Source organism: Lagenorhynchus albirostris, chromosome 3 (genome assembly GCF_949774975.1).
Source record: "Lagenorhynchus albirostris chromosome 3, mLagAlb1.1, whole genome shotgun sequence".
NCBI lineage: Eukaryota > Metazoa > Chordata > Mammalia > Artiodactyla > Delphinidae > Lagenorhynchus > Lagenorhynchus albirostris.
The window spans coordinates 167,863,070-167,997,256 of NC_083097.1; the positions used below are offsets into that span (position 1 = coordinate 167,863,070).

General features: G+C 55.4%; 9 protein-coding genes across 32 annotated transcripts in view; 4 read left to right on the top strand and 5 right to left on the bottom strand.

Annotated features, from left to right (window-relative positions):
* The first annotated feature begins 497 nt into the window (after positions 1–497).
* Positions 498–12,268, top strand: UBXN6 (UBX domain protein 6). Of its 2 annotated transcripts, none has more exons than XR_009539810.1 (10): positions 498–666; positions 4,009–4,172; positions 4,631–4,695; positions 5,749–5,877; positions 9,277–9,374; positions 9,928–10,003; positions 10,708–10,792; positions 10,900–11,197; positions 11,403–11,551; positions 12,118–12,268. XR_009539810.1 is itself a non-coding variant. In XM_060145524.1 (10 exons), exons 1-10 carry the CDS (start codon positions 584–586, stop codon positions 12,241–12,243), a joined length of 1,326 nt encoding a protein of 441 aa, XP_060001507.1. In that variant the 5' UTR covers positions 505–583; the 3' UTR covers positions 12,244–12,268. The 2 variants fall into 2 exon arrangements, 1 of the variants encoding a protein (XP_060001507.1); XM_060145524.1 differs by having other exon boundaries at positions 505–666; positions 10,900–11,250.
* A 2,344-nt stretch (positions 12,269–14,612) lies between these two features.
* CHAF1A (chromatin assembly factor 1 subunit A) lies at positions 14,613–41,352 on the bottom strand. Of its 3 annotated transcripts, none has more exons than XM_060145525.1 (15): positions 41,063–41,352; positions 38,313–38,363; positions 36,160–37,025; positions 30,520–30,576; positions 28,090–28,319; positions 27,814–27,874; positions 27,410–27,478; positions 24,528–24,754; positions 23,839–24,007; positions 23,600–23,680; positions 23,118–23,210; positions 22,119–22,371; positions 20,951–21,441; positions 15,658–15,754; positions 14,613–15,095 (listed from the first exon to the last, which is right to left on the bottom strand). In XM_060145525.1, exons 1-15 carry the CDS (start codon positions 41,112–41,114, stop codon positions 14,995–14,997), a joined length of 2,898 nt encoding a protein of 965 aa, XP_060001508.1. In that variant the 5' UTR covers positions 41,115–41,352; the 3' UTR covers positions 14,613–14,994. The 3 variants fall into 3 exon arrangements, with proteins under 3 accessions (XP_060001508.1, XP_060001510.1, XP_060001509.1); XM_060145527.1 differs by lacking the exon at positions 41,063–41,352 and adding an exon at positions 40,600–40,758; XM_060145526.1 differs by lacking the exon at positions 38,313–38,363 and having other exon boundaries at positions 41,063–41,351.
* A 2,365-nt stretch (positions 41,353–43,717) lies between these two features.
* SH3GL1 (SH3 domain containing GRB2 like 1, endophilin A2) lies at positions 43,718–75,008 on the top strand. 7 transcript variants are annotated; one of them, XM_060145535.1, is made up of 11 exons: positions 43,722–43,968; positions 68,207–68,306; positions 70,248–70,316; positions 70,650–70,722; positions 71,555–71,698; positions 72,081–72,214; positions 72,369–72,527; positions 72,825–72,991; positions 73,666–73,790; positions 73,957–74,016; positions 74,453–75,008. In XM_060145535.1, the coding sequence occupies exons 3-11, from the start codon at positions 70,308–70,310 to the stop codon at positions 74,647–74,649; spliced, it is 1,068 nt and encodes a 355-aa protein (XP_060001518.1). In that variant the 5' UTR covers positions 43,722–43,968; positions 68,207–68,306; positions 70,248–70,307; the 3' UTR covers positions 74,650–75,008. The 7 variants fall into 7 exon arrangements, with proteins under 7 accessions (XP_060001521.1, XP_060001518.1, XP_060001519.1 ...); XM_060145536.1 differs by lacking the exon at positions 70,650–70,722; XM_060145532.1 differs by lacking the exon at positions 68,207–68,306.
* Positions 75,009–76,160: 1,152 nt separating this feature from the next.
* MPND (MPN domain containing) lies at positions 76,161–85,638 on the bottom strand. 5 transcript variants are annotated; one of them, XM_060145530.1, is made up of 13 exons: positions 85,094–85,638; positions 84,734–85,013; positions 83,784–84,020; positions 81,276–81,408; positions 80,624–80,708; positions 80,328–80,424; positions 79,958–80,030; positions 79,803–79,879; positions 78,798–78,966; positions 78,641–78,711; positions 77,989–78,078; positions 77,208–77,300; positions 76,161–76,415 (listed from the first exon to the last, which is right to left on the bottom strand). In XM_060145530.1, the coding sequence occupies exons 1-13, from the start codon at positions 85,324–85,326 to the stop codon at positions 76,329–76,331; spliced, it is 1,725 nt and encodes a 574-aa protein (XP_060001513.1). In that variant the 5' UTR covers positions 85,327–85,638; the 3' UTR covers positions 76,161–76,328. The 5 variants fall into 5 exon arrangements, 4 of the variants coding, with proteins under 4 accessions (XP_060001513.1, XP_060001512.1, XP_060001514.1 ...); XM_060145529.1 differs by having other exon boundaries at positions 83,784–84,053; XR_009539811.1 differs by lacking the exon at positions 76,161–76,415 and adding an exon at positions 79,582–79,625 and having other exon boundaries at positions 77,252–77,300; positions 78,798–78,879; positions 83,784–84,053.
* A 5,326-nt stretch (positions 85,639–90,964) lies between these two features.
* On the top strand, positions 90,965–101,239 carry STAP2 (signal transducing adaptor family member 2). 6 transcript variants are annotated; one of them, XM_060145546.1, is made up of 13 exons: positions 90,965–91,103; positions 95,203–95,274; positions 95,422–95,544; positions 97,092–97,148; positions 97,645–97,745; positions 98,227–98,361; positions 98,714–98,783; positions 98,870–98,972; positions 99,098–99,163; positions 100,137–100,292; positions 100,379–100,471; positions 100,548–100,628; positions 101,176–101,239. In XM_060145546.1, exons 1-13 carry the CDS (start codon positions 91,002–91,004, stop codon positions 101,187–101,189), a joined length of 1,173 nt encoding a protein of 390 aa, XP_060001529.1. In that variant the 5' UTR covers positions 90,965–91,001; the 3' UTR covers positions 101,190–101,239. The 6 variants fall into 6 exon arrangements, with proteins under 6 accessions (XP_060001529.1, XP_060001524.1, XP_060001527.1 ...); XM_060145541.1 differs by lacking the exon at positions 101,176–101,239 and adding an exon at positions 100,883–101,044; XM_060145544.1 differs by lacking the exon at positions 101,176–101,239 and adding an exon at positions 100,791–101,024.
* Positions 101,240–101,376: 137 nt separating this feature from the next.
* FSD1 (fibronectin type III and SPRY domain containing 1) lies at positions 101,377–112,008 on the bottom strand. 2 transcript variants are annotated; one of them, XM_060145548.1, is made up of 13 exons: positions 111,890–112,008; positions 110,797–110,892; positions 110,498–110,629; positions 109,622–109,723; positions 108,909–108,931; positions 108,617–108,738; positions 107,881–108,090; positions 104,609–104,707; positions 103,647–103,806; positions 103,220–103,299; positions 101,976–102,227; positions 101,784–101,872; positions 101,377–101,672 (listed from the first exon to the last, which is right to left on the bottom strand). In XM_060145548.1, exons 1-13 carry the CDS (start codon positions 111,902–111,904, stop codon positions 101,562–101,564), a joined length of 1,491 nt encoding a protein of 496 aa, XP_060001531.1. In that variant the 5' UTR covers positions 111,905–112,008; the 3' UTR covers positions 101,377–101,561. The 2 variants fall into 2 exon arrangements, with proteins under 2 accessions (XP_060001531.1, XP_060001530.1); XM_060145547.1 differs by having other exon boundaries at positions 101,784–102,227.
* Positions 112,009–113,319: 1,311 nt separating this feature from the next.
* On the top strand, positions 113,320–120,920 carry TMIGD2 (transmembrane and immunoglobulin domain containing 2). Its single transcript, XM_060146432.1, has 6 exons — positions 113,320–113,365; positions 115,238–115,597; positions 119,949–119,978; positions 120,078–120,179; positions 120,513–120,553; positions 120,587–120,920. The coding sequence occupies exons 1-6, from the start codon at positions 113,320–113,322 to the stop codon at positions 120,770–120,772; spliced, it is 765 nt and encodes a 254-aa protein (XP_060002415.1). The 3' UTR covers positions 120,773–120,920.
* A 783-nt stretch (positions 120,921–121,703) lies between these two features.
* SHD (Src homology 2 domain containing transforming protein D) lies at positions 121,704–127,774 on the bottom strand. Of its 2 annotated transcripts, none has more exons than XM_060146731.1 (6): positions 126,857–127,774; positions 125,601–125,706; positions 125,334–125,522; positions 123,966–124,089; positions 122,727–122,846; positions 121,704–122,101 (listed from the first exon to the last, which is right to left on the bottom strand). In XM_060146731.1, the coding sequence occupies exons 1-6, from the start codon at positions 127,094–127,096 to the stop codon at positions 121,915–121,917; spliced, it is 966 nt and encodes a 321-aa protein (XP_060002714.1). In that variant the 5' UTR covers positions 127,097–127,774; the 3' UTR covers positions 121,704–121,914. The 2 variants fall into 2 exon arrangements, with proteins under 2 accessions (XP_060002714.1, XP_060002713.1); XM_060146730.1 differs by having other exon boundaries at positions 126,800–127,764.
* Positions 127,775–132,940: 5,166 nt separating this feature from the next.
* YJU2 (YJU2 splicing factor homolog) overlaps positions 132,941–134,187 on the bottom strand; it is a 16,956-nt gene continuing 15,709 nt past the window's right edge. For 2 of the 4 annotated variants that reach the window (XM_060145549.1, XM_060145550.1), the window contains one exon: positions 132,941–133,314. In XM_060145549.1, the coding sequence (XP_060001532.1) occupies positions 132,959–133,314 (356 nt within the window). In that variant the 3' untranslated portion in view covers positions 132,941–132,958. Of the gene's footprint in view, positions 133,315–134,010 lie in introns of those variants that run through there. The other 2 variants (XM_060145552.1, XM_060145551.1) reach the window with 1 other exon arrangement.

Consider the following 134,187-nt stretch of genomic DNA (forward strand, 5'->3'; position numbering starts at 1 on the left):
TCTGCTTAATTTAAACCCCTTGGGGTCCGCCATCGTGGGTCCCCAAGCCCCAGCTCTGTGCATTCTCTTCATTCTCTCCCACACCGTGTGCGTGGGGGACTACTAGGGCGGACCACCGGGTTGGCTTGTGGGGACCTTGAATGCCCCCACATTGAGTTGGAACCTTATCACGTAACCAACGGGGAGCCAGGGATGGTTCTTGAGGAGGGAAACGGACAAGGCCAGCGCTTTCTCCGTGGGGTCGTAGGTCTGTCCCTCCCTCTCCTGTCACTCACTCCTTCGGGAACGCGGTGGAAGGCGCCCAAGCACAGCCTCCCGCAGGAAGCGCTCTCGTTGTCCCTGGCAACAGAGTCCAGGGGAACCACCGAGACGCGGCCCGACAGTACAGAGCGCTCACTCCGGGCCAGCAAGGCTCGGAGATCTAGAAAGCGGAGCCTGACTGTCACGTGGGCTGCCCACGGGAAGGCGGAACTTCCGGCGGCCCAGTATTTTCTTTCCGGTTGTTGCCTCCTACCGGCCCCTCCCTTACTGGCCCCTGCGCCCCCCTCCCCCCGCGGCCCCCGCCGCCGGGCCCGCCGCTACCATGAAGAAATTCTTCCAAGAGATCAAGGCCGACGTCAAGTTCAAGAGTGCGGGGCCCGGGCAGAAGCTCACGGAGTCGGTGGGGTGCGTGACAGGCGCTGAGGCTTGAGGCCCGGGGGCGGAGATCAGCGGAGGGGGAGGGGCGGGGAGGCCAGTGAAGACGAGAGGCGGGGAGGGGCTGCAGAGAGTCAGAGCGTGGGGAGAAACCGGGGGGGCGGGGCAAGAGGGAGGGAGTGGGAGTAGGGGAGAGGGGAGGCCTCCGGGGGCGGGGCAGGAGGGGGCGGGGCTGCAGGAAGTGAGGGGGTCCCTGGAGAGACCCTAGGGGGTTAGGGCGGGCGGTAAGGGAGAGGCAGGGGATGCGGAGAAGGGGCCCAGAAGAAGCATCGCGTAAGGTTTGGGGGAATCTAGGTAACCAGAGATTGGGGACTGAGCCTGGAGAAACAGGTAGAGCTGGGGTCGCAAAAAGTCGTGAGGCTTAGATTCTGTGGCGATAGGGGTCTGAGCCTTGGTTCTGGAGCAGGAGGGAGGATGGGTTGAGGATCTGGAAGGCCAGGGAGCCTGAGGTATTGTTGGAAGGGTGGTCAGGGACTTGGGAGGTGCGGGTGAACTGGGTGGGTGGTGGGTGCTGCGAGGGGCTGAGGAAGGTCTGGGAGGAGAAGGGAGGCAGGTGGGTGGAGATGGGGAGCTGAGGGAGTCTGCTACCGGAAGGAGGTGGGGGGCCTCGTGGGTGATGGCTGAGTGGCCTGGAGGTTCCGAGGGTGACCTGGGAGGGGAGGGGAGGTGGCCTGCATTTCCAGGCCTCTGTGACTTATCTGGGGAGGACTTGGAGAAGAGAAGGGCCTGGGGCCACACTGGAGACTCCATGGGCAGGTGTGAGGGGCCAGTGCTGTGCAGAGGGTAGTGAAGAGCTGGAGCAGGTGAGGATGCCAGACTGAGGGCCGGTGGGCTGAGAAGGAGGCTCCACTGGGGGGGACGGGATGAGAAGAGGGAGTTCAGGAGGGGCTGGGGCTGCTACCAGGAGCTACAGAGGGGGCTGGGGGACCCGAGGGGGTTTAGGATGGGGAGTGACTGAAGAAAGTGGTCAGCCTGGGGAGGGATCTGTGAGGCATAATGGAAGGGATTGTGAAGAGGTCGGGGCTGGGAGGGGGTTAGAGGAGAGGCAGGGAGGCAGGAAGGGGTGGTGAGGGCATCATGAGGTAGTGGGGGTGGGTGAGGGAGAGTGGGTGCGTGGCAAGGACATGAGGGCATCTGTCACGAGGATTGGGGGCCCCTGGGGTTCTTGGGAGGGGACAAAGGAGTAGTGGGACAAACGAGGCCCATGAGGGTCAGATCCATGAGTACGGGAGGGAAGTGCAGGTCCTGGGAGCCTGGGGCGGTGACAGGGATAGGAGGCCACCTTAAGAGGGGCCAGAGAGAGCCGTGGGCCAGACAAGGGGGTCCATTCATTTGTTCATCAAGTAGTGGGTGGAGGTGGGGGGCTGGTGCAGCTGGACTGTGTGTGACAGGAAGGAGGTGGGGGCTGATGGCTGTGTCAGACTGGAGGCCTGGGAGGACAGGAGAGGGGAGTCACATGGAGATCCAAGCTTCTGTGATGTGCCTGGAGCTGGACTGGAGACTCAGGGTGCGTGCGAGGGTGTGTGTCCAGCACTGTTACGGCATGAAAATCCCCGCCCTCTCAGGGCTCACGTTGTAGTGGGGAGAGGGGGACAAGTAGAACAATACATAAACGATGAAAGATCAGCCCTGAAGAAAAATAAACAGGGTCCAGAGAGTGAGCCATGTGGGTGACTGTTAGGTGGTCTGGGAATGCCTCTCTGAGAAGGCGACTTTTGAGCGAGAGCTGGATGAGGTGAGACTCAGCCGTGTGGAAACCAACCCGTCTCTCTGTCACACACACACACACACACACACACACACACACACACACACACACACACACACACACACACACACACACACACACACACACACACACACACACACACACACACACACACACGAAGCGGTGCCTGTCCCTCCCAGGCAGAACACTCCAGGCAGAAGGCACAGAATGTGCAAAGGTCCTGTCGTAGGAGGTTGGGTCTGTGTGAAGAACAGGAGGGAGTTTAGATAGGAGTGAACAAGGGAAAGGGGCAGGTTGTGAAGGGCCTGGCCTGTAGCGTGCGGAGGCTGCAGGATTCTGTCCTGCATGGGATGAGAGGGCTTTGTGCAGAGGAGTGACTGGGTTTTAGAAGGATCCTTCTGGCTGCCCAGAGGAGCCATTAAGCGGGTGAGTGAGGGGTCTTGGAAAAATGGCGTTTTTATGGAAAGATGGGGGTTAGGGTGGCACTACGTGACTTCTCTTTTCTTCAACCTGAAACTCTCAGCTGTTGGGAGGGCTGGAGAGAAGGGCCGGGATGGGCAGGAAGCTCCCAGAGGCCTGGGGACAAGAAAAGAGGGCTGCCCGGGTGTCTGAGCAGAGCGGGAAGCATGAGGGCCATGAACTCAGAGCCTTGGCTCCTGAGAAGGTTCTAGAGATATAGCACAGATGATTCCAACTACTGGCATCGGGAGAGGGTCCTGAGGAAAGGAGGAGGGTAAGGCAGGTGAGTCAGACCCTGGTGGGAAGAAGGCCATCTCTGCTGGAACGTCAAGGCCAGGTCGTTCTCGAGCTAGGTTGGGTTAGGAAGCTGCCCATCCCATGGGTTGATCACCCTGCCTACTTCCCAGGGTGGACGGGAGATTAAACCAGATCTTTGTTTGTTTGGGGTTTTTTTTGGCCTTGCTGCGCAGCATGCCGGATCTTAGTTCCCTGACCAGGGATCAAACCCGAGCCCACGGCAGTGACATCACCAAGTCCTAACCACGGGACCACCAGGGAAGTCCCTAAACCAGACCCTTGTAACACACTCCACGCAGGGCCTGCGTGCGGCCTGGCCCGCTGCCCGAGCTTCCGTGACCCTCTGGGGCTTGTGAAAGGGCGTCTGGAGCGCTCGCTGGGAGGGACGTTGCCATGCGTAATAGACGCGCTGAGCGACAGCTAGCTCCTGGTGCGCTGTCTGGTGCGCAGTAGGTGAGGTGCTCAGTAGATGAAGCCTCCATGTCTCACCCTCGTAGACAGTACGGGTGGAGCCTCTCGCTCAGGGAAGGGGGCGAAGAGCATCAGCCCCTGCGGACGGTAGGTGTGCTCTTACCTCGCCTGACAGATGATGACTCCGAGGCCCAGGCCAGTGCAGGATTTGTCCAAAGTGGCAGGCAGGGCGGGGAGCAGAGTCACCGAATGCCTCCCGAGGCTCCTCTGTCTGCGTTAGACCCGTCTGGTGGCCGTGGTGGCCCCTGGGGCAGAGGCCCATGTCTGTCTGCTGGGGCAGGAGCAGAAGTGGGAGAGGGACAAAAGCTCTTCTGTCTGCCCCCACGTCACCTCACGGTCCCTCCGCATCTCCTTAGGGAGAAGGCCCCCAGAGAAAAGCCCAGCAAGGCGGCGCTCCGGCAGCCCCGCCAGGGACCTACCGATGAGGCGCAGATGGCGGCCGCGGCGGCCCTGGCCCGGCTCGAGCAGAAGCAGCCCAGGGCGCGGGGCCCCACGTCACAGGAGTCCATCCGGAGCCAGGGTGAGCCTCGGCCGTCCTTGGGCCACGGGGGTGGGGACGGGGGGCGGTGGAGTGGGCCTCTGCCCCTCTGTCCTTGAGGCTGATCCTTGACTTTTCATGCATTCCAGGTCCTGTGCTTGGCTCTGGCTGAAAATAATTTCATAGCCAGCGACTCGGGGTGGGAGGAGGGTTTAAATCACAGCTGTGAGCCAGTCCACAAAGGGGCCATGCAGGTGGAAAGGCCAAGGGGGGCTGCTGTGGTCTGGGTGGCATGGATGTCAGGGAGGTTTCGGAGGGGAGGGTTGGGACTCGGCGGGGGGGGGGAGCACGGTGGCCTGGCGCAGCCTGGGGGCATGGAGAGGTTGGCGGGCTGGGAGGACCTTGAGCTGGAAGGACTAGAATTTGACCCACACGAGGGTCCATGCCGGGGAATGGTGTGCCTGGCTCACACACTGACCCATCCCTGCCTCTCCCTCCAGTGAGAAAGGAACTTCAAGCTGAAGCGATTGTCAGTGGGAGCCCGGAGGCCCCAGGGACCAACCCGGTAAAAGCATCACGATGGCAGCATGACACCCAAGGGGCGGCCTGGGGCGGGCGGGGGAGCTGGGAGCCCTTAGAGTGCCCGCTTGGGCTCTCTTCTGTGTTTGGTCTGATTGGTGCCCAGCCCTGGGCGGTAAGCATCTGGTGCTGGAGAGATGCAGAAAGGACATCGGGGTGGATCGAGGTCATCTCTGGCCTCAGGACGCTGGGGATCCCCGTGGTTTAGGGCGGTGTCATCTGGGACCTGTGTGCTTGGCATCTAATGACACCAGGCCCAGGCCCTGGGGGAGGGACTGCACCTCCGTTAAGTCCCCTCCCTCCCCTGTAACCCCATGAGGGTAGGTGCTGTTACAGTTCCCACTTTTCAGAAGAGAAAACTGAGGTTCAGAGAGGTGAGGCCTGGTGCCCTTGGTCATGCACTTCGAAACCAGCAAGGGCAGGACTGGAACCCAGTCTGTCTGAGTCCAAAGCCCTTAGCCTTAGCACTGCCCTCTGCTGCCTTCCTCAGATACAGGAGGGCACCATGGAGACTGGTGTAGTCAGGGAGGCCTTCCTGGAGGAGGCAGGCCTCAAAGGAGAACTTGGCAGAAAGGGTGTTCTAAGCAGCACCACCTGTGAGGCCTCACTGAATTTCAGAATGGAACGGACCCTGGATATTACCTAGGAATTGAAGCCCAGAGCAAGGCTGGGACTCGTCCAGGGCACCGTGACTCCTCACTCTCCCACCAAAGCCCCTCCCTCACCAGGTAGGGGAGCGGGAAGAGCAGGAACGATCAATTCAGCACTTACACCGTGTCCGGAGCTGCTCCACACTTTCCGTTCCTTACCTTGTTGAATTCTGAGGTGGTCCCTCAAGGACATCTTACAGACCAGAAGACAGGCTCAGAGGGGCTTGGCCACTGGGCCACGGTGTCCCATGGCTAATAGGCAGAGGGGACAGCATTGGGACCAGGATGTCTGGCTCCCAGGGCCATGCTCTCAGGACTGTGGCACTCGGGCGGCTCGGGGTGGCCTCTGTCCACAGTCTAGGCTCAGACACCCTCACCCATCCTCCCAGGCGCCCAAGCCCAAAGAGGAGGGCTCGACCCACCTTGCAGTGCCCGGAGTGTACTTCACCTGCCCGCTCACAGGGGCCATCCTGAGGAAGGACCAGCGGGACGCCTGCATCAGAGAGGCCATTCTCTCGGTGAGTGCCGGCCCCGGTGCAAGAGCCGCCCCCCGGGAGCCCGGGTGGCACAGAGCATATGCTGTGGTTCTGTTCTAACCTCTCTAAAGAGGGAATGCTTACCTGAGGGACAGAATTCAAGATACAGAAGGGTAGGCGGGGAAAAGCCGCCTCCCACTCACCTCGCGGCCGTTCTCCCTGAGGCAGCAGCTGTAAGTAGTCTAGGCCCCTTTTCAGAGATGCTCCAAATATGTACAGACCACCGATACGTCTATATCTGCCACACGTGCTGTGTGTTTGTTTTACGTAAAAGGTAATGTACCGTTTACGCCTGACGTGGAAACTGCTAGGTATTATATCAGTGCAGAAAGAACTTCCACATTTTTTTTCCCCTTGAAACTCTGTATTTGGAAATAATTTCAAACCTAAAGAAAAATCACAAGGAGAACAAAAAGAACACGTGAACATCCTTTAATCAGGGTGGGAGTGTCCTATTACTGTTCTGACAGATTACTATGAACTTGGTGCCTCCAGACAGCATGCCTCTTATAATTCGGGAAATCAGAAGTGGGACTTGGGTCTCACGGGGCCACACTCAAGTTGGCCGCAGGGCAGTGTGCCTTCTGGGAGCCCTAGGGGGAGTCAGGCTGTCTGTACTCCATGGCTCCTTCTCTGTCTTCACAGCCAGCGGTGCCAGGCCAGGTCTTTCCCAGCTGCCATCTCTCTGCTTCTCTGTCTCTCTCTTCCCCCTTTTAAGGGCCCTTGTGATTCCATTGGGCTCACCTGGCTAATCCAAGCTAATCTCTAATCCCCCTATTTTAAGGTCCACTGAGCAGCAGCCTTAACTCCATCTGTCACCTCCACACCCCCTGACCCATAACATACTCCCAGGTTCCAGGGATCAGGTCACAAATATATATGTCATTCTGCCCACCTTACTCACATTTGCCAGTTGCTAACATTTTTACCCCATGGGCTCTCTCACGCCTCTCTGTTTTTTTCTGAGCGGTTAGAAAGCCTGCATTCTCCACAGTGACTGCGTGATGACTCACGGCAAATTGTTCCCTGACTCTTTAACCAACCCCGTGTTGGTGTTGATAAGCGCGTAGGAAGTTTCCAGTCTTTTGCTAGTGAGGACAATATTTATGATGAAAACCTTGTCTGTACACCACTTTGAGCTGTAGGCTCCATTCCAGAAGCAGAGTTGCTGGGACAGAGGACAGCGTGTAGGGCTTTGGAGAGTTGTCACCAGATGAACCTCCATGTGGGTTGTCCTGATTCACACTCACCCAGCAGTGTGTGAGAAAATACCCATTTCCCTGTCCCCTGTTGTCACTGTGGGTTACCAAACATTTTTTGTCTTTACCCAAACTGATTGGTAAAAATAATATCTCAGCATAGTTTTAGTTTGCGTTTCCTTTTTTAGGCTTAGGTTGGCTGTGTTTTCATATGAGAATGCATCCTTTGCCCATTTTTGTGTTGGGTGGTGTTTTTTTTTTCTTATTGATTTGTAGGCACTCTTTACATATTAGGAAAAACTAGCCTTTTGCCTATGATCTGAGTTGTGAATATTTTTCTCCAGTTGTTTACTTTTTAGAGTTGGCTTATGGTCATATGGCCATGTAGAAATTTTTAATCTCTATGTAATTCAATGTGTCAGTCTTATTTTATGGCTTCTGGGTTTTGTGACCTATTTAGGAAGGCCTTCCCCACTTCAGGATTAAAACAACTCTTCCATGGTTTTTCTAGTGCTTTTCTGTTTTGCCTTTTGTTGTTTGCTGTGTTTAATGTTTAAAGCTTTGATCCCACTAGAATTATACCTGTGTAGAACAGGACGCATGGAACTAGTGTTATTCCTTTTTTTTTTTCCGGATAGTTATCCAGTTTTCCCCAATCCTCATTTATTGAAACACCTGTCTTTTGGCCACCGTGAAATCTGCCATTATCACAAAGTAAATCCCTACATGGATTCGGTTCCTTTCGGGATGTGTCTGTTCTTTTGTCCCCTTGTCCGTTCGTGCACCCTGGTCCTAATTTAAACGAGGCTGCAGGCTGCCTGGGAACATCTGAGAACAGCATTTGGAGCTGCAACTCTTCCCTGGGTGGGTGGGTGTGCTTGTCCTGAGGAGGCTGGAGTAGGGGGCGGTCAGCCTGGCTCAGCCTTGTCCTGAGAATGCCCCCCATCTTACTGCTGCTTCTCTGCAGACCCGATTTCTCTGCCCTTCCACATATTTTTGTCCTACCCTGGCAACTTACTGGCAGACTGGGCTGGGTCCCAATTTGAAGTTCCCAGGAGAGCTGGCCCAGTTCAGATCAGACAACTAAGTGACACAGTGTGGCTGCTGAAGGCTCACCCCAGTGTAGCTGAGGGAAGGTAGCTGGGGCAGGGTGGAAGCCCCACAGCTGCCTTCCAGGAGCTGTGGCTGGGCTTCTGCAGGGCTGCCCAGGGGTAGATCTGAGGGGGCCAGGTCTTCTGTGCTCTTGATTCATCACCTCTGGTGACCCAGCTGTTCACCCCCACCATTTTTTTTTTCTTTTTGGCCACACCTTGCGGCATGTGGAACTTCCCCGACCAGGGATCAAACCCGTGGCCCCTGCAGTGGAAGCACGGAGTCTTAACCACTGGACCGCCAGGGAGGCCCCACCCCCACCATTATCCAGGCAGAGCAAATGACTTTGGGGCTGATGCGGGTGCCAGCCCCACTCGCCATGTAACTAGTGACTTTCTGGGGCTGCAGAGAAACACCACCATACGGTGTGGCCGTGTGCAGTGGCTGTCCAGAGCGTGAGCAGATCTGCTGCCCAGTCTTGCCCCTCGCCTTAGTTTTCCATTCTCAGCCTCTCCTCGCTGGGGTGCTGTTCGCAGGGTCCCATGGGGACCGGTCAGTGATGTCTCCACTATCTTGCCTCCCCCAGGAGTGATCAGGCAGCCACAGGTCACAGACCTCTTTTGCGTCCTGTCTCTGCCACCTCCGTCTGTTTCTAGAACGTCCCTCGTAGGGATGGGGGATGAGGAGGGACGGCAGGTCCGCGGTGGCTGGCGGGTCCCAGGCACTCAGCTGCTGCACCCTTGGTGGCACTCAGTGCTGGCGTTGGGCGCCAAAGCCAGAGCGGTAGGCAAAGGTCTGTGTCACGCCGACCCGAGGGGTGGCGTAACCTGGGCTGCCATCGCCCCCTTTTCCCTAGACGTGAGGACAGGGCTGAGGCCCCAGGCTGGAGTCATCAAAAGGGTTTTCCTCCTCCTTTTTCTGCTGTTGAATTTGCTTCCGTCCCACGCTAGGGCCTGCTGTGAGACAGTTCTTACTTTTGTCACCAGTGTCACTGCTGCCACCTGAGTGCTGAGACCTGGCTGCTTGGCTGGCATGGCCTCCAGGCCCTGAGGTGGACGCTTTCTGACTCAGCTTTCCTCCCTCCTCCCAGCACTTTTCCACCGACCCAGTGGCTGCCTCCATCATGAAGATCCACACGTTCAACAAGGACCGGGACCGGGTGAAGCTGGGCGTGGACACCATCGCCAGGTGAGTGGGTGGCCCCCTTCCACTGGGGTGCCAGCTCCTGGGCCTCCATCGCGATCGGCTGAGGGGCCCCAGAGGGAGCACGGCCCTGGGAGTGAGGCCAGGCCCCACCCTTCACTCCCCCTCGCCCTTGGGGAAGGGCCTTGGCCTCTCTGGGCCTCAGTTTACCAGTGTTTAGAATGAAAAGGTTTACTGAATCGGGGGTTCCCAACCCTGGCTTCCCTTTGGGATCATCAGAAGAATGTGAAGCAGGCAGGGTCTCACCCGCCGCCAACTCCTCTGATGGGAGCAGGTCGGGGGCGGGGCCAGAAGTTTGTTGCTCAGCAACCCCCAAGCCGGCTCTGGGGACCCATCAGCTCTGGCTCTGCCTGCTCCACCCCCACCACGGTGGCTCCTTGGTGCCCTCAGGGGGAGGCAGGACCGAGGAGGAGGCCCAGTGTCTGGGGCACCAGGGGTTGGGCTCTATGGGGTGTACAGGGTGTGACGGCAGCCTTCCCGGGGGTCACTCTTAGCACGAGCCGGTGTGGCTCTGAGCTGCTCTCCCCTGTCTGCCCAGGTACCTGGACAACATCCACCTGCATCCTGAGGAGGAGAAGTACCGGAAGATCAAGCTTCAGAACAAGGTGTTCCAGGTGAGGGCTGCCACCAGAGTGACTTAGCCTGGGGTGGCCGGCGTGGCCGGGCCTGTGAGGCCACCCAGGACCCAGGCTGGCGGTGGGAGCAGCTGGGCTGCAGCCAGCCAGTGGCGGCCAGAGCCGGCTGCAGAAGGGCCCCTGCAGGGCTTGGGAGTTGAGGTGGGCAGAAGGTGCCAGGCGGGGAGGGAGGGCTTCGTGAGCGCAGGACGAGCACAGTACGCGTACGCTGTCTGCTCTCGCCACCAACCCACGGCGTGACTCGACTTTTCTTTGAATTAGCTGGGAACACATCGGCACTGGGGAGATTTTTCACGCAAACGCAGACTTTTGGTTTCTGTGGAGAAATCGCAGGGTCCTAGCACTCTGGCCCGTGGTACCCGTGCAGCTGGCGGGGCCCCGCTCTCTCCTGGGGGTCCCCACCCACATCCAGCATCCCAGGGCCTGCCTCCCCCGCTTCTGGGGACTCCCAGCCTCCACTGTCCTTTGGCTCTTCAGCCTCCTTCACCCTGGTGTTGACCTTTTGGGATCCCAGGCCCTCTGTGAGCTCACCCCTGCAGACAGCTTTGGGGGTTCATCCTGTCCAGGGGCAGCGGCCGCTCTGAGACTGGGGACTCTGGGCCAGGAGGGCGGGGTGGGCAGTGAGGCCGGTGGGGCACGAGGAGGCCTCAAGGGTCCCGCATGACCTCTGGCTCCGCTCTCAGGAGCGCATTAACTGCCTGGAAGGGACCCACGAGTTTTTTGAGGCCATCGGCTTCCAAAAGGTGCTGCTTCCGATCCCCGACCAGGGTAAGAGAAAAAGAGAAGGGCCGTGGCTGAGCCCAGGGGCAGGGGTGGGAGGGGCCCGGCTCGGGGGTCTCCCTGCCACGGCAGAGTGACATGCCCACGTGTCCCAGATGGCCCCGAGGAGTTCTACGTGCTGAGCGAGGCCGCCCTGGCCCAGCCCCAGAGCCTGGAGCAGCACAAGGAGCAGCTGCTGCGCGCCGAGCCCGTGCGGGCCACACTGGCCCGCCAGCGCCTGGTCTTCCAGCCCTCGCCCCTGGCCTCCCATTTCGACCTGCCTGCGGACTTCTTCAGCCTCACGGCGGAGGAGCTCAAGCGAGAGCAGCGGCTGCGGTCAGAGGCCGTGGAGCGGATGAGCGTGCTGCGGACCAAGGCAATGCGCGAGCGGGAGGAGCAGAGGGAGATGCGCAAGTACACATACACGCTGCTGCGCGTGCGCTTCCCCGACGGCTGCCTCCTCCAGGGTGCGTGCTGGGTGCTGGCGATGCTGCCTGGGGTCCACTGTGCGCCGGCAGGAGCAGGCTGCTCTGGTCTGAGCTCGTCCCGGGGGAGGAGGCCGAGGGCTCAGGGGTGCGTGCTCCCACGAGCTCCAGCGCCACACTTGTCCCCCCGCCAGGGACCTTCTACGCCCGGGAGCGGGTGGCAGCACTGTACGCATTTGTCCGGGAGGCCTTGCTGATCGACTGGCTGCCTTTTGAGCTGCTGGCCTTGGGAGGGCAGAAGTTGTTGGAGGACGAGAACCTGGCCTTCAATGAGTGCGGGCTGGTGAGTGACGGGCTCCCCGCACAGCGGAACTGGGTTTTCTGGGTTCTTGTTGAATCAGCACAAACCCCCGAGGAGGGGGATGCTCTTCAGTTGGAGGTGGCATTAGGGGAAGGGGTCCTGGGGCCAGGCTCCCTGGGTGTGAGTCCCACCATTCCACTTCCTTGCCATGTGATCTTGAGTAACTTCTCTGTGTCTACAAAATGGGAATGTGCCCAGTGTGTTAGAGTCCTCTGTGGCGCAGAGCCAAGGTGGCATTCAAAATGCAAGGAATTACTGGGGAGGGTGTAGGAGGGGGCTGGAGGGTGGTCAGACCCTGATTCAGGGAGGCCTGGACATGAAGTCCTGACTGCTGCCCAATGTTGGGCTGGCTTCAGCCAGGCCAGGGGGTGTCCCTGAGCCCGGGTCATCATCAGAGAAGTCCCTGTTATATGAGAATGGACTGAGTGCATGGGTGTGCCGTCAGCGGTGGGGAGCAGTCCCGGCTCCAGCAGGAAGATCTGAACGTGAAGCGGGAGCTCTGTCACATAAAGGCCAGAGCGAGGCTGAGGCTTCTTACCCCACTGCAGGTGCCCTCGGCCCTCCTGACCTTCTCATGGGATGCAGCTGTGCTAGCAGACATCAGGGCTGCGGGGGTCCAGCCAGACTCATCTGTCCTGAAACCCGAGCTCCTGTCGGCCATCAAGAAGCTCTAATGAAATAAATGCAAGGTTGGCTTCAGCCCCTGTGGGTCTGTCTCATGCTCTCTCCCTGCTTCCTCCACATTCCCCTCGTCCCCGGTCCCCCCACCACTCCGGGGCCTCCCAGCTTCCTCCGGAAACTCCTCCTGCCCACGGGTACCACAGGCATGGAGAGGGGTGCTGGTTGGCCCGTGGACGCGTGCCGAGACTGCCACCTGGATGGGGCAGCCTCTAGTAGCCTGCTTAGAGAAGCCCGGGCCCAGTCCCCGTGTGCTGTGGCCTCGGTGGCTGTGGCTAGCCCTGAGGTGACTGGCACAAGAATGAGACACTGGGCCTGTCAGGACACGGTGTGTAAAATTCTAAACCTGAATAAAGTTTCCCGGTGGTGAGTTGAGGCCGTGGGAGGCGGTGTAGGGTGGCAGCTCTGCAGAGCCACCAGCAGGTGAGGCCCGGTCGTGGCTCCCGGTGAAGTGGGGCCAGGCGGACACCCTGAGGCCACCTGGGCACCCAGGAGCCCCTCATGTCCGAGGCGAGCTCTTCACTTCCCGCACCTTCCTAATTGTCGTCCCCACCGGCCTGATGAGCCAGCCCTGCTGAGCGCTTCCCAGGGCCCCGGAGCCTTGCAGGCCCCACAGGGCAAGCTCCCCCAGATGTCCACATCCTCCTCCCTGGACCTGTGAATGCGTTACTTTATGTGACACAGGGACTTGGCCTGTGATTGAGGATGAGACGGGAGGTGGCCCTGGGTTAACCTGGTGAGCTCTAATGCGTGGAGGAAAACAGAAGGGATGGGGAGATGTGGAGGAAAGGGCCACGTGCCAAGGATTCGGGTTGGCCTCCAACAGCTGGAAGAGGGACAGAAACAGATTCCCTCTAGAGCTTCCAGCGGGAACCAGCCCTGCTGACACCTGATTCTGAGCCAGTGAGGCCCTTGTCGGACTTCCGCACCCCAGAACTGCCGGTAGAACAAGTCTGGCGGTTTGTTGCAGCAGCCGTGGGGAGCCAACGCAGACAGGGGGACCAAGGCCTGGAGGGTGTGGGCACTCGCCCCCGGTCACACCTCTGCCGGGAGACACCTGAGCCCCTGCTCCTGACCGCTCATCTGGATCGTCCCCTCCCTCTCACCCGCAGCCTGGCCCCGGGCTGTGGCCCCTAGCCTTCACGGAGGCCAGTGGTGGCTGGTTCTCTGGCCACTGTGAGATTAAAGCATCTAGGCCCCAGATGTGATTAAAACAAAATTCCCTGGTAACGCCGTCAGCCACACGTGCTTTGCCTCCCACCTGGGCCCCCGGCAGCTCTGTTCCCATGTGCGGGCAGGACCTAGGCCCATCCTCCTTTGCTGCCTCATCTCCGGAACCCAGCACTGCCTCGGCTTGATACCCTGCTCTCGACTCCCACTAGGAGTCTACTGCAAATTGTCAGGTGGCAACTAAAACGGTTTAAGGCGACGTGACCGCTGCAGGTAGCCACATCACAGGTGGAGTCACACCTGCGTCCTCTCCCTGTGCCGGCACTCAGCTGCACCCCACATGCAGCATCTCGTCCTGGATGGGGCCAGGGTCCTCACCCCACAACTGGGGTGCTTGTCAGCCCCACCCGTGCAGAACTGGAGAGGAATGGGACCCCTCCGGGAGGATTGGGGTGCTGCCAGGAGAGGCAGGCCCGGCAGGGACCTGGCCACCACACGGCAAGCTCCCCGTGGCTGGGGTTGTGTCGCCCTGTCTCGGGTGCACCCACAGTCAACACTGAACCATTCTTCACAATGAGATGCCAGCCGACTCTTCTCTCTCGGGAACAGCGGCAACAAAGACAGCATGATGTTAAGGGCCGGCAGACAGGAGCCCGGTTCCGATGGAGTCTGTGAATTCTGCCAAAATCTCAGCTGCCCCAGGTCCTCAGAGCATGCTTGAACGCCTCTGCAGGGCCTATCACAGCCCCGTCCGAGGGCTGCTCCAGGGCCTCGGAGGCCAGGGCTCAGCAGGCGCCGTGGCTGGCTCCACGCTGCTCAGCTTCAACACTCCTGAGGGGTGGCCTGACCCAGAGGTCGGTTCTGGAAGCCAGGATTCAGCTCCTGGAGGTTGGGAATACCTCTGCTCGCCTACCCGAGGGGCAGGAGGGATTAACCGGCGTAAACCACCTGCTGAGAAGCCCTCACCTTGAACTAGGTCAGTGGGGAGGTTGAGGATTTCACAACAAAGAGGTGGGACAGCGCTTTTGCAAAGCGTAAAGCTTTATAGACATGCCACATGTCTACGCGTGGCAGGGACGGGGCAGCGGGGTGGGGAGTGGACACCCGACGGCACAGAGCGCTGGGCTCGGGCCCAGGGCAATGGACGCACCACTCACAGAAGTGACGTGTTTGAAAAGACGACAGACATGCTAGGTCAGTCTAGACGATAGTTTATACACATCCATGTCAGGTCCGGATGCCACGCCGCACCCAAGGGGCTTCAATTCATTTACAAGCATCTCATCACAGTGCCTGCCAGGGGTCTGGAGAGCACAACCAGGATTTCCCCGTGCAGGTCATCACATCACAATAATGCTTTATTAAGGGACAGAATAATATGCAGCTTTGGGGGGGAAATTTTTACAAATCTCAAAAAGATCTAATCAAGCATCCTATATGAAACTTTCCAAACTTCCAAGGAGGTCTGCAAAGCAGGACAAAGTGCTCTTTACACAGGAATCGGGACTTTCAAGTATCTGAGTGGCATTGAAAATACCCTAACCATTCTACGTACATACACGGGCCAGTCGGGGCGCTCAGGAGGGGCCGAGCGAGCTGGAGGCCACGAGGCTCTCACTGGTGTTCATTCCCACAGACCCCCCAGCTCCAGGAGTTGTTCCACACGGGGCCTGGATGTCTGCAAAGCAAGAGAGGGAGGAGCTTCAGCCGCCGTGTCCGCTGTGGGGCCGGGCAGGCTGCCCGCTCCTCACTAGAGCTTCGGCCGTGTCCACCTCAAGCCCGTGTGCTTCTGTGGCACTTTCCAGCGGCTTTACCCTTGACCCTCCTGAGCAGGGGAAGCCCGTGGCAAAGATGAGGAAAGTGGGCAGCAAGGCCCAGTGGCTTGCTGGAGCTCATGCTGCCGAGGATGGCCGGCCTGGGGCTCACTGCCCCTGGGAAGCTTGGTTCAGAGGCTGCCCCTCACCAGTGCCGGCGCCCTACCCCGGACCCTCCCAGCTCATCACCACCAACCTTCAGGTCTCTGGTTTCCTAAATGCAGCTTTCAGACCAGGGCAGGCGGCCCAGGGCCTGGGCTGGAGCCTACTGCCCGCACCACCATCAGACCGGCCCGCCCAGCACCTTCCAGGGCCTCCTCACTCAGTCCCCGTTAGTCACAAGAGGCAAGCGGGAGAGTGACCGTAACCATTCTTCCCTTTCCTGCCAGCCTGAAGGAAAAGAGGAGGATTTGGGACCCTTCTCACCCCCAACATCCGAGATGTCCATGATCACACAGTCGCCTTCCTCCTCCTCCTCCTCCTCTGTGTCCGCCTGGAAGCCGTCCAGGTCCCCAGCTCCGACCTGAACAGACAAGGTGCGTGGCCGTCAGCAGCGGCAGCAGCAGCAGACAGGGACGGTGTGAGCCCTCCCGCCACCCACTTCCCTACTCCTGACCTCCTCTGCCCATCTTGGCAACAAAGTTTGAGGAGTCTGTTTGATGGGTTATGATCCAAGGAAACTTTGGGGGAGTTCTCTCAAATGAACTAATTATGTTCATATTTCTGAAAACTACCCCCATCGTTATTTACCTGATTACAAAAATAATTTGTTTATTGTTTTTGAATTAGAACTCTGGGTTTCCGGTTTGGTTTGAAAGAGAGATGGATAAAGCACACACTTTCTCTGAATTATGATTTGGACTAAGTGGCTGAGAAATTAGTTGGTCAGTGTTTCTTCTCTGCCCAACAGCTTCATCCCCTCTGCCTGATGCTTGGTAACTCTCCCTCTGATTGAGGCTCCGAGGACACCATCTGCACCCTTGGACAGGGGTTGGGAGGGGTGGGAAGGCTCTACGGAGGGTGGGATTTACAGTGAGATTCCCAGGCTGTTTTCATTGGCTTCCACCAGAGGGAACAGAGAGAGAGACTGTGGAAAGTAACAGGACCGACTTTATACATCACCCATCCACACACGGCTCACACTCTGTACATGAACAAAGAGCCAGCAGAGGCGGTGGAGTTGGGGCTACTTCCGCGGGGAGGCTATTTCTCAAAACACTCCTGGAGCTCCTCTGCTACAGAAGTCTCCGTTTGCCTGGAAAAGGGACGACAGCACACCGGGGCTGTCCGCCTTGCCCACAGTCCCCCAGCCTGGCCGGCAGACGGGGTTCAAGCTCGCAGCCCCCTCAATGCTAGTGTAAGAAGCTCCACGCTGGGCTCCTCGGGCTGGGAGCCACCGAGGCAGGAAAGGCCCCAGGCAGGCAGGGGCACCACTGGGGATGCTGTGGGCAGTTTCCAGCTACCTGTTTCAAGAGAGCTGACTGGCCAAGACGAACAGACAGCGCAGCTCTCCCCCACACTGCCCTGGAGGCACTGGTTTGGGTCGGGTGAGCGACGGGACAGATGTGTCTCTTGGAGCTCTCCCCAGCCCCTGGGCCCTCCAGACAGGAAGCCAAGGGCAGACAAATGAGGACTTCTCGGAGGAACCACCGCCCACTGCCCTGCAGGCACGCGACAGGTTTCAAGCCTCTGAAGTGAGGGTTCAGGACGGCGCCCCAAGTCCTGCTGCGCTGAGGGCCATGGGACAGCTCGCCACGCTGCTGTCACTACTGCAGGGGAGGGTGGAGCGCCGGAAAGTGAGCCTCCGGAGTAGGAAGACACTGAACCACAAAGCATGGAGACTGGAAAGGGCAAGTGCAGCCCCTGCCCATGTAAAAATAAGACCAAGGCCGAAGGGTTGAGCTGCCGTGGGGCCACACACACGCTTGGTGGCAGAACTGGCACCTGACCTCAGCCTGCTCGATTCACTAGATCGTGGTACCTTGTAAACCCATAAGGTAGCATGGCTACTTTGAACTCTAAATGAAAAGAGTTTAGAATTCCCACAAATTGAAAAAGCCCAACCCAAGCTAAACTATTCATATGCATTTACAGTTTAGCAACAATTACCCCCAAGCGTGTGGAAGGATCAGTTAGTGGCTTTACCAAAACGCAAGGGGAAGCATTCCGCATGCTCCCAGGCCTCCTCCAATCCCGACCTCAGAAACTTCCACCCGTGGCTCCCACTTTATGCTGGTGCCGTGCAGCACAGGCCCTGCTCAACGCACACCCAGAGCTATCCTCCCACCCGCCCTTCCAAATCAACCAGCATTTTGTCGGTCAAGGTCTCATTGAACCAGCCTCTCTTGCAGCTGGGGTGGCTATGCCAGAGCATTCCAGCCAGAAAGATAAGGTGGAAGTCTGCCTCCCCTCCAGCCAAATGGGAATCCTCCCCAGGGTGGGCTTGGCCATCCTCGTCTTGCTGGCTAGAGGTGCAGCAGCCGTTCTGCCACCATGAAGACAAGGCCACAAACTAAAGCAGGAGGGAGTGCGACAGGAGGTGCTTGGCCCTGGATGACAATGTTCACAAGCTCCGGACTTCTTGTTGCTGGAGACATACTCCCATGAGTTTAAGGTGACGCAGGGGGCTTTATACTTGAGGCCTGCACAGTCCCAGGGGACCAAGTGCTGTCACAAGCAGGGTGTCCCACCTTGAGCACTCAGAGGAGCAGCTGGGATGACTCCCCACCACCCTGAAGAGCCGGTGCTCTGAGCTTCCCTTCCTGAGATGCACCCATTGTGCTGGCCCACGCTGTGGTCCTGGGGCCTTCCCACGGGATTCCCTGAGAAGGGGCTTTTAAACTGCAGACTTTAGCACCTACCCCACACCCACTGAATCAGAACCGCTGGGGCCAGCACACCCAGAACCACCGGCTGTGTAGCCTTCCGTGTGTCCCCACCACACCGCAGAGCCTCTTCAAGGCCTGTGAACGGGGAGAAGCCACACTGACTGCTGTTCACGTGTGTCTCGTGGGATGAAAGGCGTCACTGACTCTCATGAATCAACCCCTCTCACCTGAGGAGGGGCACCCAGTTTATGTGGGAGCATCTTCTCGTTCCTGGTAGCTCAGTAAACAACGAAGCACCAATGAAACGTAAGAATCCACGTCAAGTGCCTGGCGTGAGGAGTAATAAGGGCTAAACAGTCGTTTTCCACGTAGAGAAACACAGGCAATGAACACGTGTGGGGACGGCCACACCAGGAGAGGAAGAGCAGAGGGGGGCTCAGGAAGATAGCTGTGTCTCTTGCGAGAATCTAAGGGAGGGCTGATGGGGGCAGGAGCCCACGAACACTGCTTGGATAAGGACACTAAGGAGGTCTTCCAGACCCAGCCCCTTTCAGACGGGCTCTCTGGCCAGTTTCAGCCAGAGCAGCCACACTCGCGGTCCTGCCAAGATTGTCTGGCTAATGACATCGACCGTGAAAAGGCTCTGCGGCTTGAACACAGCTTGAACACATAACGGATTGTTTTGGGTCAAGGCCCAGGGAGGGAAGTGTTCGTGGGGCTGGGGCCTCCAACTCCTCACCAGGTGGGCTCCCCCAGTACCAAGCCGTGTCCACAGGCCTCACAGGGACAGGGGCTGAGGAGTGGCAGGAACAGCCGGCATGACCACACCGGACGGTTCTGACGGTCCCTCTTGCTGTGACAGTTTAGGAAGCAGATTTACGTCGCACCTGAGACCTCATTGGTCTGTGGGCTGCAGGGAGAAGGCTAAACATCACTCCAGGAGCCGTTGCCCCCCGGCCCTGCCCCGGGCCTCCTCACCTCGCTGGCCACACACTAACAGCAGAGGAGCAGGGGGCGGGGGGGGGGGCAGGGGTGGGGTGCACACCGGCTCTCCTCTGTCTCCGTCACCACCCAGCCTTCAGCAGCAGCTCCTGGAGTGGCAGCGCCCCCGAGGAGAGCCCGGGCTGTGAGTGGAAGACCCAGCTCCTCCTCGTAAAATCAAGTCTCCCCACATCTCTAGGTCTGTGAGACGCCTGCTTCAAGTGAGGACCCAGTGGGTTTCCCTGGTGGTGCAGTGCTTAAGAATCTGCCTGCCAATGCAGGGGACACGGGTTCGAGCCCTGGTCCGGGAAGATCCCACATGCCGCGGAGCAACTAAGCCCGTGCGCCACAACTACTAAGCCTGCACTCTAGAGCCCGCGAACCACAACTACTGAGCCTGCGCACCACAACTACTGCAGCGTGCATGCCTGTGCTCTGTAACAAGAGAAGCCACCGCAATGAGAAGCCCTCATGCCGCAACAAAGAGCAGCCCCCCGCTCACCACGACTAGAGAAAGCCCATGTGCAGCAAGAAAGACCCAAAACACAACCAAAAGTAAATAAGATTTTTTAAAAATTAGAGGCTTACCTGATGGCACAGTGGTTAGGAATCCACCTGCCAATGCAGGGGACACAGGTTTGAGTCCTGGTCCGGGAAGATCCCACATGCTGCGGAGCAACTAAGCCCGTGAGCCACAACTACTGAGCTTGTGCTCTAGAGCCCGTGTGCCACAACTACTGAGGCCGCGTGCCATAACTACTGAAGCCCGCGCGCCTAGAGCCTGTGCTCCGCAACAAGAGGAGCCACCACACTAAGAAGCCTGCGCACCGCAACGAAGAGTAGCCCCCGCTCGCCGCAACTAGAGAAAGCCTGCGTGCAGCAACGAAGACCCAACGCAGCCAAAAGTAAATAAAATATAAGGAATAAAATCTATCTTTAGAAAAGAAAAAAGTGAGGACCCAGTGCTCACACCACAAGGTTTCCAGTAAGTGTAGCTACAAGATGAGACTCATTCACGCCCACATTCCAGTAAGAGAAAGAACAATCAAACGTGGACCCAGGCCGAGGCTCGGGCCCCAGCCTCTGGACGTCCAGGCAGCACTGGAGACTTCACTCTGGGGACCAGCGTCTCTCAGGAAGCCCGCCCACCACCAGGCGAGGGCAGGCCTCTCGCAACACGTGTCCCCATGGGGCCACGCGCTTCCTCCTCCACGCGCTGTCAGGCTGCAAGCACGTGGCTGGCTGTCCGCTCCACCGACTCCCATCTCTGTCTCCCATTAGATGGTGTTTTGCTCACCACTGTCTACAAGGCCTAGCAGGGTACCTAGTGCAGAGCAAGTGCTTAATAACTGTGTTAAATGAGTGCAAAAACTAAATAAAAGCCACGACGTGGAACGTTATTCAGCACTAAAAAGAAATGAGTTCTCAAGCCATGACAACACAGGGAAGAAGTTTAAAGGCACACGACTAAGTGAAAGAAGCCCATGGAAACACTAAACGGATGAGTGGCTGCCAGGGGTTGGAGGGAGGGAGGGATGAATAGGCGGATCATGGGGGTTTTTAGGGCAGTGACGCTCTTCTGCATGACACTGTAATGCTGGATACAAGTCCTCATACATCTGTCCAAACCCACAGGATGCACAGCACCAAGAGTGAACGCTAGTAAACCACAAAGTCTGGGTGACAGTGACGTGCCCACGTAGGTTCATCAGTTGCAACTGCTGCACAGCTCTGGCTGGGGACACTGATACTGGGGGAGGCTGTGCGTGGCGGGGGCAGGGGGCGCACGGGAAATCTCTGTGCCTTCCCCTCAATTTTGGTCAGTTTTGTCACCTCAATTTTGCTGTAAATTGAAAACTGCTCTAAAAAGAAAGATTGTTAAAGGTAACAAAGCCGCTGTGGGGTCTCACCTGCCCATCATGCCGGCGCTTCTTCATGAACTGCGTGATGCACATGCTGCCCACCGACTTCCTCTTGAGCGAGACAGGCGTCCCCTGGCTGGGCCCTGCGGCGGGGACGCTGCCACTGTCCTCCCTGGTGGCCGAGGGCACTGTGGTGACGTAACTCCACTGGCAGGGCACGGGCAGGTGCTCCTGGGCAAAGCTCTTTAGCACCTGTGGGTGGACGTACCAGCACATCCTGTAGTCGGGTCTCTTCTCATACACTGAGTTCTCAGAAATAATCCGCTTGAGCCTGGCCTTGGAGGGGACGGCGGTGTCCTCGCCGGCGGTGGGGGTCTGTGGGCGGGAATGGCCAGGGCTCGGGGGGCTGGCGGCGCTGAGCTCAGGGCTGCCGGCGTCCTTGCTGAGCAGTCCTCGGCGGCAGCACTCCTGGAACTCCCGGATGATCACTTTGCTGCCATTCACGTTCCCGTGCAGCAGCGGGAGCAGCTGGGCCAAAACTGGCAGGAAGAGGGGGACATGAGGATGAGACTCGGGGCGGGATGGGATAAATGTGGCACCCGGGTTCCCCAACCTGTCACCGAGGCCGAGAAACACGGTCAGCTTCGGGTGGCCTTTTTTTCCCTTCTGGTTTTATTGAGATATAATCAACACACAGCACCGTGTAAGTTTAAGGTGAGCAGCAAAATGCTTACTGACATCATGAAATGACCAACCACGATAGGTTTAGTGCGGGTGGCTTTTTATGGGTGGACTTAAGACACGTGAACTTGCTCCAGAAGAGATTCTGAGAGGCCCAAGCCCCAGGAGGCAGGACTCGTTGCGATAAACTGTCATGTTTCACTTCATGCGCCTGTTTCCTTAGTTAACAGTCCTCACGTTCTGCTTCTGAGTGGCGGGCCCTCCCTGGCTTTGAAGAGCTAGGGATGTGTGTGCTGGTTGGGCAAACAGGCCGACTGAAGTGGCTGCCCTGTGCTGCTCCCGTGAGTGTCACAGAAAGGACACACGTGCTCAACAAGCGCTGGCTTTGGCTATTTTTTTGAAGAACTTCTGAATTACCACGCCACGTGCCTAGGAAGTCTCCTGCCTGCCCCGGGCCTGGAACTCCCTGGGCCTGGAGGAGGTGGGAGCCCGAGCCCTCCGTCCCCACCCGTCCCCACCCGTCCCCAGCACTCACTCTGCTGGTCCTTCTTCTCTTTCTTGGAGGCCTTGGGTGTCTGCTCCTCCTCGGGGGGCGCGGTCTCCAGCAGGCAGGCCGTGAACTGCTGCAGCACCTTCAGGTCAGCTCCACTATCCCTGTCGGCCGCCCAGACACAGCCGATCTTCACGGGCTGGAGGATGCGGAACCTCTTCCCCTTGGCCAGAAACTCGTCCCACTCCTTGGCCTTCAGTTTCTGGCGAACCTTGTGGTTCTCCGGGTCGGCACACTCCTTGCAGGTTAGAGAGGAGCAGACGCTTGCTCAGGGTCCCCCTCCCCGGCACCCGTGGTCCCAGTCTCTGGGGCAGTGAGGGCACATGCAGGGGCAGGCCGGTGAGGAACGGCGCCCACCCAGCTTCCAACCCCCGATGGGTGATGAAACGGGCACAGTATTTTCGGATTGAATGATAACTGGCACTTTCCCCCATTTGGTACCTTAGGTGCATCTGTCCCCTCTGGCCATCCCTGGGTAGTCACAGGTATTTTTTATTACCTCGCCAGTAAGCCTCTTAACGCCACTGTGGGTTTTCTGATTAACATGTGATCCTGAAGCTGAAATCACCATGCCCGGCCCTCTCCCACCCCAGACTGGTGCCACTGTCTAAGGCAGATACACTGCGGGCCCAACGAGACCTGTCTGCCTCGTTGGCTGGGAACGTACGAAGAACACAGGCCCTGCAAGTCTGGCTCTGAGACAAGTCACTCCCACAGTGGCATCAGCCCTGTCAGCTTCCCCACTACCCAAACACCACGACCTGGCAGGCCTTCGTGAGTCCTAGAAACGGCTCCCTCAACAGTCCCACCACCTGGCAGAACTGAGAAAGCTGGGTGGGGGGGGGGCGGCAGTGCTGAGCCTCAGGCTGTGGGGAGCGAGGTCTACGTGGAATCGGCCGTGGGGGTGGGCTGAGACCTATGTCACCACCCCCAGGTCGGCGGCCACCAAGCTCCGGACCCATCCCCTCCCCGTTCACCCCTCACCTCAGTTACTCCTTCATCCTCAGACAGGTACCCATGGGGCACGAAGAAACCATCGTCCTCATCCTCATCCTCTCCCACCTCATCGTCGTCATCCTCAAGAAGAGAAAAAAGTACGTTCATGTGTGGAAACAACACATGCTTCACGTAAAATTTTAACCTGTGAACATCTAAGAAAGAAAAAGCCTCCTACTGCTTCCAGTCTCATTGCTGTGCACACCCTGAGGATCAGCCAAAATCCCATTACCCAGCCCCCACATCGTGCTCCAGCGGGGGTGGGGGTCAGGCAGGACACAGATAAGCACGGCCCAGACGTAAAGCAGCGGGAGTGGTGGGCCCCTCGGTGAGGCAGCGAGCAGGCGGGCCCGTCCACCACTAGGCAGGTTACTGCCACCCAGTAAGGTTTTCCCAGAACAGCCGTAAACCCGGATGCTGTGTGTGAGGGAGCCCGGCCCAGAAGCCGTAAGCAGCCCGGCCGTGCTCACCCCTTCGCTGTGGGAGAGGGACTCCCCCGGCTCGTCCTCCTCCCACTCCTCGTCGCTGTCCACCTCGTAGTCAAGGAGGCTCTGAGGGGGCAAACACGCGGTGGTCACTTTCGTCCTCAGGGTGGAAGGGGAAGGCAGAGCACGAAGGCTAGAACACTCAGGGAGTTCCCGGAGCCCAGTGACAAGGGCACACTGGGAAGGAAGTGCAGAGGGTCGGGAGCAGCTGCCCGCACGCTCACCCGGTCCTGGGCCCAGGGGTCCCTCGGGTGGATGACCGTCGTCTTCCTGTTCCACGTCCCCCAGTAGGCCGGCCGGTGGTTCTCGGAAAACTGCAGCAGCTTCATCCTGCCAAACCTCCTCCTTTCGGGGACGCTGTCCACTTTGCTGCTCTCCAAGATCACCACGCCGCTGAGGGGAGAGACCCCTGCTCAGAGGCCCTTCTGTGGCTCGCGCACCCACCACCAGCGGCCTTCCCCCCAGGGCAGCAGGCGGTGATGGGCAGCCCCAGAGCGGAGGCACCACCTGCCCCGAGGCAGGCTAGCATTTACTCCAGGGGCGTGGCGCGAGGAGAGGGAGGAGCCCGACTGTCCAGCAGCTGCCCCACAGCGCGCACCAAGGCGGCATGTGACGGGTAAGCTGGCAAGAGCGGGGAATGTCCCTGCCCTGCCGGGAGGCCGGCACACACAGCCCGCCCTCCAAAGCAGGGCTTTCTGCGAAGCCACCACACCCGGGAGACTCTGGAGGCTCAGGGGAAGCCGGAACAGAGAGGTCTGGGGAAGCAGCCGAGTCTGGGGCCTGAGGCCCGGGTGGGAGAGGACCGGCCAAGGCCACGGGACACAGGAGCGACCAGAACACAGGGGTCTGCCCGGGCCACCGAGGGCTCTCTGACATCACCAACGGGCAAACGGCAGTCTCCGCCGGCACTAACCTGTTAAAAAGCTCTGTGTTCTGGTTACAAACCACGGTGGGCCCGGACCTGAGGGGCCGCCGGCTCTTCAGATCTTTCAGGAAGGAGAATTCGCCGCTCTGCTGCCGGAGGAGCTGGTCTAACTGGTCACAGAGGTCTTGGTCGAAGGCGGTCCGACAGCGAGGGGCGAGGACCATGTGCTCTTTGATTTCAAAAGGGGCAAACTTCCCACAGGAACCGGCCAGGGTCTGAAATGGAGAAGGGGCATGATGGCACCTCTACTGCGACACACCCGCACACAGCAGCGGTGAGGAGGAGCCGCCGGAAGTGAGGCCCGGTGCTTTCGAGTCGTCCAGGTTGGGAGGTCAGAGGAGACGCGTACACAGGCCACACGCTGCTTGATGGCATTTACGTGGGTTTCTGGAAAAGGCGAAACTACAGGGCCAGAGACTGTGTCGGCAGCCGCCAGGGCTGAGGTGGAAGGAGGGAGCCGTCTCGGGGGAAGGAAATCCTCTACATCTTGATGACGGAGGTGGCTGCAGGGCCCTGTACATCGTCAGAACTTGCTGATCAGTACTCCTGAAAAGGACGGATCTCACTGGATTTTTTTTTTAAGGATAATTAGACCTTGATGAGCAAACAGAGACCTAGGAGGGTGACCCGCCACACTGTTACAAGATGACTCGAAACAGAGCTGAAGCCTGATGTGAACCTGAAACATGGGTGTCTGTATCCTAAGAATCCTCCTCAGTAAACCCTGGTAGGTTTTTTTTTTTTTGGCTGTGCTGGGCAGTATGTGGGATCTTAGTTCCCTGACCAGGGATGGAACCTGTGTCCCCTGCATTGGGAGTACAGAGTGTTAACTACTGGACCTCCAGAAATTCCCAACCCTGGTAGGTTTGAGTTCCCTTCTTAGAGCTCCTTCAGCATCGTGAATGTCTGTGTCAGCGGATCCTGAGGGTGGCAGCAAGTGAGGACAACATGGGGGGTCAGGAGGAGCGTGTACGTCTCTGAGATTGGGTATAAGAAGGCCAGCCTTTCACCCCAGCAAGAAAACAACAGCTGAGGCCAGCACCCTCACTGTGGGTCGCATGGCAGTGTCACCCAGGAACTGTTTAAAATCCTGATGCCCAAGCCAGGCCCATCAGGTTCTCTGGGATGGGATCCAGGCTCCAGTGATTTTTTTTTTTTTTTTTTTGCGGTACGCGGGCCTCTCACCGTCGCGGAGCTCAGGCTCCCGACACGCAGGCTCAGTGGCCATGGCTCACGGGCCTAGCCGCTCCGCGGCACGCGGGATCCTCCCGGACCGGGGCACGAACCCGTGTCCCCCGCATCGGCAGGTGGACTCTCAACCACTGTGCCACCAGGGAAGCCCCAGGCTCCAGTGATTTTTAAAGCTCCCCGGTGAGTCCAACACACAGCCAAGGCCAAGAACCAGCAGACTGTTCTCCTCACTAACAGCTGCTGGGAACATCGGGTATCCGTACGGGGAAACATTAGGGCCACGCCCCAATCCACGGGCACAAAGAATTCCAGCTAAGCTAAGGAACTAAATAAACATAAAAAAACAAAACTTAAGCTAAAAAAAAAAAAAACTGGAAAGAATTAAAACTCATCTATAACCACAGGATACATAAGGCTTTCGAAGCAAAAGCCAATTACGATAAAAGAATAAAAATGTTCACATTAAAACGAAAAATTTCTGTACAACGAGACACCATCAACAAGTCAAGGGGGAAGGAATGGACTGAAGGAAGTATGTGTAGTGTACCCCACCAAGAATGAAAACCCAGACTATATAAAGAGCCAGAGATGGGGGAAAAAGCCTATCCTATAGAAACATGGGCAAGAAACAGGAACTAGCAAGTCACAGAAAAAGAAATAAAATGGCAAGCAAACATGAAAAGATGTTCAACTGCACTGAGAATCAAGGAAAAACAAAGTGAAACAAAGATACGTATTTTTCACCCATCAGGTCGGCAGTTATAAGAAAATTCGTCACACCCAGTGCTGGCAGTAAGTAGGCGGAGAGGACATATTTTGACGCACTGTGGGGACGGGAGACTGTCCATCAGCATTTCCTGCTGGGAGGGCACTTGGACAATAACAAATAAAACTCTGTCAACGTTGTGTCCCCCGGACATAGTGGCAAGTCCGCATCCTGAGAGGTGTGCTGGTGACATCCATGCACCACTTGGGGGGGATCAACAGGGGAGGGGGATATCAACAATGATGCCATCCACACCACGACACTTTACGCAGCAACGAAAAAGAATGAAGAGAGGCCAACATGGCAAGAATCCAAGATAGGGCTAAGTGAACAAAGCGGTAACATAATAAATTCATGATTTGTTACCTACATAAATACACATATATACGAAGGGATGCACGCGCCCAGAGAAAGATCTGGAAGGACACCCTTGTATCAGAGGGGGTGGGTCACACCTCTGGAGCATGGAGGGATGCGGGGGATGGAGGTCTGGGGTCTCCACAGGCAGAGGATGGTCTAGAAGGTGACCGGATGGCAGATGGGGAAGCAGAATCCTGTGCTGAATCCCACATGTTTTATGCTCAACCTTGTCTCCTATGTTGAGCAGAAAATCTCCGAGGGTGAGGACCGGGTCTTTCTCCCTTACACCTTCCCACACGGCTCCCACCACAAAACTGTTGACGAAGCAACTTCTAAACGCTTGGCAGTTTTAGCAAACGTGCCACTTTTTGAGCACACAGTGAATGACAAGATATTGAACCTCCAGATCCTACCAGCGATCAAAGCTCCCTGGGCAAGCAGAGGCTCCTCTTGATGAAAGCAGAGCCAGTGGGTCAGAAGACGTCTTTTTATTTTTCAAAAGGAACAGCCTGACAAAGGCCAAAAGTAAAGCCAAAGGAAGCCAGTTGCTCACCTTGGGGGCCTGTGGAGTCTTTGGTTTCTGAAAGAACCTCGTGATTTCCGCCTTCTCGGCTTTAATGCGCTGCAATGTAAGAGAAGAGAAGGATGAGGAAGAAATGAAGAGAAACTGTTTTAAAACATGCAAAAGCCCCTAGAACTGAACCCCAAGCATTTTTAGGTTGAAAGCATTATTTTGATGTTAGCTCTCAAAACCCACAAGTGGGTACCAGGCAGTCTCAAAAGGTCAGAGCTGCAGAAGGACCAGGATGTCAAGTCAGCAGGCACGTGTCAGTCCCTGGGCCCCCCACCCCGCTTCCCACTACCTCCGGGATGATATCCGATATCCAGCAGTAGTCAGGCAAAAGACCCCGCTTCTCAAACACAAAGGAAGATGCAAGTTCTGGGAGAACATGCTACCTTTTCTTCTTCTCTCAACCGTTTCTCCTCTTCCTTTTTCCGCTTCTCCTCCAGCTTAGCCCTAAGAGACATCAAACTCAGTTTCACCAACCAGCACAGGCCCGGCCCACGCCCGGCAATCGTTCCCAAGGCCAGGCATGGGGAGGGGGAGGGGGAGGGGAGAGGGAAGGGGGAGGGGAGGGGGAAGGGGGAGGGGAGGGGGAAGGGGGAGGGGAGGGGGAAGGGGGAGGGGAGGGGGAAGGGGGAGGGGAGGGGGAAGGGGGGTGGGACACGCACTCCAGGGCCTCCTGGCGCTCCTTGCGCCGCTCCTCCTTGCGCCGCTGCTTCTCTGCCTTCTCCTTTTCATCCTTCTCCCGCTTCTCGCGCCGCTCCTTCTCCTTCAGCTCCTTCTCCTCCTCCCTCTTCTTTCTGGCCTCCTCCTTGGCCCGCCTGGCCTCCTCCCTCAGCTTCTCCTTCTCCTCCTTCTCGGCCCGGAGCTTCAGCTGCTTGCCCAGGCGCTCCTTATCCTGCACGGGAGACGGTCCACAGCTCAGCCCCACGGATGCCACAAAGGGCCGTGCCAGCGTCCGGGGGCGGCCATGCGCAAGCGGAGGGGAGGCACAAAGGAACCAGCCCCGGGAGCAGCCTGCTGGTCAGCGTCCTTACAAAGAGGGGGCTTTTCAGTCCACTACATTTCCTTCTGTCATGAGAAAGGCGATGAGGGTTAGCCGACTGCCACAGGACCTTCTGGGCAATTCAAAGTAAGATGCGTTTAAGACACCGTCTTCAAACGTGGGATGAGGGTCAATTTTTACTTAATTAAAAAAGACTAAGTAAGCACCTCTAGGCTGCCTACGCCGGGTACCTGCTGTTGGATCTGAACTGCATTTCTGCTCAGAAAGCTGTGGTGAAATAAAGACACAAAAACACCCACAGGTTTTGCCTCCCTACCTTCAAAACAAAAACATTTTCCTTCCCATCCCCCCAAAACTATTCCAGACAATAGGGTTTCTTTTCTTTCTCTTGAAATGGGAGAGCGGGATGAGACAAGGAGGGGGAACCTGACGAGCAAGTCTTAAAAACAGGAGGGGAACTGAGACTTCCCTGGTGGCGCAGTGTATAAGACTCCGCGCTCCCGATGCAGGGGACCCGGATTCAATCCCTGGTCAGGGAATTAGATCCCACATGCATGCCGCAACTAAGAGTTCACATGCCACAGCTAAGGATCCCGCCTGCTGCAACTAAGACCTGGCGCAACCAAATAAATAAACTAATTAATTAAATATTAAAACAACAGAAACAAAAAAACAGTGGGGAACAGATGAGAACACATTAAAAAATAAAAGAAAAAAAGTTTTTTAATCTTTACAGCCATTTCTCAAAAGAAAAAATTCTTTTTATCTTTAAAACCATTTCTCAAAAAACCAAACGAACAAACATTTCTTGGGATCTGAAAAGGTCAGATGTTAATAAAGGACCCAGAGTGATCTCTATGACTATGGCAGTGCCGTTTCATCACCAGCAGGAGGAAACAGCTAGTTTCTTGGATATTCTTTAAAGCGGGAACATCTTTAATCACATCAGTTCCTCACTCCAAAGAATTCTTATGTGGCCTGGGGCGCTGGGCTATTATATAATTTTGATTTTGTATTAAACAAGTTTCATCTCCCAGACTGAAGGGCATTACCTTCTAACATAGCGCAGGGTAATTCTCAAGGACAGGAACCACCAAAGATGGGCTTCTCACCTTTGGCAGAAGCCCGACAACTCAGCTTTTGGTATGGGCCTATGATCATGCCCTTGTGCCTAGAGAATATCCTACCCTCTGCCCTGATCAACCTTTGCTCGCTTCACAAGAGCCATGGAGGCATGCTGGTAGAGATCTGAGAAAGTCCTTGCCAGGTACCCTCCGCACGTGACTCGTGGGATACCTGAAGAAGGGGCTGGTCTGGATCGAGTAACGAGACCAGCCACGAGTGCCGGGTGGTAAGGAGGAGTCTCCCCCTGCTAACTACGAGGACAGGAGGCTTCTGGAATCAGGCCCTCCCCACTCCCGCCCCACAGGTGCCCATCTCTGAAACTACAATGAAGAATGAGATAAACTCTAAAATCAAACACAGCCATGAGGCAGACGGCACAGGAAGTGCCTGGTGAGCGCACAGCCAACTGTCATCAGCGCCCCTTCCGTGAGCTGGTCGGGGAAGAAGGCCATGGCCTTCTCTGCAATTCATCCAGTAAGGAAGAAGGCCCCTGCACTGCTGGGTGTGAAACATGGTGACCTCCAGATAACAGAATGGAAGACTCAGCAGGGAACCACTAAATAGTAATCACCCATCTGATGTAGGGGCCACCATGGTACAGCGCCTGGGAAGGGATGGAACTTCAATCTACGCGCGTAGGAGGCTGGGGTGCAGGGAGAGCCACTGGGTTCTTTTTAAGACAATTTTAAACTACAGTGGGGCTGCCCAACTATTACGACACTCAGAACTAATTATAATAAGGGCTTAGAAAAGCCTACGTGCAAAACCTTAGGATTCAACAAACCTAAAAATGATGCAACCCATAAGCACAAGGCCCAGTTATGCAAAATGAAGCAAGAATCAAAATAATGCTCAGAACAAGCAGGGGAGAGTGAAAACGGGGCCAGAGAAGGGCAAAGGGCTTTGCTTCCTATTTACTGCAAAAAGCGCACCCGGGGAACTTTCTATTTCAGGGGACATATCTTACTCTTTGCGGTCTCATCTTGTTCTTCTCTGCAGAGCCTCTGACCAATTTCTTACTTATCTGAAAGGAAAGACATTGATCTATAAACATGGGTTGTTTCAATTACTTTCACACGTTTAACATACCGCACAGTCCTTGGGGAGGGCAAGGAGAAAACAATGTAAAACAACAACAGTGAAAACCTTTCCGGGTACCAGTTCCAGCAAACAGAACCAAAACTTCTTAGCTGGGTCACAAACTCCAACGCACGTGGGGATAAAAGGGAAGACTGGGAGGCAGATAACCAAAAAACGTAGGAGGTCAAGCTGGAAATAAGAAGCCACAGCCAGAGGCCTTGGTGTCAGGGAGACACAGAGTGGTAGGTCTGTAGGCACCTGGAGAGGAGGCGCCCTGGCCACAGAGGACGGAGTCTTACAGGCACGCAGCCCAGCACTGCTGCTGCCCCTTCTGCTTCTCCCCGAAGCAGAGGGAGCAGAGGCTGACAGTGGAAATTTCCTGTGTGAGTACAGGCACACCAACACAACGCCATTTTCCCAACAGCATCTGCTCCCTTTGTGGCTCTGTGTCACATTTAGGTAATTCTCACATTTCAAACTTTTTCATCATTATTATACTTGTTATGGTGATCTGTGGTCAGTGATCTTTGATGTTACTATTGCAAAGATAACGACTTGCTGAAGGCTCAGACAACAGCGTTATTTGCAGTGAAGTATTTTTTAATTAAGGTATGTTCTTTTTTCAGACATAATGCTACTGCACACTAAATAGACTACAGTACAGTGTAAACATAACTTTTATATGCACCGGGCAACCAACAAATCCACGTGACTCACTTTATTGTGATACTCGCTTTACTGTGGGGGTGTGGAACCAAATCTGCATTATCTCCAAGGTCTGCTGTAATGTCTACAAATCAACACCCCGTGAGTCAAGTAAGACACGTTTACAGGCTGGATTCCCATGTTTGTACCCCCTGCCCAGCTCAGCCCTGCTTCTTAGAACACAGAGTAAACGCCCAGGAAGAGAAGTCAGCTGGCCAGAGGTGGCAATCTCGTCTAGAACCCCTGTGTTCTAGAGCACAGCATTCTCTATCGTCCTGCTTCAAATTGATCATGGGCTACAAGGACTGACCAAGACGCACGGCTGGACACCCTCACCGTGCTGGCTAAATGGTCCCAGGTAGGAATACGCACAAGGAGTCCAGGCTACTGGCCTAAGCTACCTCCAGAGCAGGGAATCCTGGCGAACAGACCATTCATTGCATGGAAGACCAATGGGGAGAATTCAGGCTGGAAAGAAATACCCACCCGGGCTCATTTTAGACTTGAGGAGGCAGCCAGAAAATGAGACGAGGTGAAAAACCGAAAGCCCACTTCTCTTGAAATTGTCTGACATGCCAACAAAACTATGTAAAAACAGTGCTTCCTCTATCTGGGAAAGCCTCGCCCTAAGACTTCCTACCGAGGAAAACTACAGATTAAGACATCCTTCTTACTCAGGACGCACCGAGTCCTTTCTGGAGTAAGCCTTCCCTCAGGAGGGGGCCGCGCACCGTCATGTGAAAGCCATGTGATTGGGAGAGCGCACAATCCCACCTCACTGCGCAGGTGCCCACAGAAACGCCAAAGCCGTCTTACCAAGGGCTTAAGAAAAAGTATCTGCCTCTCCAGCATACACTTGGCCTGCCAAGCCTGCGGGACTTGAGCCCCACAAGAAAGGATTTAACAGCATGACTTGTAAGGTGCTGTGTCTATATCGTTGTCCTTTGTGTTCAAAGATGGTAGCACCAAACGTGACTGCCAGACTGCTATATGAGGGTGTTTGGGGAGCAAGACGCATCTCTTTGGTCTTGCCCATACTTGTTGAATTTCAGCTGTGGAATCAGTGCCTTTCACAATCGTCCCCTTTGCTGTGAGTCCAGGAATGAGAGAGTTGACGTGACTACCAAGAGCTGGCTTAACGATATCCAACAACAAGAGCAGTTACGATTTTATTTAAAACTAGTATCTCTATTGCTGTACCAGGCACTCGGATAGACCTTACTGAACAGATATAATTTTAATCTTGACCTTTGGCCCAAGTATTTATAAAACACTCTCAAAATATAGGCCACACATTTTACCGACCTGGAACTCAGCTACCAAAAAACAAGATCCAGGATTCCACAATGAGGTTGAAACACACACATAAACTACCCCAAAGAGTCAAGGCAGATATAACCACGTCTGTGAGGTACAATTCCTGCACTTTATTCGGGAGAATCCTAGGGCCCACTCACTCTGATGTGATACATAAGGAGGTCTAATTTCTAGGCCCAGAGCAAGTAAGCAGCAGTACGTGAGGGGAGGAGAGGTGGCTGTGGACAGGCCCCACAGTAGCTAGAAACCTGACAGCAGAGGAGGGACAGCAGGCGGAGGGGAGACACGACCCTAACTGGTCCAGGCATGTGGGGACTGAGAGCAGGCAAAAACTGACACGCCCGTTCCTGTGAGCCTGCAGTTCCACTTAACAACTCAGGGAAGCTCATGACAATTATTGTTTGTCAAGGCCAAGCATTAGAGACAACAGAAATATCCATCAAGGAGAATGACTATGCAAACTGCAGTTTATCCACACCATCACGGGACCATCAGCGTATGATATAGCAGTTAAAAAGAGATCTTCCCATCCCAGTGTAAAAAAATTGCTAAGACACCCTGGAATGAAAAAGAAACATATTTACACTATACGGCCCATGTAAAGAAACAAAAATGATACTGTTTATTCCTAGGGATCTCTCACATACACACCACACAGAGAAATATAAGAGGAAGATAGTGGCAACCTGGGGGACAGAAAAAAGCCAAAGGGGGCTGCAATGTTTCAGTGATCTTTTTTAAACATGGAGAATTTAATACTTGTATAATTTAAATTACCTGGAAAACAGTTCCAGCGTCTGTACAGAGGCAAGCCACAGATTCCAATACCACCACCATATCCACACAATCCTTTATGGAACAATAATCTTGAGTCATCAATAATGTAGGCTGAATTACACATCTAACTGCAAACAAACTGGAGAAATGGTTCTATCCTAGGTGGTAAAAAGCTCTGATGACAAATAGCCATGTTCTGGCTAATCAAGAGACCCTGGATTATCTCAAAAAGGTGTTCCTAAATTGTTTTTCAAAGTCGGACTCTAGATACCTGGGAGTACTTTAAAAAACAACAGGGACTTCCCTGGTGGCACAATGGCTAAGAATCCGCCTGTCAATGCAGAGGACACAGGTTTGATCCCTGGTCTGGGAAGATTCCACATGCCACGGAGCAACTAAGCCCGTGTGCCACAACTACTGAGCCTGCACTCCAGAGCCCACAAGCCATAACTACTGAGCCCGCGTGCTGCAACTACTGAAGCCCGCACACCTAGAGCCTGTGCTCCGCAACAAGAGAAGCCGCCGCGATGAGAAGCCCGCTCGCCACAACGAGAGAAAGCCTGCGCGCAGCAACGAAAACCCAACGCAGCCAAAAATAAATAAATATATTAAAAAACAAAAACGAAACAAAGCTCTCTCAGGACACACACACACACACACACACACACACACACACACACACACACACACACACACACACAATAGAGGACCAGCAAATGCTTAGGGGTTCCAAATGCAGAGATTTTACGATTCCAAGTCCAGAACTAACGGAGCCCAATAAAAACCACACATGTGACATGGTAATAAGAAACAACCTGTAAGCCTTCAACAAGTGTCTGCCTACAGTCTGGAGAGGAGGAGGAGGAGACAGAGAGGGAAAACGGAAGAATAATAGTATTCCCCACAGTCACAGGGGTCAGGAAAAACTTGGGCCCACAGCAGGCAAAGGTGTGAAAGTCAGGTACCAACCATGAAACCAACCAACCAACCAGGAAATCCAGCACTCGCGAAAGGTGAGGAGCTAAACTGGAAAGCTGAGTGTGTGAGGCTCGGGGTGGGCTGTCTCTGCCAGGCCCTCAGGTACCTCCTGGTGATCATTCCATTTTGCTCTCATACCTGTGTTGTCACCCAAAGTCACGGGGCTCTACTCCCATCCTATGGGTGACTGGGGCGATTTCCTGCCACAGGCTGGGTGGCGGGGGTGGGGTGGGGGCCTGAAGGCTTCGCCACCTGCAGTATGAATTATCTGCAAAGCTGTGCGGTAACACTGTCTTCTAGAACATCTCAAAACTCCAAGCCTGTGTTCAGACAAGATTGAGTGTCTCAGAGGCAGGATTTCCTACACGCAGCCCACTTGGTTTCATGTGCTCAGATGTTGCATGGCCACTCAAGCCAGCGGACAAGAAGTAACACTCTTCTGTGACAAGGCCTAATTGCATGGCTCCCCAGTCCTCAGGCTTGGCTATGGGCATAAAAACAAACTTAAAAAAAAATGAAGCTATTAAGGAGAATGGAAACATGTGTACATGTCCTGCTCTCCAGGTTCACTGGCTGTCATGAGTCATGTGACAAAGTAGCTCTGCAAAGCAGAAGCAGCAGTCTGGAAGGATTCTGAGCAACTGGATGGACAGAACAGAACAAGATGGCTGACGGCAAGGGACTCAAACTTGGATTTTGAGAGTCTGGGTAAAAGCTCAGATGGGAGTTTAAAAAATGAGTATGTCAGTCTGCCACATTTAGAAACTTAGAAGGAAAAAAGACAACCCCGCTCTCGATTGATATTTTGTGTACCTAAAGAGGAAGGCATTTTTCCCATTCTCCAATCTCCTCAAGGAGGTAAAAGACAAGAAATGAAACCATCTAGAAAAATAACTAGTCCCTTAGAGATCAAATTTTAGAAAGCAATCAAGGTTGGTGGTTTATGGTCAGATTAAGCAGGTACAGTTAGCAAATGAATAACCCACCCCAGGATCCAATCTTATGTGAAAGCCTGATGTGAACAAACACAAGTGCTACAAAACCAAAAAAACCCAAAGAACACTGTTCAACATGCTTTGGTATTCTTGACTGATTCTATCAGTTTTACCCACAGGACCTCAAGGACAGGTGAGAAGACATCGGCCACTGTGCCACTCGGAAGGCAGTAACAGAAACAGGCATTTCCAAAGTCACCCATCCAGGTCCTTAAACATGGTGCCAGGACTCTCCTGTTCTCGCCATTCTGGGTGAGGTTTTTAAGATGGGCAGGCCGTGCTGACAAGAGCTGACTCTAAAGAATGCCCCTGTTTTATTCTCCTGCCATCTTGGGGTCTCTCCACCAACGCTTACTGTCTGCTTACTGACAGCAACGGCCCTATGAGTCTTGTGTTGGAACAGCAGGCGCGCAGGGAGCTGAAGCTAAAGGCTGAGTCAAGGGTCACAGCCGCCCGCTTACACCCGTTAGTCACTAAAGTGGCTGAGATGACCAGCACCGTTAATTAGGTGTGAACAGCGCTACCAGGATGGCACCGACACACCGGCGACTCACGGAACCATCAGCACATCGCAACGTACACACAACCAAACACCCCAATGGCTTTTGATGCCGGAAAGTCACAGGACTTGGTCTCTGGCGCCACTTGCTCGGCCACGAGCCATCTGGGGGACACAGCGTCCCTGGGTGAAGAGGGAGGGGCCGTACCCAGAAGCCTCTGGATTCCGACGGCACTGATTCGGGGGAGATACTCACTCTGCGGACGGGTGTGGAGGCAGGGAGGGGGCTAGGGCTGCTGTGCTGCTTGGCGGGTGCAGACTGCCCCTCGGGTGAGCTGGTGGGAGAGGAGGAGCTCAGGGACGAATGGCTCAGGACAGAGTCCTCTTCGGGGCTGGACTCCAGCGCCTCGCTCTCGGAGGGCACAGCCTGGCCCGGAGGTGTGGCAGGAGGAGACTTGGCTCGGGTTCTGGCAGCCAGGATATCCTGTAGGACAACCACGGGCACCTTCCCTTTGAACAGGATGCCCCTGGCCCCGCTCCAGCCGTCCTGGTCCTTCTCTGAGCACGTTCTCAGGCCACCGGTCAGCTCAGGAAGGCTTTGGGGCGAGCCCTTCTGTGAAAGTCCCCTCCTCTCCACGCCCCCCGAGTCAGCACCCCCCGCCTCCGTTTTGCACGGGAGGTCTGAAAGGGCCTCTTCGGGAAACGCCAGCTCGTCCTTCTGACTGACCATTGGCAGCCCCCTGTCATCTCCAGCTTCGTCTGTGACCCCGTTTACATTCTCCTGGGAGGGAGAGGCTGCAGAATTTAGCTTATCGTGGCCCATGGTGCCGTCCGGCGGGTCACTCGAGTCCTCCGTCAAATCGATTATGACCACAGTCTGGCCAATACTGGTTTCGACTTGACTTCTTAAAAAGTTATCTAAGGGGCCCTTCCCGTTGACAAGTTTCGGCCTAAAATCTATGTCGGAGCCCATGTGACAGCTGTCCTCCAAGTGGTCCAAAGAGGTCTCTAAACCAGGGACATGACCCTGCACAGGAGCACCCTGAGCGCCCCCCATGTCGTCCAACCCGTCGTCGGTCTTCTCCTTTGAGACAAGATTCAGGCGCTTGAACGGCAGACGAGCTGAAACCAAAAGAGAAGGAGGCCGTCTGTTGAGTGAGAGTGTGAAGAGTGACAATCAATGCTTTAATATTCCACATGCTCAATGAGTAATCGACCTTGCTGTGCTTGGGGGTGGGGGGAATTTCTAAAGTTTAAAAAGGGGTTATCTTCTCATTATGTACTTTTCCAACATCCTAATTAAAAGCAAAAGCAACAAACAAACAAACAAAAAACTGACAAGCTTTCATAGCGGGGACACTGCAAGAATTTCAAAGGAGAAGACACTTTCTGATCTGTTTGAGATTCAGCTCAAATTCCAAAGTTATTTATTATGGGTGGAAATCTCGTTTGAAGATAAGTGCATCTGGCTCTGAAAAGCGAAAGAGATAGATCCATTTGAGGAAAGACTTCGTTCTGCTCCCAGCATCCCAAGCTGTTAGCTCTTCTTGCCAATGAAACAAGTACCCTCCCACTGCATGCCAGCCTTCTGGCTGGTCCCAAGAGATACACAGCAATACCTCAAGAGAGTGAGGAAGTTCAGGTGAGTGACTGCCCAAGAAGTCCACATGTACTCAAATGCCCAAACATCTTATTAACTATTTTCTAATATAATAGACTCAACAAACAAACCTGGTTTTGGTCAGTTTATAAAATTATCATGCCCTTGGATTCTACAGTTTGCCCCTAATTCTTTAACCTCAGAAGACGGTTGCCCTTCTTTTGATTCCCACCAACACCAAACCTGCTATCAGTTGACACAGGAGAAGGCAAACTGCTACAGGGGAACCAGATAACCAAGCTTTGAAAACCAGAAACCATCCTTTTTTATACAGTCCAGCCACTAACCTGGCCTAAGGGTAAATCCACCCCCCTTTTTACGCGAAAAGATTTGAGGACACTTCCTGTAAAACGCTGTTCAACCAGGGGCAGCTGTGCCTGCCATGTCTGGAGACATTAAACGTCACGACTTGGGAGATGAGGCTAGGAATGCTGCTAAACTCTCCACAGTATACAGGACAGCCCCCCGTGACAAAAACATTACAAAATGTCAATAGTGCTGGAGTACAGAAATCCAACTGTAAGGGCGGCAACCTCTGGATATGCTCCTGGCCAACAGCAGTGTAATGAAACGGGTTTCCCAGCTTCCAGTTGTAAGATGCAAATGTTTTCTCTCCTTCAGCCCCTTGGAGGCTTCTGCTGGGGACCCCAAGAGATGGCCTCTGCTCAAGGGGAATTGAAAATATAATTGAGAGGACAATGAAGGATATAAACCAGGAACAAATATTTAACCCATTCCCAGAAAGTTACCTTGTATTAACTTCTTGACTGGAAAAGCTGGTCTGTCTTTGCAATCCATGGCTGTGAATAAGTGTCAGAGGATAAGTTATTAAGTGCTGGAAATAATGAAGTAGCAAACACACATGTAGTACCTACTGTGTACAAAGTGGTTGTCCAGTGTGGCTGATTTCGCCCCTAATCCCACCTCCCCAGGAACATTTGGTGACGTCTAAGGACATTTCTGGCTGTCATGACTGGAGAGAGGGCACAAACAGCATCTAGTGGGTAGGGGACAGGGATACTGCTAAATATCCTGCAACACACAGGACTGCGCCCCACGACAGAGGATTATCTGGCCCCAAAATGTGAATGAGTTGAGAAATTCTGCCCTGGACACCGTCACAGCTCGTTTTCTTTTCCTTGAGCACTTATCACTCTGAGACTTCTGTGTTTATGTCTCCCCCCACCATCAGAACACCAGCTTTATGACAGCAGGGAAACGTGTTCCACACTGTACCTGTGGCACGGGTTCAGGGCCTGGCACATAGTGGGAAACCAATGAACACAGTCACAGGGACAATGAAAAGAAGACTGAGTAAAAGTAGAGATGAGAGAAAACATTGTATCACTGATTTCACCATTCATATGAGCCCAAATCATCCTCCTCCAAACCAACCCCTCCCCACCAACATACCTGTAAAATTAGAATAGGGCTTATTTTCTTTCAAAACAGAGTTTATAAAAGGTACATCTTAAAGCATTTCAAGCTTGCCAAGCTGGAGCTCAAGTGCTATCAAGAAGTGATAAGGGAGAATGTTTTCCTGCACGCACACAAAAAATCTCAAAAAAAGCATAACGATATCAAAGCTGATGCAGAAATGACTATAAATAGAACCAAATCTTTGGATAAATATCTTCAAATGGCTAGAATAAGTTTAGAAGCTGACACCCGCTAGATCTGGCTTGGAAAAGTCTAGTTCAGTTATTTTGGCCAATCTACATTTTTTTTTAAAAAGATACATACAAGTGAGTTTTTTTTTTTTTTTTCGGTACGCAGGCCTCTCACTGTTGTGGCCTCTCCCGTTGTGGAGCACAGGCTCCGGACGCGCAGGCTCAGCAGCCATTGCTCACGGGCCCAGCCGCTCCGCGGCATGTGGGATCTTCCCAGACCGGAGCACGAACGCGTGTCCCCTGCATCGGCGGGCGGACTCTCAACCACTGCGCCACCAGGGAAGCCCCAACTGAGCATTTTTTAAAAGCAGATCAGGGCCTTTTAAAAAACTCAGCTGCCCTTAGATGAAGCTGCTCTCCCCACTTCCAAGCTTGGAATATAAGAAAAGTACTCAGAGACTCACATTTCCTTTCTACCCATTTAAAGATATCATTCTCAAGTTTTCAGTTACCAAAAACATGGATTTCCCCCCATCAGCTGAAGGACACATAATCTTTAGCCACTTAAATTTATTTTTAGGACAACCACAAGGACTTACTGGCATGGCCCTGAGTCACCAGCTTTGACGCAAGTGGAACAGAGGTGACCTGGGGCCCAGAAACAATCTCAGGTCGACATAAAAAGGGATCCCATCCAGGGATTCAGATTGTTCAAAGGTACACATACAAATTAACAAATACTTCTGTATAAACTTACCACTGCTCTTTATCCTGAGATTATATCCCTCCTAATTTTAGTTGGCATTAAAACATCCTTCCCTTTTATGGTGCATGGTCAAAACAGATGGTGCTTTTAAGACTTTTAAATTAAACATGCTTAATGGGTCAAATGACAATCAGTCCCAACTTTATTTATATGAATTCTATGTCTCTTTGAGATCCCGAAGTCTGGAAACAATTAGCACAGTGGTTCTCAGCTAGGGGGCCCCTTGACAATGCCTCGGATACACTTTTGGTTGTCGCAGCTGGGAAGAAGAGGTTGCTACTGAGATCTAATGGGTGGAGGTCAGGGATGCTGCTCGACCCCCCACAGCGTACAGGATGGCCCAATATCAGTAATGCTGAGGCTGAAAAACCCTGAACTAGACTAGTTGATGTCCCTACCAACCCTTAATTCATTCAACCAACCCATCTTTATTGGGCACCTACTATGTACCAGGCATTGTGCCAAGTGCTGGTGGTAAAATGGGAGTCAAGCACGGGAGACAAGCCGTTTGGTCTTCCTTGGTTCACGACCCCACGTTTTGGGGGCCTGCCAGGCGCCAGAAAGCCCCCTCCCAAGACACAGGAAGCAGAAAGACAAGTCTTCACCATGCATATCCGGCAGCATCAAGAACCCGAGACCCCTACCATCCGGGCCGCTTACCTGGGCTGGCCCTGACCCGCAGACGCAGCTGTTCTGGTCCCCGAGCCCGTGTGACCCCGGACCTCAGTTTCCCCACCCGGCCACAGGGCCGCTGCAGGGTTCAACTTGTCCAGGGGACACAAACGCACTCGGTAACCTGCAAACCCGTCCCTTTCGCCTCCCTGGGCCTCAGCTTCCCCTCCTGGCTACACACACACCCGTCACCGCAAAGCGCTCTGGAAGGACAAACTGACGCAAAAGTGCCGGAAAAAAAATGGTTGCGGCTGCAACAATAACGTCAAGGAGGGTGCCCTTCGAACTGCAAGGCCCTTCCTCGGGATTGTTAACGGCTCCACGGACCGAACGCCAGGCGGGGAGGAGCGGGCCCAGGGCCGGCAGGCCCGTCCGCCCCCAAACCGCCGCCTCAGTCCGCACAGGCCGCGCGCCGCGACCCCCCTTCCCCTCGGCGTGGGCCGGAACCGACCTGCGGCCGCTCCGCGGGCGCCCGGCGCCCCGCACTCCGGCTCCTCCAGCATTGCTCTGGCGGCGTCTCGAGCTCCCCTCAGGCGGCGGAGGCGCGGGCTCCGCTCAGGCGGCCGCTGCTGCTCGCCCTCCCGCCCGCGCCGCTACTGCCGCGGCCGCAGCGCTCGTATTTGGCGGGAACCGCGGCGACCCCCGCGGCCCACGCGCGGATTGGGTGAGACCGAGTCACGTGACGGTCCTCCTCGGGAAGAGGGGAGCTCCGGGAGCATCCTCGCGAGAGCCGAGGCTTCCATTGCTCCCATGGCTCCCCTATTGATATTCCCGCGGTGGGCGGGGCTTCTTCTCGGCCGCCTGTCGTTGGCAGGGAGCAGGCGCCCTGCGATTGGTGGTGGGTGGTGTCAAGTTGAGGGCCAGACACTGTGATTGGCTGAGCTCGTGGGATACGTCTCTGGGAGGAGGGAGGGTCAGGCTCTACGTCATGACGAAACGCTTTACGTAGGGCGCCGGTGACAACCTGAAGCTGCAATTGAGCTGAAGACTAAAGTTTTTTTAATCCTAATGGGACGTAGGCCGAATACAGCCACAGCAATTTAAAATTATAAATTATTTTTATATTAACAATAAAAATAAAATTAAATAAACTCTGGGCATCGCTTCAGAAGCATTTGAGAGGCAGTAAATATATTCAGAGGGAATGAATGAAATGGATATTTCTGGTTTAATCTTCAGGGTTTTGCACATGCTGTTTCCTCGCCTGGAACACTCTTTCCGCAGCTCTTTTACTGGTTGATTTCTACCTAACTTTCAGATCTTAGATTGAAACCCCAGAGGAGCCTTTCCTCCCCATCCCCCAACAAGATGAAGTTCCTGCAACAACACTGTTCTTTTTCTTGGAGCAATTACAGCTTGTGTTTATTCATTAGCGTGTTATTGGTTAATGAATTCATTTCTGTTTTTGTCATTAGCTCCATGAGGGCAGGAATCGTTTATCACAGTATCCCCAGGACCTACCCAGGACAACCATTAGTAGGTACCCAATAAATATTTGAGTGAATACATAAATATCATTTAATTGAACTGTGTGATCATGTAAGTTAAAAGCCTCACACGGAACAGAAACCTTCAGAGTCAGCCTGCAAGCCTTAGGACAAGTTTTCTTCAGCACCAATTTAACCTCTCAAGCAGAGCAGAAGTGAGGAGAGAAGAGTGAAATTTAGCCCAATTTTGGAATTCTATTTATCCTGTAGATTGGATAATTAAATCAGTAGAATTGGTTGGAAATAATGTGGAAAATAGGAAATCTGAGGACATCGCTTTGGGCAAGTCATGTCTTACTCAAGGCCTCAGTTTCCTCATCTGAACCATTAGGATGTTTTCCCTTCCTTCTCTGACATTCTGGCATCTGAAATGATTTAGACCAGTGGATTACCATTCAGGGTGCCCATCAGAATCACACGGGAGGTTTTTCAAACTATTCATAATAGCCCCATCAGGATCTTGGGGAAAGACGTTGGGGCATGCGTATTCTAAAGCAATCCTCTGATCTAGTCCTTCTGTTGAGGCACCTGTAAACTTCCAGCAATCCTCTGCTTTACAAAATCACTCAACTCTGTCAGATATTTCAGCACTGAAGTTGCAAGCACTTTAGCTCTAGTCACGTTATTGTTCTTTTTCTGATCGGTAGTCAGACACGTTATCCATTGTGCAACTGGCCCCCACCCTGTTTTTTTTGGACTCATTTACTCATTTCGATTCATTATTAATTTCCAATTCATTCAATAAAAATAACAATTGATGAAAAAATCAATATCGGTAAACATGTATCAATCTGGGAAGGCTTCCTGGAGGAGGTGACATTCCAAATAGAGTTATTTTTTATGCACAAGGGACAGGGGAAAGATTGGGGAAGAATGTGCATGAGAGGAATAATGTTAGCAAAATCCATAGGCAACAGGGACCATGGGTTATAGAAGACGAAGAGAGCCGAAGTTAGACAAGGTGATGGGGTCAAATTATACAAGCTTTGTAGTCCATGTTAAGAAATTGGGAGAGTATGCTAAGGCCAGTAGATGGACTTTAAACAGGGGACTGATGTGATCTGAATTGTGTTATAGAAGCATCATTCTGGCTGTCTTGTAGAAGATGAATTGGAGGGGAGAACCTGAAGGTGGGCACACCAGAGAGGAGGGTGGTGGAATGGTCTGATCAGGGCAGAAGACAGTTGGGGCAGTGGAAACGAGTTATAAGTGATAGCCTGATGTCTGACTTGGGCAACTGAATGGACGAACACGGGGCCGAACGAGATGGTGGTGGAAGACCACAGAAGAATTGGGTATAGCTGAGATTACCGAACAGGTATCCGAAGATTTGTAAACCCAGCCTCTGGAGTTCTACCTGCCCCTTCGCCTCCCCAATCTCTGCAAAAAGGTGTTAAGCGCCTTTCCTAAGACGTCAGGCCCACCTCCGGGACTCGAGGGGTCGCTGCAGCCGCCACAGCCCCTCTAGGTTCTCCCCGGTCCACTCACTGGGCTAGGCGGCCGCTCCATCCGCAGGCGGAGTGCGCGTGCGCTCCCTGGCCGGCAGGGGGAGCGCGTGCGTAGACGGGGCCGGGGGGGGCGCGCGTGCGCGCGGCGGAGGCCGGCACCGGAAGTGTGTGGTTGCCATGTAATATCCTGGCCGCGCGGGCGCGCGAGGGGCTGAGGCGGCGCCGGGGCGGGCGCGGAGCTGGCTGGAGGGCGGCGGAGGCGGTGCCGTAGGGGCCCGCTGAGGCGCGCGAGGTTTGGCGGCGCCCGGAAGCCTGTCGCTTGCGCGGTCTCTCCGGTTCGCTGAGTCCGCGCGGGAGGCCCGACGGCGGGAGGCAGCATGTCGGTAGCGGGGCTGAAGAAGCAGTTCTACAAGGCGAGCCAGGTGAGCGGAGGCCGAGGCGGGGGGCGAGCTCCGGGCCCCAGGATGCTTGGAGGGGGTCCCGGCCAGGCCCTGACTCGGGAGGGAGCCGTGGGTACTGAGGGGGCGGCGTTGGCACTCGTCCCCTGCCGGGTGGGGACAGCCTAGGAGGGGCGGGGGTCTGCGTGCGAGGTGGCCCAGACCCTCCCCGCCATGTGGGCTCCAGTCTCTTCGAGACGGGTGGGCAGACGCTTTAGAGGCGCGGAGGTGCACCCAGAGGTTGGCCCCGGACGTGGACCCCTCTCCTCCCGTCCTTCCCTCTGAAAGGGCGGGCGGGCGGGGGGGGCGCTGTGGGGCGGCAGGGAGAGAAGGGGAAGAAGCAGTCCCGAGCTTGTCGACACAGGACTCTTGCTAGAGAACCCAGGGTCAGGGAAATTTTGTGTCTAGAACAATTCTTTTTTTTCTTTTTTTCTTTTTTTTTTTTTTAAAGATAACAAACGAAAAAACCTTTTCAGTGGGCCAGGTACAAAGTTGAACGGGTAGAGTGAAAAGTCAGTTTCCCACTTCAGTCCCTCAGGCATCCAGTCCCTCTCTCCAGAGACAGGGACTGTCACCAATTACCAAAGAGAAGGGTATGCCTCTCCTTTAAAAACACACACGTAGCGGTAACATCGTCTACACAGAACCGTGTAATTGATGTTTTTCATTAAATGTGTCTCGGAGATCGCACTAGAGCCAGAATTCTCACCTTGGGTCATTCTCTGTTGTGGTGGCCCTCCTGGGCACTGTGGGGCGTTGAGCAGCATCCCTGGCCCCTACCCAGTCGATACCAGGAGCTCCCCCCACCGACCACGGATGTCTCCGGATGCTGCTAAATGTCCTTAGGGGAAAACCCCTTTCCCTTCCCCCTCCCCCAGAGCTACTCCTAGAGCCTCTTGTATCTTTTTAATGGATATGTGGCATTCCATTCCATGAAGTCTGTCATAATTTATTTAATTAGTTGTCCATCGATGGACGTTTAGGTTGTTTCCAGTAGTTTTCTGCTGCAAATGATACTATCGTGAATAGCCAGTGAATATCTCTGCTCACAGGTGGGATTGGATTTAAAGGATAAGTTCCCAGAAGTGGAATGCAGAATCCAAGAATATAAATGTTCTACTTTGACAGATAGGTGTTTTGGAAAGTCACCTTTCCAAAACATCCAGACATGTCCAAGCATCCAGACACCAAGTCTCCCCCTCCCAACGGTGCTGTGTCAGGCCCCATTGCTCACGAGTCTGGTGAAAGCTGAGTGGATCCACTCTTCAGAAAACTGGGCGAATGCAAAATTCAGTTTATAATTTCAGATCCAAGAAGTCCCAGATCCCTTGATCCTATGAGAACCTTAGATCTGGAGTTTGTGTGGATAGACTCCAGGAAGGAGCGAGCAACAGTCATAGGAGTTGTTTGGCCCGTGCTGGCAAACCAGACTCTGCCCACAATTTGGAGAGGTCCAGTGGGAGGGAAGAGAGATGAGTCCCCAGTAATACACAGCTGGGACCTTTTGCCCTTTGAGGGGGAGAACTAATGACCCTAGTAGTTGTCTAGGGCTAAAGATATTTGGGGTCTATCTCTAGACTCCAGGCCAAACCCTGGAGGAAGAGAGGTTTAATCCAGAGGGATTCTAGGATTGTTGCTGAGAGTACAGCCCTTTGCCCCAGCAGGATGGAATTAAGTGAGCTGGCCCTGGGTTAGACCTTGCCCAGCAGGCCTCAGACCCCACCCCCGCACACTTGACCAGAGCACCTTGGAGGGCTGCTCACTATCTTGGGCCCTGATGTAGCCCCTCTAGCAGGAACTGTGGGTCTTGGAAGAATTCCTGGGCCACTTTGTTCCTTCATATAGACAGGTCTCTGGAAGCCCTCCACGCCCCGCCCCCAGCCATGAGGGCCCCGGCTGGTGGCCCATGCTGTCCCCAGCAGATACGCTGTGCCGGAGGAACTAGCTGGGCCTCAGGCCATCCACCGGAGCCTTTCCTCTCAGGGAAGGAAGGTTGGCCTGCATTCAGACCTGTGGGGAGTGCTTGGAAATCTGGAAAGCTCAGAGCAGTGCAAGCTGGTGGTGCGGATCAGTTTATTATCTCGATATTCTGAGGCCCAGTCCCAAAGAATTGCTGCGACACGTCCTCCTCTGAGAGCTGTCGTCTTGGCCTCCTGACCGATTCCATGTTGAGTTGTCCTCTCAAGAATCACCCTGGCTGTGTTCCATTCCCTTCTGCAATAGTTTCCATAGACCTCTGCTGTTTATCTGGATGTGTCCACCTCTTTGTGTATTACTTTACTTTTTTTTATATATAAATTTATTTATTTATGTGGCTGCGTTGGGTCTTCGTTGCTGTGCGTGGGCTCTCTAGTTGCGGCGAGCGGGGGCTACTCTTAGTTTGCAGTGCACAGGCTTCTCATTGCGGTGGCTTCTCTTGTTGCGGAGCACGGGCTCTAGGCATGCGGGCCTCAGTAGTTGAGGCTCACGGGCTCTAGAGTGCAGGATCAGTAGTTGTGGCACAAGGGCTTAGTTGCTCTGTGGTATGTGGAATCTTCCCGGACCAGGGCTCGAACCCGTGTTCCCTGCATTGGCAGGCGGATTCTTAACTGCTCTGCCATCAGGGAAGCCCTGTGTTTCTTTTCTTGATCTTATGAACACCTCTTTCAAGTAGGGTCGTCTGTGTCAGGTAACATTCTTGTTAAGTCATAATAATATATATTGAGTTTTCACTGCGTGAACAGGTGATATTCTTTAAACCAGTCGGTCTCAATTGGTCTCACTTATCTGGCCTAAGGGTAAATAAACACTGTCCCCTTTTTACACAAAAGGATTTGGGGGCATTGTCTTCCTGTAGGACAGTAGTTCTCAACCAAGGCCAGTTCTACCCTCCAGAGGACATTGGCAACGTCTGGAGGCATCTTGGGTTGTCACAACACGGTGGTAATTAATTATATTACAGCGCACTGGGCGGCCCTGCACAACCAAGAGTCACCTGGCTCTGACGTCAACTGTGCTGAGGTTGAGAAACACTGTTTTATGGTTTGAAAAAAGTGAGGATAATTTTACCCAAACAGAAGAACAACAAAAAATCCTTCCTGGGCATTCTTCTGGCAGCTGCCTGCTTTTTCTAATTCTCGAAATGCAGATAACCACATATACGCAGATGGACACGTGCATAAAATTCAGCATCCAGACACCAAGTCTTCCCCTCCCAAGTCCTCAGGAAAACCCCAGAGTGTTTTTTGGCATCTGGCATTTTTAAGAAGGTACAAGCTTGCATTGGTGCCTCTCAATTAGGGGCAACTAACCCTCCCCTCTCCCACCCTGAGCACCACCCAAGGGACATTTGGCAACGTCCGAGACAGTGGCACGCCTTGGGGAGAGGGTGCTACTGGCACCGAGTAGGTAATGGCTGGGGATGGTTGTTAAGCATCCTACAACATACAGGACAGTCTTCTACACGACAAAGAATTATCTGGCCCTGCATAAGAGAAGCACCAACGTTTCTGTAGCAAGAAACCCTACTTTGAAACGGGTTCTTGATTTCCAAGGCTTGTAAGAGCATCATTTCTAAATTGAGAAATAGAAGCCAGGTGGATGTGTGACAGAGAGCTGGGAATAGAGAAGCTGGGTTTCTCGAAGGTGAGGCTGTGATGTTAATGAAAAGTTTCTACCTCCTTGGTGACACTGGTAACAAACCAGGTCCCAGTGTCTGGCAGTATACTGGCAAATTCCACACCAGTTCATCCCTAGTGAAAACTTTCAGGTCTCAAATAAAATCGGTTTGAGCTTGAGCGGGAAGTTTGTGGGTTTTTACTTCTTAATAGGAACTGGTCACCTGAGCTGAGGAAAGTTGAATGTATGGAGTGAAGCAGCCAAAGAAATGGGCGTCTGTCTCAGGCCCGTGGTTTTGGTCCCCTCTGGCCTCGCTGTGTAATGCCACTCAATAGCCCTCTGGTACTCATGCACACCTAGAGTCCAGGGAGATGCTTTTATGAGCCTTTCTGAGGAACTGAGGTGGGTAGAGGAACCCAGTAGTGAGATCTAGGCTCAGAAGTTCACTTGTCATTGTGGTGTGTTTGGGTGACATTAATTTCCAGGCCTAACCTTCTAACTGGTTTCCTGATAATTCTTGTGGCTGGGCTGTGTGGAGATTTGAGAGTGTAACTAGGGATAGATCTGGCAGTTGCCTGGAATGCTGGCCTGATTTTTTTTTTTTTTTTTGCCTGAAAGGAGGGAGAGAGTTTAAACTGAAAGATTGGTTCCGTCCGAGCTAGGAGGGAAATTCATGACCGTCATATCCCGTAGCTTTGACGTTTGTTGGATACTCGCTAGGCTCCGGGTTTGTGTCTAGGAGGAAAGATCGAGCTTCCTGGGAAAGGCATGGGGTGGGGGTATGACGGGGGGCCCAGGACCCCAACGTGTTGGAGTAAGCAGTAGCCGGGGGAATGTCCGATGTCCCCAGATACTGCCTGCTCTGACCTTTTTTTTTTTGGCTGCATCAGGTCTTAGTTGTGGCACACGGGGTCTTCGTTGAGGCGTGCAGGATCTTCCACTGCGGCGCGGGCTCCTCTCTAGTTGTGGCGTGTGGGCTTTCTCCCTCTAGTTGTGGCACGAGGGCTCCAGAGCACGTGGGCTCTGTAGTTGCGGCACGCCGGCTCTCTCACTGAAGCACGTGAGCTCAGTAGTTCTGGTGCACGGGCTTGGTTGTCCCGTGGCACGTCTTAGTTCCCCGACCAGGGATCGAACCTGTGTCCCCTGCATTGGAAGAAGAATTCTTTACCACTGGACCACCAGGGAAGTCCCTCTGACCTATTTTTTAAACTTCATTTTATGGGATCATGCTTTTGATTTCCCAGTAAAGTTCTTGGCCTGCTAAGTAGTGGACATGGAGTGATCTTAGGATACAAAAATCTGGAATTTGTAACCCCTTAGTCTCAGCACGAATCAAAGTGTGGAACCTGTGAGCCGGGAGCGACAGGTGTCAGGCGAGGTCTGGGGGTGGGGGTGGTCCCTGGCCCAGACCCTTGAGCTGAGCAGCTGCAGGCTAACCTCCGGAAGACCTTCTGCCTCGGGACAGCAGACCTGGGAAGGGCCTTTGGCCATTGCCATGTCCACGTGCGATGGGAACTGGGTTAAGTCCACTCTTACAGGAAGCCACTCTGCTGACTCATTTTGTAGGAAGACCCTTGACCTAGCGGTGTCCCTGTGGGACCTTGGACAGAGATGATCCTGTCCTGCTCCATCAGTATTCCGTCCCCAGCTTGCTGGGTGGAGTAACCAGCCCTGTGTTTCAGGCTGCACTGTGGAGCTACAGAAGAGATTTGAGACTGCCCTTCCCGAAGGGAGCCAAGGGGACTCTTTAAACTCCACCACTTCCCAGGCCTCTCTGTAAAACCAGGTTAACCCAACCTCCTGGGCAGGACCCGCTGTTTGCAATCAGGGAGGCGCCCTGTAACCAAGCAGCATCCTGCATACTCTTGTTATTAACATACCAGGACCAAGGGGTCATCATATTCTGTTTCTGCTGCCCGTGACTGCGGTACATCAGACCTGAAGTTCACCTCTGACTCAGAATCCTGTGTGTAGTAAAGAGCAGTTTATCAAAGAGGGCCCGTGGGAGCTAATCGCCCTGCTTATCTGGGTATGTTTTGAGGCAAAGCTGTAGGATACTTAATTATATTCCGTGTGCCACTTAATAACAGCCTCTGTTTGGTTTCAGAAATTGGAGGCTGTCACAGTTTTGCGACCCCAGAACTGTCACTGACTTAGCAAGTGAAGTAAGGAAATGGTGCTATTTACCCACCCACCACCCATCCACCCAGCCTCCCTCCGGAGCCAACATCCAAGCAAGCGCTTAGTGCCTTTGGGGGCCTGAGCTCTCCGCCCGCCCGTCAAGTGTCCATCTGAGCATCGCTTTGCTTCTTTCCTCAGAGGACAAACTGACAGGCTTTGACCGGGCCCCTCAGGCCTGCCATTTGCCTCTGGTGTGCGTGTCCCATGGCCTTTGACACTGGGATGTGGGCCACAGTTAGCTCTGCCCTGGCCTCTGTCTCAGCCCTCTCCACTTTGTTGCCAGTATTTTAAAACGGATCCAATCTGGGGAAAGTTAGTTTTTAATTTGGGCGTGCAGCCAACTTCTTCCGTAGGATTTCAGAGGCATCTGCACATTTTGACACTGCAGGGCTGCCGTGGGCCGCGGAGTGGCAGAGGAAAGTCAGATTGTCTTCTATTTCTGGTTTTCGAGGTCACGGCGGGGGGTGGAGTGAGGTTTCTGAGGTTTAAGGAGGGTTTGATGCTGGAGCCTTCCAGCCACTGGAGGGGTGAGCAGGCCCGTTGAGGCATCTTTACCCCCTGTGCTCAAACCCTCCTGGCTTTTAAGTGCCTGGGGAAGTGTCAGGGGTGATTTTTTCTGGTTCTTTTTTAAAGCTGTCCCTGGAAAGCTGAGGAAGGGTGTATCAGACTGTAGAGCAGCCGGTTCCTCTCTTCTCCCCTCCTCTCTGCACCCCCCTCCTTCCTCCTCCTCTTCTCCTTCTTTCTCTTCCCCACCCCCCCACCCAAACTTTTTCTCTCCCCGCCCCTCTCCCCAGGGCTGGATTTGCAGCCACTTCTCTTGAGCACTGCAGTTTGGGTCCAATTCTGCTCATTTCCTGTTAAGCAGTAACCAGGGCTCCACAAACTCAGGCTCTCAGAGGATGGCCTCGTCTTCCTTTTCCACTCAGCTCCTAGAAAAACCTGCTGACTGGGCCCGAGAGGGGGGTCACGCGGAGACTCCCAACCACAGCAGGAAAATAGATGTGCGATTTCCTCTGAAGGACCTGACTCAGCATCAGCTGTGGCCGCCCTGGGAAGAGCCGCTGCCTGGATGCTCAGATTTCCACACCTGGGCATTAAACCCCTCCAGCGGTACCACGCCCGCCCGGGCTGTCACGGCCCAGTGACGTGAGCTGCCTCCCGGGAGGGGGTGGGCGGTGAGGAGGACAGTGGGTCGCTGTCCCAGGAACTCAGTAAAGGTTAGCTGGATGGAGTTTGCCCCACATCGTAGGTCATGAGAGCGCAAAAGCGGGGCGGCCGTGTGGGCGCACCTAGAGAAGACAGGGCTGGGGTCTGCTGAGGGGAGCGTCCCCCGCCGACCTGGGGTGCGGTTCCAGCTCCAACCTGGCATTCAGAACCTTCCGGAGCCCCCGCCCTGGTCGCGGCTTTCAATCCCACCCTCCCCCTCACAGCCAGCACGCCCCAGTCCAACAGGTCTGCTCAGGCTCATACCTTCCCTCCTCCTTCCCCACCCCAGCCCAGGTCTCCCTGTCCACTTCCTCTTTGCCCTCAGAGCCCTGCATGTATCTTCCTGTATCCTTGCCATCTCCTGGGTCCCCCTCCCAAAAATATTTCTCCACCCTCCCTGGTGGTCTCCTGCCCACGTGCCACACACCCAGCACATCCTCACACCCAGTGTGCTTTTCTTCTCATTGGGTGTGAGCTCCTGAGGGAGCAGGCTTGCCTGGCGGCTGGTGACAGGCCCGGGTCCCCACGGGTCGTGGCTTGCTGGCCAAGTAGTCAGAAATGGTGGACTCCTTCTCAGAGCGGGAATGGGGCTGTCCAGTGCCAGTGGCGGTGCCCATGCGAAGCCAGGTGGCTGGCAAGGCCGTGGAGGCCTCGGTCAGGAACAGGTCCGACTGGTTTAAAGAATAAGAAATCAAAGCTCAGAGGTTGTTCCTTTTGGCTTAGGACCTGTCTTGAGGGCTCCAGGCCGAGGGACCGGCGCTTGACTGGGCCAGAGCGGCCCAACCTGTGTCACGGGCAGTCTCTGTCATTTCAACCCCGCAGCCAGGCCTGAACTTAACTGGAGGTGCCCAGCCTGCTGGGAAAAGGAGTTCCCTGGCTCCACTTTCCCCAGGCCCCACCACTCTGGCCTCAGAAGCCTGCTCTCTGCCCCTGGACTTCTGACCTCTTAGACTTGACCGGCGTTAGCCCGGGTCCTGTGTGCAGCCCCTCCCTGGCTTCCACACCTGGCCGCCCTTCTGCCTCTTCTCCTGTGTCCTGAGTCAGCTGGCCAGCTCTCTCACCCCCTCCTCCGCTTTGCCCCGTTGGTTCCCCCTGTGGGCTTGCCACCCTGCCTCTGGGCCTTCTCCCTCCAGGACCTGAGGGACCTCCCTGGCACCTGCCACTGCTCGTGCACCTGTCCTCCAGATCTTTGTCCCTAGTCATGGCACTCCCAGCCACCCTCTAGATGGTGGTCCCTGCCCGTCTGGCTGGTACTGGAAATGCAACAAGCTAGTAGGCCCAGTGCACCTGAGGCCAGCCTCCTCACCTGCGGGCCCTAACTTTCCCTGTCCACACCTTGGGGCCCAGGGAGCCCCGCCACCTTCCCCGAGGTGCTGTGTCCATCACACCAACTCCTGGGCCTGCAGTAAATACCTGGAACCAACCACCTAGCCTGTGACTTGAATCAATTAGTTAACTTGACTTTCAAATAGACTCACTTTTTAAATTTATTTTAAAAGGGATCTTGATGTTATTTCTTACTCTAAGTCATAGTAACTGGATCACAAGATACAACAGAAACAAAGCAGTGTAGTTGATTCCTCCTGGATTCCTTACCTCGGAGGCTGGGGTCTGGTCCCTCTTTTTTTTTTTTTTTTTTTTTTTTTGCGGTACACAGGCCTCTCACTGCTGTGGCCGCTCCCGTTGCGGAGCACAGGCTCCGGACGTGCAGGCCCAGCGGCCATGGCTCACGGGCCCAGCTGCTCCGTGGTATGTGGGATCTTCCCGGACTGGGGCACGAACTCGTGTCCCCTGCATCGGCAGGCGGACTCTCAACCACTGCGCCACCAGAGAAGCCCTGGTCCCTCTTATTAAAGAGTCGCTGAAACAATAAGTGCCCACGAGGGACTTCTTGGCAGTCCAGTGGTTATGACTCTGCACTTTCACTGAAGGGGGGCATGGGTTCGATCCCTGCTCAGGGAACTAAGATTCCACATGCCACGTGGCACGGCCAAAAAATAAAAAGCCAAAAAAAAAAATTAAAAAAAAAAGTGCCCACTGGAAAGTTTTTCCTTGCCAGAATGAGGGGTACTGAAAGAGCGTCGCGGTGGGAATAACTTTCTCACTTGTCCCTGGGTTACCTCTTCTCTTGTCACCCCCTCCCCTGCCCCTCATCGTCTCCCCGTGGAGCCAGGAAATCCTGCAGACTTGAATTAAGGCTCAGAAGAGAGAGCTTTGGGGTGAGGGTGCATTTCCCAAGTGTCTGGGGAGAGGCCCGACAGTAAGTGGCACCGTTCAGTCTGTATGTTTAGTCCCCCGACACCACCTTGGCCGATAATTCAGATGTCTTTGGCCAGCACACCTCAATCCAGTCCCACTTTCTCTAAAGTGGAGCAGCTGACTGATGGTTTTTCCTCTGTCGTTTTGGGTCTCAGCCCCAGGAGTGAGAGGAGACTTAGGACGCCCCCGGGGAAGGAAACTGGGAACTTTATCACTCCCGAGGTCCCCTCCTCATCTTCTGCCAGCTGCCTCCCCAGGATGAGGCCCCTCGGCTGCCTCTGGGCAGGCACGCAGGCAGGCAGGCAGGTGTCCATCAGCTTGATGGCCTCAGGTCATCAGAGCCGTGATTGTCTGAAGTCGGGCGGGCAGCCCTGGCCCTTCAGGGTCAGCCTTTGTCCAGAAGAGGGCGGCGAGCGCACAGGGACAAGGGCGGGATTTCTCCGTCCCCTAACCCTAACCTCCTGGCCTAGGGTTGTCCTTCATCTCCTCTCCCTGGGGTGTTTCCTCCAAGGTTGAGAATCCTTGCTGTCCCGCCAAGTCAGCATTTCACCCTTGAGGAGTCTTGGAGCTGCTGCAGCTCCCCACTGATTGCCCCAATACAGTTGTGTGTGCTGCCCTCAGAGGTTGGCTCTGAGGTTCGTCTTTTGCCCCCAGGCTTGATGCGTTTACTTCACGGCTGAGAAGCCTTAGGTGTTTCTCCTGGGCTCTCTTGGAAGTTCCACATCACCATTCCTTTCCCGCCAGTGGACTCAAGGGTAGCTGAGCACTCTCTCCGCTTTGCTTCAGAGTATCCCATGCCCTTGGCCTCGGCCCAGGGTGGGCAGGAGGCACCGGTCGGCCAAGTCCCTCTGCCGCCTCCAGACTGTCAGGATTGGGAGGCTTCTGTGGGAAGTTGTGCAGAGGGGGGCGCATTGGGGACCCGGGAGTCCGGGTGTGCTGGTTCCGGGGAGTGGGGAGGAGGACCTTTTGCCCGGTCTCAGTCCAGGCGTCCTCTCAGCTCTCAGCAGAGCCTGGAGGAGAGTCCACCGCCGTCTAGGGGAGTTTGCACTCAGCTAGTTCCCCGCACCAGGCAGTGCCAGTGTGTCGTAAAGGGCACGTCCCTTTTCAGGCACTTGAGTTTGTGTTAAAATGTCTCATCTGTAGAGAGAGAGGTGAAGAATGGCCAGCCGTTAGCCAAGCGCCCACAAGAGCTTGAGTAAACACGAGCAGCACAGTTAGAGTCGAGGGCCCCTCCCCGATACATCACTGCACACGAATCTACCGCTAAAAAGTCTGCAGCTTTGTTTTGCAAGTTTACACCTCTTAAAAATGGTGTCACATGGCAGCTTTTTTGGCCTGCTCTTTTCGCTCAGCACCGCTGGGGCGCTTCGTCCACACGGAGCGTGTGGCTCGAGTTTTTTGCTTCCACAGCTCCCTGCTGTCCTTTGTGTGCGGACAGCGACTTGTCCTCCCTCCGCTGGCAGTGGGCATTTAGGACGTTGCCGCGTTTTTGCTCTCGGCGTCACAGTGAGCGGTCACATGGATGTCCCCGCAGGCAAGGTCCAAGTGTTTCTCTAAACTCCTGCCCATTTAATGTGACCGTGTAGGTTTTTGAGCAGGACCAGCCTGGAGAACACCACCACCTCTTCTGTTCGCATGACCCCGGAGTCTTGATCAAAGCTGCTGGGGGTCCTGCGTCAGGGCCCTCGTCAGGGGTGACCTTTCTGCTAGGCTCCATGGTACCGCCTGAGCCAGGAAGCTGGGTGCGTGGGGCGGGGGCTCCTCAGGCACAGGGTCCGCTTGGTGGGGGCACAAGCCAGGGGGAGGACCCAGGGAGACCCACCTGATGAAATTGGGCCCACCTGGTCATCCAGGGCGATCGCTTCCACCTCCCGGTCCGTGCCTCTGTTTAAAGAAACCTTATTTAATATACATTACTGATTCATTAGCATCGGATGCACAGCCAGCAGCACCTGAACTCACCATCGGTCCATCATTGTTGGCGGGCTTGTGTTTGCAGTTTCACCTTACTTGCCGAAATGTGTTTGTAACCCCCCCCATCAGTACTTGGGGCACCTTCGCAGGTATTCGTGAACATGCCCAGAGTGACAGAAATTTTTGAGTCTCCCAACACGTTCATTCCCACTGAGGCAGAACAAGACTGTAAACCAGCATCCTTTCCACGGCTTGTTTAGTGATGCGTGTTTGTACCTTTGTGCTTCTTGCGGGTGTTTTCGCTCTTGGTCCCAAGCATGGAGCTGAAGTGCTGGCTAGTGTCCCAGGCACAGGAAGGCTGTGACGTGCTCACAGAGCACGTGTGAGATGAGCTCCGCTCAGGCGAGATCAGGTACTGCTGGCCGTGTGTCCAGTGCTAATGAATCAGCAGTGTATATTAAATCATTTTTCTTTCTTCTTTTTTTTTAAATATTTATTTATTTATTTGGCTGTACCGGGTCTTAGTTGCGGCATGTGGTATCTTTAGTTGCGGCATGTGGGCTCTTAGTTGCGGCATGCATGTGGGATCTAGTTCCCTGACCAGAGATCAAACCCAGGCCCCCTGCATTGGGAGCTCGGAGTCTTAACCACTGTGCCACCAGGGAAGTCCCTAAATAAGGTTTCTTTAAACAGAAACACACATAACATGAAGTTACAGGTGATGAGTTGTGACCAGAGGCTCACAGGAGCCTAACCCCTGCGTGTCCCCAGAGCAGTGGCTCAGTATTTACTAGTTCGGCGTCTGGGCGACTTTATAGCACAGAACCACTGTGAGTAACGAGAGCTGACTATTCCCGTGGCAGGCAGAACACCACCCCCCTACCCTCCACCAAGGTGTCCCTGCCATTATCTGGAACCTGTGAATGTGTGACCTTGGCAGAAGGGACTTTGCTGGTGAGATTAAGGGCATGGACCCGGAGGTGGAACCGATGACCAGGTGGGCCCAATTTCATCATAATGGCCCTTAAAAGTGGAACCTCTCCCTGCCTAGTCAGAGGGAGACAGGACCATGGAGGAGAGAACCAGAGGGCAGGTGGCACAATAGGCCCACCTCGCTGGCTGTGAAGACGGAGGACGAGGCCACAAGCCAAGGAGTGCGGCCGCCTCTAGGAGCGGAAAAGGCGGGAAAGCTCTAGAGCTCCCAGAAAGGGACATAGCCCTGCCAACACCTTGGTCTTCGCTGGGGAGAGCCATGTTGGACTTATGACCTCCTTCAGGTTTTTGTGCGGCTTAGGAAACGTGTTTTGAGTCACTGAGTTTGTGGTAATTCGTTACAGCAGCTGTAGGAAACTCTTACAGGTCCCTGCTGTCTTAAAGCTTTGTCTGGATAAAGGTTTTCAGCTCAGCATTGAAGAGTGTGTGTGTGCACGTGCACGCATGCATGCGCATGTACACACGAGCACCTGTGTTTCATCCTCCCTTAGCTCTCACCTCCAACTTAACGGCTGGGGTCAAAGAGGAAATAGGAGCGATTCGCTTTGCCAAGCTGATGGATGGATGCTGTGGGAAGAGCGGGCCTCCCACCGAGCCATCTTCGTTTTAGTGCTCCATGGAAGTCATCCCCTGGTTCTTGGAATCCCACCTTGGTGACTTACGAGCTAGTGGACTGATAGGGAATCCTCCATCGTCAACTTGAAAACCGGCTCTGTGTTCAGGTTTTACGCAAAGAGCGCTGTGGCCCGTCTAAACCTCTGGGAAATGCCACAGTGGGATTTCGACCAGCATCACTTCCCATCCACTGTAGAAAGAGGTCGGCAGTTCTCGAGCCTGATAGCGTGCCTTTCTTCCCATCACGAACACTAGAGGCTCGTGCCAGGCAGCCTTCACTAATCACTCCCACAGCTGCAAAGGGGACGCTTCAGAATCACATTCTGGGAGTTGGTTTCCAAGCCGGCCCTTAGCGCCTCTGTCCTCTGCATTGGTGCAGACCCCGCGTCCTCCGTCTCTGCCTTTCCTCACGTCATGTCCTTTTCTCCCATCCTTCAAAGCCAAGTCCAGGGACATCTTGTAACTCCTACCTGGTTCCCTCCCCACAAGGAGGAAGGGGCTCCTTATCTTAGGTCCTTAAGGTAGTGCCGTTTTTGTGTGAGCTTGTAGTATCTATCTCTTTTTCCCTCTACTATACCTGGCACATATAAATATCTGTTGAATGAATAAGGGCAACCTTCTCAAGTGGGGAGCTGGCCTGCTGACTTTGACCCCAGACATTCAGCCCCATCCTGCTCTGATGGAGCAGGTAAGCTCAGGGCAGGAGAGTGTCCCAGACACGCACAGTGGCTGAGCGATTGAAATAGGGTAGATACGGTGACACAGGGTCCTATGACACGCGCCCTGTACGGAGAAACCAGAGATGACTCACGAGGAGGTGACCTGGACCCTGGCTTTGAATGTGGACACGGAAGGGAGAAGGGAGAGGAGGATGCAGATTGTCCCCAGCAGGCAGCAGAGCAAAGCCCCCAGTGCTGGGGCTTCCGGGTCACTGGCCTGCCCTACTGTGTTCTTGTTCCTCGTCCGGGAGTCCGGACACCGCCTGTCTGTGGGCTCAGTCCTTCTAGGGGAGCAGAGGTTGGCCTGGGTGCGGGGGGAGGCCCTGGCTACTAGACCATCATCATCAGATGGAGAGAGATTTGAATATGCTTACAGCTCCTAGCTCAGCAAGTGGCAGCACCAGACACGTCACACGGTGACAGCGGAGAAGCAAGGACGAGGGCAGGGCTGCTTTACTCCTGGAAAAATCAACATAAAAAGGCATTGCTGAGGGAATTCCCTGGCGGTCCAGTGGTTGAGAATCTGCCTTCCACTGCAGGGGACGCGGGTTCCATCCCTGGCCGGGGAACTAAGATCCCACAGGCTGCAGGGCAACTAAACCTGCATGCCACAACTAGAGAAGCCCGTGCGCCACAACTAGAGAAAAGCCCCACAGTGAAGAGCCTGTGCACACAATGGAGACCCAGCGACCTGTGTCATCACGGGTCGTCATCAGCATCCAGTTTTACAGTTGAGGAAACAGAGGCTCAGAGGGGTCCACATTCTTGTTAAGTGACAGTGCGGTGACAGAGCCGGATCCAGTCCCCATGCTGTGGTCCACACCCCCACTGCTCCCCTGCGACCCCAGCCCTGCCTCAGGACCTCTTGGGCACACCCTTGTTTTGGCCTGTTACTGACACACCTGACTGGCAGTGTTCTCCCCTGGGCTCCTAAGGGCGAGGTCTGCGTTATCTCAGCAAATACTGATTGCCCATCACCTATTGGGCGTCAGGCCCCCTGCTGCTCTACTAGCCCCATCACAGCAGCTGGCAGCCAACGGGAAGTCAGTGTTTGGGGACAGGGTGCGTTTGGGTGGGGAGGCAAGGCTCTCCCAGGAGCTGTTGCTGGAATGAAGGTGAGCTGTGGCGGAGGAGACGGCCCCTGAGAACTGCTCTTCTCTGTCTGTGATCTAGGGCGGGGTCCCTGGGAACCCCTCAGTCGGGTGCTCACCCACCACTGGGGCAGTTACAGGCAGTAACATCAGGGAGCGTGTGCGACAGGCCTGATGTGCGTCCTGAGAAGGAGAAGGCCCACCCCCTCTGCCACTGCAGGATGGATGGCAGCCAGGGACAGGAGCGGCGGCTCTGGTGCCCACCTGGCCCCAGCAGGCCCCTGTTGATCTCCTCATCTGTGTGCTGAGATTCCTTCCAGTTCAGGGTTTCCAGGACTGACTCTGCAGGTTAGAAGGGCAGGTGCCCCTGGACAAATAGGGTGGGGGTCAGGAAGAGGAGCGGCCGTGCAGGGTGACAGGGTGCCGGCATCTAACATGTGGCCTAGTGTCGCAGTGCCCGTCACTAAACTTCAGAGGGGCTGGTCCGCTGTGCCGAGAGGGGCTGATGGCGTCACCTCCTCTGGCTTGCCGTGTGCTGTCCTGGGATCATGACCCACCCGGGTGCTTCTGGTAGCCACGCCTGAAGAAACTGGTCTCAGTGGCCCTGAGTCACCTGGTGTCGCCGCCCTGGAGTGACAGGCGAGCCGTGGAGCCAGGTGAGGGTATGTTCCTCAGCGCCCACTCAGAGCTTCTTCCTGGAGCTCTCTCGGAGGAGCGCCCAGGCCGAGCTCTGCCCTCCCCGAGAGGTCGCCCCCGATGATCCTTGGAGAACCTAGATGTGCGGCCCCTACGGCTCCAGCCCGGCCCATTTGGGGGCCATTTCCCTCTGGCCTTCAGAGCCTGCTTGCCTGTCAGCCTTCCTTTCCCGTGTCCTGTCCTCCCAAACTGCAGGCACGTGCCTTTCACAGGGAGCGCGGTCCTCTGGATGCAGGTCAGCCTGGGCCCAGCTTGCTCAGATTTTGTTCCTTTGCAAACTTTCCCTTCACCTTCTGGTGAGGGGGCCAGCTGTGGGCAGACCCTGGGTGGAGAGTGGGGAATTAGACTGGCAGCCCCCAGGCAGAATGCCGCCTAACTTGAACTTCCCATAAGCGACGCAAAGGAAAGTTGGGGATTCAGGGGTAGGGGGTGCTGTCATCCGGCCGGCTCCTGGGTCCGCAGCCCTCCCAGTGCTTAGCCACTATGGAATGGCGCCATGAGGTCAGACCCCTGTGAGGTCGTTCCTTCCTCCCATGGGGCGCTAAGTATCGACTAAGCACTTCCTAGTCTCAGACACCGTTCCGAGTGCAGGTACAGCAGTGCTGGGGTCACTCACTTGGAGTTCACAGTCCAGTGGGAGGAGGGCTGTAAACAAAAAAGAGGGGCTTGAGAGAAGGATGAGTGACGGGTGGGTCAGGGGGAGGGGGGAACCAGATGGACGGGACCCAACCACGGGAAAGTCTGGGGCAGAAGGGACAGCAGGGCAGAGGCTCTGACTTGGGGTGAGGTGGGTGCCTTTGTGGAGCCTGGTCCAAGGTGAGGTCCAGAGGGGGCGGGGGTTCTGGCCTCAATGGAGGAGGTGCCATTAGTGTGCTGGGAGAGGTGGCCAGTGGCCAGGTCACTCCCACCTGGGTAAGGAGGCGGGTGATGGAGAATCAGGAGGGCTTCCTCGAAGAGGTGGCTTCACATTAGTTAAGTGTCTCAGAATGGAAGTGGTCGTAGAGATGGGGGGATAGCATCTGTGTTCTAAGGAGGTCGGGGCCCTGGGCTTTTAGATCGTTCTGTCACCTTAGCTTGGTGCTGTTGGGGTACACGTGGCCCTCCGTGAGACTCGTGACCTGGTGCCTACAGCCTCTTATGTAGTAGGCTGTGGTGATGGTGTTGGATACAGGGTCTGTTCCGGTGCTTTCTGGAGGCCGCACAGCTGTGCGCCTCGCAGGGTTTCCAAGTCCCGTTTCCTGTCTCTTCCTGAAGGGCTGCTCTTGCGTCAGCTCTGCCATTGACAAAAGGTGAGTTTGCAGGACACCTCATTTACTCTCCTGTGGGGACAGAAGTTTGCTGTGCTGCCCTGAGAGGGGATTTGCGGGCGGTAGCTCCCCAACCGCACAGCCCGGCACAGCACGCGGTCAGTGGTGCGGAGCGGGCGCGGCAGGACTCGGGAATTTATTACCTCATTTGTTTGTGGATTGGGTGTTTCTTTTTATGAGTTTTCATCTGAAATTGATTTTCCTGGTTGTGTGACATGCAGCCTTCCTGCCTTGTCCCCGAGATGAGAAATTAAAATGCATGAGGCCGGTTTATACCCAGGCTTCTCAGCTCTGGCAAGAGTTCCAGATGAGACTTGTTCCTAAGAGATGAGCCTCAAGCAATTGCTGGCCTCTCGGTCGTTGGGTAAAAACCCTCGGCACAGCCTGGGGTGCCGGCTGGGATCAGGCCCCCCTGAGAGCCCCTGTTCAGCGGGCTTGTTCCCTCCCTGTGTCCCGGAGGAGGCAAAGTCCTGAGCCCACACCCCAGTCTGCCGCCCAGATTCCTCAGCCAGGCCCTGAGGCTTTGGCCCTCACCTCCCCCGATACCATTTGGGGCAGGGCCCGTCTGCTTCTCCCCAACATGAGCTGCATCATGTCCTGCGCAGGGGTCTGTGTGTGACTGGTGTCCTCCTCCCTGAGCAGCTCCCGGTCCGGGGTGCCACTGGTATTCATAGAAAGCTCTGTGCTATTCCAGGGGCTGTGGCCTCATGCCACCCTGGAGTGGTGGGTATCGTGTGAGAGACTGGAGTTCCAGAAGGCTCAGGGCAGAGTCGGCCCTCCAACGCATGCCTTCCGCCTCCAGGCTCGTGCACTTGGTGTGGTGTAGGGTGTCATCCTGGGTGGTTGTCCCCCACTGTCACTGTCCAGGAACAGCTGTGGTCCTCTTGACCGCCTGCTCCCAGGGGCTGCGATGTGGCCTCACACTTGCTGGGACGCTTCCCCAGCCAAGCGGGAGGGGCGGGATTTGCGGCCGGATCCTGAGGGCTGGGCCTTGTCTCCACAGCACCCTGACTGCCCTGGCCAGTCTTTGAAAATGAGGAAGCAACGCAGGGAGATGCAGGGCAGCCTCCAGAGCAAGGTGGTTTAAGACTTTGGGCACCCAGTTACCCCTCCTATATGGCTTGGTCTCACACACACACTACACTACACTACACTGCCTGGCCCTGGGAAAGGCGGGTCACCTCCTGGGGTGTTAGTTGCTCCATTTATAAGGTGGAGATAACTGCCCAGAGGCTGCAGCTGGGCCAGATGGGTGCTGGAGGTCCCCAATGGCTCTATCTCTTCCTTTTGGGGCTCCATCCCTTCCTCAAGGTTGACAGAAGGGCTGGCAAGGCCGCGGGTCCAAGGAACAATGCAGTCTCTGCTGCGTTTCATAGAAACATTAAAAGATGCACATTCTGCGGTCCCTTCTCCCCTCCAGCAGTCCTACCTCCTCCCACAAGCCAGAAGTGCTTCAATTTGAAGCCTGCTTTCCACACCTGTCCCAGCACCCAGCAGGGCTCACTTCCTCCCCCAGACTCTGCCAGATGACCTGGGGAACTGGTTAACCATGAATGGAAGCAGGGAACACTTCTTGTTAAGTGCTTCTGCTTTCTTGTGGAGGAACTCGGCATTTTAATGGGAATCCCAGGACCAACCATCATTAGAGTCGAGCCCGGGCTAACGCTCTGGGCCAGGGGGTTGGTCCCCAGAGGAAGTGCCCACCCCTCCACAGCGCACCGGGAGGGCACTCAGGCCTGTGGCTTCTGGCCAGACACGCTGCGAGGGGAAACACTGGCCAGCCTGGGCCCTTGTGGCCGACACTCAGCTGAGCTCCACATGGAGGTCGGGCCAGGCAGGGAGTGAGTTCTTTGTCACCCCATCTCCAAGGACTGCTGGGTCACCTCGGGGTGAGGGAGGCATTTTCCTCAAACAGGGCTGAGGCAACAGGAAAGGCACCGCACAGCCACCCGTGTCTACCCAGCCCCTCACTCCTCCAACTTTGGGTCCTTCTGAGCTGCCACTCCTCTGCGAGGCCAGGAGAGGACCCCCCAAAAGTAAGGGGCCTGGGTGCTTGGTCAGATGCACTGGGCTGGGTGATGGCGGAAAGCAAGACACACGGGGTCCCTGCGCTCGGAGATGAGCACGGGTGCGTGGGAAGCTAACGGGGGGTCAGGCCAGGCCTCAGCCTCCAGCCCCTGCAGGAGGAGGGGAGCAGTCCTGGGATTGCAGGAGCCTGGAGAGGGCACAGACCCTGACACACAGAGGGTTCTGGACCCAGCTCTCGGGGGCTGCCGTGGGCAGGAGGCCCAGCAAGGCCGAGGGGAGAGCAGCCAGGAGGGGTCCTGGGGAAAAGTGAGGAGAGTCTGAGCCAGGGCAGGGCAGGCCTGGTTTACACACAGGGGCCCTGGTGACGGATCCGGGGTGCTTAAAGCCAGTTTGAGGCCCCATCGGGAAAGCAGTGTCACAGCAGTGGGAGGTCTGGCAACTTGGTCATCAGCCTGGGGCTGAAGGGGCAGCTCTCTGGGTGTCTGCCCTGGGTGAACCTCTGGCTGCTGGTACCAGGACCCACAAAGCCTGCAGATGCAGAGGTCGGGGCTTTGAGACGATGCTGAGGCTACACCTCAATCCATCTCGGGACCGCCGTCCCCCAGCTCGTCACTGCCTTGACAGTCACTGAGCGACTGTCCCCACGTGCCATTGCTGCCTTCCCTAGTCCATTCTTTACGACGACGGGTTCCTGCTTTGCTCCCACTGCCCGTGCCGTGTCCAGACCAGACTCTCAGATTAAGCCGGACGTGACTTTGAGGGGATTTTTCTCATGTAACGGTTTCCCCCCCTCATCTTAGCAGCATGTGGCACGCAGGGGAGCAGCCACTGGGACTCACATGGCGTTCAGCTTGCTGCCCACCAAGCCAGCCCTGGGAAGGTTTGGGCAGGGAGGCGGGAGGGGCACCATGGGGCGGGGGCAGAGAACCAGGGGGGTTCAGACTGCAAGAGGCTAGATCAGACCAGGCCCCCTGGCCAGTCTCCTCTCCACAGAGACAGCCAAATGCTTCCCCCGCCACCACCTGGGGGACCCTGCAGCTGGCTTGTGCCTGCAGCCTCGGGGACCTGAGGGGTTCTGCTTCTGAGCCAGTATCTCAGCTGCTGGCCTCAGGCCAGAGGTGCCGTCCCTCCTGCTGAGAGAACACCTTGGGCTTCAAAGCCGCTGTCTTTGTGCTGCCAGAACTAGGTTCCAGATACACCCCGACACACTGCTGTGTGGAGGGGCGTCTGTGGGTCTGTGTCTGCCCCTTGGGGCCAGACCTGGTGGTCGTGGTGCCCAACTGGGGGTTTTCACGGGAGAAGTAACTTCAGAAGCCTTTTCCTGCTTGATCATTTCCACTGCTCCTGTTCACAGAACTGCTTTTTAAAACCACGTAGCTTTGATCCCTAGGAGGAGAGGAAGTGTGTGCCCGGAGGCATGAAGGGTACCAGCAAACTGGGAAAATTCCAGAATTCCGGGTATGCTGAAGGAAGTTCTGACTTGTCAGGACACTTCCCTCTGCGGAGCTTGACAAAGCGGGTGGTGACTTATTCTCCATCAGCTCACAGATATTTACTAAAGACCCGCCACAGATGAAAGCTCTCCTGCTGCCAGAGCCCTCAGGCTTCCTGCTGGCCCACCTCCTTGGGCTGAGGAGTTGGGTATGAATAGTGTTTCTGTGGCCTCTGCTTCAGTGGCACCTCTCCCTCATCCCTTAGGGCGGTGGCCCGGCCCCACACCTCATGGTCTTTACTCTCAGAGCCACGTGGGATCCAAGCTGCCTGGAGTCCAAGTGCCGCCCCCGTCGGCAAGCATTTCGTACTCACAAGGGCCCAGGCTCTGGAAATCATCCCGACACGGGGGCCACTGGAGGTTTCTGGGCAGGGACGGACAGGAGGCTTCAGCGTGGCAGTGCACCATGCACGTTACCTCCCCAGAAGCACCCTTGGCTCGCCTTTCCAGAAAGGGCGTCAGTTAGCCAAAGAGTGCACCCTCTGGTGTGTCTGCCAGCATCTCTGAGTCAGGGGCCCAGGGCCCAAGCAGAGAAAGGAGACTCGAGAAAGCCAGCGGCTTCGTGTGTCGGCCGGGTAGCAGGCCATCCTGGGCTCTGCTCGTGTCGTGGGCTCTCCAAGTCATGAGACAGAAGACCATAAAGGAAACTAGAAGGGGCTGCTCTGAGGTGTTTGGCAAGCGGCTCCCAAGTGTTGGGAGGCCAGCAGGAAGGGGAGTAGCAATTGGAAGGGATGTAGAGGCGAATGAGTCCATCCCTGTGTCGCTCCCTCCCGTCCCTGTGCCGTCCTCCCCGTTCAGGAATTTCTTAGCCCTGCCCAGGAGTCATTGCAGTTGCCTCCCGGGACCTCCCACGTCTGGGCATTCTGCACACAGGCAGTCTGCCTCCTCCCCACAGCCTCGGAGGCCCCGTGCCCTTCTGGCAGATCCTGCATTGTGGGGAGCAGTGAGGGACGGACCGACCAGTCCAACAGCTCTGGGCGCAGCTCCCAGCTTCTCCACTTTCAGCTCGCAGCCTTGCTGTTCCACCTCTTACCCCGGGGGTTTCCTCATCTGTAGAATGGGTGTGCAGGTCCCTGCATTGTCATTGCAGAGGGGTGACAATCAATGGCAGGATGTATGCAAAGCGCCCGCACAGTGCCTGGCACGTGGAGGATCAGGAATGGCAGCCCCTGTGCCCCCGAGCCTGGGTCTCACCCAGAACACCATATGCCTGCCTGGCCAGGCTCTGCCTGCTGGAACCCTGCCCTTTGAGGTCCAGCTTGGACAGCACTGGCCCCCGCAGCTCACCCAGCCAGGAGCATGTTTGGCGTGTTTAAACCTCCCTTGCAGCTCTTATCACTGTGTTTCTTGTTCTTATCTCCCTCGCTAGAGGGGCGCTCCTCAAAGCCAGCACAGCCTCTGCCCTGGCAGCGGGTAGCGGGCCTGCCCACCCCCTCCCGACGGTGGTCGCTAACTGGAGCCAGAAGTGCTCACACCTGACAGCCTTGGGTCACAGCGCCTCAGCCACAGGGCATTCACTGGCCCAGACCCGAGGATGGCCGGAACGGGACCGCATAGCAGGGCGGCTGGGCCTGGACCCCAAGGCTCTTTCACCCCCATCGCTTTTTCTTTTCTTTTTTAAATTTTATTTATTTTTATAAATTTATTTATTTATTTATTTTTGGCTGCGTTGGGTCTTCATTGCTGCGTGCAGGCTTTCTCTAGTTGCGGCGAGTGGGGGCTACCCTTCGTTGTGGTGCACGGGCTTCTCATTGCGGTGGCTTCTCTTGTTGCAGAGCGTGGGCTCTAGGCACGTGGCCTCAGTAGTTGTGGCACGTGGGCTCAGTAGTTGTGACTCGCGGGCTCTAGAGCGCAGGCTCAGTAGTTGTGGTGCACGGGCTTAGTTGCTCCGTGGCATGTGGGATCTTCCCAGACCAGGGCTCGAACCTGTGTCCCCTGCGTTGGCAGGCGGGATCTTAACTCCTGTGCACCACCAGGGAAGTCCTTCCATGCCTTTTAGTCCAACTCTCCAGCCAGTGCCCGAGAGCAGCTGCCCCCAACGTGTGCCCCCTCCGCCTGGCGCTGGGCTCCTCACTGCTGAGGAGGGAGGGAGAGGCGGGGGCTGCTCTGTTGTAGCACGGGGTGGGGGCAGGGAGAAGTTAGCCAGGCAGAGGGCAGGAGGGGAGTTGGGGGAGTCGGGAGAGGATGGGGACCTCCGCTGTTAACCTGGAGCGTGGCAAGCGGCCCCACAGAGCATATCGGCTGGACGAGGCGCGAGGGTGCTGAGCAGGACGTGCAGAGCATCCATCCTGCGTTGCGAGGCCCTGAGCAGCCCTGCTCTTCTCTCTCCCGGCTCCTCTGTGCCAACCTCCTCCTGCTGCTCTTTTTACTTAAACTCTTAATTCGTCAAAGTGGATCGTCTGCCCCGGTCACCGAGCCTGCAGATCGGCTGTTTCTTTTCCATATCATATTGATCAGGTTTCCCCGCTGAGATGACTCAATTACAAGGCCTCCCGTTGGTGCAGGATTCGAGCTTCTGCTGCCCCTGAGGGGCCACTGCAGTGTGCCTGGGCCTGGTCTGGGGCAGCCGTTCGTCCCCTTTTGTCCCTGGGGGAAAGAAGGTTCTCCTGCCTTCCTGTTCTCTGCTCGACTCCTGGAGCGGCTGTCCTGCCGGCTCTTGGCATACAATGTCTTGTGTTTTCAGATTGTTCCACTGCGCGTTCTTTGTTTCTCTCCCGCGTGTCAGATTCCTCGCTCTTCTCCAAACATGGCCAAGGCTAGAAGGCTGAAGAACGCCAGTCCTTGAGAGAACAGCCCCTTCTCCGAGTGGTCTTTATTATGAGTGCCCACGGGTGCCTTGCATGGGTGGAGGTCGTGTAGGTGCTCAGGGATGAAGCCCCATCTCCGTTCCAAGTTTGCTCACTTTCCAGGTGCCTGGGGCAGGTGTCCTCAGACCACACGGCTCCACTGCTTCTCTGTGTGAGAGCCTGAAGTGGGTGCCCTCTGCCTGTCGCAGTCACTTGGGGGTCGTGTCGTCGTAAATCTGACCATTCAGAGTCCAGGTGGGAGCTGGGCTGGGGCCGTCGCTGGCGGAGCAGTCCGAATGGGTCAGCACACGGGGAAGCGAACAGGTTGGGGTCCTTCCACTTTCTGGCTGGTAGTAACCACCTCTGCAGTCTAAGCTGCAGTTTGAACTTAGGGGGACCTGGAGCTGGAGCCCTGGAGGCACCTGCAGGCTGAATTGCAAGCAGGGCATGCTCCTCTCAGAGGTTAGAAATAATATAAGGGCAGTAACATAGGTCAGACCAAACATACGGTGGGGGGTTGGCTCATGCAGTTTCCCGGAGAGGTACCGCCAGAGGGACAGGCTGCAGAGGGAGCCTCCTGTGGGGCAGAGGTGTGCACAGGCCAGCAATACCTCGATAGAGCCGCCATCACAGGGTACGGACAGACACAGGAAGGCCCGCGCTCAGAGGGTCACAGAGCAGCAGTCACTCAGCAGTCCCACCTGGTGGCTGGTCTCAGAACCACTCCTGGACCTTTTTACCAGACAGCTGCCCGGCCTCCTCAGAAAGGACCCTGTTCTGGGCCTTCATGGGACTCACGGTCCCTGAGCGCCCTGCCAGGGCGGAAGTGAAGCCAGGCGTGCAGGTGGGGAGCCAGGCTGAGATCTGAGAGGCCCGTGTGACGGGCAACAGCGAGTTCATCTCCGAAGGCCGCTGCCAGCTTTGGCCGAGCGCAGCCTCTCCACAGCGACCCCTCAGCCCTGGCTGTCACCTGGCGGGGGTGGCTGGGGCTGTGGCTTGGCCTGGGCCCCACGTTCCCCCAGGGAGGCACCCATATGGGTTTCACAGTGGCAGCCAGTGTGGGCCCACTGCTGGTGACTCAGGCTCCCACCCAGCTGGGCAGGCCCAGGAGGCCATGATTTCCACACCGCCGTGGTCACGGCCCTGCCGGAGAGTGGGCAGCGCTCACCCACCCCCTCTGCTGCCTCCCCCACCCCGGGGGGGTGCCTTGGCTGATGGGGCCAGCCCCTCTGCACTGCGGGCTGGAGTGGGGGGTGGGGGGCGGCAACTGCAGAGAGAAGAGTGGGCTTCAGCCCGCGGGGCCCCTGCCAGGGCTGCGCCTCAGTTTCCTCTCCCGCAGCCGGGGAACACCGTCAGTTGTGGGGAGTGCTGGATGCAGACGCTACACGTGAAGGTGTTACTTCCATGGCGGTGCTGCTGCTCTTGCCGGCCCCGAAAAGGTGTGTGCGGGGTCCCCGAGCAGGACCGAGCGGCAGAGTCCTGGCCTCCCACACAGATGGGGCACTCCCCGCCCTCCGGCCTCCTCCTGGGGGCTCCCCAGGCCCCTCCTCTGGAGCACAGCCCAGCACTCAGCACAGCCTCCCTTTGCTGATGCTCTTGCTGTGGCTGGCATGTGGCTTGCTTTTTCCCACTTTTCCCTTTTGGCCTTTTGTCATCCTTTCATCCACTTGTGCCAGTTCCGGACTGTGGGCCTTGGAGAGAAGGGACCTGGGGCAAATCGGCCTGAGGGACTGGAGCTTGGAGCTCCCAGGTGGGGGTAGGGCGAGGAGACTGGTAGGGACCCAGATGTTCCCAGCACAGCCCCCCAGGTGCCAGAGCAAGGAGGCCCCGCGTGGGAGCTGTCAGAGGGCTCCCAGGGAAGATGGGGAGGTGACACTCCTGGAGGGCCTGGAAGAGGCTGTGGGGTCTGCCTGTGCCCTCTCCCCTCAGAGAAAGGATGTAGTCCCCGCCAGCAGGGGCTGCTCCCTGGGGGTGCCCATGTCCCCTGTACTGAGCAGGCCCTCGGCCCGGAAAGTGTGGTTTTTGAGCCCCAGCACTTCAGCTACCCTTTCAGTTCACCAGAAGCGTCTTGTCTCACATCAGACACCTAACTCATTTCCCTCTGGCAACCACTGAATTTGAGAACGTCCTGTTTTACCATAATCAAAAGAAGTGAAACTGCCCCATGAAATAAAGTATAACACCCCAGAAACACCTAGGAGAGACCAAGGTCTTTCTTTATAAAGTCAAAAACGGGAGGGCAGCCCCTGCCTGCCCTTGGAGGTCCCCCAGAGACTGGTGCATGGTGGAGGGGCCCTGAGCCAGCCCTGCTTCCTTTCTGTGCCCCATCCCCTCCTGGGCTCCCGGGGTGCAGCTGCCATGAGAACACTGACTTGCAGGGGCATGCAGCTCCCCCCAGACTCCCCTTGACCCCAGGCGGGGAGAGGCAGGGATAAAGGCCTATAGGCTAGGTCTGCCCTACAGTTCTGTGGTTCCCCTGGAGAAGCAAGATGCGTGGGGAAAGTAACAGCAGTCATCAGTATGGGCAGCATGGGTGTCACAGGAGTACCCCGGAGCACACACTTGCACACAGCAGCCTACGGCAGCCTGGCCACAGCTTGGTGAGTGCACACCTGTCACCCCATTTTACAGAGGTGAAAACTGAGGCCCAGTGAAGCTGATGGCCCAAGACCACACAGGTTAGGGTTAGGGTTAGGGTGCCTTCAGGAGCCCCGGGAGCGGTCCTGACAAGTGGGCAAAGACTGCTGCTGGCCACCAGGAAATTGTGTGTGTGTTTGTGTGTGTTCACACCCGTGCACGCAAGAAGTGACTTCTGGGCACCACAGTTGGCCCGTGTGGGGCAGGTCTTCCCTCCCACTCGGCGCTTGTCCCATGGCAGTCCTCATGTTCATTTGGCCTCAGGACCTGCTCGCCTCTCAGAGGTGCCCCTGGCGCGTGCAGACCCTTGGTCCCCGAGAGTCCTTTGCAGAGAGGCTAGAGTTCAGTGGGAAAGGGAGGCCACAGTTCCCTGAGCGAAGGGGCTTCCGTGAGCCTTGGCGTCTCGCTGAACCACAGCAGCCCCGTCCGGGTGTGGGCCCCGCGGCCCTGTGAGGGGGGCCTGGACAGTCTGCACAACTCCGCAGGGGTGGGGGACCCTCTTGGGGGCTGCGGAGCTGCCAGCGCAGCCTGACCGGGTGGGTGCAGCCAGGGTAGGCTTCCGGCAGGAGGAGCCCCCGGCCCTGGGTTTGCAGGAGTATGTGGGTTTGGAGCAGGAGCTCGTTTGGCTCCCCGTTTTGCCATTGGCTGCCACGTTCAGCATCCCTGGGAAGCCATCGTGGATGCCTGAGCCCTCGCCCTCCTCCCCTGAGGCTCACACTCTCTTCCCTCCTTTCGTTCCCCAGCTGGTCAGTGAGAAGGTCGGAGGGGCTGAAGGGACCAAGCTGGACGATGACTTCAAAGAGATGGAGAAGGTAACAGGAGAGGGATGCCTGTCTAACGCTGGCAGTGTTACCAGCCCCCATAGGCCCCGGCCCTGGCACCTGGGGGGAGGCGAGGCTTACCGGAAGGGTCTAGGCGGGTCGCAGGCCTCCCCCCAGCCCAGAGCAGGTAGTGGCGGGGGCACAGCACAGCCAACAGCAAGGAGGCAGGGAGGCGAGGCGGCCCCCAGAAGCAGCGGGCAGTTCTTGCGTGGGCTCTGAGGTGGTTGGGGAACTGGGACCAGGGCAAGGGCTGTCCAGGTGCTCCTGGTTTGGCCTCAGGCGCCCTGATGGTTTCAAAACCCTACACGTGGACTCCCTTTACAGAAGGTGGATGTTACCAGCAAGGCCGTGACAGAAGTGTTGGCCAGAACCATCGAGTATCTGCAGCCCAACCCAGGTAGGGCACCAGCCAGCTGCAAGGGGTCTGCCCCCAGCTCCTCGGGTCTCTTGTCAGTCCAGAATCTTCTGGTTACCGGAGCATGAAGAAGCAGTGCGTGGGCCCACAGAACTGAAATGCCCAGGGCTAGGCAGGTTCAGGCATGGCTGGATCCAGGCATCCAAAGGATGTCTTCAGGGTCATGCGTTTCCTTTCTGCTTTATCTGTCAGCTCTCGCTTTTCACGGCAACCCTAGCCTTAAATTATCCTTAGAGCTAATGGTCCCAGCAGAAAAGGGCATCTTTTCCCCCCAGTCAACTCTTTGGACCAATTTGAATCAGGTGCCAGGCCCCAGCCACAAGCCTGTCTTTGGAGCATGAGGTGGGGTCTCCGAGGCTGAGAGGGAGGCAGGGACTTTTCCTGGAGAAAAATCCAAATGTTGGTTCCTGTAGTGAAAGGCAGAGGATGCAGGACAGGCAGCAAAAGCAGCTGTGTCCACCTGAGGCCTTCGCTGAGGACAGACTGGAGCTGGCAGAGGTGCAGGCACGCCCCTCACCTCCCGCCCCCGGTAGAGGTCTGCACTGGGGCACCTGTGCCTGTCCACACCTCTACCTGCCTACCCCGCTTCTCTGGGGGTCTCGAGGAGCTGGCCCCCTCTCCTGCCCACTGCCAGTACTCCTGCACGAGGACCAGAGCAGCGGGGGGACGTCTCTTCAGGAGGTTCTTCTCACGCTCTGGTTCCTCAGGCTGAGGGAGCACTTCAGAAATAAACAAGCACCCGGGCAGAGGGGGGCAGCTGGCAGTCTGGTGGCTCCTTGAGAGACCACACCCACCCGGCCCCGCCCTCTTCTAGCCTCGCGGGCCAAGCTGACGATGCTCAACACGGTGTCCAAGATCCGAGGGCAGGTGAAGAACCCTGGCTACCCGCAGTCGGAGGGCCTGCTGGGCGAGTGCATGATCCGCCATGGGAAGGAGCTGGGCGGCGAGTCCAACTTCGGTGAGGCCCTGGGGAGGCTGGAGGCGGGGGCGGGCCTGAGAGCTTGGGGCCAGAGTCTCTGCTGCCAGCAGGCTGGCACTTCCCCGTAGCTTGAGGATCTTCTCCAGGGTGGCTGGTCCCCTGGACGAGGGCTGCCTACAGCATCACGGCCATGCAAAAGCCACCCTCCCGGCCCACGGTGGACCTGGGTGCCTTCCAAGAGGTGGGAGGGCGGCTCGTGAACACCTGTCACCACCGGCCCCCGTGGCTCCTGGTCAGACTTAAGGGTCCCTTGTTTCGTTCTCTGTTCTGGTGTCCAGGTCCTTGGCCGTGGGGTGTGCCTCGGCCGCGCAGGCCAAGGCCTCCTGTGACGGCTTCCTCCGCCACCCCATCCTCTCCCCAGGCGACGCCCTGCTGGATGCCGGGGAGTCCATGAAGCGCCTGGCTGAGGTGAAGGACTCCCTGGACATAGAGGTGAAGCAGAACTTCATCGATCCCCTCCAGAACCTGTGCGACAAGGACCTGAAGGAGATCCAGGTATGCGGGGCCGCTCCAGGCCCACCCTCGCTCCTACCCCCTCCCCCCACACATACAGCCCAGGCCAGGTTTCCCAGCGGGAAGGGCTGCAGGGCATCAGGTGGCCCTCCCCGAGGTCCCAGGCACGCGGTGTGACCCTCGTCCCGGCCCCCAGCACCACCTGAAGAAGCTGGAGGGCCGCCGCCTGGACTTTGACTACAAGAAGAAGCGGCAGGGCAAGATCCCCGATGAGGAGCTGCGCCAGGCCATGGAGAAGTTTGAGGAGTCCAAGGAGGTGGCCGAGACCAGCATGCACAACCTCCTGGAGACTGACGTACGTGTGTAGGCCCTGAGCCCCTCCCCGCGTGCACCCACCACACCGGCCTGCCGGGGACCACTCTGGGGGAGCCCCTGAGACAGGAGCCCAGCGGCGGTGCCCACTTCCCAGGGCCAGTGGGCAGCCTGTTCAGGGTGTGAAGGGAAGGAAGGGGGAACAGGAGGCCCACAGGAAGCCACTGGCCCACTGAAGCTTTGGGGTCTCCTCAGGCCCTTCACCCTCCTCCGGCTGCAGCTCAAGGGTCAGGCGGGGGCTGGGCCCACGTCTGGAACAATCTGGGAAGGCTTCCTGCAGGAGGCAGCCAGAGATGGGGGCCAGAAGGAGGGCAGCTCTTCAGCCCTGGCTGGTCCCTTGCAGATCGAGCAGGTGAGCCAGCTCTCCGCCCTGGTGGATGCCCAACTGGACTACCACCGGCAGGCCGTGCAGATCCTGGATGAGCTGGCTGACAAGCTCAAGCGAAGGTGGGCCTGGCCCCCTGGCCTTCCCCGTGGGAGCCCCGGCCCACCCTGCTGGCTGGGAGGTCCGGTGGCTGGGTGCTGCGGCTGCCGGGGCAGCCCTGGGGGACCCGTGGGACGCCCCTGCCCCTGGACAGCCCAGCCCCACTGTGACACGTTCCTTCCAGAGCAGCGGGGTTACTTCCTTTTCAGAAAGAATCCCCAGGCTGCATGAGTCGGGGCTGGGGTCCCAGGAGGGGGCAGGACCTCATCATGCTCATCCTGGTTCCCAGAGGAGAGGCTTGGGATGTCCTGTGGGGAGAGGGTTTGGCCAGCCCTGCCCCTGGGGAGCCCCTTCCTCTCTTTCCCTGTCTCCAAGGGCCATCTTGCAGTCAGCAGCGTCCAGGGCCTAAGAAGGGAAGCCCCGGTGGGCGGTGGTTCCCTGGTGAGGGGTGGGTATCTGTTGGGCACCAGCTCCCCAGCCGCCACTGCCGAGGAGGCTTCTGGGTGCAGTAGGACCAGGCCTGTAGGCAGCCTTGGAGATATGCCTGGGGGCCCCCCTCTCGCCACCTCCCACGTGCATCCCGAGTCCCAAGGCAGCAGCATAAATAGCTGGGGTTGGAGGCGTTGTTCCCTGACCTCGACACGCGAGGGCTCAACAGGTGCCCTGCAGCCGCTCACAGGCGTCCTTCCACATGCAGGATGCGCGAAGCCTCTTCGCGCCCCAAGCGGGAGTATAAGCCCAAGCCCCGGGAGCCCTTGGACCTCGGAGAGCCTGAGCAGTCCAACGGGGGCTTCCCCTGTGCCACGGCCCCCAAGATCACAGGTAATGGAGGAGAGGGCACCACTCTACCCCAGGCCCCTTCGGGGGAGCCCCTAGCCCGCCACCCATCCAACCGCAGGGCCAGTTCTCTGCACGAGGAGCCCCAAGGATGGGCACCAGGCCCCACGCCAGCATTCTCAGCCCACCGCTGTTCTTTGTCTGCAAGCAGCTTCGTCATCTTTCCGATCTTCCGACAAGCCCACCCGGACCCCCAGCAGCAGGAGCATGCGTGAGTGTCCCCAAGGGGCCCAGGCCCTGCCCCGTGCCCCTGCCTCGGTTTATGACGCCGCCTGCTAATCTGTGCCCGAAGGGTCCTTCTCCACCCCTTCTCTGGTAGAAGTGGAGCTGGGCTTCCCTCTGTTCCAAGTGGTACCCTGAGAGCTGTGTGCTTCTAGTCACTATCACCCTGATGCCACTGGGTGTCCCCAGCTCCTCCCAGGAGCGTTTTGGTGACGACTCACAGAGCCCTTTTCCCTCCCCTTGTCACTTGGCTCCTTCTGATAGCAGTGGGGGCCACAGGGGAGAGAGCGGCTCTCCTTGGGGGAAAGCAAGGAGCAGTGAGTGGGCAGGACAAAGGGGTGGGGGGGAGGGGAGGGGAGAGGAGGCGACATCCCCCTGCGCACCCACAGGGGCAGGTGACAGCCTGGACCTCCCCCCGCCCCCAGCGCCCCTGGACCAGCCGAGCTGCAAGGCCCTGTACGACTTTGAGCCTGAGAACGACGGGGAGCTGGGCTTCCATGAGGGCGACATCATCACGCTGACCAATCAGATCGACGAGAACTGGTATGAGGGCATGCTCCACGGCCAGTCTGGCTTCTTCCCCCTCAGCTACGTGGAGGTGCTGGTGCCGCTGCCCCAGTGACCGCGTCTCCATGGTGTGTCGGCCCGCCGCCCCTCCATCCAGATCTCTGCATTCCACGGGCCCCCGCAGCTGGGCAGTGCTCACAGCCTGCGGGGCGGCCCACTCTGGGCCTGATCCAGCCCCAGGGCAGCGGGGCCCCTGTTTACACTAGTGCTCACCCCCGGTGGTGGGGGCTCCCTTCCCCACTCCACGTGGCCGTCTTGGGGGCTGGGCAGTGTTCCTCTTTCCTGCTGCTCACAACTCTGCCCCCCCAGCTCCGCCCGCCCCACCCCAGGAGGCTCACACTAAGGTGCTCTTAGAAACACTAACTCCTCCCACCCCTCCAGGGACTGGTAACTCAAGGTGGGCCCCCCTTCTCTCTCTCCTCTCTTCTCTCACTCACACACACACACACACACACACACACACACACGCACGCACGCACACGCATCCTCTCCCACCTCCATCCAGCCCCGCCCGGAGACCTGCCCTTAACAGGATAGGACTGAACATCGGTGTGATGGGGTGGTCTGGGCGAGACCCCTGTTTGAGACTCGCCACCCTGCTTTTAAATTCCCCCCGGACACTACCAGCCCCCTCCAGAGCTCCCTAGGCCCCTGAGTGCCTACAGATGCCACCTTCCTGGAAGGGTTTCACCCCTTTCTTCTGGCTGGGGACTTGGGGAAAGACGAGCCTGGGCTTCTCAGGAGCCAGGGCCCCTAAAGACAGGCCATCTCCCCCCTGCAGGGCACTAAGCCCCAAACACCCGTGCCCACCACCGCATCCCAAGCCAAGCACATGGAGCATCTCTGGCACAAGCTGCCAGCGTGCACGTGCGTGTACACACACACACACACACACACACACACGACCACGGGAGCCCAGCCTACACACATACATGCGACCGCGGGAGCCCAGCCTCCACTATGTGGAAGGTCAAGCACAAAGGCTTTGTTAAGTGAATGTTCCCAGACCCCTGGCTGCTGGGACCCTTGGGGGAGTCACGGGCACCACCCTGGTGAGCCAGCCACCATACCCTCTTTGGACAGTGGCCCAGGCCGTCTCCTCCAGACCAAGGTAGGCAGCTGCCCAGACCAGCAGGGCCCCAGCCCTGCACCCACTTCCCCTCTTGCCTAATCCAAAACTTGGCTAAACAGGGGACCCCGGGCCTGGTTCACATTCCCCTCCTCTGGTGACCCGGTAAAGCCCCCAAGGACACCAGGCCCTCCCTGCTCCTCCAAGAGGCCCCTGGTCACCAGTACCTGGAGGAGAGACAGCCATCCCAGCCTAGGGCAGATCAAAATGTAATCCTGATTTTTTTTAAAAAAGTATTAAATGTCTCTTTCTACAGTCTCTTGTCTGGTTGTGGTGCAGGGTGGGCCCTCCCGAAGGGGTCTCCAGCCAGGGTGGGGCCCACATGAGCACCAGCCCACAGAGAGCCTGGGAGGGACGGCTGTCATCCGCCCAGTCGCCAGCACGGCCCCTCCCCATAGCCACGGCTGCATGGACAGCAACCCCTCCTGAATCCGTGAGACACATGCCTAGGCTGTTTCTCCTTTATTATCTGAGCCCCTGCCTTCACACACCTCAGTCACACAGGAACGAAGCAGCACAAAGGCCCTGGGCCCACTCCCCTCACGCAGAGCCTCGGGGAGCCGCATCTGACCAAAGGCTTCCCTGGTCCTTGGAGGCTGGTGCTCTCAGCTCCCCTGCCTGAGGACGCTGTAAACCTGCTCCAGCACGTGGCACAGGCCCTGGTCCTTGGGTGTCCTGCTGGCCAGGGAGATCTGAAATAAGGAGGCCTGATGCCTCAGGGCTGCAGCCTGCCAGGGGGCTCTCCTAACCCAAGCACGCAGCCGTGTCCCTGAAGCCACACCTCGAGGCCTGGGGACGTCGTCCTTTGGGGGTGAGGTTCCTCCACACTTCCCAAATCCTGCTCTTACACGCGCCCCCCTCGTGTGCCGAGGCCACCCCACCCACCTAGCACCAGTCTGGGAGGTAACCAGTGGCAGCTTTAAGCTCTGGTCACTGTTAAGTGTGAACAAAACAAGCAAACGTGTGAAGCTATTTCTCTGCAAAGCGGAGTGGGTAGTGTCTTCTGAGAACGACTCTAAGGCAGGAAATATGCGGAGCCCCTGCCGACACGTCCCGTTTACCAGCGGTAGGACCAGCGGGCTAGACAAACCCACTCCCAGCACCAGCCGCTCTGCTTGGTTCAGCTTTGCTGCTGCTTAAGATTCAGAACCCCTCCTGCACCTCCATGGGCGCCCCGGGAGAAGCAGGGCCCAGAGCAGCGTCTCCAGCTGGGACGTCCCAGGGGTGATGAGGTCTACGGGGCTTTTGCATTTTCATCTGCATGTCGATGGTGATGTCCACCAGTGTCACCACCTCCATGTGATAAAACACGACTTTTCTTTGGTAGCATTCATTTCTGACTGAAGTATTTTTGTATAGGCCCAGGTAAGAACTCACTTCTCTTCAAGCTGCCCACGAATATATTCAGTTGGGGGGGGGTCCCCGGGGCTCCCAGAGATCTTTATAAAAGGAGGGGTTTGCACAGGACTCAGCATGAGTCTTACCTTGAGCTTGTCGAGGTAGGTGTGCTCCTGGTTCCAAGGCTCCTGGAACCTGACGAGGTCAGGGGCGCCCTTGTAGAACTCCACCAGCAGCATCTAAGGAACGGTGGGGCAGGTGAGCCCCTGCGACCGCACTTCCCGGGCCAGGCACTCAGGATACATTAGCGAGTGGGACAGACACTGCTGCCACCCCTCGGGGGGCCTCTAGTCTAATGCAGTGTGGCATGTAGACGTTACCCAGGTCCTGAAGAAATTAGGGGCTTGGCAGGAGGGCCCCCTGGAGGGGGAGACAACTTCTGCAGAAGCAGCAGGCACACTGAATGTGATTCTTTATACCTGCCCCGGTCCTGACATGGCTCCACGGTTTAGCCTTAGCCAGAGCAGTAACATCAGTGAAGTCACAGGTGTGACGAACTAGCTCCGTTTGTTTACGTGCCTGCTCGCTATTCGTCCGAGTAACACCTGAGGTTCTCACGTGTCCCCACTTGGAGAATCCCTGGCAGCTGCGGAGGCCCAAGGTGGGAGCGTCCCTAGCATGTTCCAGAACAGCCAGGAGGGCGAGGGGGGAGAGGTAGGAGGGGCTGAGGCAAGGATCTGGGACTTGATCCTAAGAGCCCGTTATTTTCAGGAGCGGAAGAGGAGCCTGACTGGGCCCTGATGTGGCCCGTTCAGCCAGCGCTTCCCATCAGTGTCATGTCCATCCAGCTGGGCGCCCTCATCTCCCACCTGCTCCTCCCAGGGCACCCACCCCACCCCCACCCACCTCACGCGGCAGTGAACTCACCATCTCATGAAGGACGTCATTAGTCAGGAAGCCATCCTGGACGTAGGCCATTTCCACGTCCATGGGGATGCCATAGTCACTGGGCCTTTGCTGGCAGAGACACATGGCAGTCACCACTAGCTACCCCCAACCCGGCCCCCCTCCAAGATGGCAGAGCACAGCAGGAAGTGCCCAGGGCTGGGAGTCAGAGAATTGATACTGCAGGCCTGGCTCCGCACTCAGATCAGATCCAGAGCCGCGCGAGACCTTAAAGGAACCCAGCAATGCGACCAGGGAGGCAGGGTGGCACCCACCCCACCACACACACAGGAGTGGCCATGGCTCCGGAATTCCTTTTTAAAGCTGATTTCTGACCCCGAGATGGACTTGGGGAATGAAACCAGACAGGGCTCAGGAAGGAGGCTACCTTGCTGCAAAAGCAGCATGCTACAGGTAGAGCACCCACCTTTTCAACAGTCCTCACACCCACAGCCTCAGAGCAATGATTATGTTCCCATTTCACAGATGAGAGCAGACCCCAGCTCCCCAGATGAGCCCGGAACCAGAGTACTGGCTTCCTGCGGCTAACAAGGCCTCCTGACCCCTCCCACACCCACACAGGGCCCCGCCCACGCCTCCCAGCCCTAGGCCTCCCCCCAGCAGCCCCGCCTACCTCAGGGGGCGGCATCACCCAGAAGGGCGAGATCTTGGACTCTGGGCCCGGGTTACCAGAGTAGTAAGGGGCTGGGGGAGGAGAGAGAGAGAAGGGGCTGGGCATGGAGGCGCGGTGGCCCTCTGGGGCCCCACGCCCGCCCCTTCCCGGGACTCACAGCAGAGCAGGGCGAGGCAGGGCTGGAAGCCATTGCTGGAGCCCTGCAGCCGCAGCTGGTAGTCCATCTGTGCGTCGATGTCCTGCAGCGACGGCAGGGCCGGGCTGTACGGGTGGCTATGGTACCAGCCTACCAGGGACAGGCCCCGCAGGAGCAGGCTCTGGTAAATCTGGGGGCAGAGACGCACGGGGCCGGGGGCTGTAGCAGCCCTAGTACGCTCACGTGCCTGGCACCCATCCAGCCCCACGCGGCCAGCATTTAATGAGCGCCTGCTGTGTACCAGGCCTGAGGGCACAGCAGTGACGCAGACACACCCTGCTCCACCCTCAGCGAGTCCAGTGGGGGGGTGGGGGACAGTCAACAAATAACGTTAAAAAGTTGCTGCTACATTCCCTGGCGGTCCAGTGGTTAGGACTCCACGCTTTCACTGCCCGGGGCCTGGTGTTCAATCCCTGGTCGGGGAACTAAGATCCCGCCAGCCAAGTGGTGCGACCTCCCCCAAAAAAACAAAGATGCTCCTCACATAAATCTAAGATAAAAGGTTATTTTGCTCACTGCTGTATCCTCAGCTCAAGGAACAATTCCCGGCACATAGTAGGCGCTCAATCAATAGTTAAATCAAGAGATAGGGTAAAGAGAAAGGAAGAAGTGGGCGGAGAAACATGTGCGCGCCCAATCCACACGCATTCTGTGCCCTGTGACAAGGTGAGTGTGGAGCGCAGGCGCGTACTAAGCACCCTATGAAAACATTAAGGACGGCAGCTAATACTTATCGGGCCTTTACCAGGTGCCAGACAGGCTCAGAGGGGAAGGGGCCGGCGGCGGCGTCTGTACAGAAGGAAGTATGAGGGTGGGGGTCACAGGTGAGGGGACCGGAGGTCACACACACCCATTTGCACCCTTGCTGAGTGGCGACACGGTGCTAGGCGCCAAGACGCGGTAGCCAGGACAGCTGTGTCCACGCCAGCCCTCCCCAGAACGCCGAGTCACCGTGCGCCCCCTCACCTCCTCTTCCATGGCGGCCGCGGTATCCGCGTCCCCCAGCCGGCTCCGACAGGGGAAGGCTCTCAGCACCGTGAGCACTGCGCGGAGGCGGGAGAAGGCGTGGACATCGACCCCAGCCCCAAACACCCCCCTGCCCACAGGCCCCAAATACCCACTCTGACTGTTGATGTCCCAGCGGCCGCCCAGGTACCCCACGACCTGGCTGCGGGTCAGGTGGCTGTGGAAGTCCTGGGGAGGGGAGGGACAATGGAAGACCCGCTCAGACTGCGCACCGCCGCCCCAAGGCCGTCCTGAGGGCCAGGGCCCTTGCGTTGTGACGGGGTCAGCCCACCCACCTCCTTCTTCATTCAGACATTGATTGAGTGCCTACTGTTCACCGGTAGTGAACAGAGCAGACAAGGTCTCTGCTCTCATGGAGCCGACCTTCCAGGGATCCTCTGGTGGGGGGTGGGGTGGGGGGACACCCCCTGCCCAGGCCTGAGAGCCCCTGACCCCTAAGGGGCAAAGTAGGAGCTGGGCACACACCAGCAGGAACAGCACGTTGCTAGAGATGGCCACGTTGAACGGCTGGAACTTGTTGATAGCTGCGAAGGATGTTACTTCCACCAGGGTGTGCGGGTTCCTGAAGGAGCCAGGAGGGTTCCACAACCTCAGGAACCCCCAGGCCCTTTCCTCACCCCCACGCTGGCTCCCCAGCTGCCCACATCCAGCTCGGACCTGAGGCCTTGTCTCCACCCTACCCCTGCCTTTGTTCCCCATACACCGGCAAGAGCTCACACCGATGGGGGTGAGGGTCCCGGCAGGCATGGGGTATATCTGACCTGGCAGAGTCTCGACTACCCAGCATGCAGTAGCGCACAGGCACCCGGATCTTGTTTTCCACCCTTTTCCCTGGGGGCGTGGCCTCTGCGGGGTTGGGGGGTAAGAGAAAAAAAAAGGCAGCGTCAGTTCCTTCCCCAGCCAGAAACTGGAAAATGAAGACCAGGCAGCCGGAGAAAGAAAAAAACAAAAAACAAAAAAAACCACTCCAGGGGCAGCCTTAAAAATCAGGCAGGTGGACTGGGAAATCAGGCGGCAGGTTAACAAATCAGGCAGAAGAGATTTAAAAACTCAGATGAAGGGCTCAGGAAGTCAGGTGAGGACCAGGCAACGGGTCAAAGAAATCAGGCGGCAGGGCTAGAAATCAGGCAACAGGGCAAAGAAATCCTACGCGGGAGCAAGGAAATCAGGCGGCATGGTGAAGAAATCCGGCAGCAGATAAAGAAACTGGGCAGTGGGACCAAGAAATGTAGTATTAGAGCTTAAAGAAGTCAGGCAGTGAGAGTGAAATTAGGCAACGAGGGCTGGGAAGTCAGCCAGGCATCTTGGGGGCTCTAAGGAAAAGAAAGGCCAGACTTGCCCCCAGCCTCCTCCCCCACCTGAGTTCCGTCGGCCTCCTGCCCTTCCTCCTCCCCTCCTCCCCCCACCTCTCACCAGGGTGGACAGGCTCCGAGGGGCCCTTCACCGGTGGTCTCCGACTCTTGTCCTCCGCTGAGGCTCCTGTCAGAACCTCCTCCTCCTCTTCCTCCATCATTAGCTCCTCCTCCTCTCCTTCGCTGGCCGGGCTCTGGCGGGGTCGGGGTTGGGGGGACAGCGACGGGACTTTCAGCTGGCTGCTCCCTACCCTCCCGGCAAGTTCCACAGAAACCTCTGGCTGGCCTGAGCCTTCGGTTCCTGTCGTTGCCCCAGGTGCCCACTAGAGGGAGGGAGTGAGCAGAAACAATCTAGGCTGTGGACTAGCCTCGCAAGTTCGAATCCCGACTCTGCCTATTACAAACAGACTTCGGGCTCTAGTCTCCTCATCTGTTAAACGGCACAATGACCTCCAGCCCCACAGGCGTGGCGTAAGGGTGAAATGAGAATGCGTGCAAAGCATTTAGCATATGCCCTGTTGCTCCATTCATCCAGCAAGCAAGCCAGCACTTTGCATGGATTATTTTACCAGATTCTCTCAATAACCTCTCCCCCTGCTCTCTCAAGAAACCTTGCCGAGGTGACCTCTCTGTGTCCAAACACAATGGTCACATCTCAGTCTCTGTCCCCCTGCCCCCCTCTTGGCAGCGTCTGCCCGGGTCTGTTCCTCTCCTCCCAGAAACTCCTCAGGGAGCCCCCCACTCACCTGGCTTCCCTCCCACCTCTCCTGGACCCCATTATTCTCCCCCATCTCACTCGCTGGCCCAGGGCTGGGTCCTCGGGCCTCTTTCCTTCCCCACCCACATCCCTCCTGGGTGGCCTCCAACCCCATCTACCCCCTGAACAACTGCCCACAGTCCTGACTCCAGCCTGGGGCTCTCCTGAGCTCCTGACTTGGGGTCCAGCTGCTCCTTGACATCTCCTCGTGGGGGGTTCACACTCAACATGGCCACCCTGCCCCAACCATCCCCCCAAACCTGCTCCTCCCCACATCTCTGATGAGAGCAATCCTGTCTACCCACTTGCTCAGAACAAAACATCTCCTAACACCAACATCAGATCCATCAGCACATCCCATCAGATCCACTTGCAGAATTAACCAGAACTTGCCCACTTCCTCCCCCTTCAATGGCTGTCCTGGTCCACCCCATCATCAGCCACCTGGATCTGTACAATCACCTGCACCCCGATTCCCCCGCTCCTACTCTCACGCCCTGGCCCCAGTCTGTCCTCCCTACATCCTACAGCAGCCAGCAGAGGGCGGCCGTGAGCACCTGAGTCAGGTCCCGCCCCCTCCTCTGCCCACAGCCCTCCAGGGCTCCCACCTCCCTCAGGGTAAAAGCCCAAGTCCACCCCGCAGCCCATGATGTCCTGCACGACTTGCCCCTGTCCTCCCCCCGCCGGCCCTGGTCCTCACCTCCTCCCTCTCTGCCCCTTGCTCACTCTGCTCCAGACACACTGGAGCCTCACTGTTCCTCAAAAACACCAGCCACAGTCTAGCCTCAAGGCCTTTGCATGTGCTGTTTTCCAGAAAGTCTTATGGCTCCCTCCCTCCCCTCCTTCAGTTCACTGATCAAATGTCACCTTCTCAGTGAGGCCTTCCCTGACCACCCTAACCCTCCCACCACTCCCATCCCCTGTCCCGGCTTACTTCTGCCAACGTACAGTAAGGTGGACTTATTTGTTTCTCTCTCCATGAAGGCAGAGATTTTTTCTCATTTTGATCTGTTTTATCTCCAGCACCTAGAAGAGGGCCTAGCACACAGGTGGCATTTACTAAATACTTGCTGAATGAATAGCCCTATGGCATGCTGTGAAAGTTAGTTTTAAAAGTCAACTTGGCTAGGATATAGTACCCAGTTATTTAATCAAACACTAGTCGAGGTGTTGCTTTGAAGGCATTGGGTAGATGTGGTTCACATCTACAATAAGGTGACTTTCAATAAAGAAGATTACCCTTGATAATGTCAGTAGGCCTCATCCAATCAGTTTAAAGGCCTTAAGAGCAAAAACTAAGGTTTCCTGGAAAACAAGGAATTCTACCTCAAGACTGCAGCATCAACTCTTGCCTGAGTTTCCAGCCTGCCAGTGGCCCTAAAGATTTGCCAACCAGGTGTGTGTGTGTAATACACCTGGGTACCGTTATCATCTCTATTTTACATATGAAAAAGACTAGGAACCCAGAGAGGGTCCTTGGCCAAGTTCAACCCAGCTGGTGAACATTCAAAGAATATCTATTACTATCATGGCATTCAAGACCCTCCCAGATCTGGTCCCTGCTGATGTCTCCAGCCCCTTCAGCTACCAAGGCATCTGAATGTCCAGCTGCATCAGCTAATAATGGTTCCCTAAGCAACATGTGTTGCTTCATGCCTACAAGGCTTTGCATATGCTATCCCTTCCTCTGGAAAACTCTTCCATTCACCTTTCTCTGACCAACTCCTGTTCATCCTTCAAGGCCCCAGCTCCAACATCCTCTCTCTGGGTACTCCTTATCCAACAGTGAGTCAGGGAGGCTGAAGGACGCACCTCATCGGCGGCAGCTGCAGGTATATGGAGCTGGTTTCGCCGGAGCCAGGCAGCCTTGTACTTGTCCAGTTTCTGGCCCTTGTACTTGACAGAGGCCCAGCCACAGCCAGACTTCTTGGCTGGGTTCACCAGCTTCTTGCAATGGGTGGCCCAGGCGCTGGGTGAGTTGAACACCTGGCCCGTTTCCTGCCACACAATCCTCCCATCGGGCTGCAGGTCTCCCACGAACTTCTTCCCCTGCAGTGACAGTGGGCTGGCTGGGCCCAAGAGCTGGTACCCATCAAGACCCCTCCTCTGGGAAGTCCTCCCTGACCCCATGCCGCTTCCCAGGGTTTGGTAACCACTTCCTGCTTCCTTCCAGGAAGGCTTCCAGCTTAGGTACCATCCCGATCAGCCTGGATTGGAACTGTCCAGTTATATGACTGTACCCCCTCCCTTCACTGGACTGTGAGCCCCAAAGGGCAGGAACAGGGTCTGTCTTGATCTCTGCTGTGTCCCTAACACCCAACACAGCCTGGCACACAGCAGGTGTTCAATTCACAAATTGCTCCCACTCACAAAGAGCACAACAACAGTAACAATAATAGTAATAATAGCAAACACTTATAAAAAGCACTTACTGTGTAGCAGGCATACTGCTGAGCACTGTATTCATTGAATCCTCACGCAACCCCATGGGAGGAAAGAAAATCCCATTCTACAGATGGGAAAACTGGTATACGGAGAGGTTGAATGAGGTCACACAGTCAGGAAGGCACTAGTGTCCTCTCTGAGTGGAGTATTTGGTAAACAATGTTCTCCCGCCCAGAAGGGCTCGTGCTGGGTCAGGATGCTCCGTACCTCAGTTTCCCCTCCCCACACCGGGGCTCGGCCTGCGGCAAGAAAGCACACTGGACTCCGGTTTCCCCTTTTGCACCAGCTAGGATGGGATGCGGCTAGGGGGTGCTCACCAGATAGTAGATGGACAACACCCCGGCGCCGGGCTCCAGCAGCGCGTCTTTGAGGAGCACCCGCAGCGTGACCGCGCGCCTGGTGAGCGCGCCCCCCGGGCCACCGCAGCTCCCTGGCCCGGCCCCGCCGCCACCGCCGCCGCCTCCGCCGCCGCTGCGCGCGCCACCCGATGCCCCCGGCCGCTCAGAGTCCTCGGCCTCCGCCTCGTCCTCGTCCGGCGCCTCCTCGCCCGCGCCGCCCGCGGGGGACAGCGGCTCTGGAGCTGCGGGCAGCAACAGGCTGCAGCAGGGCCTCGCACCCCGAGCTGGTCCAGCCACCCCACCCAGCGCCTTGCCGGCCCCCCGCCAGGCCCGCCGTACCTGCCATGGCCGCTCAGCCACACGCCCTGCGCGCCTCTGGTGCTTTCTTCCCGGCACGTGACGCGGCTCTGCCCCGAGCGGGAAGCGCCCCAGCCATTGGCCGCCGCCGGTGGGCGGGTCAGCAGGAGCGAGCGGGGAAAGTCAGGCCTCCGGCTTGCACACGCTGGAGAAAGAGGCGGCGGCTCAATCCTCCGGGACCATTCGGAAAACTGAGGCCTGAGGCCACCTTCCATGGGAGGGGGCTGGTAGCCGAGAGTTCAGGGTACCATTGGGGAAACTAAGGCCGGGGACTTACGGTTTCGGAGAACCAATGACTCCACCCGAGGCCATAGCCTACAGGATTGAGGCCTGGGGCTGGGGGACAAGGGTGGCTCAGCCCACTACGTCGACCGAGGAAATTGAGGTCCGCGGCCACTCCTATTGAGGGACACACAGGCCTCGGCTGTTGGGACCGAGGAGACACTGAGGTCCGGGAGAATGAGCCACACTGCCCTGGGGCTACGGGATAGAATGGGGAAGCAGCCCCGCGCCGCGACTGTAGATCGCCCAAGCCGGGCGGCAGTCTCTGAAGGGTTAACTTCCACCCTTCCCGGCGGCCCTCGACTGATTCCATGATTGGATCACAGCAGAGCCAGCCAACCAATTAAAACTGGGTCATTTCATCTTCAGCCAATAGACGGTAGAGGCTGGATTCCTTCCAGCCAATCAGTGTTAAACTGCTCCTCCTCTAGCAGTCAGCAGGAGACTCCGGCCTCACGCATCCAATCAGTTGTAGGGTCTTGTCCTCAGCTAGCCAATCAGCTCGCGGGTCAAAGCTGGCTCGTGGCCTCCACCCCCCACCCAACGCTAGCGCTTCGTGCATGTGGGCTGAGCCCAACTAGTGCGCCGCACAGCTGCAGCCCTTTCTTTTCTCGGTGGCCGCCGTCCCGGGACCTCCGCTCCGAGGCGCAGGGCCACCTCCCAGCGCTGGGACTCACCAGCCCCTCGCAGGGCTTAAAGCCCGGGGTGGGGGCTCCGTTAAGCTGCAGGGCACCTTTGGCTGGGCTCAGCCGCATATGGGTGTACCCGACCCGGGTTTGGAAGAGGGGACAGGCTGTTAGGGGCGGGGGTGTCCAGCCAGGATGATCTGGAATCAGACTGGACCTGGCTCCAAATCCTGCGGCACCACTTCCCAGCTCTGTGACTTTGGCCAAGTGTCTCCACCTCCCTGTTGCCTCCTGGGGATAATAATTCCTACTTCAGAGTTGTTAAAGACCAGGGCTTGACAAAGAGTAAGAGCTAGGCAATGTGAATGATTATTATTACTCATGATGAAATAAAAGTTATATTTTAAGGCAGGACAAGAAAAAGTAAACAAAATTCTCTGTTTGTTTGGACCTCCTTCCTCCCTCTCTCCCCAATCTGCATTACACATTAACCAGTGATCCTCAAACATGGGAAGATGGGAATGCCTACTCAACAGTAAATGTAACTTCTTAAAAGAATAGTGTTCTTTCCCAGCTCTGTAGGGGATCAGGATGATTTGCTCCTCCTTTTTTTTTTTTTTTTTTTTTTGCGGTACGCGGGCCTCTCACTGTTGTGGTCTCTCCCGTTGCGGAGCACAGGCTGCGGACGCGCAGGCTCAGCGGCCATGGCCCACGGGCCCAGCCGCTCCGCGGCATGTGGGATCTTCCCGGACCTGGGCACGAACCCGTGTCCCCTGCATCGGCAGGCGGACTCTCAACCACTGCGCCACCAGAGAAGCCCGCTCCTCCCTTTTTACGGGCTTACCTGGACTATCTATCCTTGGTGAACTTTATGTAGAATATCAGTATCATTTCGATGTATGATCCTTTGTCTCAAGGCGGTCCAGTGGTTAAGACTCCATGCTTCCACCGCAGAGAGGGCGCGTTCGCACCCTGGTTGGGGAACTAAAGATCCCGCATGCCCCGTGGTGCAGCGTAAATAAACAAACAAACAAACAAATAAATAAATAAAATGTATATGTGCCTTCAGCTTCTAACAGGCAGAACAGCTCTCAGCACTTTCTGAGAATCTGCTTCCTCTGTTATAATCCTCAGTTTGGCTCAAATAAAATTCCCTTTTTTCTTCTTCTTAACTTGATAGTTAAATTTCATTGACACTCACTTTGTGTCCAGTCCAAACCTCCTTTTGGAGTCATCTCACCACCCACCCAGGAGCTAGCCATCAACTATGCATCCCCCAGCCCCTTAGACTCAGCAGAGCTCAAACTGGCCCGTTTATTCCCACATACCCTTGCCTACTTTCTCTTTGGCTCTCTTATAAAACCCAGGGCTGGATCTCGAGCCTCTCCCATCTGGATCATTTCCTAGGGACTCAGGCCTCCACACTCACCCACACCCTGTCCATCTCTCACCCTGGCTGGCCCCAGAGAGATCTTTATAAAATACAACTATGACCACCTCCCTCCCCATTGCCTTTGATAAATAAAATTAAAACTAACTGCTGTGTGGACTTCCCTGGTGGTGCAGCGGTTAAGAATCCGCCGGCCAGTGCAGGGGGCATAGGTCTGAGCCCTGAGCCTAGAAGATCCCACATGCCGCGGAGCAACTAGGTCCGTGTGCCACGACTACTGAGTCTGCGCTCTGGAGCCCACAAGGCATAACTACTGAGCCTGTGCTCCTAGAGCCCGTGCTCTGAAACAAGAGAAGCCACCTCAATGAGAAGCCCGGGCACAGAAAGGAAGAGTAGCCCCTGCTCGCCGCAAGTAGAGAAAGCCCGTGCGCAGCAACAAAGACCCAACGCAGCCAAAAATAAATAAATAAATAAATTTAAAAAACAAAAAAACAAAAAAACCTAACTGCTGTGACCTTATTAACCATTTACAGCACTCCTATATGGCAGATAGTATAATCAACATTACCAGACAGTTCAGCAGATGAAGAGGTTGCCCAGACTACACAGTTCTTGAGCAGATTCCAAAGGCTATTCTTTGCTATGCGTATAAAGTCCAGGCAGCCTTATAACTACGAAAGAAATTGAATTTGTAATTTTAAAAGTCCCCAGAAAGGAGCTAGATATCTTCAAGATTCATAAATTCATTAGCTACACGTTAATTTCTGTAGCAGACCTGGCAAGTATTTGAGGTCAAAACCTTATGTGTTTTAAAAAAATGTTTTTTACCCTATGTGTTTAAAAAAATATTTTTTACCATGCTAATAAAAGTATTCATTTGCTTGGGAGGAAAAAAAAAAGTCCCAAAAAAGAAATCTCCAGGCCCAGATGGAGAATTCTATGAAGGTTCAAAGACAAATTAATACCATTTTACATATTCTCTTCCAGAAAATTGAAGAGGGAATATTTCCCAATTCATTTTTTTTTAAAGATCTTTTTGATGTGGACTATTTTTAAAGTCTTTATTGAATTTGTTACAATATTGCTTCAGTTTTATGTTTTATTTTTTTGGCCGCGAGGCATATGGGATCTTAGCTCCCTGACCAAGGATCGAACCTGCATCCCCTGCATTAGAAGGCAAAGTCTTAACCACTGGACCACAAGGAAAGTCTCCCCAAGTCATTTTATGAAGCTAGCATCTCCCTGACACCAAAACCAGATAAGAAGAGTACAAAGAAAACTACAGGATATACCTCATGAATCCAAACACAAAAATCCTTACCAAAATATTAATAAATAGAATTCAGCGATACATAAAAAGAATTATATACATCATGACCAAGTGAAGTTTATTCCAGGGGTGCAAGGCTGGTTCAGTACGCCAAATTCAGTCAGTGTTTTCCACCATATTTAAGAGACTGTGGTGGGTGGAATAATGGTTCCCTGAAGGTGTCCATGTCTGAATCCCCAGAGCCTGTGAATATTTAGGTTACATGGCAAAGGGGATTTAAGGTTGCAGATGGAAGTACAGTTGCTAATCAGCTGACTTTAAAATAAAGAGATGATCCTGGGACTTCCCTGGTGGTCCAGTGGGTAGGGCTCCACACTCCCAATGCAGGGGGCCCGGGGTTCAATCCCTGGTCAGGGAACTGTATCCCGCATGCATGCCGCAACTAAGAAGCCCGCCCGCCACAACAAAAGATCCCACGTGCCGCAACTGAGACCTGGCGCAGCCTAAATTAATTAATTTTTTAAAATAAAAATAAAATAAAGAGATGATCCTGGACTATCTGCTGAGCCCAGTGTAATAACAGGGGTCCTTAAAAATGGAAGAGAGTCAGGAAGAGATAACTATGGAAGAAATTCAGAGTGATATGATGTGAGGTTCCTACCCACAGTTGCTGGCTTTGTGGATGGAGGAAGGAATGAGGAAAGCTTCTAGAAGCTGGAAGAGGCAAGGAAATAGATTCATTCTTTGAGCCTTCAGAAAGGAAAACAGCCCTGCCAACACCCTGATTTTAGCTTTGTGAGATCCACGTAGGACTCCTAACCTACAGAGCTGTAAGATAATACATTTGTGTTGTTTTAAGCCTTTAAATTTGTGATAATTTATTATATCGACCACAGAAAACTAACACACAAGCTAAAGAAGAAACATCATAAGAACGTATCCATTCATGCAGAAAAAGCATTTGACAGAATTCAACACCCACTCATAATAAAAACTCTCAGCAAACTAGGAACAGAGGGGAAACTACCTCAACTTGAAGAAGCACGTCTACAAAACTTCAGTTAACATTGTGCTTAATGGTGAAAGACGGAACACTTTTTTTTTCTTTTGCCACGCCACGTGGCATGTGGGATCTTAGTTCCCCGACCAGGGACTGAACCCGTGCCCTCTGCAGTGGAAGCATGGAGTCTGAACCACTGGACTGCCAGGGAAATCCCACTTTTCCCCTTAAGACTGGGAACAAGGCAAAGATGTCCACCCTCACCACTCTTATTCAACAGAGTCCTGGAAATGCTAGCCAGCACAATAAGACAAGAAAAGGAAATAAAAGGCATACAGATTGGAAAGGTGGAAGAAATGAAACTAACCCTATTTGCAGATGACATGATGGCCTGTGTACAAAATCACAAGAAATCTACCAAAAATGCCCCTTGAACTAAGAAGTGGGTTAGTTCAGCAAGGTTATAGGATAAGAGATCAGCACACAAAAATCAATGGCATGTCTGTATGCTAGCAATGAACAATGAAAACTGGAACTAAAAGTACAATGGTGTTTATAATTACTAAGGAAGAAAGAAAGAAAGAAAGAGAGAGAGAGAGAGAGAAAAGAAAGAAAGAAAGAAAGAAAGAAAGAAAGAAAGAAAGAAAGAAAGAAAGAAAGAAAGAAAGAAAGAAAGAAAGAAAGAAAAGAAAGAAAGAAAGAAAGAAAGAAAGAAAGAAAGAAAGAAAGAAAGAAAGAAAGAAAGAAAAAGAGAGAGAAGGAGGGAGGGAGGAAGGAAGGAAGGAAGAGAAAGACCATGTCTGTGGGTTGGAAGACTCAACACAGGACATAAAAGATGTGAAGTCTCCCTCAACTGATATACAGGTTTAGTGCTATTCCTGTCAAAATCCCTGCAAGATTTTTGGTAGATACAAACAAGATTGTTCTAACGTCCAGGCGGCCTAATGGGCTTCCTGGACATCGTACCACTCTCTGGTCTCATCCCCTCACCACTCTGGCACCAGACTCCGTTCTCTCCCTTCCAGGCCTTTGCTTAGGCAGGTCCCCCTCCTGATGCCCTGTCACTGACAGCTCCCAGCAGCTCTCTCCTCTGTTCCCTTACTCCAGCCAGGCCTCCCTGACCTCTTTTGGGCACCAGAGAGGAGGGGATTTCCCTAAGATCTCGGGACCTGCCCAGGCCCAGCCCCCATCCAGCCCTGGCAGGGGAGGGAGCTCGGGAGCTGACAGAAGAGAGGAAATTCCCCTGGAACCTGTTTCTCTGCTTCCTGGCTCAGCTGGGGCACCCACTGGAGGGAGAGGCCAGGCCAAAGACCCGGCCCGCCATGGCCTTGGCCCTGAGGCCACCCCGGGTTCCCAAGCCCAAGAGGAGCCTGCCCTCACACTACCACGAAAGCTTCCTGGAGAAGAAGGGACCCCGAGACCGGGTAAGACGGGCCAGGGAGCTGGCGCTGCTGGGCGGCCGAGGCAGGTGCAGCACCTCTCTGATCCTAGACCTCCGCAACCGGCCCAGGATAATGCGGTGGGTGCTGGGTGGGGCAGGGCATGGACTGGGGGCTGGGAAAGGTTACGTCCCTCTGTCTGTCTGTCTCTGTCTCTCTCTGTGTCTCTGATTCTGACCTGAGCTCTTTCTCTTTCTCTGTATTTCTCCCTGCCTGGCTCCATCTCTCTCTGTCTTGGTCTCTTTATGTCTCTCTCGGATACAAACAGGATCAGCGACTTTACTCCAGGAAATGGGGAGTCTTCTGATTCCCACACCTCCCCTCCCCCCCCCACCCCCGGCCCTGAGCTAACTCTGTGAACTTCAGATCCAGGGGTCAAAGTCAGTACAGATTGTGAGGAGGGACAGTGAGAATTAATGGAGGCTACGTCCCACAGAACCAGATACTGGCCAGGGGCCCAATATGTGTGTGTGTGTGTGTGTGTGTGTGTGTGTGTGTGTGTGTCCTCCTCAGAATAAAGCCCAGCCTGGTTCCCACTAAGGCCCATCCCCCTCCTCATCTGCATACTCATCTCCTACCAGGAGGCAAACCAACCAGGCTTTTCTCTGCCTTTGCCCTGGCAGTTTCCTCCTCCCGTTTCCTCCTCCCGTCCTTCGGCCTCCACACATCCAAATCCTCCCCAGCCTAGAAAGCATCCAGAGGCAGGAGATCTCAGGGGTTAAGAAAGAGCACGAGGGCCCCAGAGGATGAGACCCAAGTTCACATCCCTGCTCCGCGCGGTCCTGACTCCCACGCCGTGTACAAGTGACTCTGCATCTTTGTGCCTCGGTTTTCTCTATTATAAAATGGAGAGAAAAAAAAAAAAAAAGGACTCCCTTGGTCGTTCAATGGTCAAGATCCCACACTTCCGCTGTAGGGGGCGCAGGTTCTATCCCTGGCTGGGGAAATAAGATCCCACAGGCCACACCGTGAGGCCAAAAACATAAAATTAAAATTAAAACGAAAAAAATAAAATGGGTTGACAAGGCCATAGGCATGGTTACAGAAGAGGGATATCTCTTTTTTTTTTTTTAATTTATTTTTGGCTGCGTTGGGTCTTCGTTGCTGCGCGCGGGCTTTCTCTAGTTGCGGGAAGTGGGGGCTACTCTTTGTTGCGGTGCGTGGACTTCTCATTGCAGTGGCTTCTCTTGTTGTGGAGCACGGGCTCTATGCGCAGCGGGCTTCAGTAGTTGTGGCACACGGGCTCAGTAGTTGTGGCTTGTGGGCTAAGAGCGCAGGCTCAGTAGTTGTGGCACACGTGCTTAGTTGCTCCATGGCATGTGGGATCTTCCCGGACCAGGGCTCGAACCCGTGTCCCCTGCATTGGCAGGCAGATTCTTAACCACTGCACCACCAAGGAAGTCCCAAGGGATAACTCTTTTTTTTTTTTTTTTTTGCGGTACGCGGGCCTCTCACTGTTGTGGCCTCTCCCGTTGCAGAGCACAGGCTACGGACGCGCAGGCTCAGCGGCCATGGCTCACGGGCCCAGCCGCTCCGCGGCATGTGGGATCTTCCCGGACCAGGGCACGAACCCGCCTCCCCTGCATCGGCAGGCGGACTCTCAACCACTGCACCACCAGGGAAGCCCCAAGGGATAACTCTTAACATGCCAAGGATCTGACTCAGCGCTTTGCATGTATTAATTCACCCAATTCTCATAGCAGTCTCTGAGGCAGTTACCTTTTTTTTTTTTTTTTTTGGCCATGCCAAGAGGCATGTGGGATCTTAGTTCCTGGACCAGGGATCGAATCTGTGCCCGCTGCAGTGGAAGCCCGGAGTCTTAACCACTAGACTGCCAGGGAAGTCCCAGGCAGGCACCATTATTATTGCCATTTTATAGGTGGGGAAACTGAGGCAGAGATAGCTTGAACAATGTGCAATGGATGGCACATAGCTGGTGCATGACAAAGTAGGTCTGACCATGTGAGTTTAATCACTTACTGCTGTATTCCCAGTGCCTGGCACACAGTAGGTCTTCAATAAATGTAAAATGTATATATGTAGTATGTACCTATGGATGGACAGATGGGTGACTGGGTGGAGGGACAGATAGGTGAATGGATGGATACATAGAGCTATACTTCGGAGACACTGCAGGTTTGGTTCCAGACCACCACAATAAAGCAAATATATATTATTTATTTATGTATGTATTTACGTATTTATGTATGTATGTATGTATTTATTTTGGCTCCTGCCAGGTCTTAGTTGCAGCATGTGGGATCCTCAGCTGCGGCAGGCGGGCTTCTCAGGTGCAGCATGCAAACTCTTAGTTGTGGCATGCAGGACCTAGTTCCCCATCCAAGGATTGAACCCAGGCCCCCTGCAATGGGAGCACCCAGTCCCACCACTAGACCACCAGGGAAGTCCCACAATAAAGCAAATATTGCAATCAAGTGAGTCATATGAATTTTTTGGCTTCCCAGTGCCTATAAAATTTATGTTTACACTAGACTATACTCTATTAAGTGTGAAATAGCATTCTATCTTAAAAAAACAATGTACGTACCTTAATTTTAAAATAACGCTGTTGGGGGGCTTCCCTGGTGGCGCAGTGGTTGAGAATCTGCCTGCCGATGCAGGGGACACGGGTTCGTGCCCTGGACCAGGAAGATCCCACGTGCCGCGGAGCAGCTGGGCCCGCGAGCCATGCCCGCTGGGCCTGAGCGTCCGGAGCCTGTGCTCCTTAACGGAAGAGGCCACAGCAGTGAGAGGCCCGTGTACCACAAAAAATAAAAAAATAAAAAAAATAACGCTGTTGGAAAAATGGCGCCGAAAGACTTCTTCAAAGCAGGGTAGCCAGAAATCTTCAATTTGTAAAAAAGAAAAAAACAGAATATCTGTGAAGTGCAATAAAATGAGGTATGCTTGTAGACAGGTGGATGGATGTGTGGGTGAGTACATAAGTTGATAAAAAGGATGAATGGATGGATGTGCGGCTGGATGAACGGATGGATAGGCAGATGGATGAATTGATAGGTGGATTGATGGATGCTTGATCGCTGTCAATATAAGAGCTACCCTCATTATCATTATGGACTAATTAAAGTACCTCCTGTTTCAGGAAGTCTTCCCAGATTTCCCAGTTGGAGGGCTTCTCTCCTCCTCTGTGATCTCTTGGTCCAGGATCTATCCCTCCCTGAGGGTGCTAATTTCTCTTCTTTGGAGGATTTAAGTATCTATGCTTTCTCTATCTTTCTAAAACATCATTATTTTATTTTATTTGGCCGCACCATGCAGCTTGCGGGATCTTAGTCCCCACCCCCACCCCTCACCCCCAGGGATGGAACCTGTGCCCCCTGCAGTGAAAGCACGGAGTCCTAACCACTGGACCGCCAGGGAATTCCCGAAACATCATCTATTTAGAAAAAGAAGCCATGCCCCATTTATTATTTTGCCTGCAACAGAGCTGAGCGCAGAGTAGGTGCTCAGGGAATATTTGGTGAAAAACAAATTCTACAATCTTATAATCTGATTTGTATCAGCCCCTTCGGCCTCCAGAGAGCTAGGACATTTGGAATTCAGAATCCTGAGGGGGAAATCCTGAATCTGCAGACCTTCTAGTGTCCAGAGCCTTGTGAAATTCTGACTGTAGACTGAGCACCTAGCCCAGTGCCTGGCACCTAGGAGATGTTAATATTTACAGGGTGGATAAGGGGACAGGGGGTTATATGTATGTATGGGTGAATGGGAGGGTGGAAGGATGGGAGGGCGGAACAGATGGATGAGTGGGTGGATGCATGGAAAACCATAAAGTGAGTTAGAACAAATTACTCCTAAAGCTCCCACCCCTGTAGGTTCCCTTTGGTCCTTTCTGAGAGTAACAGATCCCCAGAAGCCGGGTCATGGATGAGGAGGGCCTCCCCTAGAAGGCAACACTTGTTCACAGACCCAAAGCAGGTGATGAATGAAACTACCTAAAGATCTGGGAGAAGAGTGTTCAGGCAGAGAGAACAGCCAGTGCAAACGTCCTGAGGTAGACTATGATGGAGGTACCCAGCCTTGCCACCTCATCTCCTTCTCTTTCTCCAACTCTGGTCCACAGGATTACAAGAAGTTCTGGGCAGGCCTCCAGGGCCTGACTCTCTATTTCTACAATAGCAATCGGGACTCCCAGGTAAGGATGGAAATGAAGGCTCAAGAATTGGCCCACCTTGACCCCAGGGACCAAGCAGAGGACGTGGATGGTATGTTGGTATGTCTAAGACAGGGGGCCTGAGGGGCCACAGGCCTCGTGCTCAGACCCTGTCTACTGTGCCCCCAGCATATGGAGAAGCTAGACCTAGGAATGTTTGTGAAGCTCACAGATGAAGCTCCCTGGGGGAGCTCCCATGACCGTGGCACCCACTTCTGCTTGGTCCTGCGGAACCAGGAGATCAAGTTCAAGGTAGGTGTCTTAAGGTGGGGCTGGTAGGAGACCCTTCCTTCTTGTCACACCCACCAATAACACATAGTAGCATGGAGTCACAAAAAGTTTACCACTGGGCTGGTGACACTGGGCAAGTCACTTAACCTCTCTGGGCCTCAGTTTCCTCAACTGAAAAGTGGGATAATATATGTAAAGTGCCCAGAACAAGATCTGATCCACAAAGACCATCACTGCCATCATCCAATCTTTCAGCTAACATTACTGAGCACCTACTGTGTACCAGACACTCTTCTAGTGTCAAGGCAGTGACTAAGACAATTAAAAATCCCTGTGCTTAGAACATTCGCTAACACCATACCCAAAAATAAACTCAAAATAGATTAAAGACCTAAATTTAAGACCGGATACTGTAAAACTCCTAGAGGAAAACATACGCAGAACACTCTTTGACATAAATTGCAGCAATATCTTTTTGGATCCACCTCCTAGAGTAATAGAAACAAAAATAAACAAATGGAACCTAATTAAACTTAAAAGATTTTGCACAGCAAAGGAAACCATAAACAAAATGAAAAGACAACCTACAGAATAAGAGAAAATATTTGCAAACGATGTGGCTGACAAGGGATTAATCTCCAAAATACACAAACAGCTCATACAGCTCAATATCAAAAAAAAAAAAAAATACAACCGAATCAAAAAGTGGCAGAAGATCTAAACAGACCTTCCTCCAAATAAGACATACAGATGACCAAGAGGCACATGATAAGATGCTCAACATCACTAATTATTAGAGAAAAGGAAATCAAAACTACAGTGAGGCACCACCTCACACCAGAAAGAACGGCCATCATCAAAAAGTCTACAAATAATAAATGCTGGAGAGGGTGTGGAGAAAAGGGAACCCTCCTAACACTGTTGGTGGGAATGTAAATTGGTGCAGTCACTATGGAGAACAGTATGGAGGTTCCTTAAACAACTAAAAATAGAGCTACCATATGATCCAGCAATTCCACTCCTGGGTATATATCGGGAGAAAACAATAATTTGAAAAGATATATGCACCCCAATGTTCACTGCAGCACTATTTACAATAGCCAAGACATGGAAGCAACATAAATGTCCACTGACAGATGAATGGATAAAGAAGATGTGAGATATATATATAAAGCCCCTGTGGCTGGAGCAGAGTGAAAGGGGGAGAGAGGGAGGGAATGAGGGTTGCGGGGGTGGGGGGAAGGGGCAGGTTGTACAGGGCCTGTGGGTGACCAGGAGGACCTGGGCTTCTACCCTGAGGGAGGTAGGAGTTAAGGGAGGGTTTCAAGCATAGGAGATACATGATCTGACTTATGTTTTTTTTAAATGTTGATGTAATAACATTAAAGAATAACAGTACCCCACATTACTAAGAACTTATATTCAGACATCATTCTAAATTAACCTGTTCAAGCTCATTTAATCTTCAAAACAGCCCTTGGACACAGGGACTCTTATTCCTCACTCCCATTTCACAGATGACTAGACCGAGGCTCATCGACACAAAATCTTTTTCTTTCCCTCTCTAGGTAGAGAGTCTGGAGTCTCGGGAGATGTGGAAAGGCTTCATCCTGATGGTGGTGGAGGTAAGAGTGGTCGTCCTCGGCCCCTCTCTCCCCCATTCCCCACTAGGCCTGCTCGGAAATCCTCTTTTTAATTTCCAACCTTCATTCCCCAAACAAACCTCTCCAGTATAGCAAACTGGTCACAAACTGGCGGCCTATGAGCCAGATGTAGCCCATAAACATCTTTTGTTTTGCCAGCAAAGTGCTATAAATTTAAGTCAGCTGCTATCACTTAAAAACCAGGAGTGTTAGTAAACATTCCTGATTTCTAGGTTACTCATTTGTTCCCAGTCTGCCCCCTGCAGGCCGTTGAGTTTGAGACCCTACATGCTAGCATTTGCTCTGTCCTCATCACCGAAGTCCCCTCTATGCCCTCTTTGCCCCTGAGGTGTCAGGTGGCTCTGGAGCCGCCAGACCTGGGTTCCCATCCTGGCTGTATCCGCACTCTGGCCTCAGTTTGCCCCTCTGTGACATAGTCACAGCCTCCCATTCCCTGACGCCCCAATGCCCCCCTCAGCTCCGTGTCCCTTCTAACCTGAACCTGCTGCCCGGACACCTGTACATGATGGCCGAAGTCCTGGCCAAAGAAGAGGCACGACGTGCGCTCGAGATGCCCTCGTAAGTGCCGAGGGTCTCCAGGATGGTGGCGGGCTGGACAGCATGGAGCCGGAGAGGGCAGTGAGCGGGGTCTCCAGGCGTTGGGTCTTGAGCGTAAGACTGCATCCGGGCAGGGGCTGGGATTAGGTCTCACAGCTGGGAGCCCTACTGGGTGTTTGGGGCGGGTCTAGCTGCCTGGGGGCGGGCCTGGATCTCCATGGGCGAGCCTAGGTGCCTGGGGGCGGGACAAGTTTCACAGGAGAGGGTATAGGTGCCTGGGAGGCGGGTATGGGTCTCTGAGCGTTGGCCTGTGTGCCCGCAGGATAGCCTGAGCCTCCGGAGGCAGAGCCTGGGCCTGGGGTCGGGCAAGGCAGGGTCTCCAGGAACCAGGTCGTGGACGGGAGGGCAAGGCTGGGTGCCCAGGGGCGGGGTTACGTGGGGAGGGCGTGGCTGTGTCTCTGGGGGCGGGGCCTGTCCTGGTGAGTGACGCGACCCGCCCTAGGTGCTTCCTGAAAGTGAGCCGGCTGGAGGCTCAGCTGCTCCTGGAGCGCCGCCCCGAGTGCGGGAACCTGCTGCTCCGGCCCAGCGGGGACGGCGCGGGCGGAGTGTCGGTCAGCACGCTCCAGACGCTCAACGGGTGCGCATGCGTGGACCCGGCACCGGGGTGGGAGGGGCGTCGGGTGCGGGGGTGTGGTCATATATAGGGGCGGGGCCAGGCAGAATGTGGAGCCGGGGGCGGGGCCTCCCGGGATGGAATCCATACAGGACGGTCCTCCTGGGGGGCTATGCCAGGACCAGGCGCAGGGTTTTTCTAGGAGGTGGCGTCTTTCGAGGGCCTGGTCCCCTGCAGAGACCCACGCCAGGATGTGGCGTGGTCAGTGTGCAGGGGAGCAAGTCGGGGTTGGGCCCTCCATGGTGGCGGGGCCCGGACGAGGGGCAGGCCATTTTTTGTCCTCACCCAGGCCACTCACTCGCCCCTGCCCTTGCAGGACGCCGGTGGTCCGGCACTACAGAGTGAAGCGCGAGGGCCCCAAGTACGTGATCGACGTGGAGGAGCCGGTGAGCGCTGGGCCCGGGTCCCGGGAATTGCAAAGGTCTGCTCCCCTTCCCCGCCAGCCCTGATAACATCCCCTGTCTGACCCCAGTTCTCCTGCACCTCGCTCGACGCAGTGGTCAACTATTTCGTGTCGCACTCCAATAAGCAGCTGATGCCCTTCCTGCTGGACGATGACTACGAGAAAGTGATTGGTTGGTGCAGCCTCAGGGAACTCTGGGGGCCCAGTCCACGCCTCTCCCGCCCCCTCCCCGACCCGGACACCCTTGGGTCAGCCCCCAGCCGCCGTGCCTCCTCCAGGCCGCCCTCTCTGTTCCAGGCTACGTGGAGGCGGATAAAGAGAATGGCGAGAGTGTGTGGGTGGCGCCCTCGGCCCCCGGCCCAGGTGATACCCTGTCCCCGCGGTCGCCACTGGGGCAGAGTGGGGAAAGACCTAGGAACCTCATGGCACCACCTGTGCCCAATCTTCTACCCAGAGTTGCAGGGACCGAGAAATTACCCAGACCTTGCTCTCTAGGGGCTTCCAGGTTATGGAGGGGGCGGGCATGGCTGGGCACAGACAGTCCCAGCCCTGAGGAGTTGAACCTGGGGCTGGAGGGTGGGAGGGGAAGACGCGGCACCTAGAGCTGGGAGAAGAGGAGGCAGGGCAGAGTAGAGGCGAGTCTTCCTGGAGGAGGGGCTGTTTGCTGAAGGTCCCCAAGGATTTCAGTAGGTAGAGATGGGAAATCAGGGTGGGAGGTAGTCCCGATTACGAAGCAAGAAGAGACTGGAAAGGTCTGTGGAGTGAGCAGTATAGTTCTCCCTGGGCTGGTCAGATGCTTCGGACTCCACATGCATGATGGGCCCAAGTATACATACATACATACATGCCACACTCATGAACACAGACCTGTATGTGTTCACCTGCATCATCAGAAGCTCCTATGTAGATAGTGGCTCCACATATGCATGAATACAGGTGTCACACAGTTCCAGTCCCATGTAGCACACATATACATACCTCACGTCACAATCACGTACGTACACACAAATGCAGACATACCCACTCAAGAGCACAAATTCAGACTTTTACACATACACTAAATTAGTGTACACACTAATATAGACAAGCGACCCAGCACATACCTTAGCATCCATGCGATGTCATGCACACACGTGTGTATAAACCCTTTGCATATATTCAACTGCTGCAAATTCACCCAGTGTCCATGTATATGCTAAACAGGGACACACACACAGACTCATAAACGGGCACGTGCACAGACACACATGCATGCAACGAGGTGTGCACATACATCCTCATCCTGAGGTGTCTCTGCACCACGTGGGCCCTGACAGTGACCACAGTTTCCCACCAGGTCCCGCAGCCCCTAGGGGCGGCCCTAAGCAGCTGCCTCCCTCGTCCATCACGCCTGTGTCCAGCCAGGACAAGCTGCCCCCACTACTGAACCAGGATGAGAACTATGTGATCCCCATTGGAGATGACCCAGCTGCCAACTACGTGAACGGGGACGGTGGGTGGCGGCCGGGGTGGATGAGAGTTGGAAATGAGGAGCGGGCTGACGACTGGATGTGACATGCCACATCTCTGTCCATGCAGTGCCTTCCCCTAGTCGACCAGTTGTCCCGAAGCCCAGGAAGTTGGCCATGTTTCAGGCAAAGCCTCCAAAGCCACCCATCGTGCCCAAGTCAGGTAGGGGTCCCTCTTCCCAGCCCCTTTCCCATCCAGCCAAGAGCCAGCCTCAGCCTTCATCTACCTTCTCCACCAGAGCCCAAAAAAGGCCTCAACAGTGGCCTGGCCAGGAAGCTGGCAGTCAGCTCAGCGCAGGCTTCCTCCTCCCCGACCACAGGTAAGGGGTCAATGCAGGGTGGGCTTCACAAGCGGGGGACCCGTGTAGTCACACATGGGTGACCTCCACGCTTGGTTTAATGCTCTGCTGGGTCCATCTTGAAATTCCTCATGTCCACTGAACACATGTTTCATTTTATGCTGGGCCCCGAAAATTCTGCAGCAGTCCTGGGTGGATATAAGAGAGAACAGCCTGGACTGGGGAATCCCTGGTGCCGCTGAAGCCTCAGGGACCACCCCCCTCCCCACTCCCAGGGCTGGCAGCTGTGACAGCAGAGCTGAAAGGGAAACTGCAGAGGAGACTGGCGCTGCAGCAGGCAGCCGAGTGCACGGGGGACCAGCGGGCCCATCTCCAAGTGTGGCGCATCAGTCAGGCAGATCCCTCCTCCCAGAATTAAAGCTCAAGTGACCCCAGGACCTGCGTGTTTGGCTTGGCTGGTGGGGCAGTGCGGGCTCCCTCAGACGACTGCCCACGGTGGTCCTCAGCTCAGCAAAACCTGCCTCCTGACCCTCAAGAAAAGCCTTTTTTTGGGGGCTGTGCTTCACAGCTCATGGGATCTGAGTTCCCCAACCAGGGATCGAACCCGGGCCTCAGCAGTGACAGCTCTGAGTCCTGACCACTGGACCGCCAGGCAATTCCCAAGAAAAGCCCACTTCACAGCCAAGAAAGCTGAGGTCCAGAGAGGGCCAGGCACACCCAGTGCCACCCAGCCCCGAAAATAAGACCAGCAGCACCGCCTGGCCAGTGTTTGACCTTTATTAGGAGGTGAGGTGGGGAGGAGGGCCCGCCCCCGTGCCCGCTCCCCACTGGTGACCCCATCAGGAGTTAAGGCTCCAAGCAGCAAGTGAGAGGAGGGTGCCCAGCTGAAACAGCCGAGGCCTGGAGGCGCCCCCACCCCCCGAAATCAGCCCGGCTGACGGGCCGTCCCGAGGCCTAGGTGAGGCTGGTGTTGGAGCTGCTGGTAGCACTGCCCCGCTTCTGCAGGCAGCGCACAGAGCTGGGGACCTGTAGGCCTGCCGTCACGTGGAAGCTGCCACACCACACCTGGGGGACGGCGTTGGGGGGGACACAGACACAGGGGGACACAGGCTCAGTAGTGAAGCCAGCCCTCACGCCACGCCCGCTCTTACCCCTGGGCCGCGGAGGAGGCCTCACCGTGAAAGCCGGCAGCAGTGGCTGTGTGAACTTGGCCTTGAAGGTGTGCAGCAGCTGTTTGGTGCGGGCGTTGTAGAAGGACAGGAGGCCTGGGGTGGAGGGCAAGAGGAACAGGGGGACCGGTAAGAGGGGTTTGGGCAGAGAGACGGCGGACAGGGGTGGCCGGAGAGGTCAGCGGGGGCCCGGGGTCACCTTGGTGGAAGTCGCAGTGCACGCCCAGGCAGTCGGGCACGGGGGTGTCCAGCACCTTGGCCTTGTTGGCGTGCTTGGCAGTGAAGCTGACCTGCAGCCAGTTGTTGACGTACACGCACCAGGACGCGGCTGTCTTGCCCAGCTGCTCGAAGCGGCCCAGGCTGCGGTAGGCCACCCCCAAGCCAAAAGCCTTGCTGTCCGGCTCGTAGCGCACCTCCCAGTAATGCTCCCCGCCATCAATCAGCGTGTCCCCTGTGGGGCGGAGCGGGCAGGGGGGACTGGGTAGAATCGGGTCCCAGGTGCCCTTTCACAAAGGGGCAACCAGAGCCCAGCTATTCCCTCCAGATACTGCTCGGTCCTCAGCTGTTCCTTCCAGATACTCCAGGCGTCCCTAGATATTCGTTAAGTCCGGATCTTCTCCAAGCTTCAACTAGATCTCAGCTACTCCCTGAGTCCACATCCTCCCCGGACCCCGGATCCAGATTCTTGCCGCCTCAGCTACTCCCCGATCCAGCTACTCCTGAGCTGCAGCTTCTCTGCACGCTCTTGCCCCACCAGATGGTAGCTTTTCTCCTCACTCATTCCCAGAAACCAGCTACTCCATAAATTTGTGCCCTCCCCGCCGCCCCCTGCCACAAAGTACAAACCACACTGGCTTCCTCATTTACCCTGGCTTCTTTTTCAAGCTTTTCTTCTGGACAGTGGTGATTCCCCTGAACTCCAGGTCGTCCTCGGACTCCAGCTTCTCCTTCACAGGATCCAATCCGTCCTGCGGTGCTAACCGCTCCTCTCATCCTAGCCATTCTCTCCACTTCTCAGACTCAGCGACTCTCTCTGGCTCCTCCGCTCACCCTAAGCCACTTCCCCGAGCCCCTGTCTTGCTTCAGCTCCTCCACAAACCTGGCTGCTCCACAGGCAACTGTTCTTTCCAGCTACTCCCCGAGGCTCAGCTACTCCCTGAGTCTCAGCTACTCCACAGACCCCAGGAAATCCCCTCCTCAAGCTCCTGCCCAGCCACTCCCCAGTCCAGAACACCCATAAGCTCTGATTCCCCCCATTAATCCCTCAGCCCCAAATCTTCCCATTCCTCCAGTGTCACAATAACACATTATTGGGACCATTCCCACAGAAGCTTTGTTGATAGCTGCCTCAGTTTCCCCAGCCAAAGGAATTCTCTCCCACCACCCCCCATCAGGGCCCTGCCCAGAGTACTCCTCTCTCCTCCCATCTACCCTCCTCCTTACCCAGCACTGTGTAGGACTCAGCTGTGAAGCGATCCCGTCCCCCACGACCTGAGGGCATCCTCTTGGGAGATGGAGTACCTCTGTGGGCGACAGGGAAGGGGAAGTCTCAATTCAGAACTCACCTCTCCCATCGGAGGGCTTCCCTGGTCCACCCCAGCCACGAGGAACTTTTCATCATTCCCTGACTGTCTGTGGTTCTCTTCACACACAGGGCCTCTCATGTCAGAACACACCAGTGCCCTTCCTCATCTGGACAACTATTCAACCGTCAAAACCCATTTCAAAGTCTCCTCTCCATTCACTCTTTGGGTCCTCCCAGCTCCACATCCCTCCCTCCACCCCAGCCTTGAGCACACTGGGCTTTGTGTGTCCATGTCCAGCTTGATCTCCTCCACCAGAGACTCAGGGAGGGGAGAGGGCAGGCTACCTGGCTGGGGAGTTGACGGGAGACGCCGTCCGCCCCTTGCCATCTTTCTCGCGAGCTTTGATATCCTGCACCTTCCCGCCCATGGCGTCCCACTCCACGGAGAGATCATCCACCCGCAGGTTCTGGTGGGATGTGGACGCATCCAGGCGGAACATGAACGCTGGGGCCAGGCAGATGTGGGAGTCACAGAGATGGGGAAACCCGGAGGCACAGAGAGAGACAGACAGTGACCAAGACAGACCATGACAGGGACAGAGAACAGAAAAACACAAAGAAACAGACTAAGACAGAGAGAGAGCAAAAGAGACCAATGGACAAAGATTCAGAGACAGAGAGATACAGAGACAACAGGCAGAAAGACACCAATAGACAAGATGGGGAAGAGTGGAGAGGGCAGAACATGTAGCCAGAGGAGTGAAGACCCAGGGCTTGTTGCCTAAAGGTATCCCAGGTCTGAAGCCATTTTCAAACCACTGTGCTGCCCTGTGCTTCCACTGGGGATTAATCCCAGGAAAGGGGCTGGGCTATAGCATGACAGAGTTAAGCAAGATTGCATAAGGACTTCCTATCAGGACATTCAAAGGTGTCACTGTGGGAGGCTAACAAATCTGTCTTCAGTACTGATATCCCATTCCCAATTCTATAGCACGCTTAGCCATTTTTTGGAAAAGAGAGAGAGAGAGAGAGAGTGTGTGTGTGTGTGTGTGTGTGTGTGTGTGTGTGTGTCTAAAAACCATCCAGGGAAAATGGGATCAACTGCAAATGCAAAGAACAATACCAGCTTTATACCAGACACTCAGGCTAAGGAAGCTACTGTGGACCGAGCACTGAGCTTCCTGGCAACCATGGCAAAAAGGGTCACAGAATCCCGCTTAGAAGATTCTCCTCAGACACCAGTCCCTGGGGCCCTGGGAGTAAGGGGTTATGGTGTCTCAGCCAGGGCAGGGGTGGGAGCCAGTCACCTGGTGTCTCCAGGGTCACTGGCTCAGAGAACTCGCCTGAAACTGCCTTATTACAGGCCTTCACACGGAAATTCATGTATTTCATGTCAAACTTGAGACCTACGAGACAACAGAGGAATCGACATTGTGTACGCTTTGAGCAATAGATTAGAGGCCCCTGTGTCCCACAGTAATCCCACCACCCTTCATTCTAAGGAGTATCTTATAAATGGCATCCCTGAGAAACCATCCTTGCCCTCATTCACCTGTGGGGTATCACTTGGCTCTGCCCACAACCCAAACTGGCCAGTCAGGATGCTTTATGGCTCAGTCACACCAATTGGTCCAGGGATAGGCACATGACCCAAACTAGCCAATCAGAATCTGCCCTGGGACTCTAGTATTATAACGAGCAGATTCTGTCTTTCCTCTGGGCTCGCCAGCTAGGAGGAAGCTCCTTTTGAGAAAATTTTCCAGCATGTCGGCAAGCCTCCTTGAGAATGCAGCCCTAGAGCCAATGAGTGTCAGGAATGGAGCTGAGCGAGTCATTTGCTGGAACCCCTGGATCTAGCCATGCCTGGTTCCTTAAAGACTTTCCATATTACTAGGTTATATCCTACCCTCCATTTCTATACTTTAAAAAATATATTATTAATTTCTTCTAATCTTACAAAATAAAAGCAACCATCAAGCTGTCTTCTCCCTCAAGCAAAACCTCTTTGGAGAGCTGTCCACACCCCCCTCTCAGCTGCCTCACTCCCTCTCCTTCCTTTGGCCTTGTTAATCCTCATCTTTCAGGATTTCCTGGCTGACCACTCCTTCCTTCATGGAACATTCTCTTTCCTTGGCAGCCATGGCAGCCTGCCCCCTCTGATTGCTCCCCCTTGGTCTTCTTTGCAGGCTCCTCCATACCCTCAAATGTATGGGTGCCTCAGTCTGGAACCCCTGCTCACCCCACTCTGCTGACTGTCCCCTTCTCACCCTTCAGACACCACCTCTCCACCCACAGCACTCACAGCCCAACCTTTAGCTCAGACCACATGTCCAGCTGCCTCCTGGGCATTCCTCACAGGGTGCCCATTCTCTGGGCATCCCAAACAACACTTAGTACCCCCTGCTCTGAAATCTCCCATAGATCCCCTTGCCCTCAGGGTAAAGTCCCCGTTCCTCCTCTCCCCTCTCCCTACAGTTGTGGTTCCCTCTGCAGACTTAACTAGTTCCAGGCACAAAGGCCCAGTGTTCTGGCCTCTGAGCCCTTATCAGGCTGTTCTTCTGCCTGGAAGTCTGTTCTCCCCCTCTTCTCTTTTGGGCCTCAGCCTGGCTGTTAACCTCCTCCAGGTGCCCACACAGACTGCCTCCCCCTCCCTTGGAGCCCCTTTTCTGAGAGTAAGGTGGTTTGCTCAGCAGCGCCATCTACTGCCCCAGAGCTAAGACTACCTACCACCCAGGAGGCTTGGTTTCAGAATCACAAACCCATCTGACTTTTGACTGTGCGTGCCTCAGTTTCCTACTCTGCAACCCAACAATCATATCCCCGACACTGAGCAGGGTTCACATGAGGATGAGATGGGTCAAAGAATATAAGTTATAAACTCAACCCAAAGCTTCCTGTCTTCCAAACAATCAACGAGAGAGTAGGCGGACTGCAAATAACCACAAAGGATCTTTACATAGGTGAGCGAATTCATCATTATCCTGAATATCGCAGGTCTTTTGAGGGATTCAAGTTCCTGCCCTATGGATTTTGGAAAAGGCCAGAGAGGTAAAGAGGATGCATCCAGAAGCCTGTGATGGAGAAGGTCTACACCTTGATGACGGTGGTGATGACACAGATTTACACATGGGATAAAATTGCACATGGGATTACACAGGCACACACGAATGAGTGCGTGTAAAACTGGTGAAAAGCGAGTCAACACTGCAGAAGGTACCCGTATCAGCTTTCTGGTTCTGGTATTGAGTTCTAGTTATGTAAGCTGCCACTACTAGAGAAAGCTGGGTATAGCCACACAAGGGACTATCATTCAGGCTTAAAAAAGGAAGGACATTCTGACACAGGGTACCACGTGGATGAACCTTGAGGACATGATGCTCAGTGACATAAGCCAGACATACTGTGTGATTCCACCTATATTAGGCACTTAGAGTAGTAACAATCGTAAGGACTGGAAGTAGAATGGTGGGTGCCAGGGGCCGCGGGGAGGGGAATGGGAGTTAGCGTCTAATGGGGACAGGGGGACTTCCCTGGTGGTCCAGCGGTTAGGACTCAGCTTTCATAGCCGAGGGTGTGGGTTCGATCCCTGCTCGGGGAACTAGGATCCTGCAAGCCGTGTGGTGTGGCCAAAAAGTTAAAACAAAGCTAGTGGGGACAGAGTTTCAGTTTTGCAAGATGAAAAGTTCTGGAGATGGATGGTGGGGAGGATGTTAGCACAACATCATGAACGCAGTGAATAGCTGATCTGTGCGCTTAAGAATGGTTGAGATGGTGAATTTTACGTTATGTGTATTTTACCACAATAAAAAAAGATTGGGGGAAAAAATGGGATGTGTTTATTTTGATTCCCATGCAAAGGATAAGCCAAGAGTTTCTCAGGCCCTCTCGCAGGTTGCTGGCTTTTCTTTCCTGCAATTAGCATGCTCATTAGTAACCATGCAGGCTAATTACAGCCCAAGAGCGGTGGTGATAGTTATCTCGTCAGCGAGACTCTCCCCGCCCCTGAGGATTTCCCTTGGCTCAGGACGGCTTCTTAACTCATTAGGGATCCCTAATTTTATCTTCCATCAGACCCTCCCCTACCAGCTGGACGGATTCCCCCAGGCTTTCTGCTCTCTTATAACTGCCAAGGAAATCCCCAAATCCTGGGAGGGTAGCCCCCCAAACACCAGTGCACAGAGGAGGGATTTTCACCCACTTTGCTCCCCCCACTACTCCAAGGCTGGTGCTTGGTACCCTGCAGACATCAAGTCAAAATGAATGAATGAATGAATGAATGAACGAATGCTGGATCATAGAGATAAGACAGGGATGGAGGAGGCCCTCTCGGCCCGTACCTCACTCAGTTCCTTCATCTGTAAAATGGTGATAAAAAGCACGCCCATTACACGTGGGTAAAATGCTTAGCGCATAGTAAGCCCTCAGCACGTGGTACAGTGGCTGTCACCAGTATCGTTTTCATCATTGTTATTTCTGCTACGCCCCACTGGTCCAGCCCGGCTGCTCTCACACCCCACGTGCCTTGAGGATCGTCCATGAGCCCCAGGTTGACTGATGGGGAAGGGTGAGCTGCCCTTACCGGTCAGGGTATATTCTGTCTGCTGGATGCCCTCGATGACCATCCAGGGCTGGTCCTCCTTGAGGCGGGGCGGGCCGTCAAAGTTGGTCCGCCGATACTCCAGCACATAGTGGTCAATCTTGTTGTCCTCGTCCGGCATGCGCCACACCAAGGTTACACAGTTGTCGGCCACCAGGGACTCGGCCAGGTCGATCACAGGGGCACTAGGCACTGCCCAGGACAGAGCAGAGAGGGGTGTCAGGGCGCTGTGCCTGCAGGGGCGGGCCTTGCTGTAACCCCACCCACATAATAGACCTTCTTGGGGGCGGGGCGTCCTCTGGATCCCAGGATTAGGGGCGGGGCCCCTCTGGGTTGTGGGGCCTGGGGGTGGAACCTCCTCAAAGGGTGGAGGGTAGGGAAGAGATTTCTCAGGGTTTAACCAACAAATGGCTGGGCCTTCTCTGGATTCCACCATTCAGATGAAGAACATTTCCAGAACACGACCAATTGGGGGTGTGGCCTCCATGGGACTCCACCCCTGGTGGGTGGGGCTTCTTCAGGGCTCTGTCACAGGGTGGGGCTTACTCATGGCTCCATCCACCGTGGGGTGGGAACTCTCAGGGCTCCTCCCCAGGGCGGGGCCTTCTGGGGTTTCCACAAATGGCTGTCAGCCCTACTCTAGGCCTTGTCTCAGGGCCCCCCAGAATCCCGGGCCATTTCCCTGCAATCTTGGCCCTCCAGCAAGTTCCCCTCTCACCAGGCAGGAACGTGAGTGCCTGTAGCATCCTCCGCTCCTGTGCAAAGTCCACCATGAGGTGACTCATGTTGTCGCTGACCTTGGCTTTCAATGACAGCCGGAAGGCGGGGGCCATCGTCACACTGCAGGGAAGGAGGTGGACGCCCAGGCCTAGTCCTCCGAGGTGTGTGTAGGGGACCCCCTCCCCCTTCTTCCTGTCCAGTGCTCTGGGCCAAGGGACCCTCACCTGGGCATTCCCACCTTCACAACAGGGGTGGGGCAATGGGGTGGGAGCCAGGTCCCAGCATCTTACCCATCTTTGATTTGCTTGGCAGCCTAGAAAGAGGGACAGAATAAAATCCAAAGAATTGTGTTGACTGAGTCTGAAAGCCAGTATACAGACAGGAAGACTGAGGCCCAGCCAGGCATCTATGTGGCAAAGTGCCCCAACACTGGGGCAGAAAACCTTGGCTGTGCCCCGAAGGGATAGGGGGCAAAGACAGGCTCCCACCCCGACCTCCCACCCAGTACCCAGTACATACAGTTGGCTGATTTCGCAAATAAAAATTTTATAGGATGCCCAGTTAAGTTTGCATTTCAGATAAACAGGAAATGATTTTCTAGTATAAGTAGGTCCCATCCAATATTTCAGACACACTTATACTATCGCACGTGACATATGACTAAAAAATTATTCGTTGTTAAATCTGAATTTCAGATAAAGGATGAATATGTATTTCTGTGTAAATATGTCCCATGCAACACTTGGGAAATATTTATACCAAACCTTTGCATGAGATATACTAAAAAATTTATTTGTTCTTAAATTTGAATTTCAGATCAACCACGATGAATTGTTCTTTTTAGCGTATGTCCCATGTGATCTTTGGGATGTACTTAGACTAAATATTGCATGGGCCATACTTATACTAAAAAATTACTCGTAGTTGATCTGAAATGCAAATGGATCTGGGGGTCCTGTATTTTATCTGGCAGCCCTACCAGTCTGGCTCCCGAGGCACCTACCTGAGGAAAGTCCCCGCGGTCCGTGGCCTGCAGGGTCTGGTTGGCCGTCTCCAGAAGCTCCTCAGAGCTCTCCAGAGCTCGCGTGCAGGCAGCCAGCTGGTTCTGCAGGTGCCATGGCACCGAGAGAAGAGACACCTTACTCCACTGCCTCAAGCCCTCCCAGGGCTCCCCACCGCCTTCGGGATGCAGGGTACCATGCCCTTCTCCAACTGCAGGTGGGAGAGGGAGGCTGGCCCTCTGCAGGCAGGGCATCAGAACCACCTGGGGATCCCTTCCTTAGAAATGCACATGCCCAGGCCACATCTAAGCCCAGGGCTCCACATCCCCCAGGGATGGGAATCTGGGGTGTTAGGAGGTTGCCCAGGAGGTTCTGGTGCAACCTCCAGCGACCCCAGCTTGGAATCTGAGACCCCAGGAGACTCACAGGGGGGTGTTTGGCAAGGGGTGATGCCCTCAGATCTGGGGCACCAGTGGGAAGGGCTGAGAAATTGGAAGCGCTGGGTGAGGACAGGTGGGGAGGAAAAGCCAGATGTACGGGTGGGGCTGTAGCCGTGGAGAGGAGGGGTGGATGGGAGAGGGGATTAAGAAGGAGAGCAGGTGGGTGGGACATTAATAGGTCATGGCCAGGGAGGAGGCTGGGAAGACCCCAGGAAAAAAGAGGAGGTGTGGCCGACACCGCTAGAGGGTCTGGCTCTGGACACCGGGGACACTTGGGGACATCTCTGGGAAGGGGCACAGGAGGAGGGGCAGGTTTGGAGGAAGATGCTTAGGCCAGCTGGGCTCTGCTGAGTGCGAGGGGTGGGATGGAGGATGGCGTCTGGGCGGGGTTCCAGGAAAGCACCGCCCCCCCACCCCCCCATCCCCCCCCCCACACACCTGCAGCTCGTAGGCGCGGCTGGCACGGTCTTGCTTTATTTTCATGAGCATGCCCTCCTTCAGCTCCTCCAGGAGGGAGAAGAGGGACTGGAACTCGGCTTCCAGGTCTTCCTGCACCTTGGCCGAGTTCGCCTTTGGAGAGACATTGTGGGGTCAGAAGGGCTAGGATTGTCAAAGCCAGTGCTCAGATGGGGAAACAGGCCTGGCCGTGGCAGCCAGGCCCGCGAGTCCCACGGACATCAGCAGATTAGCTCGTATGGCTGCCCCTCCCTCCCTCCTGGGGGGGGTGACTTGCTTACCTCCACGTTCAACAGCATCTGCTTGAGGGAGTAGATGAAACTCTGAATCTCTTCGTTTTTCACAGCCAGTGTCGTGATGATCTTCCGCAGAGCCTCCTGCCCCCAGGAAAGCGCGCACACAGGTAAGCCCCTCAGCCTGGCCGGGCTCCCCGACTTGAGGCTCCGCATTCTGTCCTCCAGGCATCCAGGGAGGGGATGCGGGGGCCACGGTGCCAATGAGCTTGGGCATCCACCAAGAGCAGGCCCTGGGCGGAGCTCTGGCCCTACATCCCTCAGGAAGCGGGCAGGCATTAGGCACCCTATGCGTGCCCATTTCACAGGGGAGGAAACTGAGGCTCTGAGAGAGCGTCTCAGGAAGGGACAGACCCTGGGCCCCAGTTAGGTCTGTCTGAGCACAAAGCCTTCAACCAGGTACCTATATCCTGAGGGCAGGGCATGATCCAGGGCGAGGGACTAGCTTCGGGAAAGAAACCCCAGAGGAAAAGGAGGCCTGCAGAACATGGGCTCATCTGAGGAAGGGGATACGCTGGGAAAAGGGATTAGCAAGGAGAAAGAAGGTACCTGAGGGAGGCTTAGAGAGGCCAGGTAAGTGGAGAAAGGCAAGGAGGCCTGGAAGAGGGGATGCGGGAGGGAAGGAGGCCGCGTTGGGGGATGCTGCTGGGGCCTGTATCCCCAACCCAGGCCTCCGACGGGTGCTTTTCCTGGGGGCGCGGGATTGATGGGGTCACCAGTGCTGAGTTGACGGGGCGTCCTCCGAGGCGGGGCGGGGCGGGGGCCGGGACACCTGGTCCGCAATCCGGGTGGAAGGCGTGGGAGATGGAGTCAAGGCTGGGTCCGGGGTACTGGGAGGGCGAGGGTGACATGGAGGGGATGTGCCCGAACCCAGGCCAAGATGATGTGGGGTCGTGGCGAGAGTGGGGGGGGGGGCCGAGTCTAGAATCGGGGCTAGATCCGGGCGCGGTTGCGGTGGGGGTGGGGCTTCCTCCGCAGAGCAGCTAGGGCGGGGGGGCGGGGAGGTAGCTGCGGCATCACCTGGTCCCCTCCTCTTGTCTAACCCCGCCGCGGGCCCCGCCCCGCCCCGCCCCAGTCTTACCCTCTGGTCCTCCATGGCTGCAGCCCAGGTCGTCCCCGGCCAGGGCCGCGGGTCTCACTCGCTCTTCTAGTCCCCAAGCTGCCTTTGCCGCTGCCGGTAGCCAATGGCCCGCCGAGCCCTCGCCGCCGCCGCCGCGCCCCCGTCAGCGCTCCATCACTGGCCGCAGGGCGCAGGCGCGCCCCTCGCGGCAGACTGGGAAATGTAGTCCTTCTTGCGCTAGGGTCGCCGAGAGCCGAGACCCAGAGCCTGGGTCGTACCAGGCGACATTGCTAATGATGTCTGAGCTGGAGAGAGCCCGGAACTGGGAGGCAGGATGCCTGGGTTCGACTGCCGTGTGGCCTTGAGCCTACCCCTAGTCTTCCTAGTGCCTCAGTCTCCCCACTCTCTCACCCACACAACTTCCCAGCTGCCACTCAAACTGGAATTCCACTGCAACCCACCTCCACCTGGCCCAGAGATCTGCCCCCCGCAACTAGTCACGCCTTACATTTACTGAAAAGCCAAAGTCTTTTGCACAAGCGGATGTTCAGCTTCCAAAGCCGCCTTTCCCTCCCTAAATCACAACTGAACTCCTATGCATCCCACAAAGCCCCAGGCTCTCACATCTCCTCCAGAAGCCTCTCTGCCTGCCCAGAATCCATAGGGCTAGGAGGAGGCTGGGAGGCACTTCCTGGGGAAGTGTGGGCAGAGCGCCACCGCAGGGGCCTCCCTGTGGTTGACAGGAACAATTCTGCCAAGAACACTGACCCTCTTCTTTCTGGTTGAAAAAAAGGAGGTCACACTGTGGTTGGGGGTGAGACATTGAGGCCTAGGAGTCTGCCTCCTCCTCCGGGGTGGGTACTGCCGGCTGTGGGGTGATGGGTGCAGGGCTGGGAGAAAGTCCAGAGCTTGTGAACCCCCTCGACTGGGCCCCCAATCTTCTCCCCAGGCTGTGGGGACAGGGGAGCCACCCTATCTGCCGTGGGACTCAAAGCCATTAGCAGAAATCCCTTCCTCTGAACCCCAAAGGAAGACACCTTGGGGGCAAAATAACTGAGGCTGGGATTCTGCCATTCTGTCCCCTGCTCAGGCCTCTGCCACCTGCTCCCCTCCCCTCCCCTTGCCTCACCTGCCCTTCAATGTGTCCCCCCCAGCCTAGGTGTGTTTGTATAGTCTTTTAGAAGGATTTTCACTCACATGATCTCCACCACATACGCATACTGCTTTTCAGATTAAAAAAAAAAAACTTCTGGGAAACTGAGGCAAGAGGTGACAGGAAGTGGAACCCCAAGCAGCAGTGGCCACCAGATGTCTGCTGGCTGCCCGGGTGTCACCTATACCTCTGTGGTGGGGGTGGAGTGTCACATATGTCTCTGTGGCAGGAAGTCTGTCATGTAGGAGGGGGAGGGGGTTGGCAGGATGCTGGGAGAGGGGAGCCTGATGGGCCAGGAATGGGTTCCCTGGGCAAGGTGCTGGTCCTCCTGGCACAGTTTTGGGGTGAGTACTTGGGCCTCCCTCCCCTCTACCCCCACCCTATTGCAACCCATCACCCAGCTTCCTGCCCCTCCTATAGAGGGCCCCTCGAAACCTTAGTTTCTCTGCTCTGCCAAATAGGCCCCGTCTCTCTCCCTGATACTCAGAACTTTACAAGGGTTGGAGGGTTCTGGCAAGGATCCTCAGAGGGGCCTGCAGGATAAAATTCACACCATGACCTGCGTACGAGTCTTGCGTGACCTGGCTCCGCTGGCCTCTCATCTCCTCTCTCCTCTGCATTCCCTCTCTCCCCCGTGGCCAGCCTGCTGACTCTTCTCTCCTTTTTTCTTTTTTTTCTTTCTTTCTTTTTTTTTTTTTTGCGGTACGCGGGCCTCTCACTGTTGTGGCCTCTCCCGTTGCGGAGCACAGGCTCCGGACGCACAGGCTCAGCGGCCATGGCTCACAGGCCCAGCCGCTCCGCGCCATGTGGGATCTTCCCGGACTGGGGCACGAACCCGTGTCCCCCGCATCAGCAGGCGGACTCTCAACCACTGCGCCACCAGGGAAGCCCCCTTTTTTCTTTTTTTTATCCCAACACATCAAGCTTGATCCCACCTCCGGGCCTTTGCACCTGCTGTTCCCTCTGCCTGGAATACTCTTCCCTGGATCTCCTCTCTCTAGCGTCAGCTACAACTGCATCCCAAAGACCGGGAACTTGAAGGGGTGTCTAACAGGCACCCTGACTTCTCATGGCCCAAAGCAAACTCTTTCCCCTCCAGCCCTGCTTCTCCCTCGGTGTCCCCCATCTTGGCCCAAAGCCTCCACCATTCACAAAGTCCCTCAGGTTAAACCTTGGAAATCTGCTACTGTCCCTCTTTCCCTCTCTCTCAATTCAGTTCCTCTTGTAGTCCTTCTGGGGACAACTTTCAAAATCTATTCAGACTCTGACCACTTCTTTCCAGGGTCCGGCCCACATCACTGGTCTCCTGGACCCTCATTTCCTGGCCTCACCTGATCTCCCTGTGTCATAGTCTGTTCTCACCATGGCAGTCACGGTGATCTTTTTAAAACTTAAATTGGACCACATTTCCTCCCTGCTCCCCTGGTTTCCCATCACACTTAGGTTAAAAACTAAACTGCTCCTCTTTCCCCACCCCCACCTCTGTACCTCCACCCCACCCCACCCCAATGGCCTGCAGGCCTCGAAAAAGCCGTCCCTGCTGACTTCTTGGATCCCACTTCCTCTCGCCGGCTAGCTCTTCTCCAGCCACGGGGCCTCCTCACTGTTCCTGCAACTTACCAGGCACGGTCCAGCCTCAGGACCTTTGCACGGCCCGTTCCCTCTGTCTGGAGTGCTCTTCCTGCATATCTTCCTTCCCACGACTGACTACGTCTTACCATTCAGACCCCTGTTCAAATGTCGCCTCCTCTGAGAGGCCTTCCCTGACCATCCTCTATAAGTAGATCCTCTCACTTCATCCTTATCCCCTATTGCCACTCCCCATTCCTTTCCTCCGTCAGGATTCTCATTTCACGACTTCCAGTGTCTCTCTCCCCACGGACCCTCAGCTCCACAAGGGTAGGGATTTTTGTCTTAGTCACCTCTGTGTCTGTGTCCACAGTGGCCAGGACAGGGTCTGGCTCACGCGAGGCAATATGTGTGTGGCTGAGAGCCGGACACGTCATACAGTCCACCTTGAAATCTCGCAAGTGCCAAGAGACTTATCCCCATTTCACGGGTGAGGCCATTGACCCTCAGCAAGAACCTTGCAAAGATCACACAGACAGCAAGCTTTCAGACTCTTACTGCCTCATCCCTGTGGGCTGGCTAATGCAGTAAGTCACACACACTCACACACACTGAGAAAGGCCTCAATCACCTCTTCTGTGCCCCAGGCCTGCAAGGAGCCACAGGCCTGAGTGTGCAGCAGGCACCCAAGTTGCTGCAGGTGAGGCAGGACAGCCAGGTGACCTTGGCCTGCCAGGTGGTGCAGGCCCAGGCCTGGGAGCAGCTACACATCGAATGGACCAAGGATGGTGACACCTTGTGCCAGACACGCATCATCAACGGCAGTCTCACCGTGGGTGTCTGCAGGCCTTGGGGACGGCTCTCCTGGCAGCCGCCTGGCAATCTCACCCTGCAGCTGGACCACGTGAGCCTCAATGACAGTGGGCTGTACGTGTGCTGTGCGACCGTGGAGATCCCTGATTTGGAGGAGGCCCAGGGCAGTGGGACACAGCTCCTGCTGGAGAGAGGTATGAGAGCATGTGCGGGCAAGCTGGGGACTTGGAACTTCCAGAAATCTTAAAACTGTAGAATCTCAAACTCCTAGAAACATAAATTCTCCAAATCAGATTCCTAGGAACAGAAAGTCTGCAGATGCAAGAAGTTTGTAAACTAGACAGCCTCTGTTGCAACGACTCCACTCTGCCGTTGCAGCATGAAAGTCACCAGAGGCATACCTACAGGAATGGGCGGGCCTGGATGCCAATAAAACTTTATTGAAAAAAACAGGCAATGGGCCATATTTGCTGAGCCCTGTTCCAAGATATCACAATTATAATAACCCTTGAATATATATAATTCTGGATTCTGGTTCAAAACAATCCCATAAAACACGCTATTCAAGTACATCCTACAAACAGAGAAATGCACACACTGTAAGTGGCCAGCTCAATGGATGTCTTAGTCTGTTTGGCCACTGCTATAACAAAACACTACAGACTGGGTAGTGTTTTTAAATAAACCACAGATTTATTTCTCAGAATTCTGGAGGCTGGAAATCCAAGATCAAAGCACCAGCAAGGTTTTGTTCTGGTGAGAACCCTCTTCATGTTTCATAGCTTGCACCTTCTAGTTATGTCCTCACGTGGAAGAAGAAGCCGGGGGGCTCTCTGGGGTCTTTTTTTTTGGGCGTGCCGCACGGCATGTGGGATTTTAGTTCCCCAACCAGGGATCGAACTTGCGCCCCCTGCACTGGAAGCGTGGAGTCTTAACCACTGGACCATCAGGGAAGTCCCCTGGGGTCCCTTTTATAAGAGCACTGATCCCATTCATGAAGGCTCTACCCTCATGATCTAATCACCTCCCAAAGGCCCCGACCTCCAGTTACCATCATATTGGAGGTTAGGATTCAACATATGAATTTTAGAGGGATGTGTACAAACCACAGCAATGGATTCTCACAACATGAACACACTTGGGTACCCAGCACCATGTCAACACATATATCTGCTTCCTCATAGATGCCATCCTCATGCCCACCCCACCATCCTGGCCTCTAACAGCACAAATCTATTTTAACTGGTTTCACATTTTACTTAAATGGACTCACAGAGTATATTCTGTCTCCGACATCTTTCACTCAACCTGATGTCTGGAAGATTCCTCCATGTTGGTGTGTGGAGCAGTGGCTCATCCTTGCTGCAGAGCGGCCTCCATCACCACCAATCATTCCAATTTCCTACTGATGACCATTTGGGCAGCTTCTGGGTTCTGGCTGTTATGAATAAGGCTGCTGTGAACAATCTAGAACTTGTCTTTTGGTCAACATATGGCCACATTTCTATTGTACCGAGGACAATTCCAGAATCTCAAACCACAAGATAGAATCTTGCAGTTCTAGGGCTTCCCTGGTGGCGCAGTGGTTGAGAGTCCGCCTGCCGATGCAGGGGACATGGGTTCGTGCCCCGGTCCAGGAAGATCCCACATGCCGTGGAGCGGCTGGGCCTGTGAGCCATGGCCGCTGAACCTGCGCGTCCAGAGCCTGTGCTCCGCAATGGGAGAGGCCACAACAGTGAGAGGCCCGCGTACCGAAAAAAAAAAAAAGAATCTTGCAGTTCTAGAATCCTAGGGACATAAATTCTAAGCTCTGAGAATTACAGCATATGTTCTGCATGGGACTGTCACTCCTAAGCAGGCAAAAATTTGTTCTTGGGAGCAAAGAAAGTCTTACTCCTTTTATGTACAAAGCATCGATACGCAGACAGCCCATAAACAGAGTTACAGAATGTCTGTGGTATTAACATTTCATCGGGGAACAAATTAAGGTTCTTAGAACGTCTACTTAGGGGAGTGATAATGAAAAAAGTTGAGAAACACTGAAATAAAGGAATAGAAGATTCTAGAATCTTAGAGTTGTAGTCTTAAATACTTTATTTATTTACTTATTTTTAATATTAATTAATTAATCTATTTGTTTATTTATTTATTTATTTTTGGCTGTGTTGGGTCTTTGTTGCTTGCACAGGCTTTCTCTAGTTGCCCCGAGCAGGGGCTACTCTTCATTGCGGTGCGTGGGCTTCTCATTGTGGTGGCTTCTCTTGTTGCGGAGCAGGGGCTCTTGGCATGCAGGCTTCAGTAGTTGTGGCTCGAGGGCTCACTAGTTGTGGCTTGCAGGCTCTAGAGTGCAGGCTCAGTAGTTGTGGCACACGGGCTTAGTTGCTCTGCAGCATGTGGGATCTTCCCAGACCAGGGCTCGAACCTGTGTCCCCTGCACTGGCAGGTGAATTCTTAACCACTGCACCACCAGGGAAACCAGTCTTACTTTAAAAAGAGAGACTCTTAGAATTTTTTCCCTAAATATTTATTTATTTACATTTTGGCCGTGTTAAGTCCCAGTTGCAGCACTCAGGCTCTCTAGTTATGGCACATGGGCTTAGTTGCCCTGCGACCCGTGGGATCCTAGCTCCCTGAACAGGGATCAAACTGGTGTCTCCTGCATTGCAGGATGGATTCTTAACCACTGGACCACCAGGGGAGTCCCAGAGAGACTCTTAGAATTTTGCAATCACAAAGTGTATAGGAGCAGAAAATTCTAGAATTCCAGAATCCAGAATTGAAAACCATTGACTCTCGGGAATTCCCTGGGGGTCCCGGGGTTAGGATTCCATGCTTCCACTGCAGGGGGCATGGGTTCGATCCCTGGTGAGTCGGGGAACTAAGATCCCGCAAACCGTGTGGCGCGGCCAAACAAACGAAAAAGAAAGCCATGGACTCTCAAGGCTGGAAGCCACTTTCCCGATCAGCTAAGCCACCTGCCTCACTTTACAGAGGATAAAGCTGAGGCTCAGCAAGGGCCAAGACACATCCAACCACACACACAAGCCGGGGATGCAGCCAGCTTTCTCCAGAGCCCACCTCATGCGTTTCCCCCACTCTGCATGACACCCCATTATAGGCCAAACCATAGGGGCCGGAGACTCAGGTTGACCCGATGGGGTCCTGCTCTCTCTCAGCGGTTCCCGAGGGCCTTGGGCACATGCCTGGCCCGTATCAGGCAGAATGAAGCACCACCCGGGCTCCCAGGCCCAAGAGATGCCCATTTGTCTCCAGCTGGCAGGACCCACCCGCTGCCTGCCTCTAGGGCGGTGTGTTATGGCTGTCCTGCCTGCCCCCCACCCCTCCAGTGATGAGGGGGCCAATTACCAATTAGCAGAGGCAGGGTAGCAGAGGCACCAGGCTGTGAGTTGTTGGCAGCTGTGAGGGAGCGAGAGTGAGCGGGCACAGGTCCAGCTCCCCACAGCTGGCTTTCCCATCCCTGAACAGCTGCTTGGAACCCTGGGACCACTGCCAACTTTAGAACCTCCAAGATGAAGGGGTTGGGGTCTCTGGGTCTCGTCTTAATCACAGGAGAAGGCGCCTTTGGCTGGGGTTCATGTCAGTTATACAGACCTGAAAGCACATCCCCATTCTGCCATTCACTTGCTGTGTGACCTTGGGCAAGTGACTTGACCCTTCTGTGCCTGTTTCCTTAGTCATCAAAATTCAGCTAATAGTGCTTTCCTCATCAGATTAGGTGAATTTAAAGTGATTATATCTAAAGAGTTTATTGCAGGGTCTGGAACATAGTAAGTCCTCAGTAAACATAAGTGGTTATTATTGTGTCTATGATACTGATTATTCAGCAAGACTCAAAAATTCAGGCCCGTGTAAGTTTTTGTTTGTTTTGGTTTGGTTTTTTTCCTTTCCTTTCTTTCTGAAACAGGGAAGGGAGAGGGAAGCTGAGGGGAGAAACACCTTTGTTCAAAGCATGGCCCAGCTGTTGCCTGGATGTGTGACTCCAGGCAAGTGACTCAGCCTCTCTGAGGCTCAGTTATCTTGGGATTGACACAGTGTAGACGCTCAAAAAACAGGAGCCATGAGGACGATAGATCCCATGATCAGGATGATGGAGCTCATGGTAGTGTTGGCAAAGTTCCTGGTGAAGATGGTGGAGCTCAAAATGAGGATGATGGAGCTCATGTTCAGGGTGATGGGACTAAGGGTGGGGATGATAAGGCTTGTGATGGGAACGGTGGAGTCTATTATGGCAGCAATGGGGCTCATGACAAGGGTGGTGCAGCTCATGGTGGGGATGATGGAGCTCATGATGAGAAAATCCCGTTGGCAGTTACTTCACAATAACCCAGCAAGATAGGAATGATTAGTATCCTTTTTTCAAAAGAGGAAACAGGTTCAGAGCAAATCCCTGCCTGAACTCACACAGCATGGCAGGGGCAAGAACCCTGAGGTCCCACACGGGGTAGAGGGGCTCTTACCCTGAAGAGGTGCAGGAAGCTGGACTCGAAGGTGAGCTCCCCTGAGACGTAGGTTTCTTCTCGGCAGATGGCTGGCTACTGAACCGGAGCTTCTCAGGTGAGTTCCGCCCACGTGTCCCTCCTCCAGCCCCGCCCCACCCCGCCCCCGTGCCCCGCCCCCAGTGAGACCGCCCACAAACCCCCACCGCCTTCCCAGGGCTCTCCTTCGCACTGCTGGTGACTGGAGCGGTGGCCGTGGCCGCTTTCGCTCTGGGAGCCTGGATCTGGGGCCGCCGCCGCTGCCGGAACAGAGACGCAGGTAAGGAACCGCGCAGGTAGCCGCTCGGAGGGCGGACGGTTCCCACGAGCAGCGCCATCCACTGGCGACTCCGCCCCCGCGTGGCGGAGGCGGGAACTGCAGCTTCTTGACAAGGATGGAACGCAGACCCTTCTGACTTTGATACCTGCCCCTTTTGGCAGGAGCGAGGGTGAGGCTGGGAGGCAGAGAAGGGGAATAGATGGGGAAGGCTGGCCCCTACACCCATGTTTTTCAGAGGCATAGACAAAGCCTCCAGAAAGTGGGCTGGAGAGGGCCAGGCTCTCTTAAGTGATTCTCCCCTCTTGGTGTCATACCCCCCTCCTTCCAATGCAGGGAATCCACTCTACATCAATGCCTTATATCAGCCCCGGAGGGCCCCAAGGAAGAGTGAAGCATGGCCTGTGTAGGGGAAGATGCTGGACATCTCCAGCAAGAATCAGAAGGGCCAAAGCTTCTATTCGATCTCTTTCCCCTGGCCCCCCACCCCCAAGCGGCCTCTGGCTCCCAAATCTTCCTCCAGCCCCAGGCCCAGTCATCCCATCTCTGCAGTTGGAGTCCCTCCTGGCCCAGGCCAAGAGGATTCTTTGAAGTGAGAAGACGAATCAGAACCCCCAGAGACCAACAGAGGACACCCCCCCAGCAGCCATGTAAAGATGTGACTTATTCCAAGAGGATCACGAAGTCCAGCAGTTCATCCTGAGACACGCCCCCTCCTCATTTCTATGAGGCTGGATTTCTCCCTTGCCCAAAGAACACCCAATAAAGGCTCATGAAGAAACCAAAGCCAGAATTTATGGCAATTTGGGAGTGCTAAAGAGATCTGAGGAGTCAGCAGGGGGGTCTCAGAGGGCCACTGTGGTGAGGGGGCTCTTTGACGACTCGCAAGCCTTCCACCTCTTATCCTTGGAGAGACATGTCCAATTAGCAGAGAGAAGTGATGCCCCCGGCTTCAAAACAGTGCCCGGAGCTGGACGCACCCCCTCCCCAGCTGGTATCTCTCCCCCAGGCAGGCTTGGAGTTGGGTGCGGGGAGGGATCGGGGCTTCCTGGCATTTATCAGCCCCCGGGGTCTCCTGCCCGACTGTCACCTTGAAGTGACACCAGCTGGGCCCGGCTCCCCTCCCCCACTTCTGCTGTTTCCATGGGGACAGATGTCCTTTCTGCAGCATCAGCCCTTGCCCGCCCGCCCGCCCGCCCGCCCCGGATAAGGAGGAGGGGCAGGGTGGGGGCAGGGCTGGCCTGAGAGCCTCGCCCCCTCCGTTTCTCCATCTTTTTAATCTGCTGGTCTCCATCCACTGTCTCCGGAGTTTTATCTGCCTCCATGCCTCTCTCTCCCTGCCTGTCTCCAGCTCTCTGAATTCTGGTCCCTCCCCGTGAGCCATTCAGGCTCCAACCCCAGCTCCATCCCCAAAACAAGGAGCTGGGGATGCTCTTCCCCCTCCAAGGGTCTGCCTCCCCTTTTCCTTCTGAGGGGCTGAGATCCCCACCTCCCAGAAAGGACACTTGAAACACACAATAACTTATTTATTTTCCAGGCCAGAGGAGGGCTTCGAGACACAATTCTAATCCCTAGAACCTAGAAGGAGGCTGAGCAGGGCGGCTCTGATGAAGACCCAGAGCCTGGAGGGCCAGGGGGGGTTCTCTCCATCCAGCCTTCTCCAGGACTGGAAAGACCTCCACCGTTTGCAGCCACTGATCTGGGTCCTCACAGCCCAGGGCGGGGGGCTGAGGCTCAGTCAGGGGGTCTGTGAGACCACGGGGTACAGCAGGGCCAGATGCTCAGCGCCCTGCACGGGCAGTGGCCGGGAGCTATAATGAAGCACCAGCTCCGGCACGCTGGGGAAGGGGCCGCTGTGCTGACCCAGCACGAACTGGTTCTCTCGGATCCGAGCAAACTTCAGATGCAGGAAGCCCTGGCTGCTCCTGGAGACAGGAGTCAGAGGGGGTACCCAGCACTCCAGACCCGCCCACACTCTCCAACCCTAAAGCCACCCCCTCATGGCCCCCAGGAGCCCGACGCTGGCATCCCCTAATATTTCTGATTAACAGCCACTTGGCGTCAAGCTCTTGGCTAGTTCCACACTGCGGGGATGCCTTCCGAGCTTGTCCCCTATCAAGACAGGCTGGAGCTCCTACCAGGTGGAGGTCCCTCCCCAGGAACACAGAAGGCACTTTCTCTCCAAACCTCTTGACACCTTGTGCTACCTGTCCTGGACTCCTCACTAGGGTTACCCTCAGTCTAGGGTCCCTGGTTCCCCATCTCACTCAAGCCCTACATCTACGGTATGGCTTCCTCTCCATCTTCTTGCGTACCTCCAGTGACAGGGTGTTCATTCTCAGTCGGAACCAAGCCAGTGGCCTCTCTGGAAGCCCCACCCCCTGGCCTAGAAGCCCCGCCCACGGGTCCCATAAGCCCCACCCCCTGGCCTGAAAGCTCTGTCCATCAGCCCTGGAAGTCCCGCCCACTGGCTGCTGGAGACACACCCCTCTGCTCCGGAAAGCACGCAGTCCTGAGACCCTCTGTCCCTCCAGGGGGCTGCGGTCTCACCTGAGGGATAGGGAGCAGTCTTGGGGGCTGGTCTCGCTGAGCCGCACGAGGTAGCTGCCTTCCTTGCAGAGCGACAGGAGGTTCTCGGCATCTGCCCTGCTCAGCGGGCCGTGAAACCACCTAGGGGGTGGGGACGGGTCTCCTGAAGGGCAATCCCCCTTTCCAACACGTCCTGGGGCTGGATGCAGGCACAGCTCTTTCAAGGACTTGTGACGTCCAGGCAAACAAGTGAGACAAATTCCCTTGGATTTCTCAAGAGGAGCCTGGTTTTCAGGCAGACAAGGTTCTCCCTGGGAGGGAGCTGAACCCAGGTCAACCTGGAGCTGCTCCTTCCAATTCAGCACATACCCCGACCTTGATTTTTACAGCCTCCCTCAGCTGGGTCTCCAAGTGTCCTCAACCCCTCCCTAATCCCCCAACTCGAATCACTTGCATATCACTTTCATGAGATTCACCACATCCTGTATCCCCAACCCACCTGTACCATTTGTTACATAATATTTTTCTTTAATGTGCTCAAAGAGAAGCTAGCAGTGGGAGCAAAGTGTCAAAGACAGATGAGCACCAAACAGTTGTTTGTATTGAAAGAAAATACCCTGTGCTTGTGTTAATTAGGCAGTTCTGTACGGCCCACCTAAGAGGTTTGGGAATGACTGTGATAAACACACCCTGGTACTCACAGGGCTGGGCTCTGGGGGCTCGGGGAGTTCCCTGAGAAGCTCCTAGACTGGAGAGACACAGAGAACACCCAGACTCTCCCAGCTTGTGAGCTTCACCCCAGCCTAAAGTTGGGACCCCTTCAAAATCCTGCTTCTCCCACTTTCACCACAAGATCTCCTGGGGGTGAGAAAGATATCTCTTTGCTCTCAGGCTTATAAACCCCACTCAAGGGAAGGGAGGAAATCCCCTTTTATTCTGTGTGAGGCAGACACTGTCTTGGAGGTGTTGAGCCCAAGGTTTGGAGAGGTTAAGTGACTTGCCCAAGGCCACACAGCCAAAAGATAGAGAAGGGATTTGAACCCAGAATCTGACGCCGGAGGGAATGGAGACGCCACCTGATTCTGCTTTGCACCGAGCTGGGTGTCTGGCCCACAGCAGGCGCTGTCACCCAGCGAAGATTAGTTGAAGAAATGAATGAAGTGAATGAGTGAAAGTTCCTCCAGCCCCCCTGGCCCGAGGAATCTGTGGCTGGTGTGGGGCAGGGAGGGATTCAACTCCATCTTCAACTTCCCCACTCACGGCTGTTTTTCCAGAGGCAGGGCCGGGTCCACGCGCTCTGCAGGCTGGGGGCTTCGGGGCGGGAGTCTCCGGAGTTCCTTGGCTGAGCCTGAGGTTCTTTCCCACTCTGGACCGTCAAACTGCACTGGAGAAGGTTTAAAGAGAAAATGGTTAAGTCCCGCCTATCTCAAGAGGGTGGGGTGGGGGCAAGCCAGTGGAATTTCAGTAGGAAGGCGGTGCCAGCTTAGGGCAACCTATCAGAACCCAGAAGAGGAGGGGTTGGGCTTAAGGCTGGGGCGGGATTGGTACGCGAGCAACCAATTAGCCTTCAGAAGAAAGGGGTGTGGTCATTCTTGAATCTGGTGGCATGGAACGGTGGGCAGTTCCCTGAGTGATAAATCAGAGAGCAGGGGGTGTGGCTAGAGGGGTCGGTGGGAAGTTCTGCCTGATTTTGGCCAACTCATAGAGCTAGAAAACCACCCTCAATATACAGACAGGTAGACTGAGGCACTGAGCTCCAAGTTCCCTCACAGTCATACAACTTCTGGGGCAGATTTGGGTACGCACAACTCTTCCTGGTCCAAGTTATTTTTTTCCTATATATATATTTTTTGGCCGCACCATGCAGCATGTGGGATCTTAGTTCCCCGACCAGGGATCGAACCCGTGCCCCCTGCAATGGAAGAACGAAGTCTTAAACACTGGACCGCTAGGGAAGTCCAAGTTATTTTATTTCTTAAAGCTGACCTTATTATTCCCTCTTTACAGAAGAGGAAACTGAGGTTCAGAGACTTATCCAAGCTTACCCAACTCAGTTACGAATCGACTCCAGGAAATGCTACCTTCTTCCACAACGGCTCCTGTGTAATTGAGCACTTTAGAACTCAATTTACAAGTACCCTATTCGATAGGTACTAGAATGATCCCCATTTTACAGGTAAGGGAACTGAGACTCAGGGAGATAAAGGGATTTGCCCAAGTGACACAAACCCAGATCTAGTGTGACATCAAAGCCTATTCCTGCACTATACTGAGCAGAATGAGTAGGTTCCATTGCACTCTGAAAGGGGAATTCCCTGGCAGTCCAGTGGTTAGGACTCTGCACTTTCACTGCCGAGGGCCTGGGTTCAATCCCTGGTTGGGGAACTAAAATCCCGCAAACCACGCGGTGCAGCATAAATAAATAAATAAATGGGGTTTCAGTTTCCAAGGAAGTTACAGATTCTCCTGGGAAGATTATGACTATCAGTCATTCACACTTTAGTGAGAATTAACAAACTACCAAAGTGACAGGTGATGGGGATTTACTCTGTAAGTTGAAACAGGGGATGTGACCAGAGCAGGAAATAGAGGGACACAGGCATTCAGAGGTCAGGGTCAGAGAAGCACCTGCAAAAGCCTTGGAGATGTGGTCTTTCTTCCACTCCCAGGGCTGGTCATACTCGTCTGCTGGCCGTTCATCCTCCTGGGGCAGCCGGCTCTGCCGAGGTTTCCACCCTGAAGGAGGCCCATCTCCCAGATCTTGGTCCTGCTCCTCATAGGGAGTGTCATACAGCTGCACCCTCCTGTATGGCAGTTCTGGGAGGCCAAGGACACTGGTCAGCTCCCACTCCCACCTGGGACCCTGTCACCTTCCCCCAAGCTGTGCCCACTCACCGCTCATGACTCGCTGGGCATCGTAGGGCTCCATGTAGCCGTCATCCGGGGGTGACGGGTGAGGTTGGGCATCAAAAGGGTCCGAGTACTCGGTGTCGACCTCCAACTGGAGACAGAAAGGAAGGGGAGGGAGTCAAGGGCTCAGGGGGACCAAGCCTAGCTCTGAATACCCCTGCTGGGCAATACTACACCTCTTGCCTGCTGTCTCTGTGTCATCTGATACATCCCCTCCAAGCAAGTAGTTTCCTCTTCCACCCGCGAGTGTTTGCAGATAGAGCTTCCCTTGCTCTCTTCCTCTGTGCTGTTCTGATTCTCCCCGACACAGATCCCTACCTCCCTCCTTCAATCATTTTAATGATTAGGTGCCAGTACTCTTCTAAAGGCTTCACATATATTTACTTGTAGCACCAACACTCAGTAAATACCTTATCCCCATTTTACAGATGAGAAAACCAAGGCATAGAGAGGGCAAGTGACTTGCTCAGGGTCACACAGCTGATAAGTAAGAAGCAGCGCTTGATCCTTGGTTGTCTGCTTCCCCGAGTCCCTGCTTCCTCCTACCTTTCTCTGTGCCATTAACCACTACCTGACACAGCCTACCGTAACCCTCTTTGAAGCCTTCTCTGTCTCTCCACTGAGGGTTTGGGGTGGACCCCCTGATCCTCTAGGAAAAGTACTGAAAAAAAAAAAAAAAGCATGGGCATTGGAGGCAGGTTTGGGTTCAAGTTCTAACAAGCTAGAGCCATGTGACCTTGGGCCAGTCCCTTCTCTTCTGTGAGCCTCAGTTTCCACTTCTGTAAAATGGGAGTAATAAGAGAGGAAGGGTGGAGAGTAGTGGTGAGGATGTTTAAGTGACCGCAGGAAACTGACTCACTCAGATCTGTTTAAGGAAGATCCCTTCAGCTGCTAAGAGGAAGGTAAGCTGTGCGGAGGGATCCAGAAGGGGGGAATCAGGAAGCAGGAGGACAGGGGCACAAAGCCAGTCAGAGAGGGAGGAGGACAACCAGCGCTGTGCAGTGAAAAGGGGCAGATATCAAACTCCACGAAGAGGATGGAGGATTGGGGAGTGTCCGGCTGGTGCCCTGGTCTTTCCCTGGGGTAACACATAAAACACGCTCCCCAAAGTCCTGGGGAAACCTAGCCTGGCCGCCCCACCCAGTCTCCTGGGGCCACCCAACCTCTGGGCCTTAGCCACGCACCTCTTCCCGGGGGCTGCCCAGCAAGACCTTGGCTCTGGCCATGTCAACTGCCTCCACCTTGATAAGCCGGTGCTTTGGAGAGTCGTACTTGGTGTCTCCAGGGCCCTTGGAGTCCCCGGGCCCCGCGGAGTCGGTCTCTAGGCGGCCATCTGCATCCTCATAGGGGTCCTCAAAGTCCAGATCCTTCTGTTCCCGGTAGGCCCGCAGGATGTCGCTGTCCGTGTAGTCGGGGGTGGGCGGCTGCGGAGGGGGCCTCCGACCGCCAAAGCTCAGGTAGTCTCGTAGCCACTTGGCCATTTGAGCGAGTGTCACCCCAAACCTGGCCACTGTCAGAAGAGGACCCACATGCTCTCTTCTGGACCCTCTTCCTCGGCAGAGTCCCCAGGGAGGAGCAGGGGGAGAAGGAAGGGAGGAAGGGAGGAGGAGAAAGATCAGGTGTGACCCTTGGCTGGGCTCAGAGGAGGGGGAAAAGCGGGGGGGAAAGGAGGAGACAGAGGAGGGAGGAAGGGGGAGGAGAAGCAAAAGCGCACCTTAGCCCGGCTCTGGAAGGATGGCGGGGGAAGGGGGCGCCCCGTAGGGCCCTGAACGCGGAGCGCGGGGTCGTCCAGCCAGAGCGAGGGGCATCCGCGGAGTTTCCGCGGGCAGCGCGCTCTCCTTGCACGGCTCGGCCACCCGTTGCCTCCGGGAAGCTCCGGGATCCCTTCCTGGGGGCCGGCGGCGGGGAAAGCGCCGCCTGCGGACGCCCCCAAGCCCTGGCTCAGCCCGGACGCCTGGGTTCTCAGCGCAGCGGGCAGGCTCCCCGGGGACTCGGGCGCCGCGCGCAAAGTTGGGCCGCGGGGACGGTGACTCCGGTGCGGCGCATCCTTTGTTGCGCTCCTCGCCGCTCCGGGGGGAGCCCCAATCCCGCGGCCCCCGGCCCGGCCGCCTCGATCCGGCCCCAGTCGCGGGCACAAAGGAAAATAAAATCTCCAATCCCCCTTCACGCTTTCGGAGAGACTTTAGCCGCAGCCGCCGGCGCGCGCCCGGGAGGTGGGACTTTGGGGAGGGGGCTCTCAGACGGACGCCCCAGCCCCTACCAGTACCGGGCCGGGTCCCGGGCAGCGACGTCAAGGCTTCCCCGCCCCCTCCCCTCCCCTCCCCCTGCGCTCCCCTCGGAGGTGACTGAGACCTTCAGCTGTTCTGGGGAGGGAGGGGAGCATCTGCCCGGGAAGGGAGGGGGGATGCGGGGCGGGAGTCGCGGGGGCCGAGGCCGCGGCGGCTGGACAGCGACCCGGAGGACCGAGGCTGGCAGGAGCGAGCGAGGAGCACGGGAGGTGGAAACCCACAGGGGCTGACCTTGCTCCGGAGAGCGAGAGGTGTTGAGATGGGGAAGGGGGAGAGGGAGGGGAGGTGGAAATTGGCCGGGAAATGGAGGGCTGGACTTGACCGCGAGCAGGGATGAAATTGACCAGCAGAGGGGGTGAGCGTGACCACTATTGAGGGTTGAAATTGAACCAGGGTCTGGCGGCGAAACTGACCAGGAGATTGGGGTTGTGGAAATTGTTCCAGAGGTCACCGGCTAAAATGGATATTGAGGCAGCCAAAGGAAGGGGGGTTTGCAACGGAAGGGACGGGGTTCTGGCTTCCCCTCCCCCAAGAGGGCTCTTCTCCGTCCCCTCTCCCCCGGGGACTAATTGCAGGATGGGGGAAGGGGTTTGGGGCAGCTGGCCAGGGGAAAGGAGATGGTATCTGTGCCTGGAGTGTGCCTTCGGCATCTGTCCCTTTGTGGTTTCTGGGGGTGGAGGCCGGGAGGGGGACAGAAATGAGAGGTGTCTCGCCTGGCCTGGCTGCCTGTTGGCAGCTGCAGCTGTCAGGGGGCGAGGACACTAACGGATTTGGGGGGAGTAAGAGAGGCAAAGGGAGCTGCTGGCCAGTTCCAAAGCAAACACATTTTTTTTCTTTCCCCATAAGGGGGCTTGCTCAGTGACCCCTAATAGAAAGAGTAAGAGAGGGGTAGTCAGGAAGGATGGAACCTCAGATTCCCTCCTCCAAGCCCCCTAGGGTGGGTGTGGCTTGGAGGGGAGGCAAGACCAGACACAAGTCAGAACTGACACTGTTGTGAGCTCTCCCCCACTCCGCCCCCCGCAAAGAATAGTGGGGCCTGGGCAATGTCTATGCAGGCCACGCTTTGCTTTCCTGATTTGAAAAATGGGGTTTCTAATAGGAAAAACTCAGAGAGCTGGAGGAAGGATCATCAGGAGGATGTGACATTTTTTTCCTGATGGGGAAACTGAGGCACAGAGAGGGGAGACACACCCCACAGCTCATTTCTGCCTGGATGCTGTGATATGGCCTGGCTTGGGATGGCATTCGACCCCCATCAGGTCTCTTCGTGGAATCAGAGGTTCTCCATCTCCCCTCCACTGTTAGCCCCATTTTCCAGATGGGAAAACTGAGGTCCAGAGCCGATGAGGCAAGGCCCCTCACGGCAGCAGGGGTGTCCGTATGTCCTCCCCTCCTCTTTCCTGCTTTGGCTGAGTTGGCCTCCACACGAACCTGTTGAACTCGGTCCTCCCTCCCGACGAGCACTCACACAGACCCCCACCCCACCCAGTCCTCTCTGATCAGCGACAAGGCAGCATCCCTGGGGACTGCCCAGGGAGCACGGCAAGTAATTGTCCTGTTTTCTGTCAGCCGCAAGGCAATACGCGGCTCGGGGATGAGCTGTTGACAGATCTCATCAAATCCGAGTCCTCTCCCTGTCAGATAAATACGCTATGTCTAAGGTATAAATATTTGAAAGGGGCCTTCTAATTCCGGTCTGTGTCAGGAATAGCAATTAGAGGCCCTGGAGGCAGAATCAAACGGCGTTTGACTTTCCTGCGCTTTTGAGCTGGGTTCTCTTGGGGCTGCCCCCACTCCCACTGCAGGAGCAGGGAGGGGGCTTGAGGAGGGGCGGGAGATGGTGGACGAGGGTTAGAGCCAGGCTGGAGGTCTGGCGGCCCTGCAGTGGTATGACCTTGAATAGCCAGTAACCTCTTGGGTTTTGCCTTTCTGATTGGGGGAGGAGGGAGCAAGAGAGCAAAGCCAGGAGGCAGGCACTGCATGGACAAAGGCAAGGAGGTGAGTGGTCTGGAGGTCCTGGGCTGATGGGACCTCTTTTTCCCCAGCATTCAGGGTCTGAAAGATGGTCTGTCAGGGTCTCCTCCATCAAGGTCTCCTCCCGGGTAGCGCTGGATTTCTGGAATCCCAGCCCACCTGACCTTGAGTAAGTGACCTGGCCTGTTTTCCCATCTATGAAATGGAACAGCTAACCTTTGTTGAGCGCTTACTGCCTGGCACTGTTTTGGGTGCCTTAAAAAAAATTTTTTTTAAATAAATGTATTTCTTTTTTACTTATTTATTTTTGGCTGCATTGTGTCTTCGTTGCTGCGCACAGGCTTTCTCTAGTTGCGGCGTGCGGGGGCTACTCTTCGTTGTGGTGTGCAGGCTTCTCATTGCGGTGGCTTCTCTTGTTGTGCAGCACAGGCTCTAGGCGCATGGGCTTCAGTAGTTGCGGCACTTGGGCTCAGTAGTTGTGGCTCACAGGTTCTAGCGCGCAGGCTCAGTACTTGTGGCGCACGGGCTTAGTTACTCCGCGGCATGAGGGATCTTCCCGGACCTGGGCTCAAACCCGTGTCCCCTGCATTGGCAGGCAGATTCTTAACCACTGCACCACCAGGGAAGCCCCTGAATAGTATTTACTTGTATGGCATACAGTAAGTGCTCAATATATGCTTAGGGTGGATGGGACCTCAGGAAGAAGCCAGAGGGGGTCCCTGGCTGGGGGCTGCGCCTGCTCTCATCTCACGGATCCCCATGTCTGCAGGGGGGATGGGAGCCAAGGCACCAGGACAGCAGGGGACCAAGTGGGGATGACCCATGGTGGGACCTATAACCTCCTGATCTGATGGAGGAGACATGGCCCTGATTTAGGAGCTCCTAATCTGATAGGAGAGACGACCTCTGCTCTCAGAAGCTCCTGGACACAGCCCTGCCTTCAGCTCACAGTCTGATGGGAGAGACATAGTCCCGCCCTCAGAAGCCCCCAGTCTGATGGAGGAGATGCGTGCAAGCGTTAATAGGCTCCCGGTCTGAAGGGAGAGGCACGGCTCTGGCCTTAGGAGCTTCCAGTCTGATGGAGGAGGCATAAGACTGACCTTCGAAGTACCCAGTCTGACACAGGAAATACGTGCTTGCTTTCAAGGGCTCCCAGTCTAACACTGGCCTTCCAGGGCCCCAACCTGATGGGGGAAGCACAGACCACTCCCTGGAAGCTCCCAGTCTATAGGGTGTGGTGATCGAAGGTGTAGCCTTGGAGCCTCACAGTTTCAAAGCCAGGTCCAGCCCCTCACTCACTCACTCTGAGCCCTTGGCCAAGGAGCCTCCTGCCATCTGTAAAATGGGGCGGTGGGTAAGGCAGCATGTGCCCGACGGCATGGGTGGCAGAGCCCTGGCATGGAGGGAGCTTGGGGCAGCGCTTGGCCCTCAGCGAGAGCTTGGGAAGCAGGAGCGGCCCCTTGTCTCCTTTGTGAAGCCCAGGCTCAGGAGGGAGGGGGTTCCGGCATAGGGGAGACCACCCCCCCCAGTCCCTCTGATGTGCTCCGGCAGCCAGGCAGCCCCCAGGGAAGTTGATGTAGGAGATTCCGGATGAGGCCTGACAGCTCCCAAGGACCAGATGACAGACATGGAACTCGTGGGGGACGGGGACTGTCGGCAGCGAGCAGGGAAGGGCAGGCTCCAGAGAGCAAAAAGCGGGTGTGGATCTCGGGGTGGCGGGCTCAGGGCAGGGAGCGAGGGGGCATGCAGGCTGAGGCCCTGGAGGGTCAGCAAACACAACAGACCCCCTGCCCAAAGTGTTGCTGCGCTGTCCCTCTGCCTGCTCGGCCCTGGGAACCCCTGCAAGAAAATTGGGGACCAGGAGGCAAACTGTTCCCAAGACACGGGTGGGAGAGCAAAGCGTAAAAGCCTGCGGGGAAAATAAGAATTAAAGAAACAATTCCAGGGTAGTGTGGAGGAAAGGGGAGGGTGGCAGAGAGTGGGCAGAAGCGTGGGGCTCCCTGGGCTTCAATTTCCTCATCCGTGAATGGGGAGATACCCACTCAGGCTACATACATTAATTGAGCACCTACTAAGTGCCTAGCTGGTCTTAGGTGCTGGGAACACACTCATCAACACACGGACCCTTGCAAAGCTCACTGTGCAGGGGGGTCTGCAGGTAGACCCTCAGGTGGCTCCTATGACCCCAACCTCCTGGTTGTCACACAAGGTGAGCCCCTCCCCTGGAACGTGGGAGGGATCTGTGGCTTGCTTCTAACCGCGGAACACTGCAACAGTGATGGGCCGTCACTTCTAGCAGACTCTCATGAAGCCAGTCCGTGCAGGCAAGGAACTGAGTGTGGCCTCTGGCTAAGGGTCCATGAGTAAGTGAATTCTGCCAACAACCACGTGGGTGAGCTTGACGCGGATCCTACCCCAGTCGGGCCTTCCAGTGAGACCCCAGCTGCAGCCAACATCTCAACTGCAGCTGTAACAGACCCTGAAGCCGAGAACCCAGTGAAACCACATCCAGATTCCTGTTGTTTTAAGCTGCTAGATTTGGGGATCACTTGTTACACAGCACTAGGTAACTAATACAGAGAGCCACAAGCAGTACGCACACCTCCTAAGGTACTCCCATCAGAACTACCCTACCCTGCTTTAATTGCAACATTAGCGCCACCTCTAGTATCATTTGTTTACATCTTATTTTGATATATGAGTAAATATTTTGGCTTTGCAGGTCACAGAATTGCTGTTTTAATCACTCACCTCTGCCATTGGAGAGCAAAGGCAGCCATGGGTGATATGCACACAAATGGGTGTGTAGGTGTGCCAATAAAACTTTATCTACAGAAACAGGCCACAGGCCACCTTTGGCCTGTGGATCAGAGTTTGGTAACCCATGTTTTAGAACGGAGTCAGGTTAACAATAATGTTAAGTAAATAATAGCAACGGATGGTGCACGTACATGGCAAAAATTGTGGTGGATTAAGAGCAATGGCAGTTCAGGAAACCGTCTGAAAGAATGAATTGAAATGAAGCAGAGAGGCCCCAGCCCCCCAATTTCTTTTCACAACTACTTAAGCTGGGTGACTTCTTTACTTTTTATTTTTTGTTTTTATTTTTAGGCTGTGCCGAGCAGCTTTCGGGATCTTAGTCCCCCCACCAGGGATTGAACACAGGCCCTCAGCAATGAAAGCGCCGAGTCCTAACCACTGGACCGCTGGGGAATTCCCTGGATGACATTTTAACCCAGAGTCTCTGAATGGCCCACGTCCAGGGCACTGTCTGCAGGATGCTGAGTTGGGGGAAAACAGGGAGTGGTGTGCTGGTACGGGCTTCACAAATGGCTCTGGCGTGGGGAACTGGTTTGCAGCATCTGCCGATTTCCGTGGTGTAAACACTCCGTGGTGGCCAATTTTAAGCCATAAATATGATGCCGCTGGGTGCAAAACTGGGAAGAGATGCACGAGGCATCAGTTCTCACTAGCTGCCAGTGTGGGCTGGCTTCAGTCCCCACCGTCAGGGCTTTTTTTTTTTTTGGTCACGCCGAGAGGCACGTGGGATCTTAGTTTCCCAACCAAGGATCAATCCCGCGCCCCTTGTGGTGGAAGCGTGGAGTCTTAACCACCGGACCGCCAGGGGAGTCCCTGTCAGGGCTTTGGAATCAGACCCACCCAGGTCCTGTCTTCGCAGCCATGGAGCTGTAATATAAGACCCCCAAGCCCCCATCAGAAGCCCTGGTTGGACCCTGGTTCACCTCGTTGTGCTGTCCTAAGCAAGGAAATCACAGTAGGAAAGCGAATCCCCAAAGTGGGGTCGTTTCATCCCCTAAACTCTGACAGTGAAAAACACAAAGCCTCATTATCAAATGCCAGATGACAGTCTGTGTGTGTGTGTCTGTGTGTGAGAGGAGGGCTAACGTCTGTGACCCCGGGAGGGGTGGGAGACCAGAGATGGGGGCTGATCAAGTTGTGAAGCAGTCTGGCGGGGGCACAGGACCTTCAACTAGAAAATACTGCAGCAGGAGGAGATCACACAAGCTGGAATCTGGCAACCTTGAAAGAACATGAGCTTTGGAATCAGACTTGCTGGTTACATGACTGTATCAGCTTTCCACTGCTGCTTCACAAATTATCCCCCAACTGAGTGTACGAAACAAGGAACATTTTTTATCTCGCAGTTTCTGAGCCAAGAGTCCAGGACTGGCTAGGGTGCATGCTTCTGCAGCCCCCTCCTCAGATGCTGGCAGAGAGAAGGTACCCCCAGGCCAGATCAGCAGGTTCCTTTCATGGGTTCCAGATGGTTCTGTGGCGGGGATGGAGCC

What these genes read in the sequence shown, in the direction of transcription:
- UBXN6 (XM_060145524.1), top strand. Translation starts at nt 584, where the DNA reads ATGAAGAAATTCTTCCAAGAGATCAAGGCCGACGTCAAGTTCAAGAGT. An exon ending in GGAGTCCATCCGGAGCCAGG is followed by an intron (nt 4,173 to 4,630) that starts GTGAGCCTCGGC and finishes CTCTCCCTCCAG; the next exon opens with TGAGAAAGGAACTTCAAGCT. An exon ending in GGCGTGGACACCATCGCCAG is followed by an intron (nt 9,375 to 9,927) that starts GTGAGTGGGTGG and finishes CTGTCTGCCCAG; the next exon opens with GTACCTGGACAACATCCACC.
- CHAF1A (XM_060145525.1), bottom strand. Translation starts at nt 41,114, where the DNA reads ATGCTGGAGGAGCCGGAGTGCGGGGCGCCGGGCGCCCGCGGAGCGGCC. An exon ending in CCTCCACACCCGTCCGCAGA is followed by an intron (nt 30,577 to 36,159) that starts GTGAGTATCTCC and finishes CTTTCCTTTCAG; the next exon opens with ATAAGTAAGAAATTGGTCAG. An exon ending in AGAGAAGAAGGACCAGCAGA is followed by an intron (nt 21,442 to 22,118) that starts GTGAGTGCTGGG and finishes TCTTCCTGCCAG; the next exon opens with TTTTGGCCCAGCTGCTCCCG.
- SH3GL1 (XM_060145532.1), top strand. Translation starts at nt 43,924, where the DNA reads ATGTCGGTAGCGGGGCTGAAGAAGCAGTTCTACAAGGCGAGCCAG. An exon ending in GTATCTGCAGCCCAACCCAG is followed by an intron (nt 70,723 to 71,554) that starts GTAGGGCACCAG and finishes GCCCTCTTCTAG; the next exon opens with CCTCGCGGGCCAAGCTGACG. An exon ending in GCTGACAAGCTCAAGCGAAG is followed by an intron (nt 72,992 to 73,665) that starts GTGGGCCTGGCC and finishes TTCCACATGCAG; the next exon opens with GATGCGCGAAGCCTCTTCGC.
- MPND (XM_060145528.1), bottom strand. Translation starts at nt 85,326, where the DNA reads ATGGAAGGTGGCCTCAGGCCTCAGTTTTCCGAATGGTCCCGGAGGATT. An exon ending in TGTTGTCCATCTACTATCTG is followed by an intron (nt 84,054 to 84,733) that starts GTGAGCACCCCC and finishes GATGGGTACCAG; the next exon opens with CTCTTGGGCCCAGCCAGCCC. An exon ending in GCAACGTGCTGTTCCTGCTG is followed by an intron (nt 80,031 to 80,327) that starts GTGTGTGCCCAG and finishes TCCCCTCCCCAG; the next exon opens with GACTTCCACAGCCACCTGAC.
- STAP2 (XM_060145540.1), top strand. Translation starts at nt 91,002, where the DNA reads ATGGCCTTGGCCCTGAGGCCACCCCGGGTTCCCAAGCCCAAGAGGAGC. An exon ending in TGATCGACGTGGAGGAGCCG is followed by an intron (nt 98,784 to 98,869) that starts GTGAGCGCTGGG and finishes GTCTGACCCCAG; the next exon opens with TTCTCCTGCACCTCGCTCGA. An exon ending in TTCCTCCTCCCCGACCACAG is followed by an intron (nt 100,629 to 100,882) that starts GTAAGGGGTCAA and finishes CCCCACTCCCAG; the next exon opens with GGCTGGCAGCTGTGACAGCA.
- FSD1 (XM_060145547.1), bottom strand. An exon ending in GCCGCGCCTACGAGCTGCAG is followed by an intron (nt 109,724 to 110,497) that starts GTGTGTGGGGGG and finishes TGGCACCTGCAG; the next exon opens with AACCAGCTGGCTGCCTGCAC. An exon ending in GCCAAGCAAATCAAAGATGG is followed by an intron (nt 108,739 to 108,908) that starts GTAAGATGCTGG and finishes CCTTCCCTGCAG; the next exon opens with TGTGACGATGGCCCCCGCCT.
- TMIGD2 (XM_060146432.1), top strand. Translation starts at nt 113,320, where the DNA reads ATGGGTTCCCTGGGCAAGGTGCTGGTCCTCCTGGCACAGTTTTGGG. An exon ending in ACTGAACCGGAGCTTCTCAG is followed by an intron (nt 119,979 to 120,077) that starts GTGAGTTCCGCC and finishes CCGCCTTCCCAG; the next exon opens with GGCTCTCCTTCGCACTGCTG. An exon ending in CTGCCGGAACAGAGACGCAG is followed by an intron (nt 120,180 to 120,512) that starts GTAAGGAACCGC and finishes CTTCCAATGCAG; the next exon opens with GGAATCCACTCTACATCAAT.
- SHD (XM_060146730.1), bottom strand. Translation starts at nt 127,096, where the DNA reads ATGGCCAAGTGGCTACGAGACTACCTGAGCTTTGGCGGTCGGAGGCCC. An exon ending in TGCCCAGCGAGTCATGAGCG is followed by an intron (nt 125,523 to 125,600) that starts GTGAGTGGGCAC and finishes TTGGCCTCCCAG; the next exon opens with AACTGCCATACAGGAGGGTG. An exon ending in CATCTCCAAGGCTTTTGCAG is followed by an intron (nt 124,090 to 125,333) that starts GTGCTTCTCTGA and finishes AACCTTCTCCAG; the next exon opens with TGCAGTTTGACGGTCCAGAG.